At 44.0% G+C, this 141033-nt stretch overlaps 6 protein-coding genes across 15 annotated transcripts; 4 read left to right on the forward strand and 2 right to left on the reverse strand.

The window, feature by feature from the left end:
* Positions 1–2050: 2050 nt before the first annotated feature.
* Positions 2051–25923, forward strand: ZDHHC5 (zinc finger DHHC-type palmitoyltransferase 5). Of its 2 annotated transcripts, none has more exons than XM_042904070.1 (12): positions 2051–2311; positions 5586–6808; positions 14539–14660; positions 18052–18209; positions 19230–19402; positions 19558–19660; positions 20246–20337; positions 20778–20910; positions 21519–21642; positions 22094–22206; positions 22904–23763; positions 24591–25923. In XM_042904070.1, exons 2-12 carry the CDS (start codon positions 6705–6707, stop codon positions 24754–24756), a joined length of 2148 nt encoding a protein of 715 aa, XP_042760004.1. In that variant the 5' UTR covers positions 2051–2311; positions 5586–6704; the 3' UTR covers positions 24757–25923. The 2 variants fall into 2 exon arrangements, with proteins under 2 accessions (XP_042760004.1, XP_042760005.1); XM_042904071.1 differs by lacking the exon at positions 2051–2311 and adding an exon at positions 4249–4270.
* Positions 25924–26003: 80 nt separating this feature from the next.
* MED19 (mediator complex subunit 19) lies at positions 26004–34454 on the reverse strand. Its single transcript, XM_042904073.1, has 5 exons — positions 34108–34454; positions 28417–28673; positions 28154–28250; positions 27741–27835; positions 26004–27552 (listed from the first exon to the last, which is right to left on the reverse strand). Exons 1-5 carry the CDS (start codon positions 34373–34375, stop codon positions 27484–27486), a joined length of 786 nt encoding a protein of 261 aa, XP_042760007.1. The 5' UTR covers positions 34376–34454; the 3' UTR covers positions 26004–27483.
* A 266-nt stretch (positions 34455–34720) lies between these two features.
* Positions 34721–45068, forward strand: TMX2 (thioredoxin related transmembrane protein 2). The gene is made up of 8 exons (XM_042904072.1): positions 34721–34957; positions 41908–41968; positions 42212–42325; positions 42579–42655; positions 42876–42982; positions 43409–43474; positions 43567–43696; positions 44202–45068. The coding sequence occupies exons 1-8, from the start codon at positions 34769–34771 to the stop codon at positions 44346–44348; spliced, it is 891 nt and encodes a 296-aa protein (XP_042760006.1). The 5' UTR covers positions 34721–34768; the 3' UTR covers positions 44349–45068.
* A 544-nt stretch (positions 45069–45612) lies between these two features.
* SELENOH (selenoprotein H) lies at positions 45613–47105 on the forward strand. The gene is made up of 4 exons (XM_042906671.1): positions 45613–45907; positions 45989–46134; positions 46257–46387; positions 46926–47105. The coding sequence occupies exons 1-3, from the start codon at positions 45786–45788 to the stop codon at positions 46355–46357; spliced, it is 369 nt and encodes a 122-aa protein (XP_042762605.1). The 5' UTR covers positions 45613–45785; the 3' UTR covers positions 46358–46387; positions 46926–47105.
* A 222-nt stretch (positions 47106–47327) lies between these two features.
* BTBD18 (BTB domain containing 18) lies at positions 47328–54738 on the reverse strand. Its single transcript, XM_042906670.1, has 4 exons — positions 54300–54738; positions 54051–54127; positions 52765–52929; positions 47328–49921 (listed from the first exon to the last, which is right to left on the reverse strand). The coding sequence occupies exons 3-4, from the start codon at positions 52886–52888 to the stop codon at positions 47856–47858; spliced, it is 2190 nt and encodes a 729-aa protein (XP_042762604.1). The 5' UTR covers positions 52889–52929; positions 54051–54127; positions 54300–54738; the 3' UTR covers positions 47328–47855.
* Positions 54739–54895: 157 nt separating this feature from the next.
* Positions 54896–106064, forward strand: CTNND1 (catenin delta 1). Of its 9 annotated transcripts, XM_042904656.1 has the most exons (22): positions 54896–54974; positions 55562–55705; positions 57917–58064; positions 83358–83476; positions 84720–85010; positions 87244–87315; positions 88458–88610; positions 89273–89808; positions 93156–93619; positions 94724–94907; positions 95846–95963; positions 96426–96579; positions 96976–96993; positions 97437–97505; positions 98335–98462; positions 98565–98715; positions 99201–99393; positions 99738–99852; positions 100401–100488; positions 103642–103704; positions 104504–104607; positions 105383–106064. In XM_042904656.1, the coding sequence occupies exons 5-22, from the start codon at positions 84816–84818 to the stop codon at positions 105392–105394; spliced, it is 2817 nt and encodes a 938-aa protein (XP_042760590.1). In that variant the 5' UTR covers positions 54896–54974; positions 55562–55705; positions 57917–58064; positions 83358–83476; positions 84720–84815; the 3' UTR covers positions 105395–106064. The 9 variants fall into 9 exon arrangements, with proteins under 9 accessions (XP_042760590.1, XP_042760589.1, XP_042760588.1 ...); XM_042904655.1 differs by lacking the exon at positions 57917–58064; XM_042904654.1 differs by lacking the exons at positions 54896–54974; positions 55562–55705; positions 57917–58064 and adding an exon at positions 60709–60979.
* The last annotated feature ends 34969 nt before the right edge of the window (positions 106065–141033 follow it).

Consider the following 141033-nt stretch of genomic DNA (forward strand, 5'->3'; position numbering starts at 1 on the left):
TAAATCTTGGGATAATGATTATGCCACCATTATTGCTCATCCGGCTAAGAGGCTGGCATCTAGTAGTCCAGTGTCCTAGGGGAGTTTTAGCTGTGTGGTTGGTTGGTGGAAGATGAAATTTTTATTTTCATTTGGTAGTGTCTCTAGCTAAAAGACAAGACAACTGACAGGTTATTAGACTGTTGAAAGTAGGAAAAGAAATACGCCCAATTTGTGAATTTGGGGAAATGAAGTCTTAAAATCAAAAATATGCAGTAGAAAAGTGAAATATGATTTCCTAAGGAAACAAATTAACCTGATTTACAGATAGAAAAGCCTCTATAAATAAAAGAAATACTGTGTCTCCAATAATACCTTAGCTTTGCCTTTTATATGGTCTAAAATGTTATCAAGATTTCATTTTTTATCAAAAAAAGGGGGGGGGGCTTTCATTTTCTAGTACACACTGCCAGTTACAGAATTCTATAGTGTGTTGCAGTAAATGGACTGAAATCCTGAATTGGGATGAATTGGGGCGCCTGGGTGGCTCAGTCGGCTAAGCATCTGACCTCTGCTCAGGTCATGATCTCCCGGCTCATGAGTTCCAGCCCTGCATGGGGCTCTGTTCTGACAGCTCAGAGCCTGGAGCCTGCTTCAGATTTTGTGTCTCCCTCTCTCTCTGCCCCTTCCCCGCTCGTACTCCGTCTCTCTCCCCTTCAAAAATAAATGAACGTTAATTTTTTTTTTTTAAAGAATGAACTAGAACCTGATTATATACGCCATGTCAGAGGAGCTAGACTAGATCCCAGAAAACCTTTGTCCTTTATCTTGCTGCCTAGTACTAAAGTATCAGACTACAGTTAAACCAGAAACATTTGACACCAAACCCGAGGACACACCGCAGGATTTAGAATCACACTTTACAGGTGAAGAACCTTGATTTCAGAGAAGTGGCTGCTGGAACACTTTGGTTATGTAATAGCCAGAGCTGCTTTCAAAAGAGAAATGGCCTTGAGCTAAATGAGGAGAGAACAACACCTGGCCTTCCTCTTGGGTTCACAGCTGTGTAGGGCTAATTAGGGCAAAGTGTGGCACTGTGATCTTCGCGGTCGGCCAGCAGCTCGCCAGGGCTGACAGCCGTCCTCTAGCCTGCATTCCCGGACTGGGCAAAGTTAGGGAAGCGGGCGCCCATCCCCTGTGCAGCAGTGAGAAACTAAGGAAATGAAGCCCAGAGCCCTCTGGCACTCAGGGGGGCTGCCACCGCCTCACAAGGCGCTCGCTCCCTGCGCCTCCTGCCACGGTCGGCACCACGGACGCTGCAAGACTGGCGCCCCTCTCCTTCCTCTTCCTCCGGGGCCTGGGCAGGAGCTTCGCCCCACATGACTCTTCTAGTCCAGGCGCCCCCACCGTGCGCGAGCCCCAGCCAGACCATTCTATTATCCCGGGATTCTGCTGGCACTAGGGAGCTCGCTCGACCGAGGACTCCTCCGTTAAGATTGCTTTAAATAAAGTTTTCGCCATCCAAGAAAAAAAAAAAAAAAAATGGAGGTGGTTGGCTGGGTGGGAGCTATTTCGTCTCCAAGGGGTTAGCCAATGCACGAAGGGGCTGAAAGGCGAGGACCGCGGGGCCGACTGGCGATTGGTTACACAGGAAGCCTGTCTGGGTCGTACCACACTTCCTTGGAGGGGTTCTAGAGAATGAGAGAGGCTAGGTCCTTGCTTTTGAGTATTTCCAGCACACACATGTAATTATTTTTACTTCCAAGGATTTCTTCCTGGATACTGTGGGGCTAGCCTATGGGAAGCAGGAAAAAGACTTTCCCGGACATTTCCCCATTTCCGACTCCGCAGTAAGCCAATCCTCCTCTCCCAGTCGTCTGCGGAACCCGACGGCCCTGCGCGCGCGCGCTCGTTCTCTCGCGTGTGTACGGCGCCGTGCTCCTGCAGCCAATCAGGCCGCGAGGTCGCCGCGGTCGCCGGGTTCGCGCGCACGCCCTGGAGCGGAGTGGGGGTGGGGGCTATGGGTGAATGGGAGAGTGAGCGGGGGCGGGCGCGGCGGCGCGAGCCGCATGAATGAGAGAAACGTGCCCCGCGCGAGACGTCGCGCGCGCCCGGGACGGGGAGCCAATGGGAACGCTGGGAGGGCTCGAGACCCGGCACTTAGGGCAACGGCCGCGCGCCGGCTCGAAGACGAGCGTCGCCGAGCGGGAGCGCGCGTAGCAGGGCGGGCGTGGAGCGTGCGGGGGCCGCGCGCGGCCTCTCAGAGGCCGGACGGCGCTGCCGGGAGGCGGCGGCGACAACGACGGCGGCGGTGACGGGAACCGCGCCGGGGGTGAGTACCGGGTACACCGGCCCCTGCGGAACCGGAAGTGCCGGGCCAGGGAGGTGGGAGGGGAGAGTGACCTCTAGGGAAGGGGGACCGAGAAAGGGGGGAGGTGGTTTGAGGCCCCATTCCTGCTCCGGGCCGGGTCATCCAACTGCGGCGGGACCCGTGGGCCCCGGAAACGGACGACGAGTAGAGGCCGGGGATCCGCGGCCGCCGGGGCTCTGGACGGGTTAGTGCCCGGCCGCCCGGTCCTGGCCCGGGACTCTGGTCCCTGCGCGCCTGGCGCCCGGCCGCCGCCCCTTCCGCCCCCGGTCCTGCGCCCCCGGGCTCTGCCGTCTCCCGCAGCTTCGGTGGGCCCTGCGGCCGCGGATTCCGTCTTCTCGGTCTCAGCCAGCTCTGCCCCGTATGGTGATTCTCCGTCTCCAGCTCCAGGGTGGCGACTGGGTGCTGTTCCCCTTTTGCCTCCCTGCATTTCAGGTCCCTTGCCCTCCTCTGCTGATACTTATTTTGGCTCAAGCTTCATCCTGTTACCTGTTCTCTCGCATCCGTCCGCTCTCTCCCCCTACCCCCACCAGCTGGGTGCTCCGTGCTTTTAGTACTTTGTACTTTTTGCTAGTGGAGCTCGAATGTGTTGGCCAATATTTTACCTATAGGTCTCTCTTTGTGGGACAAAGGGGTGGAAAGTGTTTTACCCACTTGGCCAAATGAAAACACTTTAACGAGAAGTAAGAAAGTGATTTAAAAGTTATGGAAGGAATATGTGTTATATTCTGGTCCTTTTATTTGCGTTGGATTTTTCACTTCCTGGTTAGTACCATTTTGTCTAGGTTGATCTTATATTAGCATCCCTGTCCTTTTGTCCCAGTATCCCTCTGTACTCTATCAAATCTCTTCAGAATGCTCATAATCACCCATTTTTAAAAATCCGCCTGATGCTTACAGGAATTGTATTGCCATACATACATACCTCCTATGTAGTAACACCAGTATTAAACTTATGCTTGACTCCAGCCAACATCTTGACATGTGGATTATTCCATGATACCTTGGTTGCTTTGTGTTCAGATTTACTATATTGCTCTGTTAACATTACTTTATTTCAACAAATAACACTTGTGTTATGGTAATACTGCCCATACCCATCCGCCCCCTTTAAGGAGGTACCCACTTGTGTTAAGCCTTGATAAGGAGCACTCTATAGTTTGTTTTACATATACATATTTCCATTCGGTAGATTACTCTGTGTCTGCATGTGTCATACACATTCTTGTACACCTTTCTCATGCTGGTATGGATCCAGACTGCTGGCTGTGACGAACCACACTCACCTTGCAGTCTCATCCCTACTGCCCGTAGCACATTCTTCTGTTAAGACTTGGTGTGTGTTTATTATGCCGAGTAAATTGTTCAGTTTTTGTCTTCTCCCTTCTCACATATGTGCCCTAAGATTTCAGATGCTGATCTCTTTTGTTTCCCGTCACAGTACTCCCCAAATTGCATGGCCTTTTATGACCCTGTGACCCTGTATTGCTGTGGCAATATGAGCCCATGTGACTTTTTTCTTGTCAGAAAATACAATCTGAAATAAAGTAAGGTGTCTAAATGCTATTACTTCGGGTAAAATTTAAGCAGTGCAGCTTTCTGCCTTCTCTACATCTTTGGGCTTTTGAGGGGTAAGTTTAATAGTACTGCCCACAAACCAAGAATTTGCTTCTCAGTGTTTACAAAGTTACTCAGGCCTAAATTGAGACGGTTGGGCTTTCAGTCCTATAGAAACTCAGTGTTAAATAATCATAAAATCAAGAGCCAGAGGGGATTTATCTTTTTTAGGCCTTTAACAATTTCTTATAGTCTCTAAGTGTTCACTGTATTCTAATATTGCTGTTTGGCCCTGTAAAACTCTGTTTTTTTAAGGAAAGAGACAGTGAATCTTGAAGGAAGGTGCCTTTGCCTTCCATACCACAGGTAAGAGAGGAAGCGGTAAATTCCAGGGCACATTTGTATTTTGCTGTCTGAATCTTCTGACATTTGAATCTCTGCCTTTGGTATTAAGGGAAATAGCAGACTGCTTCGGTCAAATAAACTTATTTTTTACCTATTTATTTATTTAGTTAGTTAGTTATTTTAAAGTAGGCTCCACACAGGGCTTGAACTCACTACCTTGAGATAAAGACCTGGGCTAAGATCACGAGTCAGATGCTTAACCAACTAAGCCATCCAGGCACTCCTGAACTTTTATTTTTAAATTCTAACTTAAGTAAAATTTTTGGTCTTCAGATTCCAAAATGTAATCACTGGGCAAGTAGTGTAGTGGATGAGAAAGTGGTAGAAAGGCTTTGGTTTGGCAAAGGGGCATGTGAACTCTGGTTCTTAACCTGACTGTTCAAGCGATTAAGTAGAATGGCCTCAGGCATTCTCTAGCCTTCAATTTTATGGAGTGGGGTAAGGGACTGTGTCACCAGATAATGTGAGTTAAGTGCTTTGAGATCACTAGATGAAAAGCATCCTATAAAATCCAAAGTGCTGGTGTTATTTGGGTACTACCGTCAACAGAAATAATTGTTACTCTTAATCATATGGGGAATGTGGGGCGCAGTTGAACTTCTGCTAGGCCAGTGTAGGAATAAGGTGTTGAATTGGCAAGAACAGGACCAGCCCCTATGGTTGACTTGGTGTCTCATAGAGAGTGGCTTACCTCTCAGTTCAAGGACATTTCTCACCCAGGTCCTTTCATGGGTTATTCCAGCAGACCAAAAACTCAGCATCTGCCTCTTCAGGGTTATAACTAAAAAGCATAGAGAGATAAGAGACAGAGACCTACACAGAAAGGAAATGAGACATACTGTCCTAATTTTGAGGTTACTTTCTTCTTTTTTCATTGTTGCAATAAATACTCTCTTTTTCTAAAGAGAAGTCTCTTTTCTAGGACTGCCCTTCACCGCGGTGCCCTTGTATGTTTTTAGATTTTGATATTCTTGATATTTGTTACTGCCCGTTGGTGTCAGGTGAGACGCACCCCTTATAAGAGCTAGTTCTTTGATGACCTTAGGCCAGTGAAGCCATGTTCTTCTTTCCAATATGAACAGCACTGAGAAGAAGTAAAGATTGTGAATCCGTTGTTCTCTCAATTCAGAGTCCTTTCCCACCTGCACATAAGTGAAATGTATGCCATAAAAGGCACTTTTTAAACAGAGTAGCCTGTGGGGTTTAGTCATGATGTTTTCAAGAAATTCCCTGAAAGAATTTATCTGATAAAGGTTTTTTTTTTTTTTTTTTCCAGGTGAATCACTGTAACCCAGTTGAATTCTGCATCTAGAAAGCCCAAGACTGAAGAAGAAAGATCAGAGACATTGACTAACCTGGAAACAGGGACTTCTTTGGAACTTTGGTTTCATCATCCACAGTACCCTTTTAAAACTATCGTTGAGTGGAATTGATTTCTTCATCTTATTTTGCTTGTTGGGAAGAACATGGCTTCAGGGATTTTACGTTTCTCCTTAGTTTTGCATGAACTTGATAGGAAACGGAGCCCTTAGGGGGCTTGGGAATGACAAGAAGAGATTGAAGACCGACAAGCTCGCTTGCATGCGCGCACGCTCTCTCTCTCTCTCTCTGTTTTCCCTCCCCCTTTGAAGAAAAGGATTTGCAACTCAACCTTGTAACAGCTGCTGCCCAGCTTTAGCCATCAAGAGAAAATAAATAAAATTAAACCACCATTGCTGGACTACAGACCCTGAAGTCAAGGTGTGGGAGTGGTGGCATTGAGGAAACTGCCTAAAAGGGACGAGGACCGCAGTGAAAACCGCTTCTCCTCAGAACTGGAAGGGGCCTCAGGTTCCCTTTTGGATTAAAATAGAAACACAGGGCGCACCTCTCTGAGGGGCACCTCACATCTTGTGGAGTGTGGTAGTCCTGGAGGTGCTATAGTGTCTCCTCAGAAGACTTTTGCCTTGCCCGAGGTGTTCTGCCCTGCCTGACAGGCTCCCCTTCTTGCCCTTGGAAGACTTGCCTCCATCCATGAGCTGTTCCTCGATCTGTCTGGTGGCCCATGTTCTCCACCCGCAACCATTTGCATGTGTACAGCCTGCTGTTTGTCCCCTCTTTGTAGACCGTACGAGTTGTGTTTCTTAATCTCTCCTTCTGCCTTGTTCTGGGGAGGTGGTTATTCATCATTTCGAATCACCTTTCCCCCTCCCATGTGCTTTCCTTCATTTGAGATCTTTTGACCTTTGGTTTTATTTGGGAGGGGGAAGGGTGATACTTTCACAATTTCGGTTTCCCCTGGTTTCCTTCTGTGCTCTCGTTGTCCGCTGCTTCCCTCATCCCATTTTCTTGTCTGTTCTGCCGCTGTGTGGGCCTGGGCTATGCGGCAGGGCAGACCTCCCATCAGAGCTCCAACATGCCCGCAGAGTCTGGAAAGAGATTCAAGCCCAGCAAGTATGTTCCAGTCTCCGCAGCCGCCATCTTCTTAGTGGGAGCTACGACCCTCTTCTTTGCCTTTACGTGAGTTCTCCCCCAGTGGTGGTATCTGGGGGGGCATTCCGTGGGAGGTGGGGGGGTACGGTTTCTCTGGAGTTTTGCCAGTTACTTGCCAGGCCTGGGCGGTGTGGTGAGGTGAGGTGAAAACAAACCTCAGAGACCTGGGGAGACGAGTGCGAAAAAGCCTGTCCTGTCAGCCTTGCTATGTATGAATTGTACTCTTCTGAATCCCCTACCTTCCATTGCTTCCCTTCCTTTGGAATCACAGATGTCTTTGTGTTTTCCTATCCAGCTCCATCACGAGATGATCGTGAACTAGGAAGGAAGTAGGAGGAAACCACCAGAGAGGCTTGAAGCAGCTCAAGCAATCAGTTCTGTGAGAGAAAGAACCAGACTAGATGAGAGGTTTTTCACAGAGTAATGGCTTTTCCCCGGGCTCTCTGGAGCTGAGCATACTGGAGAATTGCAGGATTGATTTAGAAGATATACCAATGAGACAGCTGGGCTTTTTGTGTTACTCAGATGGTTTTCTCTGTACTCTTAAGAGCCGACGCCTGGAGAAGTGAAGGCCACTGGGAAAGGGCAGGCTTTATTTAGGAAGAGCCCTGGCGGGCTGCCTTCACATCCCTCCCTGCTGAGGGGATGGCAGTAATTCTTGCATTCCCTGGTCCTATTAGGAAGAGCCGTTGGCATCGAAAGGTTTCCTGCTTAGGGTATTCAGACTTTGTTCATCTGCCGGTCACTGGAGGAGACTGATTGATCTTCCCTCATCCTGTATTTTAGCTGTTACCCACCTGGCCAGCCTCTTTGCTGTTACCTGTTTATAAATTAACGTGTACCCGGCTTCCGAGCCTTAAACTGTTGAGTCACTGAGTTAGTGTTCTAGCTGTAGCTCTTGGAACAATCAGAGCATGCTAGATTTTCTGGGGAGTTCACTTTGCCGAGATTGAGGCTCAGACCTAATTGTGAGGTGTTATTGAGAGCAGTGTGAGGTTGCTGGCAAGAGGAAGGAGATGGTTCGACGGGATAGGGAATAAAAGCAGTTTCGACTCCTTAAAGGAAAAACGAAGCAGGAGTTGCTGGCGGTGGGGGGAGAGGGGAGCAGTTACTATTATGTGGAGAAACCTAGAACAGTTATTAAATTCGAGGAGGGGAGGAAGACCACCCCCCCACCTCCTGCCCCAAGTTGAGCTTCAGATGCCAAAAGGAATTCTAAAAGATTTGTGTTGCTTGGCTAGTAGAGTCAGGAAAGCAATGATGTTTTTCTGTTGAGTCTTAAACGGGAAAAAAAAAAATGAATCTCTTATCTGAGGTATGAGCATCTTCCAACTTTCACCTGTTCCTCTGGAGGCTGGAGGATTCTTTGGCCCTCAGCTCTCCAGCCTGAGCATGCCTGTTGAGTCCCTCAAGGATCTAAAGCAGCCCTACTCTTCTCTGACTTTACCTCTCATAGTTTGTCTCTCTTGCTTAAATTCAACATGTTCGGTATTCTGTCCTTTTTTTTTTTTTTTTAAGTTTATTCCTTTTGAGAGAGAGAATGTGTGTGAGCCAGGGAGGGGCAGAAAGAGAGGGAGAAAAATTCCCAAGCAGGCTCCATGCTGTCAGCACAGAGCCCGATGTAGGGCTTGATCTCCTGAGCAGCATCTCCTGACCAGGAGTCAGATGCTGAACCGACTGAGCCACCCAGACGCCCCCAGTGTTCTGTCCTTTGTGCATTGATTATCGAGAAGGAGGTGTGAGTCTTCAGTATGACTTGTTTTGGTTTCTGCTATTACGGCCAGCAAGTAGAATCAGCATTTTTTTTTTAAGATTTTAAAATTTTGACATAATCTCTACATCCAACATGGGGCTGGAACTCAGAACCTTAAGATCAAGAGTCTCCTGCTCTGCTGACTGAGCCAGCTGGGCTCCCCTTGAATCAGCATTTTAACCAAGGGTTGTGTATATCCTTGTGGCAGTTGCGGTGCTGTGTCAGGAGGGATAGATTATAAGACCAGGTTGACACCTTTAGGCCTGCTTGATTCCGACGGGTCTGTTTTCCTTCAAAAGGCACAGCCTTGGGGCAGCTAAGAAATTGAAGGGACTCACGGAGAGGTTTCTTCCAACCCACCTATTCCTGAGATAGGGCAGGCAGAAGCCCCATTCTTATTTTGTTAATCTGGAGCCATTAAAGTGCTTGGCTGGTTCTACCAGTTTCGCCACAAAGAGTTGTCCTGACGTAGGCATTTTCTCAACTGATAGTTGAAGCTATTTAACCTACTTTCTCATTCCCTGGTGCCTGGAAGTAGGGGCCCTCCTAATTCCATGGTGTCTCAGCCCCAGGAAAAAGAATTTTGGACAGTATGGACTTTGGAATGACTGCCTCCAATCCAGAGTTCGAAGAAGAGCCTTGTCCTAGCTGGAGTCTCCCTTGGCAGTTTCCTCAGGACAAGTTTCTGGGCTCGTTTCTTCCCCATGGAGACAAACACCCTATTTCTCTTTATCACCTACCTCTTGGTACCTGTGAAATTATCATCTTTTCCTTTCCATCTGACCATAGCGGTTCCTCTGTAGGTGTAGGTCTGGGCTGAGCTGCTCCTGTTCTCAAAAACTGTTCCCCCGTGGATTCTATCTCTTTTAAGATTCAATTCTTTGGAGAACCTCCCTGTTTGAAACTATTTACAACCTAAAAAAGAATTTCTGGTTTCAAATAAACCAGAGGAAGACTCGTTTTGTTTTTAAAATTTTTATTTTTAAGTAGTCTCTACACCTAACGTGGGGCTTGAGCTCACAACCGCGAGATCAGGAGTCAAGCGCTCCTCCAACTGAACCAACCAGGCGTCCCAGGGAAAGGCTCTCTTTGAACCAGCTCCTATTTGGGACCCTAAATCTGTAACTGCTCTGTCCTCCTCCTGTTCTGTTCACTAGCCTGTAACTGTCTGTTCTTACATCAGTCTGAGTCCCAAGAGGGGATGACTTTGGGGCCTAGAGAACCTGAAGTGGGAGGGAGAGTCCCTCTCAGTCGGCTGACATAATTAGTGCAGGCATGTAGCCTTAGGAACTCATTAGGAACAATTTACCCTCCATCTTTCCCTGTCAGGTAGGGAAAGCTGTGAGCAGAAATTATTGGCTGGGCTTGGTCATCAAAGGGTGACCTTGTGCCCTGGAAAAGCTTGAGTAGAACAGTTGAGGCCTTCCCTTCAGAACTCTAACCCTTCCTTCCCATTCGCTCAGTTTGCCCTGTACCAAAACTGAGCAGGAGAGTTATTGAGGATTCTGTTTTCATTCTTTTCCTCTTTCGCTGTCTGGGAAGGAGAGTGTCTGATGAAGGAACCCTCTTCCTCCCAGTTAGGTCCTAGATGCTGTGTTTAAGGTAATGGGTCTGGATCCTCATCTATCTTAGTTTAAGTCCCCTTTCGTGATTGGCAAGGGTGGGGGGCAGTGCCAGGTAAGAGGAATCAGCACTGTTTTGGGGGTCAGGAGACTAATTTTGGTAAAGTCTGTTCACCGTTGTGGAGCTATTCTTTGTGTAATGAAGAAGTTGACCTTGAGGAGTTTACTTGAGCACCATGACCCTTTATCCAGTGAGATCTTCCGTGGAAGCCCAGTGCGTAAGACACGAGAGGGGGGCTGCTCTGCTTCAAGTGAGGCTGGTGTGGAGAGGCCCAGCCGCTTGGTGTCTCCTCTTTGCCTCTTTCGGGGATCCCTGAGTCTTTCTTAGGACTCCTGGCAGTAAGGTTTGAAATAAACCACTGAATTGCCTCTCCTAAAATCTCCTTGAGCTGTGAGTTAAGTCAGCTAGTGTCTCTTTGTGTGTCTACTTCTCAAGTTGGAGGGAGGGCGTAGGGGTAAGATCTCTGCTGCAGGCGGTCCTCTGCGGGAAGGAAAAAATGTCAGGGTTGTCTGGAAATCCATGATGGTCTTTCCAGTGTGTCCCATCCATGAGAGTGCTTTCTGCTGTTCAGCTCCTGCCTCTAGCCCCTCCCAACTCTTACCAACGGCGTTGGGTAACCTCAGTGCCTCTCCCTCTGGTCCTTTTTTTCTTGACTGCAGAGGTGCTAGCACCTGATTTGAGTGGGAGTAGCCTCGTGATTTAGGGCATTAATTGAGCAGTGGATGTTCCTTTTACTTCCCACGTTGTTTTCACATCCAGGAATAAGTGCCCAAGTCCTACATCTTGCTCTCGGCTGCTTGAAAGTGTGCGTAAAGACACCACAAATCAAGTGTTTTAAGAGAAACTTACCTACCTAGAAGGGGAGAAATCGTTTTCTCCTGGAATCTTGAGGATCCCTAGAGGCTGGAAGTGGAATATTCGTTCCAGCCTTGCCTCATCAACAAGGAGCAGTAGCCATAGACTATGTGCCAGGCATCGGTGGAATCCATAGACCTATGCTTCAGGAGCTTAGCGCCTCTGTTTTAAGTGTTCTTGAATTTCTAGTACCTCACAGAGGGGAAGTGGAATTAAGGATGAAGGTGGGGCTGGAATGATAATTGATGATGAGGGTGTTTGTTAATCATGTGGGGTTTTTTTGGTGTGGGGGGATGCCTTCTATCCAGTGAATGCTCAATATTGAGACAGCTGGTTTAGAAAAGAATTCCAGGATCTTTTCAGATATGTCTCCTTCATTCTCATATCTATTATGTAGCTGAAGTAACATGATTGGAGTTTGCAGATTACCTAAGGCTACATAGCAAAGCATTGATTGAGATGGGATTAGGAGCCAAAGCTCCTTGACTCCTACTTTTTTCTTACCAGCAGCTTAACCATTTTTTATAACAGGGAAGTGTTAGAGAGGGCTTGGAAACAGATTTTCAGAAGTGTGGGGGTTTTTTTTTGTTGTTTTTAATTTTATTTATTTTTTAAAGTAATCTCCATGCTCAGTGTGGGACTCAAACTCACGACCCTGAGATAAAGAGTCGCATGCTTTTCCATCTGAGCCAGCCAGGTGCCCCGGGGAGTGTGGGTAATGAAACCCACTCTCCCTGAAAACAGGAGTACTGGATGGGTGGGCAGAAGAACCTGTTCTTCCTGGGTTGGTATAGGTCTGGGAGTCTCATCAGTGAGTCAGCCAGCCTTCTGGGCTACGGCCACTCCCTAGGCTTTGGAGCCCTGTGATTATTGCCATAGGCTGAGGACCAGCCCCGACAGCTCCTCCTCAGCTCATTCCTCCCTTCCTTCCATCGAAGGCAACAGATTCAGACAGGCCACTTGGAGTGGTCACCTAGGAATCTGGCAAAGTACTATAGCAACTGCAAACCTCTCCACGAGCCAAGCAGAGTATGGGATGTGGCAGGAACGGACTCTGTTCCTTCACGCCTTTCCTTGGTGGGGTGTTCCCTCAGCTAGAGTGTGAAGGTTGGAAGCAGTGGGTTGGATTTCGATCTAGGGGCAGGTGCTGCCTGTGAAGTTGACTTACTTGCATCATTTCTAGATGCTGCTCCTGTGGGGATGGGCTTTATTTTGGCAACAGATACCAGAACTGGATTCTGGGGTTACACACTTCAGCCGGGACGAGTTGATACAAAGTTGCAGGAGTGGGGCGCCTGGCGTGCTCAGTCGGTACAGCAGGCGACTCTCGATCTTGGGGGTGTGCATTTGAGCCCCACGTTGGGTGTAGAGGTTACTCTTAAAAATAAAGTCTTTGGAGGGGAAAAAGAAGGTCGCAGGGGTGACGTCAACTATCCAGGGGTGGTGGTTGGCAGCACACCCAAGAAAAACTGGGTGATTTTCTTCACTTGGAAATGGAGAAGCTGAAGAAGGAATGGGGTCAGAAAGACGGCCATCTGGGCCTTGGAGGGGCTGACATCTCCTCCTCCTTCACCTTCGTTTCCCTTAGGGATTGAGGAACCTGTAGTTTGTCTGAAGCTCGAGAGGCCACAGTGGCTACAGTTGTCCATTCTAGGAATGAGACTTTTAAATCATGGGCACCTCTGTGTTCTAAGGATTCCATTTCTTTTTCCCCTTCTAATTATCTTCCCAGGCTGTAGGAGTCCAGTGAGTCACCCCTTCTCCTCTTCCCCTGGCGGAAATCGAAGCGGCAGCTAAGTGCTAGGGAGGGGCTCTGACCTGGATGACTGGTTTTCAGTTTCTCTCCCTCCCTCCTAAAGAGCCTAGGAGGTCAGGCTTTGGGTGGGGCTGTGCAAGGCCTCTTCTTGCTTGTATTCACCCCAAACCCTGCCAGAGTATGGGGACATCTTTTCTGAGCCAGAGAACTGCCACAGGATGAGGCTTCCGTGGGAGACGTGGCTGGAGTAAGACGAGAGCTGTGACTGAGGGTCTGTTTTCCCTTGAAATCAGTGCCTGCGCCTTGCTTCGTTATTTTGTTTCCCAGTTATGTGCTGACCCGCCAAGAGAAGCAAAGAGTTAATTGATATTTACTATGTAATAAGCCTAGCACGCAATAAACATTGACTTACATTTTTTGGTTTTAATGAATGGCTAAATGGAATTTGAATAAATAGTTGGAGGTGGTCAAGACTTGTGAGATGCTTTGTGACCATCAGTTTTGGCTCTTATTAGTTTGTATCTGATTGGAGAGCTCAATTCCTGAAAATTGTCCTGATTTGTTCAGGGCTGTGCATTTTGATTTGATGGAGATAGAGCTCCTCTGTCAGCAGAATCCAGGGCTGCTGTGGATTAATTCTCCTGACTCATTTGCTGTCTTGTTCTCCTGGCCCCTTCTTCCTTTCTTTCAGTGAACTCTCCCTTTTCCTTCTGGCTGGTCTAGATAAAGGGGACAAGGACAGATGCTGTCCTCATTCTGGAGATTAAGTTCTCAGCCACAAAGCAGATTAGGGTACTTAGCCACTGTCTTGTAAGGGGAAGTTCTTCCTGAGCTGAGATAGGAGAGAGGGCACTCGATAGTACTGACAAAACAACCAGCGCATCAGATGTTCTGAAACTTCCAGCTCCCAGAGAAAGGAAGAAGTCTTATGGCTTTCCTACTCAGACTCCTGTTCTCACAGAAACGGCGCGTAACCCTGGACTAGGGCACCCTTTTCTTTTGTCTTCTGTCAAAGAAATGTTAACCTAAAGCATATCTTTTGGTTTGGACCCTTGGAATATTGGCTGTGTTTGGCTAGTTTCTTTTTCCTATAGAATTTAGGGCTGATTTGGTCTGATACCTGCTCTCCCCCACCCCCGGCCCTGCCACTCTTCTACTTCATTTATAGGCCTCAAGAGGTCTAGTTCTGTGTCTTGGTAGCTAATCTTTTCTGTGTGTGGTCCCCCTGCCTCCCTTGAGAACTAGCTTTTAGTTGAATAAAACTCTCAGGAATATCTGATGCAGGGAAGAAATTTTAGGCAGTTGAGAGTGGTTCAAAGCCAGCTGGGAAGAGGGAAGGGGAGCCAGAGAGGCAGGTGGTATCCCATGCTTTGTGCCAATGTGCAGGTCAGTGGGGCATGGCTGAGATCCAGCAGCCTGAGGCTGCTCGAGAAGGGAATGTGGCTGGTGTCAGTTACATACTTGGTCCCGGCTCTTGTGCCTGGCTAAAAGGAGGTGAGGACAGGTTCTGAAACATGGAAAGATTCACCGGGCAGGAATGAATCTGAAGAACACAGACCTCAGTACAAGGGATTACAGTAGGAGAGATTCTGAGTCTTGTACCTTGATCTAAAATGAGTGTTTCTGTGGGAAACTAGACGTACTTGTTGAGAAGGATAAAGATAATTTGAGACCGTAGAGGTGGCACACGCAAGATTTCTAGCTGTGGGGCTGTATGATTGGTGTCCAGAGTGGTGGAGCATCCCCTCATTTTCTTTATTATCCGTACAGCTGTCCAGGACTCAGCCTCTACGTGTCGCCTGCAGTGCCCATCTACAATGCCATTGTTTTTCTCTTTGTGCTGGCCAACTTCAGCATGGCCACCTTCATGGACCCAGGGATTTTCCCTCGAGGTAAGATCTCTCTCCTCTTGGAACCTCCTCACTACCTTTGAAAATTAGTGATTTTTGACATACATGTTTGGTCCCGGGCCTTAGGACTCCTAGGGGTTTGGGATACTTCTGTAGTCTAAGGCGAAAAGCGGGTTGGGGTCTTCTGGAATAGATGTCCTAACTTCTAGTCATGTGATTCACTTTGGGTTAGCTCTTTGATTTTCAGTTACTCATTCATCAGAAATTCATTTCAAGCACGTGGGCTGGGCATTATCCGTAGGCACAATGATAATCTACAGTGGATTAGACGGTTATCACAGTATGGGGTAAACTGGTGGGGGCATAGGCAGGGTTCTGGGAGAGCACAGAAAAGGGAAGCATTTGGAGCTACCCGAATAAATTGGGGAAATGCTGCGAGGAGGAGGCAGGAAAGACTTCAAGCAGAGGATGGCAGGGAAATGTGTTCTCGGCTGAGGAAGCAGCAGGAGCCACGAATGCCATGCTTAGTGGGGTAGCAGACAGAGTGCACAGTGGGGCCAGACGGTGTAGGAGGTAAACCAAGAGCCAAATGGTGAAAGACTTTGGTGTGCTAAATTAATGGATGCTGTTTCTTCCTTTGGACAGCAAGAGGTCTTTAACTGGAGGAATCATGGGATCAGATTTTGTTTTACAAAAATAAATCTTATAAAAATGTACAGATACCTTTTGGGAGGCAATTGCAATAATGTAAACCGGATGAGAACTTGAATTTGAGGCTGGATTTATAGACTTTTTTTCAGTAGACTCAACAGAATTCTTCATGACCGTTTGCTTATTGGGGGAGAGTAGGAGAGTGAAGGAATTGTCTAGGGTCGTCCCAACGTTCCTAACTTGGGAGATAGTTGGATGCTGATTTTTATAAAACAAGATATGAGTTACAGGAATGTTGAACAGGTTTGGAAGGAAGACAGCCCATTAGACATGTTGAACTTGAGATAGTTATGGGTCATTCAGGTATAGTCAGCCAGCTGGCAGTTGTCAGAGACCTGGGTCTCATAGGCTTCAGCCATGTGGTGTTTGAAGCAACGGGAGTAAGGTTGTCTAGAGAAAGTACAACAAGGTAAGGAAAGAACCAAGGTCAGATCTGACCAGCATTGACATTTTAATGAGCAGAGGAGGAGGAGGAGCCACTGAAGAGGGACTGAGTAAGAAGGTTAGTAGGAGAAGAAACTGCACAGAGTGGGAACTAATAAGAAAGGTTCACGAAGTTCATGATGGTTCGCAGTATCAGAAATTCGATCCAGTATGAAAAACTCAGAACCGCCCGTTGGAATTTGTGATCTTGACGAGAATAGTTGTCATAGTGTGTTTAGGTATGTATGTGTGTGGGAAGAATACAGGTAAATAATAAACCAAACTGCCATGGCTTGGAAGGCAGTGAATGGGCAGTGAGGAAGCAGAGTCCATGAATGTTAGGATTACTCTTTCAAGAAGTTAGAGAAGGCAGAAGATGGATGTCTTACTAGAGAGGGAGAGAGAGGCTTTTGGCCTTTTTCTTTTTTGTGTGCTAGAGAAGATGGAAGCACTCTGGTCACGTGAGGAGGTGGAACCAGACAGGCGAGGGAGATGGTGGAAGAGAGGCCTTCCAGAGTGAGGGTGTGCTTTCCTGCACACGTTGGAAGGGTTGTGCTTACAGAAGAAGCAGGCTGTTCTGGGAGAGGAGGTGAGAGTCAGGAACCGTCATTAGAGTTAGAAGTCGATAAGGGTTGTTGCTGATAACCAGTTTTTCTGTCAAACGTGAAGTTAGCTTTTAAGAGTGAGAGATGAGGTTTTCCTGAGATCATTGCACTCACAAAGCCTGTGTCGCTGTGCTTTGTGACTCCTGTCTCAAAGATTAGTTGAACCGAAGGAACTTGGAGTCCCTAAAGCCAAAGAGGACTGTTTTAATGAGCCTTTAATGTTCATATATTAAATATTTATTGATCTAATATGGAAGGCATTATCGTGGTCATTTGGGATGACTTTTTTTTTTAAAGGTTCTTGCTTTCAAATAGCTCAGTGTGGAAGGACAAATAGGGATGACGTTTATATGAATAAATCTCCTGTACTGTGTGCTAAGGTCTAAGAGTAACTAAAGAACCGTGTAGTGTTTTAAGAAGAGAAAGCGCTTGTTTCTGATAGATGATGGGTGTGGAAAGATCAGAAATTTCAAAATAAGTAGCATTTTAATTTTTTTCCTTTAAAAGGAAGGTTGTTTTATTTTTTATCTGTTTTTTTAATGTTTGTTTATTTTTTAGAGAGAGGGAGGCAGCGAGCAGGGGAGGGGCAGAGAGAGGGAGACACTGGCTCCAAAGCAGGCTCCAGCCTCTGAGCTGTCAGCACAGAGCCTGATGCAGGGCTCGAACTCACGAACTGTGAGATCATGACCTGAGCCAAAGTCGGATGCTTAACCGACTGAGCCACCCAGGCACCCCAAGAGGAAACTTTTTCTAAAAGACCTTAATAAATAGTGAGTATTTATTATGCAGAAAGCATAAAAAAGAAATATATCACCTGTAATTACACAGCCCAAAGATAACTACTATTTATATTTACCCTCAGTGTTTTGAGGGTTTATGTATATAACATTTATATATACCACTTATCTGTAGCAAATGTGTGTGTGTTTTTGTGTCTATTTTCAAAACTATCTTTTTGTTTATATAGTTCTTTACCTTGCATTTTTTTACCTATCTGTATTCTAAACACTTCCCCAGATCAGTAAAAGTTGGAAACTTAATTTTTAATCCCTGCTCCTTCGTTTATTTAATGTTTCCTTCCCACATGTATTTTTTCTAGATTAATAATAAAAAATAAAAATAGTACACAGCAGATGAGAAGGCAAATAATGTACTTTCAGTTTTGAAGTAGGATCATGAGTTTCTGATAGTTGAGAATTGAAAGGGCATTCAGGTAAGGAGAGTGTCTTGAGCCAGCAAACAATACTGAAATATACAGGAGATTAATAGAATAGGGGAAGCTCTTTTGGGGAAGGGGTTTGTGCGTGGAAAACAAGCTTGCTGTTAGTTCCTCTCTTGGATTGCTGTAGTTTTCATGTATAGATGTTGAACTATTATGCCGACTCTTTGTGTATGTGCTTTGATATGTAAATTATTTCCTCAAAAATGTAATTTGTAATATGTAAACCAAGTGTCAGCATACCCATGTCAGAGCTACCTCTGAGTCATATTTTCCCGAACCTCATTTCCCACCGTGTTCCCGTCGCGTTGGGTACAGAGCTGATCTCACGGTTTTAGTTACTAGTTCCTGTTCTCTCTTACCCATTAGACCGAATTCCTTGAAGGCAGAGGCCATACTTACATATCACTGCATCCCTCGTGCCGAGTCCAGTCCTGGCACCGTTGTTTTTTAACTGATTATTCCTCTCTTGCAGCTGAGGAGGATGAAGACAAGGAAGATGACTTCCGAGCTCCCCTTTACAAAACGGTGGAGATTAAGGGCATCCAAGTGCGCATGAAATGGTGCGCCACTTGCCGTTTCTACCGTCCTCCCCGCTGTTCCCACTGCAGCGTCTGTGACAATTGTGTGGAGGTAAGCACCCTGAGTGGGGTCGGCCTGGGTGCCTACTCTGAGTTCTCTTCTTCCCGCCCTTGGAAGAAGAATTGAATCCTTTGGATTCTGGGTCATGGATGAAATACAGCCCTGGCTAACGGTCTGGGCCGTATGGAAGCTCTGTCAAAAAGTGTTACCAGTGATGTACACGCGAGGGGTGCCTGGGTGGCTGTCGGTTAAGGGTCCGACTTTAGCTCAGGTCATGATCTTGTGGTTGGTGAGTTCCAGCCCCGTGTCAGGCTCTGTGCCGACAGCTCAGAGCCCGGAGCCTGCTTCGGGTTCTGTGTCTCCCTCACACTCTGCCCCTCCCCAACTCGTGCTCTGTTTTTCTCTCTCTCTTTCTCTCAAAAGATGAATTAACATTAAAAAAAAAAAAAAAAAAAAAAAAAAGCTGTCCGCCTGAGAGGTAGAGAGCATAACTATTTGTCTGTTATAGGAGGGACCCCAAATGGGAATGGGCTTTCCCGACACCAGGATTCATAGCCCTAACCTTGTGTCCCTTGACTCATCTTTTTGGTTATTGGTCCTGGCTTTGTGTTACCTCTTGCATCTACTACATCATGCAGTCCTTTGCATTCAGACTTTACAGCTATATTTCTCTTCCTGCTTGAACTGCTGCAGCCCTCGTCTTTTATTTTTAAACCCTTTTTTTCCAATCAGTTTTTACTTAGCTGGAAGCAGTGGTCTGCCAGATTTTCCTTCCAGGCCTCTTTTCTTGTGAATCTTGATGTTTTTGCAAAGCCTCTGATATTCATCCCTTTTGGAGTTCTTTGGTCACATTGGATAAACTTTGATCAGCTTCTGGGAGGTCTTCCTCACAGCTTGATAGAGCAAGATAAACTGCATGAGCCTGTTGTTAATTTTGCAACTGAACGGTGAACTTGATCACGTATTACTGAAAGTAAAACTTCAGTTCTGACATTTGTTCCTGCTGTTGACAGAAGCGATTTAGGGCTATGGTCCAAGGACGCTTCTCAGTCTTTCTTTTTTTGCCCCTAGGAATTTGATCATCACTGCCCCTGGGTGAACAACTGTATTGGTCGCCGGAACTACCGTTATTTCTTCCTCTTCCTCCTTTCCCTGACAGCACACATTATGGGTGTGTTTGGCTTTGGCCTCCTTTACGTCCTCTACCACATGGAGGAACTCTCAGGGGTCCGCACGGCTGTCACGTATCCTTCAAGGCCTATGGGTTTCGGGCTGGGGAGGGGTGAGGAGGAGGAAAGCTGAGTGCTGTGGTGGTGCGGGTCAAAGGTCACGTGGCTGTTGCAGGGGCCGGGGATGGTGGGATCGAGCCGCTCTGTTCTCCTTGATTCTTTGGCTTTAGAATGGCAGTGATGTGTGTGGCTGGCTTATTCTTCATCCCTGTAGCTGGCCTCACGGGATTTCACGTGGTGCTGGTGGCCAGGGGACGCACAACCAATGAGCAGGTACGGGGAGAAGGGCTGGGAAACCTCTGTAGAGCTGGATGTGGGAGTCTTAGTCCTCCAGTAGGAGCGGAGTGGAGTGCTTCCGTAGATGGCTGCTTGATGGGTACTTTCTGTGATGCAGTGTCCACGCTCCTCATGCAGGCATGAGCACAGAGCCATTCTCAGTTAACAACCATTTGCAGAATGCTCACTCATATACTGGACAGTTTGAATTCTGAGCTGATGGAAACAGTAATAGACCTAGGCCAGTGCTCAGAAAGCTTCTAGAGCTGCTTAAAGGAAAACACTTATTTCCGTGCACGTAATAGCAGTGACCTTACTTGTTTACGTGTATATTATCTGCGTATCCCCATTTCACATGAGAACACTGGGCCTACGGTCAAGTAGCTACCACGAAGTAGATGTAGGATTTGAACGGAAGACCCCGTTCTTAGCCATGACAAGTAGAAGCTTCTTGACGGCAGGACTGTGTTTTACTCATTTTTTATCTCCCAAATGGTGGGTGCACAATAATTGATTTGTTTTGGCCTTTGGGGATCAAGGTCCCATCGTCTGACTGATAGGGCCCTTTTTTGCTCCTTCTAGGTTACGGGTAAATTCCGAGGAGGTGTGAATCCCTTCACCAATGGCTGCTGTAACAACGTCAGCCGTGTGCTCTGCAGTTCCCCAGCACCCAGGTACACCCACCCCTCTGGTCTAGTGTTCATTCTTGGTCAAAGCTTTTGTCTTTGGGCTTGTTCTAGTCTGGGGGGGGGGGGTTGGGTGGGAGACTGTCATTTAGGGAGGGTTCTCTTAGAATGGGAAGTGCCTACAAGGGAGAGAAATGGCATCCTTTAGTGGACCTTCTGAATTCAATTGACATTCCTCAGGTATTATGGTTACTCTCCTTTGAGAATTCAGGGTGAGATTTATTGCAGAGAGGCTTGATCTAGGTATCTGCCCAGAGGCCTAGTCGTGGTGCAGTTCTTCATGGAATCTAAGAAATCAGTTCAGTGCTAAGGTTTTTGCTGCCTTGGTGAGACCGTGCTTGTATTTGTAAAAATGCTTAATACAAGGTAGGCAACCAACAGATATTTTAGAATGAGTGAATGAAAGCCGTCTCGCTCTTGACACTCAGGTACTTGGGAAGACCAAAGAAAGAGAAGACGATTGTTATCAGACCTCCCTTCCTTCGACCAGAAGTGTCAGATGGGCAGATAACTGTGAAGATCATGGACAATGGTATCCAGGGAGAGCTGAGGAGAAGCAAGGTGAGGAAGTTAGGGAAGTAAAGTAGGTAACTTGGGGACTTGCATGGCAAAGAGATGGAAACTTGATTTTAGTTGACATTACTCTTAACGGTATTTATCACTCTCTGACTTGTGTTAAAAATTACTTAAGTACAGGGGCGCCAGCCTGGCTCAGTTGGTAGAGCATGCAACTCTTGACCTTGGGGTGGTGAGTTCGAGCCCCACACTGAGAGTAGAGAGTTTACTTAAAATAAATAAATGAAAGAAAATCTTTTAAAAAACTAGTTAAGTACATATCTTCTTTTTTCCATTAGATTGTGAGTTCACTGACGGTAGAATTTGAGTCCATTCATTTCCATGTCTTCATAGGACTTAATGTAGCAGCTTCCAGATGGTAGGAGCTCAACAAATAGTTGGTGGAAATGAACAAATAAGTGACAGAATTAAACCTTGTTGAAGACTTTTCTTTATCCGTTGTCATCCCCCAAATGGCTCTTGTCCCTTGTCTTCTAGTCCCAGTTTAGAAATACATAATTGGCGCCCTGGCGCCCCTCTTGTACCGGTTTGATTAATCCTTGGAGCTGCCCTTACACCCAGTTCTCCAATCTGATTTTCCCTCGTTTATGCAGTCTAAGGGAAGCTTGGAGATAACGGAGAGCCAGTCTGCAGATGCCGAACCCCCACCTCCTCCTAAGCCGGACCTGAGCCGTTACACGGGGCTACGAACACACCTCAGCCTGGCTACTAATGAGGGTAAGAGCAGTGGCAGATGTGAGAAGGTTACTGTATGCTGTGGAGAAGACGGGCAGCCAAGGGCGGGGAGCCAAGGTTGGGTGGCTGAGAACACCCAACGGGTGGGCCTCGGGCCGCTTCTTTGGACAGCCGGGACAGGAGAAAGGGGATGCCACTTAGCTGTTTGCAGCGAACTGAACTTTTGTCGTTGGGTGGGGGCGGGGGAGGCGGGGGTACTGTCGACCTTCAGATAGACCAAAGAACCTCCAAGACCTCTTTGGTGCATTCTCTCTCTCTGGTTCTGGGCCGGTATGAGTCTTTAGTCTCGGCTGCAGCAAAGTCACGTTCCCGGGACTTTTCTGTTGCCCGGTGTATCTGTTCGTACCTTATTCTCCCTCCGTCCTTCAAGGAGCGCTGGCCACGTTAAGAGAACAGCTTGTAAAGCGGTGTCCCCGGGCCTTTTTTCCTGCAGATAGCAGCCTCTTGGGCAAGGACAGCCCTCCCACACCCACCATGTACAAGTACCGGCCGGGCTACAGCAGCAGCAGTACGTCAGCCGCCATGCCTCATTCCTCCAGCGCCAAGGTACTCAGTACTCTGTAAGAAGTAAGGCTCTGATGTAGGTCAGCTGTTCTGGGAAAAAGAATATCGGAGAAGGGGAGGAGGAAACCGAAGACATTTTACCAATTGTTGGCATTAATGGGCTTGAGTCTCCTTGACAGCGTGTCCTTCAAAGAGGGGGCAACGTAGCAGACTAGATAAAAGCACTGATGACAACACCGTATCTGAGTTCAGCACCCATCGTGGGCAAGTTACCTGACCTCTCCGAGCCTCGTTTTCTGTATCTTATTTTATATATTTGTTGTTTTATTTTAGATAACTTATAAATGAAATAAAATTATTTATTTTAGAGAGTGCGCGTGAGCCAGGGAGAGGGGCCCAGGGAGAGGGAATTTTAGGCAGGCTCCACCCTCAGCGCCGAGCCCGACCCGGGGCTCAGTCCCATGACCCTGGGCTCACAACCTGAGCCAAAATTGAGTCGGACGTTTAACCACCTGAGCCACCCAGGTGTCCCTCATTTTTTGCATCTTAAAATGAGATACTCGTTCCAACTCGTAGGTGTGCTTTAGGCGTTGAACAAGATGATGTGTGTAAAAGTTCTAAGCATACTGGCGGCACATGACAAATACTGTTTCTGACGGACTCTTGGGCCTAGGCTCTTGGGCCTAGGATCTGTCACAAGAGGAGGAGCGCTAAGAGCACGCTTTATTTTCTCCCTCAGTTGAGCCGTGGGGACAGCTTGAAGGAGCCAACCTCGATTGCGGAGAGCAGCCGCCATCCCAGCTACCGCTCGGAGCCCAGCTTGGAGCCAGAGAGCTTCCGTTCTCCCACCTTCGGCAAAAGCTTTCACTTCGATCCACTGTCCAGTGGCTCACGCTCCTCCAGCCTCAAGTCGGCCCAGGGCACTGGCTTTGAGCTGGGCCAGTTGCAGTCCATTCGTTCAGAGGGCACAACCTCCACCTCCTATAAGAGCCTGGCCAACCAGACACGCAACGGAAGCCTGTCCTATGACAGCCTGCTCACTCCTTCAGACAGCCCTGATTTCGAGTCCGTGCAGGCAGGGCCTGAGCCAGACCCACCTTTAGGCTACACCTCTCCCTTCCTGTCAGCCCGGCTGGCCCAGCAACGGGAAGCCGAGAGGCACCCACGTCTGGTGCCAACTGGTCCAACGCACCGAGAGCCCTCGCCAGTCCGGTACGACAATCTGTCGCGCCATATTGTGGCCTCCCTCCAGGAACGAGAGAAGCTGCTACGCCAGTCACCCCCACTCCCGGGCCGTGAGGAAGAACCAGGCTTGGGGGACTCAGGCATTCAGTCAACGCCGGGCTCAGGCCATGCCCCTCGTACTAGTTCCTCCTCAGACGATTCGAAGAGATCACCCTTGGTTAAGACTCCACTGGGACGCCCAGCTGCCCCCCGTTTTGGCAAGCCAGATGGGCTAAGGGGCCGGGGACTAGGGTCCCCTGAACCAGGCCCAACTGCCCCGTACCTGGGCCGATCTATGTCTTACAGCAGCCAAAAAGCCCCACCTGGTGTCTCCGAGGCAGAGGAAGTAGCCTTGCAGCCATTACTGACCCCCAAGTAAGTATGAGTCCTTCCTGACCCTCAGTGGATTTTAAAGTTCGCCCCGGGGCCTACATAAGGTGTCATGACTTCACTTGTGTGCAGGTGGACTCAGAGGCGCCTGCTTGTAGATCGCTCATTTCGCTCACTGTCTCCAGCTGCCTGCATGGGCTATTCCTGTTAAAAGCCTAAAGAGCAATACTTTTATCTTCATCCTGTCTTCCCCAAATGTATTTATTTGCCTGAGAGCAAGTATTTCAGGTAGCCGCTGTTGGAGAGAAGGAATAAATAGGGGAGATAGGGCATCAGGTTTGTGTTAAGCAGGGCAATAAAATAGGTGGGAACGTTTGGGTAAGAAAGTATGAATGTAGAAAAGCACATCAGTTCTCATAACTTTTTTTTTAAGCTTATTCATTTTGAGAGAGAGAGAGAGAGAGAAGAGAGCTCGAGTGGGGAAGAAGAGGGAGAGAGAATCCTAAGCACGGACCTAGAGCCTGTGAACCGTGAGATCATGACCTGAGCCAAAATCAAGAGTCAGGGGCTGCCTGGGTGGCTCAGTGGGTTAAGCATCCAACTCTTGGTTACAGCTCAGGTCATGATCTCACGGTTCTTGGGTTCGAGCCCCACATCGGGCTCTGTGCTGACAGTGTGGAGCCTGCTTGGGAGTCTCTCTCTCCCTCTCTCCTGCCCCCTGCCCCCACCAAAATAAATAAATAAATAAACTTAAAAAAAATCAAGAGTCGGGCCCTTAACCCAGGCTCCCCTGTTCTAGTAATTTTTAAAAGTCTCCCTTTTCTGTGTTTGGTGTCCCAGTTCTGATGACACCTATCTTTTTTCCTTCCTAGAGATGAAGTACAGCTCAAGACCGCCTACAGCAAATCCAACGGGCAGCCCAAGAGTATAGGCTCTGCCTCCCCTGGCCCAGGCCAGCCTCCGCTCAGCAGCCCCACAAGGGGTGGAGTCAAGAAGGTGTCAGGGGTGGGTGGTACCACCTATGAGATTTCCGTGTGAGCCTTCAGCACCTCCCTTCCGCCCCACGCCTCTGCGCCTACACCAAAGGGCCCCAGGTGGCCACCTTCCTTTCCTCAAGGGGCTCCCCTGCCCTGCATGGACATTTTTTTAAACCACCGATTCCAAGAGGATGAGGAGCGTTTTATAAAATGCAGTGGGGTTGGGGAGTTGGAGAGTTGGGGCCCTGAGACTGGGGTAGCAATCCCCTTCACCTTTTAAGACCTTCCCTTCCTTAACCCCTGGACCAGACTCAGTGGACATTTGTGCAATTGCTCGCCCTGGAGGGAACCAGATCATTTTTAAACCAGAAATAATTTTTTTTATTATTGTTACGGATTCTATTTTTTTCCTCTCTGCGTTACCAGGTGTGTGTGTACATATATATATATATACATATATATATATTATAAATATCAAAGAAATTCTATATCTATCCTGGGATGGGAAAATGAGGGAGGGATATGTAGGAGGGGTATCGTACTCTTCCCATTCCTCAGACCAGCAGGAAAGAAGTGGGGACATCCATCGAAGTCTTCCTTTTCCAGTGGTTCCCTCTCTTGTCCCAGTTACCCACTAAGGAAACAGCACCCCCTGTTGTTGGTGCATAGTGATCAGGAAAGACACCTGGGGGAGAGGCGAGTCTGGGGTCTTGGTCAGAGGAGGGAAGGACTTGGAGAGGAGAGTTAGTTTTCTAGGCTCACTGGCACTTAGTTTCCCCAGGAAAGGGGTCACAGCCCCATGACTTTGGTGGTGGTGGGGAGATCAGGAAACGAGCTTGGCTGAACTCCAGAAACAATATTGGATAATCCCCCCCGCTTCTTGGGGGTGAGGGATTAGGGTGGGCTCCTTTAGTCCCCTCAGAGCCTTCCCCCAACTCACACGGTTAACATTTTTAAATCCAAGGCCGGGAGAGATGAATCCAAAAAGCAATATTTTTCATCACATGCCAAAAACGGGATAGAGAGAAGGAGCGGCAGGCCTAGGGCCCTCCGATTGTCCCTTGGGGGTTACCCCTCCGCCCACCTCAGTATGGTGCTGGGTAGTGGGGGTACCTGGGTTCTAACCTCTAAATAGGGGAGACCCCAGCCTCTAGACAGAGGCCCTTTTATTTTTTATTCTGATTAGCCATTTTAAACCAACAAGGAATAAAAAGAAATCCTGATCTAACCAGCTCCCCCTGACTTGTGTTATTTTGTCTGGTTAAGGCAGGGTGAATGGTCTCTGGTGGGAAGTTACAAAGAAAACCTCATAAGCTTCTCTTGTCCTGGCTCACCTTTAGGCAGGACTATAGTGAAAATAACTACTTGAAACGTTACAGGACAGGTCCTGTTTTTATTTTGGTGATTTAATTTAAAAATTCCTGAAAAGTCTTTTGTGACCGTCAAAAGTCCTGGTCATTTCAAAGCTTAGAGAATCTTGACTGCCACAGTTCTTTAATACAGAATTTTGTCTCTGGAAAGTAAAGCCCTTTTTTGGATGTAGCCAAAGGTGAGACAGTGGATGATCGAGGGATGAAAAAGCCTGTTAGAGGCGGACTGACTGGATGGATATGGCTGGCACTTTAATTTGGTATCTCACTTTGTCTCTTCTGTTTGTCAGAAGCAAAAAGGCTGTGCCCTAGTTTTAAATAGGCCTCCTCAGATACTAAATCTCCAGCAATTGACCAGAACCCATTATTTTCGCTGTCCATGACTTAAGTATATACGCTCTTGCTCTGATATCCTAGATTAAAACTCGCTGAACGAGTGGTTTTCCACCTACTGATCTAAGTAACAACCCTGGCTCATGGCAACAGATTTTAACTCTTCTGTGTCAAGTTTATTTAAAGTCAGATTACATTAGCTTGGGTTTTCTATTACATTTTGCTGGTTTAGGCTGCCTTTTTGTTGCTATCTTAGCTTAGAAATGTTTTCGAATCAGCCAAATAATTTAATTGTCTTAATTAAGGAATGAGGCAGTTCAAAGACTCCTATGAAGACGAGAAGAACATTTACCTTTGCTTGCCAGAGGTTTATTTAAAAAAAAAAAAAAATCACAGGCTTGACCAGGAATTAACCTTGTTGAACTACACTGGTGACTGTGGGTGCTTTTTCACTTGGCGACTCTGTTTCAATGCAAGATTGACTCAGAAGACAGTTGAGACTTAACTGGATTAACTCTTCAGTTGGAGCCTCATCCAGGTGCTTGGTTCTCAACACTGCGGGCAGAGTGTTATGTGTCTGCTGTAGACAGGTATTAGCAAGCTCTGCCTCACTTGTGACCATGCTCCCAGATCTTACTCTGGTGGTTTCCCTGCCTGCTAATGAGATAACATAATGATAAGACCCAAATTCGCTCTGATCTTTGAATGCCTTGGCTTAAACCCTGACTCACACAGAAAGGCACTTACCTCTTAATAGGCAGCCACAGTTCACCCAGTTTGATAAATGTAAATTTTTTTTCAAAAAAAAGAAAAACCCTAACAAATGAGACAATGTCCTAAATCAGACCAATTGCACAAAAGAGATGAAAAGAAAGCTTCCTGGGAGAGGAAGAGAGGTCCGTGAGAAAGCCAACCGGGCTGAGCCTTAACAAAAGCATGGCCCTTCTGTCATATAATGCGTTAATCTCAGTCAAGCACAGCAGGAGCTGGCTTCTGTCCCGGTTGCAGGGGATGCTCCCAAGGCAGTGTCCGAGCCTGGAAGGCAGCTTTTGTCAGGCAGGAAAAGCCATTCTGGTAGAGCCCTGTTAGCGGAGGCTGCTGCTGCTGCTGGCCTGAGAGCTGCCCACGCCTGGGTGGTCTGGGCTGTGTCGGTTCTGGGGAAGACAAGGAAGGAAGGGTAAGAACAACTAGGAAGTAGCCTTGGCCTTGATCAGGGCTGTACAGGAAAAAACCGATGTGCCCTGGGTTTTCAATCCTGGGTCCAAGCTGAGGCAAAGGCCTACTGGGGGCGGGGTGAAGTGGGGAGATTCTGGGGGGCTGCAGCAACAGGCCCCTACCCTACCTTCTTTTTCTTCTTCTCTTTCTTCTTCCTCTTCCGTTCAGGATCCTCCTCTTTTTTCTTTTTCTTCTTCTTGTGATCAGAATCAGATGGCGTTTCTGTAGGAGAGTATGTGCTTATCACCTGCAGAGCTCAAAATTCCTTACTGCTAGGAACTCAAAAGACCACAGGAAAACCTAGTCAAGGGCAACTGCTGTTCTTGTAGCGGCCAGAAAGCATAGGGAGGCACTGCTAAAGCACGGTTCCAGGTTTTTACTTGCCCAGGAGACCTACTTGCAAGGAACACTAATTACCTTTAGATCAGTTTCAGGAGAATTTGGGAGTCCAGGGCTGTGTAAGGAACCTCTCTGGCCTTTTAACTGAGGAAGGTCCAACCAGATCCAGGTTTTCTGGCTTTGAACAGAACTGCTTCTTACCTGGGGGGACAGGATCCTGGGTACGGCTCTGTTTGTGCTTGTGTTTATTCTTCTTCTTGGGAGGCTGAATATGCATCAGACGACACTGCTCTGGCAACTGAAGGAAGCAAAGGAAGGTCCAGGTGAGAAGAGGGAGGAGATCCCCTGCTCCCATCATCTGTTCTGCTCAGTAAGTTATGAAGGAACAGACTTGGACAGAAAAACCACCTCCATGCCTTTCAGGCCTCCCCATGTGCCTTCTTCCTCCCCAGGAGGGGACTCACCGGGCCAGTGTGGAGGCGAAAGCCAGCCAGCATGGTCCCTGTGATAGGATTAAAAGAGCCACCAAGAATAGGGGGCTTCTCAATGAGGGAGCGGAGGCTGCTGTTATCATGGGAACCGGGCAGATCAATCATCCCTGGCAGGTCAGGCAGGAAGTTACTTAGCTTCTCCTTCACCTTCTTCCCACAGAATTTATTATAGGAATGTTCCAGGTTGTAGTGTGTGATCAGATTGGTGCTGCCTGTCAGCTCAGTGCTACCTAGAGGACACAGGGAGAAGAACAACAACAAAAAAATCAGTCCCAAGAGAAATTTTTTTTAATTTATTTGAGAGAAAGCACGCGAGCAGGGGAGGGGCAGAGAGGGAGGGGGAGAGAGAATCTCAAGCAAGTTCTGTGCACGGTCAGCGTGCAGAGCCCGATGTGGGGCTCGAACTCATGAAACCGTGAGATCATGACCTGAGCCGAAATCAAGAGTCGGTCACTTAACCGACTGGGCCACCCAGGCACCCTGAAGAATTTTTTTAAGAACCCCACAGGGAAAGTGAAGGACTGTAAAGAATCTTTTAGGTGAGCATTACAAAGATTTAAATTTATTTTTAAAGTAAAAAACAGCAAAATGAAATAACATACAATAAACACTAAAAAATATACTACTGTAGAATGGTAGGGTAGGTTGGAATGGGAAGGAGAAAAGTCGGCAAAAATCCAAACAGGGCACATGGAAATTGTTCTTCCCCAATGAAGGAGACACTCTCCCCTCCTTGCACTCACCGCAGTAGTAACTTACATGATCCTTACTCCAGGCTAAACACAGTTCCAAGTGCTTTTCACAGCGAGAAATTATACTCTCTGACACCAGCAGGATGTTACCTCAGAGCTCAACTAGAAGCAAGGTAAGGGCCAAATATGACCCAATGGCTTGAATGTCTCTGGTCAAGGACCCCTTTTTTTTTCTTTCTTTCTTTTTTTAATAGCAAGAACCACTAATTACATAGGGAATAAATGGGGTTTTTTTTTAAGCTACTGCTGCCTAACTTGTTACCACCGTCTCTATTCTTCCTAATTAAAGTATAATGCTTTGCCTAGAAAAAAGAAATGTTTGATTAGCAGCTGAGCAAACAGGATTCCCATCCTAGTCATACTCTATGCCTCAGTTTCCTCTTATCTCTGGAGTGGGGTAACAGCTCTCTTAAGCACACTTAATTTTTTTCAAGGTTTAAATGAAAACATTGAAAAGTATATTCTATAGATGCAAGGCACTATCAGTACAAATATTGCACGGCTGACCTTTTTCAAAGAATAGAAACTTATTAGTAATGTAGTAAGGATCTAGAGGCAAGGGTGGAGCTGTCTAGCCTGCCTGCAGTTTCATCTACGGTTATGACGAACACGAAGAATACAAATGACAAGAGTGGCTTGTTCATAATCATTCACTTGGAAAAACTCTGACTCTGAACCGGGAGTCCCCTGAGGGCCGAGACCAGGTCTTTCCTGTTCATACCTGTGTCGCTGGTGCCCAACACAGTACACACTTCAGTGCTCAGTAACTATTAAGTGAGCAAGGTATTTTCCCCTCCATACCCCTAGGCCCTACCTTCTTCCCTTTTTTCTTTTTCATGCCAAACATTTCAGGAGTGGTCTACTGTAACAGCAGGGGACTCAGTGCCACAGTACTGCTCCTCAAAACTAGGCACTGCCTCCTGCCATAAGAGTGCCCTGCTTTCCCCACCCGCCCCGGTCGGCTCTCCTCTTCCAGGTGGTCATGCTCAAGGTTGAGGTGAGAAGGCACTCCTGCTTTTCTGGAACACTTTCCGCGTCCACCCAACTTCCCGTTTTGACTGTCAGTTCCACGAAGGTGATTTATAAATCTCTCCCTCCAGCCCTGACTCCCCTCCTAAAAACTAATCTTGCATTTCCAACTTCCTCTTAGTCAATTTCATGCGGATTCATTTTTTAATTTTGAATTAAAAAAAATTTTTTTAAGATTTGAAAATTTTTAAGTAATCTCTATGCCCCACGTGGGCCTCGAACTCACAACCCCAACATCAAGAATTGGATGCTCTTCTTTTTTAAATTTTTTTTTTTAACATTTATTTATTTTTGAGAGAGAGAGAGAGAGAGAGAGACAGAGCGTGAGTGGGGGAGGGGCAGAGAGAGAGGGAGACACAGAATTTGAAGGAGGATCCAGGCTCTGGGCCGTCAGCACAGAGCCTGACGTGGGGCTTGAACTTGGGAATGGCGAGATCATGACCTAGGTCAAAGTCTGATGCTTAACCAACTGAGCCACCCAGGCACCCCTGGATGCTCTTCTGACTGAGCCAGCAAGGCGCCCCCAGATTCATCTTTTTAAACTCTAAATACTCCCCACCTCACTCATGGCTTCTCTGTTTCAATACATGGCACCCATATTCTCCAGATATTTTTAGAAGCAGTACTACGCAGTTCAAAAATCTCAATGATGTACTATTACCCTAAGGAAAAAGCTCAAATTCCTTTGGCACTCACGATAAAACATATCTTACTGTAAACTTTGGGGTGTGATCAACCACTACTCCCCTGTGCCAAATTCTGATCCATCCAAATGAGTCTCATCATCTCCTGAAAAACACGCTCATTTTGTTTCCTTCTAGGAAATTTGTTTTTATACTGATGTAATTATAAGACCATCTTTTCTAGTTTTCTTCACCAATATGAATTTTCCAGGTCTGGCTCAAGTGACAACTCTTTCTGTCATTTTGGATAGTAAACATTTTTAAAACCATCATGTAGTTTCTGGGTTTTTTTTGTTTTGTTTTTTTTTTAAAGCAAACTCTACCCCCAAAGTGGGGTTTGAACTCACAACCCCAAAATCAGGGGTTGCATGTTCTACCTACTGAGCCAACCAGGGCCCCCCATCGTGTAGTTGTTAGTTGTATGTGAGGCAGGACCACAAAGTAATGAGATTAGCCTTGACAAGTAATATAGACACTATCCTTAAACCACATATTTTAGATCTCTAAGTAAAATAAGCTCTCTAAAAGCAAGGACTAGGGGTGCCTGGGTGGCTCAGTCAGTTAAGCGCCAGACTTCAGCTCAGGTCATGATCTCATGTTTTGTGGGTTTGAGCCCCATGTCGGGCTCTGTACTGACAGCTCAGAGCCTGGAGCCTGCTTCAGATTCTGTGTCTCCCTCTCTTTCTGCCCTTCCCCCACTCATTTTCTCTCTCTCTCTCAAAAATAAATAAACATCAAAAACATTTTTTAAAAAAAGCAAGGACTAGACATATTAGTTCTCTCCCCTTCTCACCACATACCCCACTTCCTATATACCCAGCATTTGCCCAAAACCTATTCAATATCTCTATCAACTGACTGATACAAACAGGTACCATCAGAATAGATAAGGTTGGAGAAACTTCTGGTAGACATCGACCACTAACCAAAGGAAAGTCAATCTCTCTGTGCTTCAATTTTTTTTTTCCAGCTATAAAATGCCTACCTCAAACAGCTTTTTTTTTTTTTAAATGTTTATTTTTGACAGCACGAGCGGGGGAGGTGCAGAGAAGGGGACAGAGGATCCGAAGCAGGCTCTGTGCCGACAGCAGACAGCCTGATGCAGGGCTAGAACTCATGAACTGTGAGATCATGACCTGAGCCAAAACCAAGAGCTGGATGCTCAACTGACTGAGGCACCCAGGGGGCCCTGAAAGGGCTATTCTAAGTATTAAACTCTATTACATACGTATATAACTGCATTGTGAACTTCAAGGCACTGTACCAATATGCATTATTATTTCTCTCAACTCTAGATGTAGCAGTAGGACTTGGGAGGAATTGAAAGGCAACTTGGGAGGGGCACCTGGGTGGCTCAGTCAGTTGAGCATCCGGCTTCGGCTCAGGTCATGATCTCACAGTGAATTCAGGCCCCACATCCGGCTGGCTGCTGTCAACTTCAAGCCCGCTTCGGATCCTCTGACCCCCTCTCTCTCTGTTCCTCCCCCACTCACGCACATACATACTCTCTCTCAAAAATAAACATTAAAAAAAAAGACACTTGGGAGATTGAACACGTCCAAAATGACTCTTGATTTCCACCTTCTCAAACTTGTTCCTTCTTGGTCTCAGCACTACCATCCACCCAATTATTCAAGCCAGAGATTTACAAGTATTCTCAATTCTTCTCTACTTTTATTAAAGACTTATTTATTTATTTATTTTACATTTTCTTCTTATTATTATCATTAGTTTTAGTTTTTAGTTGAGAGAAAAAGAACGAGCGGAGCAGGGGCAGAAAGAGAGGAACACAGAATCCCAAGCAGGCTCTGCACTGTCAGCGTGGAGCCTGAAGGGGCTCGAACCCACAAACCGTGACATCAGGACCCGAGCCGAAACCAAGAGATGGAAGCTTAACCTACTGAGCCACCCAGGTGCCCCTCCTCTCTACTTTTATATTCGATCCTTCGTTCCTATAAGCTCCACCCCTAACATTTACCCTGTATCTATCTGTTCACTTCTCTCCTCCACTGCTACTGCCTAGTCCAAACCGTCCTCTCTTTCCTGGACTACTAAGCAGTAACTTCTGACTGACTTCCCCACTTTCCCCCACCTCCACTTTCCATTCTTAATGTAGCAGCTTGAGTGATTAAAACAATTAGATCATGTCACTTTCCTGTGTGAAAATGGCTCCCCCTGAGGGGCGCCTGGCTGGTTCAGTCAGTAGAGCATGTGACTCTTGATCTCAGGTCATGAGTTTGAGCCCCATGTTGGGTATAGAGAGTACTAAAAAACAAACAAATAAAATGGCTCCCCCTGAACTTCAGATCAAAGTCCTCTGCCTGCCCTTCTCACCTTCATCTCCTGTAACTCTTTCCCTTGAACCTTCACTGGAGTCCAGCTGGTCTTCTGACTCTCAGATATTCCAAGCTTTTCCCCCACAGCAGGGCTTCTGACCTCCTTTCTTGCATCTTGATTTAGCTCTCCCCCTCACACATAGCTGACTCTTTACATTTAAGCTCAGAAATTATCTACTCAGAGAGGGCTTCTTTGATCACTCTAGCTAAAGTAGTTTCGCCTCCTCAATTCTTTACCAGTTTTTTTCCTGTTAGCACTAACCATTATCTGATGTTATCTAGGGTACTCTGTGCCTCCTCCTCTGAAATGTAAACTCCAGAAAAGGCAAAGATCTTGTCAACCCTATTCACAGCTGAACCTTAACGCATTTAGAACAGTGCTTGGTACATAGTAGGTGCTCCAGCAAAGCAAATTTTTGGTTCAATTCTAATCGCTCCTTCGGACAGATAAGGAAATGTGGAGGCCCTGAGTAGGACAGCAACATGCCTCAAACCAACAGCAAGTTTGTGGCAGATTTGGAAAACCTTAGGTCTGCAGGGATGTTAAATGAGGACTGTCAAGTTCCAAACTCAAATTCTGGATAATCTTTAGGCAACCATGAACCAGTATCAGGCACAGAGCCAGATATGGTGTGAAAGGTCACGGAAATTTATTCTCTGCCACCTCCCAATCCCTGCCAAAAACTCACGTCACTCATCCAAAGGGGTGGGAATCCTCAGACCCCTTCCGACTCACTTTGAGCTCCAAGGTCCTGGCACGCGTTGCCTAGGTTACCTAACACCTCCGCCAGCCGGCTGAGAGCCGCGCCCATCATCTCCTCACTATGATCTGATTGGCTGCTTTCGGCCGGGCCTAGTACTCACCTGGCAGCTCCCGCATTAGGTAGAAGGGACCACAACCAGCCGCTGACTTGTCGGCGCCGGGCGGGGCAGTGGCCGAGGTGGGCTGCGGGGCCGTGCCGGGGCCCCCGCCCGGAGGAGGGGGAGGCGGAGGTGGTGGCTTCCCTGGTCCGAAGCCGAGTGCGGTTGGGGGCGGTGGTGGGTCAGCCTGAGCTCCGAACAGCGCCGAGAAATTCTCCATCGTCTCCTCCACCCCGGCCCTGTCCCGGTGTCTGGCGTCGGTAGTTTTCATTGGACAATCCTTTCACGGTGTCCCGCCCCCTTCTCAGGAGCCGCTTTTCATTGGGTGTTCCGCCTACCTTTTTCCTGCAACTACTTCCGTCGCTTTATGAGAACGTTCAGGAAGTGCTATCTAACCTAATTAAATTCTTCTCTGTAGTTCTCCGTTCGGGACAGTCGCATATCCAATAAAATGACTTAAGTGGAAAAAGCGACAGCTAGATCGACCAATAAGGTGTTAAATCCCTTTTAATTGCTTACCTGCAGCAGCGTCCAATGAGAGATCTACTTCCGGGCACAGAGGCGGTGCATCCGAGACTAGGCCCAATGGCAGTCTCAATGGTGAGAGAGGCGGGGCCGGACCTACAGACGCTGAAGAGCGGCGGGCGCCGCAAGGGCCGGGAAGATGGCGGTCCTCGCACCTTTAATTGCTCTGGTGTATTCGGTGCCACGACTTTCACGTTGGCTGGCCCGACCTTACTATCTCCTGTCAGCCCTGCTTTCTGCTGCATTCCTACTCGTGAGGAAGCTACCTCCTCTCTGCAACAGTCTCCCCACGCAACGCGAAGACGGCAACCCGTGTGACTTTGACTGGGTGAGCGGACCCCGCGACCTTGACTGTCCCTGTCCCCAGCGGTTGCATGCGGGAGCCTCGAGGTTCACCTTTTCGAGGATACCTGAGGTTCCCAGCCTGTAGCGGACCTACGGATTGTTAGAATGTAGGGCCTGGACCATCATCGAGCCTAAACCACTTCATGTTTAATTAAGACGGGAAAACAGGATATCCTGCACAGCAGGCTAGCTCTTAGTGTTCTTGAGTCCTGGTTCTGTCTCAGCATTCCTGCTGGCCAACAGCCGTACCCAAACTCTACACATTTACAGTGTTTTACAGGGCTGCCCATTATGTAAAGTCTCTTGAAGAGCCAGTGAAATAAACAAGGCGGGTAGTAGTAGTATTCACGTTTTATTGATGAAGAAGTTGATCTCGGCGTGGTTAGGCGAGTTGCCAAACTAATCACTAGTGAGTCAGCTAGTGAGTGATTGCGACTTGAGACCACTGTTTTGGCCATAGCACCTGCACGCTCTTATCAGCCGTTTCTTAGTCCAATTAATATTTCCACAGTGGGCACTATCTGCTAGGCGCTGCCCTGCGTCCTCGGGATGTAAAAATGAACACAGTTGTTAGGTCTGTTAAAAAGGGATTGTAAAAAAAAAAAAAAAAACAAACAAAATTGTAAAGAACTCTATCTCAAGCCTCTTGCTGTACTTCCTGAGTAGGAGAGGAGAGACCGCTCAGAAAAATGACTTGAAGCTCTGTGCTCTCTCTCTGCTGTACAACAGCAGCTGTGTTCTGAGGGAGGAGGGTCAACCTGGGGTTTTGTCTTTTTCTCAGACCCCCAAATGAGTCTTGACCTTTACCAGAACCCACTCCTTATTTTTGTCCTCCATTCCTTGTTTACTCATTCATGTTTCCTCTGTCCTTAGTGTTCCTAATTAGCTCAAGTGTACCCATGCTACTTTAGAAGATCCTATTTTTATCTAATACAGTAGTCCATCTGTCCCCCTCCCCTGTATATCTGAGGCGAGTGGGGAGTAAATATTCATTGCAAGACCCCCAGTGGTTCCCTGAAACTCTGGATAGCATGGAGCCCTATATATATGATGGATTGTCCTATACATATATATCTTTGGTAAAGTTTAATTTACAATTTAGGTACAGTAAGAGATTAACAACAATAATGATAAAATAGGACATGTATAACAATATAATGTAATAAAAGTTATGTCAATGTGGTCTCTCTCTCTCTTTCCCTCCCCTAAAATATCTTACCATACTATACTCATCCTTCTGATGATGATATCGGATGATAAAGGGAGGTGAGATGAAGTGAGGTGAATGTCATAGTCACTGTAACAGCATTAGGCTACTATTGACCTTCTGTTGATAAGTCAGAAAGAGGATTATGTGTTTCCCAACTGAGGTTGACCGCAGGTAACTAAAACCACAGATAAGGGAGGACCACTGTATTCTATACTGATTTAACCAAAATGGGACTCAAAGATACAAGACATAAGTGGGTAGTAGCAAAGATTTTAATAAGTGTAGGGACCTTTTATAGAACTAATTTCTTTGTATACTCTCCTTTAATAATATGCAAAATACTGGAGTTTTTGTATTTTACTGTTTCTCTAATAGAGTTGTTTTTTTTTTTGTTTTTTTTTGTTTTTTTTTTTTACTTAGAGTTTATAGCCAGTGTTTGTTTTCCTGGAAAACCCATGTTTTACTGATTTACCTTGGTGACTGAGAAGTTAGGGTATTAAAGTAAATAATGTTAGCAATAACAGCTAAATAAAAATAAATAAATAACAAGAGGCACCTGAGTGGCTCGTCAGTTGAGTGTGGACTCCAGCTCAGGTAGTGATCTCATGGGTTGTGAGTTCGAGCCCCACATCCGGCTCGCTGTTGTCAGCCTGTCAGTGCAGAGCCGGCGTCAGATCCTCCCCACCTTGTTCCCCCAAAAATAAATAAAATATTTTCTAAAAAAGTAAACCTCAGATTTTCAGTGACTTAACAAAAGTTTATTTCTGTTTTATTAAATAAAAGGAAAGAATCAATCATTTTGCATTTTCTGTATATATTGTCTCCAGAGTACCCAAATAATTGCTAAGGGAATGTTGACTTCTTAATAGACAAATTTGAGCTAATAAATACAGAAGGACTGATAGAATTTAAAAATCATTTAGCAAGGATGCCTGGCTGGCTCAGTCTGTGGAGCATACGACACCTGATCTCAGGGTTGTGAGTTCAAGCTGTATGTTGGGCATAGAGCTTACTAAAAAAACCAGTCAACCAACCAAAAAACAGGTAGCAACCCCTAATGGAATAATAAACCTAGGCAACGATCATCTGTGGATGCTAAAACCATCTCTAAAGGGATGCCGAAGGTGGTGCTAGATACTCCACCAATGACGTATTTCTTGCAAAAGACATGGATTTCATTGTATGCAAGCCTCTAGGTTTCATTGCCACTTTATAAAAAACACAGTGGATAGAAAATCATCATCAGAAGAACACATACCATCAGTTTGCAAACAGCCAAATCCAGAAAGTGGGAAAGTTGACAGTTCATATGACTATCTTTTTTTTTTTTTTAAATGTTTGTTTATTTTTGAGAGAGCTCTCAAGAGTGGAGGAGGGGCGCAGGGGAGAGGTGGGGGGAGCGGGGCAGAGGCTCCGAAGCAGGCTTCTGCTTGTCCGCAGTGATGGCGGCAAGCCCAGTGAGCAGCTCAAACTCGCAAACCTCGAGATCATGACCTGAGCCCAAGTGGGACGCTCAGCAGATTGGCTGAGCCACGCAGGCGCCTGGATGCGTGTTTTCGATAGATACATAGCCTAGGGTAAAAAGAAAGAATAGATAGCCTTTAGAGATAAAGGAAGGCCAGAGAAGCACATCAGCTAAATGTACTGTGTGGACCTTCCTTGCATGTTCCTTATTTGAACAAGCAACTGTACAGAGACAGTTTGAGATAACTGGGATCATGTGAATAAGGACCAAGTAGTAAATGACAGTAAGGAATTATTAATTGTGTTAGATATGACAATGCTATTTTGGTTTGTTAAAAAGAAAGAAAGAAAGAAAAGCAGGAGAAGTCCTGGGGAGCCTGGCAGGCTTAGTTGGAAAAGCATGCAACTCTTGGTTTTGGGGTTGTGAGTTTAAGCCCCATGTTGGGTGTAGAGATTACTTAAAAAAAAAACCAAAACTTAAAAAAAAAAGGGTTCCTTAAAAAAAAAAAAAAAACAGAAGTCTTTATCTGTAAGAGATACACACTGAAGTATTTATAGATGAAATGATAATAGTTAGAATTTGCTTTAAGTTTCTCCAAAACAAGTGGGTAGCATAGGTGAAATGGAACTGTTTTGGCAAAACATTACTGTTAAATCTGAGTAGTAGGGATTTATTAAAGTATTGTAGGGGTGGAAAATTAGTTTTCTTTACCTTTTTGAGGTCTTAGCTGAGACCCCTGTAATAAAAGACAGATTGAAAATAATTAAGAGGGGGGCCCCTGGATGGCTCAAGCATCTGACTCTTGATCTCAGCTCAGGTCTTGATCTCAGGGTCATGAGTTCAAGCCTCATTTTGGGTTCTGTGCTGGGCATGCAGCCTACTTAAAAAAAAATAAAAGCAGTTAAAAGATAAAGTTTATTCATATGTATACCTCGTGTACATGGAGATACCCAGGGAAAATGAATTAACTCAGAAGTGGATTGGAACTCTGGCTTATAGGGGCGCCTGGGTGGCTCAGTTGAGTGTCTAGCTTCAGCTCAGGTCATGATCTCACAGTTTGTGGGTTCAAGCCCCTCATTGGGCTCTGTGCTGCCAGCTCAGAGCCTGGAGCCTGTTTCGAATTCTGTGTCTCCCTCTCTCTCTGTCTCTCTGTCTCTGTCCCTCTCTCTCTCTTTCTCTCTCTCTTTCAAAAATAAATAAAAACATTAAAAATTTTTCAAAAAAAAAAAAAAAAAGAACTCTGGCTCAACAAAGAGTAATACATTTTTGGAGAAATGACCGGACAAAGGAAAGAACTTTTAGGCTTCAAAGGGCGGCAAACTGTGGGAAGGTAAACTAATGGTAGATAAAGTCCCATTAGTTATGTTAGGTTCCTCTGGTGCTGTCTCCAGGCTGATAGGGTCTAAAATTGTCTCCGTTGATTAACTTTTGTCCTTCCTGGTAGAGAGGGTTGGAGGAACACCTTTAAAAATTTATGTCCTGCTTTTAGACACAGAGAGGGAGGGCAAGGAGCTTTTCTTTTAATTTTTTCCTATCTCTTTTTTTTTTTTTAAATTAAAAAAAATTTTTTTTTTAATGTTTATTTATTTTTGAGAGAGACAGTGTGAGCAGAGAGAGAGACAGACACAGACTCTGAAACAGGCTTCAGGCTCTGAGCTGCCTGATGCGGGGCTCGAACTCATGAACCATGAGATCATGACCTGAGCTGAAGTTGGATGCTTAACCAACTGAGCCACCCAGGCCCCCCATTTTTTAAAAAATGTTTTTAGTGTTTAATTTTGAGAGAGAGGGAGAGACAGAGTGCGAGTGGGGGAGGGGCAGAGAGAGAGAGGGAGACCCAGAATCTGAAGTAGGCTCCAGGCTCTAAGCTGTCAGCACAGAGCCTGATGGCGGGGCTCGAACTAATGAACTGTGAGATGATGACCTGAGCTGAAGTCGGACGCTTAACCTACTGAGCCACCCAGGCGTCCCAAGGAGCTTTTCTTACATCTATTCTTAATTGCTTTTAAGTCCAAAATTATTACGCAGAATAATCGAAAGTAGCATATTTTGGGGTGGCAGATTCTGCTACCTTTTAGTGTCCTCTCTACTTTTGTGTGTATTTGCAACTTTCCATAATAAAAGGTTTAAAACTAGGAACAAGCAGGCAGAACAACTAAAGGGGCAGCCGCTTTGCATTGTTGGTCTGGAACCCCAGTCTCACTCTGTTGCCTTATGGTCATCCTTGCATCATCCAGCCAGCAGACAAGACAGAAGGCTGAATGCAAGGCCACATGCTTTCTTTACTGCCTGGCACAGACATGGCACATCGCTTCCACTCACGCGCCACTCAGGAGTGCTGGTGCACAGTTCTACTTAGGTGCAGGTGGACAGAGAGCATCTCACTGCCAAGTACGCCCAGGAGGAAAGAGAAACTGGTTTGGAGTATACATAGCCAGTCTTTGCCATTGACCCACTCTGTTTTCAGAGAATATTCCTTACAGTCCTATCTTTGTTCTCCTGCTAGACCACAGTCCTTTTTTTTTTTAAGTTCATTTTTCCATATTTGCTAAGTCCCAATTCTAACCCAATTCCATTTGTGAAAACTCTTGCTCCTTTCTGCTCAGGATGATTTAGTAGGGTCTGTTGTATTCCCTGACCCCCACTTTACAGGTCTCTTTCTAAAGTCAGTTACTTTTTGTTGGAGATTGATGCTAAAAATCCAGGACCTAAGAGGTCCCTGAATCCCAGCTGTAAATCACAGTTGATTAGCTCTGTCTGAAATAGTGATTTGGGCACCTGTGTTGTAAACAGAAAGGTCTGGAAGCCCTCTCAGACCATCTAAGCTCTAGTTGCCCTGCCTCCCATGCTTTCTCTCACATGGTCCTTGTTATTCTTCACTGTGGTCTTTACTCTTTGAAATAACCTTGTTTGTTTCTTTGTTGTGATGATTGTCTGTCTCACAGACCTTCCAGTTGAGAAAGTGAGAAAGAACTGGGAGCCCAGGATCCTGAAAAAGGGCTTCTGAAGCTCTGAGGTCTCTGCCAGCTTTCAAATTCGGTCAAAGGTGCTTGGATTATCACTATGATTGTTGAATGGGGAGGAATGATTTAACATAAGCAATTCCCCCCCCCCCCCCCCGCCCAAATGAAATAGCCAAATACTGTATTAATGAAATATTACAGAGAAGGTTTCCCTGGAAAAGTTTTATTCTGCCAGGGTCACGCTGAGTTGGTTATATTTTCTTAACAGTTTTTATATTTTTATTTAATTTTTTTATTAAAAAAATTGTTTTTAATGTTTATTTATTTTTGAGATGGAGAGAGACAGCACAAATAGGGAAGGGGAAGAGAGAGAGGGAGACACAGAATCCAAAGCAGGCTCCAGGCTCTGAGCTGTCAGACCAGAGCCCCGATGCAGGGGTCAGACTCATGAACCGCGAGATCATGACCTGTGAGCCGAGGTAAGCGAAGACGCTTAGTCGACTGAGCCACCCAGGCACCCCCAGTTTTTGTTTTTGTTTTTTTTTTTATTGACTTATTTTTGAAAGAGAGGGGGAGAGAGAGAGAGAGAGAGACAAAGAATCCCAAACAGGCTCTGAGTTGTCAGCACAGAGCCCAGTGCGGGGCTCAAACTCACGAATGGTGAGATCATGACCTGAGCCAAAGTTGGATACCTAACTGACTGAGCCACCCAGGCACCCCTGTCTTACAGTTTTATATGGTACCAGGCTTTATGCAACTCTTTCATACCCATTATCTCATTTAATCCTCACAGTAATAGATATTACTAGATATTTGAACAAATAGATACAGTTCCATCAAGGAAACCAAAGCTCAGAGGTTAAGTGATCTGCTGAAAGACACCAGCCAGTTTGCGGCAGGGGTGGACCCTGACTGGTGGTTTTCCCACTACATCTTAGCTGACTGCAGTTATTTCCTTTTTTTCCCCTTTTCTTTAATGTTTATTTATTTATTTTGAGCGGTGGGGAGAGGCTGAGAGAGAGAATCCCAAGCAGGACCACTGCTTGGAGCAGAGACACCTAAGGCGGGGCTTGAACCCACGAACCGTGACATCGTGACCTGAGCTGAAATCAAGAATCTCTACCAACTGATGTTCAGCCAACTGAGCCTCCCAGGCGCCCCTCCGGTTCTTTTCTGTCTTTGCTGACACCATTCCCAGAGTGGAGCTCTGCTGGGTTTTCTTCCCTTTTTGGCTCCCTTCCCCACCCACATCATCTCTGTTTATGGCATTTCCTGTCACTTTGGTTCTCTTCCAGAGAGAAGTAGAGATCCTGATGTTCCTCAGTGCCATTGTGATGATGAAAAACCGCAGATCTAGTAAGTGTAGCCTGCACCTCAGCTTCTCGAGGTTGGGACTAATGCCCTCCGGTCGTACTTTCATTCTTATTATGCGAGGGGCATGATTTGGTGAAGGAGTCCCACATTCCGCGCCAAGGCTGAATTTGATCTTGAACTTTTATCCTCTCCCCCCTCTCCCAATCCAAAGTACCACAGGAAGAGAGACAAACGGGATATAGGAGTATGCAGCCCAGCCTGACCTGTGACATCTTTGTGTTTCAGTCACTGTGGAGCAACATATAGGCAACATCTTCATGTTCAGTAAAGTGGCCAATGCAATTCTTTTCTTCCGTCTGGATATTCGCATGGGCCTGCTTTACATCACACTTTGCATAGGTAAGGAGATTGGTTGTGGGACCCGAGTTCCGACCCCAAACATACCCTTCTTCTGTATGTTGTACCTCATGAACTACGTGTGTGGCTCAGGTGAGAAGAATCTACGGAAACTTTAGGAAGAGAGAAACATGTCCATGGTCTGTGTGTGTCCACAAAGTGTATTCTTTGGTGCCTGAAATCTTCGAGTCGGTTTGCAAGTAAATCCCCTGCCGAAGGCCTTATATGTTTCCTCTGACATCTTTTTTCTGGTTAGTGTTCCTGATGACGTGCAAGCCCCCCCTGTATATGGGCCCTGAGTACATCAAGTACTTCAATGACAAAACCATTGATGTGAGTGCTCTTTCCTGTTTCTTGGGTCCCTCGTGGGTGACCTTGTATCTGTGCTTTTTCCTCACTAGGAGGAGTAACGGTGCTTCAGAATGGAAGTCAAGGGCCCTGCGGTTCATTACCAGAGCTAGGGAGCGGTGCAGGGAGAGGGAAAGCCAGGGGGAGGAATCAGACCCGGGAGCCCGTGTGGTCCAGCTCACTGTTTCTTCCCTGTGTGTGGCAGGAAGAGCTGGAGCGGGACAGGAGGGTCACCTGGATCGTGGAGTTCTTTGCCAATTGGTCTAATGACTGCCAGTCGTTTGCTCCTATCTATGCTGACCTCTCCCTCAAGTGAGTACCGCAGAGGGTGGGGGAGGAAGGGAACTGAGGTGCCACACTCTCCCCTCTCATTGTTTTTGGCCTTGATTTTTGCACATTGCAACCGAAGCCTTTTTTTTTTTTTTTTTTAAGTTAACTCATTTATTTTGAGAGAGAAAGCATGCACACACGCAAGTAGGGGACAAGCAAGAGATGGGGGGGAGGGAGAGGGAATCCCATGCAGGCTCCGCACGGTGGCATAAAGCCCGATGGGGGGCTCGAACTCACGAACTGAGAGATCATGACCTGAGCAGAGACCAAGAGTCAGTTACTCAACCTACTGAGCGAGCCACCCAGGTGCCCCAGCTAACGGCGTTTCTCCCCCCACCCCAAATATGTGGACTTCTTCCCTTGATCCATTCCCTTCTTTCACTATGTTAAATAATGTATTTTTCTCAGGTACAACTGTACAGGGCTAAATTTTGGGAAGGTGGACGTTGGACGCTACACTGATGTTAGTACACGGTATGTAAAGGCCTGGACAGAGGGTCTGAGCAATAAATCACTTTAAGTGACGTAGACAGATGCATTTACAGAGTACTTTCTGGGCCCTGTAGGTACAAAGTGAGCACGTCACCCCTTACCAAGCAACTCCCTACTCTGATCCTATTCCAAGGTGGCAAGGAGGTCATGCGGCGGCCCCAGATTGACAAAAAAGGACGAGCTGTCTCTTGGACCTTCTCTGAGGTATCTGAAAGAGTGAGCGAACGGTTTGGAGAAGGGTGTGGAACAGTGGTAGGCTTTGGAGCTCCACTCTGATTCCTGGCTCTGCCACATGCCCCCTAGTTTTGAGAGAGGGCACTCGTTACCAGATTTAATTCATGAATTTATTCAGCAAATTTGTTGTGCTTCTCCCATGTGCCAGAATTGCTAGTACTGGGGAACCGTTATTAGTTACGATTCAGTCTCAAAGGCCCTCGTACCCAGTCTGTAGGCCTGTGGATCACAGGGTTGTTTCGTAGAGTACATTACAAGTGTAGCTGTAATTCTTGGTACAGTGATGGTCACATAACAGGTACTTAACTAACTGTACAGGGTTGACTTTTCCAGTACCCAGAAAGGGAGAGTTAGGTTAGAGTTGGTTCTGTCCTCTCCTTCCTTCTCTCCTACACTGTGTTTAAATATTTCTGACTTCCTAGTAAGAACTCTCCTTTCCAACTGGAACCCTAATGTGTGCACCTCTTTTGTGCAGGAGAATGTGATCCGAGAATTCAACCTGAATGAGCTGTATCAAAGGGCCAAGAAGCTATCAAAGGCTGCAGATCACATCCCTGAGGAGCAGCCTGTGGCCCCAACCACCGCGGAAGTGCCAGAGGGGGAAAGCAAGAAGGACAAATAGAATCCCTGCCTTCTCAGTGCTTCCTCACCTTTGAGGCCCTGCCCCTTCTGTAACCACAGGCCCTGCCTGAGGCCTGGGCCTCTTATTTATGTTTCCCCTTTGGCTCTGCCTCAGTCAGGCAGGGTGCTGCTTCTGATTTTAAAGAGGCTTTCAGGGAATTGACAGGCACCCTCCGGGAAGGCCTCCACTGCTGTGGCCAACTTTCACTGGAAGAAGGGAGAGATCTCTGATGATGGAGGAGGAAATGCTTGCCTTCCAAGCTTGGGTCCGAGTATCAGCTGCTGTCCACCACTCACATGTCTCCACCGTGCGGTGTTTTCATCCTTCCTCTTAGTGGACCTGCACAGTCTGCCTAGATTATATTAAGCCTAACAGAAAATGCCTAGGTATGGAGTCTGCACTAGGATTTTTTCCTCAAGGACCCTTACTTCTTTAGGCATTTCTGGCTTGGTCTGTGGCCTTCATTAATAAGGCTAACTTTGTCATTGGTCCCCAGGAGAAACCTTTAACCACTGAGCTTACTCATTGGAGATAGTTTTGAATAATCCCCCTAATTTTTGGAGTTTGGGAGGAAAGGGAATAGGTTTGAGACGTTCCTTTGTATGGTGGGGCTCAGGAGAAAGCCGCCCTTGGGCAGGTATGAGGTTTCACTTAGTCTCCTACCTACTCCCAACACCCAGTTGATGGTTTTCAATAATAAAGACTGGGATTTCCTTTTGATTGCGCCTTTGTGTGTTCCTAGCCTATTAGAAAGGCCTGGCAACTGCAGAGGAAGTGTGTACCTCACCTGCCTGGCATTGGTTCCCAGGATCCGGGAGAGTTGGGGAAGACTAGTTTCCATAATCTTAGAGTCCTGACCTCGCCAAGTTAGTTTGTGGGTTTGGTTTGGGATTGGTGCGCGGGTTCCCAAGGAGGAGGTGGGGCGTGGGGCACGCTCTTTAACCGGACGGATGGTTACAGAAAGGCCTGTGCGAAGCCCGGCTTGTTTTCAGAGCTACCTAGTCGGCGATCCTCCCGAAGTGCGGTGGCTCGGTCGGGTGCTGCCTGTACCTTACCCCGCTCCGCGGGCAGTGGTTGTGCCCAGGGAACTTTTTCCCCTTCCCCACCCCCGACCGTGAGCAGAATGGTTGTGCCCAGGGAGCCCCCCCCCGCCGGCTCCAGCTGGGTGGTTGCGTTGCGCCCGGGGCCCCACCCCCACGGGGCCCCACCCCCACCCCCACCCCCAGGCCGCGGGCTGAGTGGTTGTGCCCAGAGAGCCCGCCTCCAGGCCACGTGTGCGCCCCGGCCACGCTTTCCGCAGCGAGGGAGGGGCTTGGGCCTGGCGGCGGGTTTTCTGGTCTGTGGTTTGGGGCTCGAGCGGCGGCGGCCGGAGTCCTCGCCCCCTCGGTGTCCGAGTCTCCACCCTATTCCCCCCAGGTCGGCCCGGCTCCCGGCTCCATGGCTTCCCGCGGCAGGAAGCGGAAGGCCGAAGCGGAGGTGGTCGCGGCGGCGGGGAAGCGGGAGAAGCCGGCGGGCGACCGGAAGAGAGTGGAGGAGGCGACCGTCGTGATCGAGCATTGGTGAGGGGCCTGGAGAGGCACGGGGAGGCGGGCCAGGGCACACCGAGGCCCCGGCCTCTGAGCTTCCCCGCCTCTCCCTAGCACGAGCTGACGCGTCTACGGGCGCAACGCCGCGGCCCTGAGCCAGGCGCTGCGCCTGGACACCCCGGAGCTTCCGGTGGAAGTGAATCCTGCCAGGCCTCGGAGGGGCAGCTTCGAGGTGACGCTGCTGCGCCCAGACGGCAGCAGTGAGTGGGCGCCCGGGACCGGGGGCAGGCGGGAAGCGCCGGTCTCAGACCGCCGGCACCTCGGGATGTGGGGGGAGAGGCTGGTGCATGACGAAGTGACTTCGCTCTCGGTCTTTTCCCAGGTGTGGAGCTCTGGACTGGGATTAAGAAGGGGCCCCCACGCAAACTCAAGTTCCCTGAGCCTCAAGAGGTGGTGAAGGAGCTGAAGAAGTACCTCTCGTAGGGTGTTTTGAGCAGAAGTCCTCACGCTGAGGTTTGAAGGGGGCGGGAGGGGTGGATTGTGGCTATTTGCGAAGCAGCCCTCCCTCTACCCCATATCACACGAGATCTACCGCTCGTAACTCTTCTTGCTCTCAGGATGTCCCCTTATTACTGGTAGGAAAGCTAGAAGTCGGCAATAAAATTGTTTCTTATCAGTGTGCTTTTGGCTAAACTGCACGTTTCACTGTCCTTGAGCTAAGTCGTAGGATGCTGATGGTAATGTAAATGACCCTATAGAAATGCAATTTGTGCCCTTGGAAGATGCGGTTGTCCTTCTCTTGATCCCGTGGGAGAACCACTGTACTGTCACTCCTGGCCCCAAGGATCTGACTGGTTTTTTTATCCCTAATGCTCCTGCATGTTGTCAGGCACTGACAGCTGACTGATGAGCTGAGTGAAATGCGGCGGTAGGATGCAATCCTTGAACTCTCCTGGGTTTGTGGGCTCCAGGGTGGGGGGCACATCTTTGTCAGGCTTTAGGATTGCCTGGGCCCCTTCTCTAACCCTTTTTTCCCTTCTCATGTTCACAGCCTTCGGTCCCTGGTGACGTTTGGAGCATTTATGACGGGACATGGCCAAACTTCAGTCATGTGCCTGAAGCCCTGGTTTCTTCCCCTCCAGAAATGATGGTTCAGTTGTGAGGCAGCCCTCTAGTAAGGCACTGAAAAGTTCTTGGATTTGGTTTGCCTAATAAAAATTGAAACAAAGTATTTGAGTAATAACTTGATGTTATGGTATTAGATGGACAGAGCTCAGCCTTTTGTGGGATTGGCTCCCTTTCTATTTTTCATATTCTAAGGTCACCAATTATCCTGGAGCTCCTAGGCTGTCTGGCACAGCGTGTGAAATACTTGCAAAAACTATGGGAAAAAAGTAAATTTATTTTTTTTAAAAGCATGTATTTCTTTTTAACTCACTTCTTGGAAGTGATGATGGGAGTTCTATCTTTTTGGCCCCTGCAGAGGTTTGACTAGAACTTCAATAATGGATTGAATAAGCCCCACAGTAGGTAGTGGAAAATGTCCTGTCACTCTTACCCAGTTGTCCCACCCCAGCACTGTTTCGAACCTTCTGAAACGCTTTGTTTCAGAGGGTGTTTTTTTCTGATTTATTATTAAACTAGCAGTGACTAGAGGTCTTATGACTTAGGATACCTGGCGTTGGTTATTTATGACCTAGTAGATTTGGGGACCACACAGTTTATAGTTTGACTTGTTTATCACTAACTGGAAAATAGATTACAAAGAAATAACATGGTTCAGGTTCATAATTCTGTACCCATGGTACTACTTCTGCTTGGCTCCCAAAACCTGGGGAGGAGAGGAAGGGACCGACCAAGACCTGGGAGCACACCTGCCTCTCCTGCTAAGGGGACAGGGCACGTGCTAGCCTCTACCAATACACCTTTTGCTAGTCAACATTTCCCACCCTCCCCCTGCCGCTAACCTGCACTACCTGTTCTACGTTAGTATGTCTACCTCTGTGTCTGACTCCGAGGAAGGGTCGGGCCACACAGAAGGAATACCCGTGGGCACCAGCCTCCCCTCTGACGTCCAGTCCACAACATCAATCTCTTCCTCTTCCGAGCTGGCAGGAAGTGGGTCCAACAATCCGGAGTTGCCAAGTTCCTCCTTGCCTGCCTCTGGAGCAGGGTATAATACCTCATCCATACTTAGGGACACTTCCGGCCTAGCGTCCATCCAGTTTGAACAGGGAGGTGAGAGATCCTCATAGGACCTTTGGGGAACGTCGAGAGAGTCAATGTGGAGAAGCTTCTCTCTCTGACCATCCAGTGGCTGGGAACTGGTAATTTCCAGATCCGGAGTCCAAGGGCTTCCTACTGAAAGTACCCCCTCTTCACTCACCTCAGAGGGCATGACAAGGGGGCTGAGGGACTCATCTGGCTCTTTGTTCTCAGAGGGCATGACAAGGGGGCTAAAGGGCTCTGTTGGCTCTTTGTTCTCCCCAACAGGTTCCTTTTCCAATCCTGTGAGCTCCCTGGGCCAGAGTTCCATGTCTGGCAGACACCATTCCTCCCCTTCGATCCAGTTCTTTCCTGTATCTGCCAGGTGATAATTAGGGGTCCTGCAGCCCTCGGCTCCAGGACTCTCCAGAGACCCTGTGCGGGGCTCAATGTCTGAGCCACACAGCATGAAGTCCAGGATCTCCTCCAGCTCACTGGTGGCAGCGGCACTGGTGATGCGGTACTCCTCAGCCTCGCACGGCTGCCCCAGCAGGGCTGTGTCAAACGCGTAGTGCTCTCTGCAGTCCATATCCAACCCGGGCTCCTTCCCTACCGGCTCTGGACTGGACCCAAACTCAGACTTTGCCACTGGGTGGTCTGGGGAGTGGCTAGCAGAGAGCAGGAGATCTTGTAGCCTGGAGCACACGGGGGAGTCCTGACACAGATCTACTCGGGCAGATAACATTTCCTGCTGGTTCACGGAGGATGGCTGCGTCCCTGCAGGCTCTTCGGAGCATTCAGGTTCTGGGATCTGAGGGCTCTCTTGAGAGTTTTTGAGGGGAGGCTCTTGTACCACCTCCCAGCACGTCCCGTTGACAATCTTCCGAAGTTTCACCCTTCCAACCTGCCCCTCCTCTGCAGAGTCTGAGTTTGGTGCCCTGACTTCAGGGCTCCGCTTCTTGTTCCCACCTGTGTTTCCAAGACCAGATGGGCTTGGGATGCTTTGGAGAGGACTAGCTCTCCCTGGCTTCTCCTTGTCTTCTGGTCCTTTATTTATACTCTTCTGCCGCCAAAGACGCCGGCCAGGGGCTGTCGGTACTGAGCTGGGTCCACTCACAGTGCTGGAAGGCTTGGATGTACAGACATCAGGAGATGGTTTTGAGCGACTCAGCCTGATCTTTCTGGGCAATAGTCGCTCATCCACAGAGGGGTACGTACCAGGCGGGGAAACTGCTGTAGGAGCAAGGGCAGAGTCGCTCTTGTTCTCTTTAGGTCCCTGACTGTGGCTTGATGGTGAAGAGCTTTTTTCTTGTGGAGTTGGGCAAGCTCTGGCCTTCCTCTTGAGCAGAAGATTGCCAGACGAGTTCTCTGTGTTCTGTTGGTTGCTTTTCTCCAGGGGCCCCTCCTCCTTTCCCAAGGACTTCAATCTCACTAGTCCAAGAGGACAAGGAGTCTGGGTCACAGGCAGTGGAGTCCGAGGGCGGCGGGTGGATGCCAGCACCCTGGCAGAGATTGGTGCAGGACTTGGAGGTTGTAAGCACTCCCGGTTCAGTCTTCGGCCCGGGGGGGCCTTCACCAACTTCCCACCCTCTAGCTGAAGGGATTCTAGCTCAGAGACACGGAGCTGACGGGCAGCAGAAAGCACATCCTGGGCTTCTTCTCGAGATACTTCCATCTCTGAGGTATACAAGAAGTCCACCAGCTTCCTGAGTGTCCTGATCTTCAAGCCCCCCAACTCCAGGACCACCTTCCGACCCTGAGCTGGCCTCTCCCGCTGCAGGCGCTCTGTGAAGAAGGGGCTGCAGGCTGACAGGATGCAGCAATGGGCTGGAACTGCCTCACCTGGAAGGAAATCCAAACACTTTTGTTATTTCCTGCAAACTGGCATGTTCATAGGCTAAGCAGAGTCTTTACTACCCAAACGTGCTGCTCCTCTCAACTTCCTTCCGTGGAAGTTCAAATAGGAGAAGTCTGTTCCTTCTGTTTGTCTGAAACCTTCTGACATTACCTAGCTAACTCACTTTTTATCCTTCAAAATCTAGTTTAGACATCACTTCTTCCAGAAAGCCTTTCCCCACCCCACTTCCAGTCTAGGTTAGCTGCTCCTGGGCACAGAGAGGTACTCTAGCTATCAGAGCACTTAGGTCTCAGTGTTAGAACCGTCCATCTCCTTCACTAAAGTGGAACTCTGAGGACAGAGACCATATCTATCTTGTTCGCTAAGATATACCCACCGCTTCACACAAAGGAGGGCATCAAATTTTTGACTCACAAGAATTTAAAATTTTTTACAGAAGCTGCTTGTGGTCTAACAGAATATGAGCTTTGGATGCATATAACCAGGGTTCATCTCTCTCCCGACCTCTTAGGCACTGCCTACCAGGCAGTTGTCTATCGTGAGCCACCTTCTTTATGGGCACTTCCCTGTCAATCTTAGTTGGTATCTCTCATGACTTCAGTTTCCAAAGGCTTGATGCTGACTCCCAGGTCCTACCTCTGCCTAGATACCTTTCCCAAGACACTGAACATGCCATAACCTGCATCAACCTTTCTAGAAGGTGAACTCCATTCCTCAACCCCAAAACCTCCCATTTCTTACTTCAAAATAAGTATGCACTTTACTCCCAAGCCTGAAAACTAGAAGTCTTTGTTCTCCTTTACTCATTGTATCTAATCAAACATATTAAATTTATTTTTATTTATTTTAAATATATCTCTGTATAGAGAGATATACATAGATATATAGATACATACATATATTTTAGTAATCTCTACTCCCAACATGGGGCTTGAATTTACAACCCTGAGATCAAGAGCCACATGCCCTACTGACTGAGCCAGCCGGGCTCCCCCGAACATTAATTTTGTTAAAAAAGCGACTATTTCTTGAGTCCTTCTTGCATGCCATATAATGTACTAAGTGAGGGTTTTACCAGTATTCGTTTATTCGATCTTCACTGAAATCCTGTGAAGCAGTTGTTCTTACAGATGAGTAAACTGTGGCAGAGCTAAGTAATACGCCCACCACAATTACATGGTTAGCAAGTCACAGGGAGAGGATCTGAATCCAGGGAATTTGGCTACAGAGCCTATGCCCTTAACTGCAGCAAGTTTTGTAAATTCTTTCTGATTATAAACCATACATTTCTATTCTCAATGCCTTAGTTTAGGCCACCATTCCTTCTCTTGGATTCCAAAATAGCCCTCTATCTGGGCTCAACAACAATCCAATAATTCTTCTCATGCAGCCCAAGTGTTATTTCTAAAGCTTGGGCCTTTTACATGATCATGACCTTCTTCTGAAAACCGATGAATACATTTCCCAATGTTCTGAAGACAAGACTTGCTTCCTTTGCATAACACTTCAGACCTTACATTGCTAATTCTCTAGCCATATCTCTGATCAATACACTTGCAGTCTGCACTCTAGCCATAGTGAACCACTCGCAAATCCCTGGTCACATCTATGTACATGCTGTTCTCCATGCCTGGGGAAATCTTTCCTCACTTCCTTCTACTTGTTTGTCTTCCAGATCTCAGCTAAGGGGTTATTTTCTCCAAGAAAATCTCCCTAACCCCTGTCCCCGAACCTCAAGTCTGGGAAGGTACCCCTCTCTTGTGCTCCTCCATCATCCTTTACTTACTCCTATACTGCACAGTTACTTGGATGCACTGGTTATCCGAAGGTCTCCCCTTTACATGATTTTCGTACAAAGGGGGACTTTATCTTCATATATACTATATGCCCATGCTAATACACTGTTCTAGTATACAACAGGCAATTGTGTTTTTTATTAGGAGTTAAGGAATGAATCCCAATTCTGTGCTTACTAAGAGAACCAACAGGCAAGTCGCTTAACTCTCTAGGCCTTGATTCGCTCATCTTTAAGATTGGAAACACATAATATTTTACCTCACAAGGCTGTCTTAAGAATCAGATGAGACACTATACTGGATGTACTCTGCAAACTGTAGAGTGCTACACAATGTTGGTTGTCATAATCCTTTTTTATAAATGAAGAAACTGAGCTCCGGAGAGACGAGTGGGACTTACTTGCCCATTTGTCACTTTGTTACTGAGTAACAAAACTAAGACTTAAAAAAAAACAACTAAGACTCTGATTCCTAGTGTTGGGCCTTCTACATGATTCCAGGCTCTACTTCATGCTGCTCGACCATTTTAAGTGTAAAGGGAAGGAATGGAAATTAACTATTTTTAGGTCTAACAACAAACAACAAAACCCACCAATTTGAAGATGAGAAAAGTAAAGCAGCAGCTTGACGAGAAAATGGGAAAATAAGTAATAGTATTATTTAACACTTACATTGTGCTCAATTCATGAAGAACGCCGTTCTGAGCACTGTGTGTATGTTAACTCCATCTTCACAATCATCCTCTTACAATATTATCCATCTTTTACAGAATTTCTAGGCTTACTCAACTTTACAATTAGTTTCACGATTTAAAAGAAAAAGAGCACAGTCTCCTATTCACTCTTGAAAACAGCCAACTGTCCTCGAAACAAACAGCTCTTTACCAAATAATGTACAATACTCAAAGGTGATGATGATACCTTTTCTTGGTTTTGTGCTCTACTCCCTGGCCCTGAACTCATTTTATCTTATTCCATCGTAAGTATCCTACAGTGAGTGGCTTCTCAAGCGGGTCCCCACCAGTCTCTTACCTTCCGCCTGTAGAAGGACATCGCAGAACACACCGCTCTGTTGCTGGTGATGAAGCTGCACAAAAGCCAACCGCAGAAACCGGGGATTCCTATATAGGATTTTGGAACTGGCAGGAGAGCACATGTTGGTCTCTTAACAAACCTACGTTTTCACAGATCGGATTCCTGTGGACGAGATAGTACATTTCAGAGGAATGGCTGCACCTAATTTGCTTTTTGTCTTTGAAATGACAAGGAAATTTTGAAAGTGAGAGAGAATAGCCGTGAGTCGAGTTACCATAAGCCCAGAAATTGTGCCAAGGGTATCTCAAGAAAGAATTTCATAGTGGTTACATGTAGGAGCTCAGAAGCATGTGCACATTTGAATCTTAGTTCTGTTATGTATTAGCCTAGCTGTATAATCTCAGGCAATTGACCTAACTTTTCTGAGCCTCACTTTTCTCATCTATGAAATGGTAATGATAATAGTACTTACCTGGTAGGGCTGTTTTACAGGTTAAATGAGTCAATGCAGGTAAAACTGCTTAGTACTGTGAGTGCCTGGCACATAATAACTATCACTTCCAAAACGGTAGCTGTGGTTGGGGAACCTGGGTGGCTCAGTTGGTTAAGCATCTGACTCTTGATTTCGGTTCATGGTTTGTGAGTTTGAGCTTCGTGTCGGGCTCTGTGCTGACAGTGCAGAGCCTGCTTGAGATTCTGTCTGCCCTGCCCCTGTTCTCTCTCTTTGTCAAAAGAAACAGATAAACTTTAAAAAAAAAAAAAAGAAAAAGTAGCTATTACCATTATGCTTAAACCTTCTTCATTCACGTTACCACCGAGACTCAACACCAATAGTGCTGACAACTCCTATTCTTCCCGAGCACCACACTTCTGAGTTCCATGGGTATAATCCCCAATTTAACACTTTTAAAGAAACTATATAGAACATAAAATTCTCTAGGAGGTTGTACACAACCTTCTTTTCTTTGAGCTCACTCTATCACACTAACCAGCAGAGGGTGCACAGTAAAGAAAAGCAGGTGCTGGACTCCGTGGGAAGGTCTCTCACAGAAAGAAATAAGGACGTTGCCACCCTTGCTTCAGATGTTCTTGACCAAAGCGAGCCTCACGCGGCCTGGAAACTGGCAAAGGATTTGGCCGTTCGGTTTGTCAGTCTGGTTAATCACCTGGCTAACAACGGAGCAAGGATAATTAAGCATCCTTCCCTTCCCGAAACAAGCTGGCTATTCTGACTTCAGGCTCACTCCATGTCCAGCTTTTTGCACTGAAACCCCCACACTCACTGCACAGCTGGCGTTCCTTTCCTGGCATGCAGTTTTCTGTCAGGTGGCACCGACGGCTCTGAACGGTTCCCGTCAAACTATCAGGAAAGAAGGGGACGGAAAGGTGAATTCAGAAAGGGTCGGCTCCATGCCGATTTCAGCCGGAGAGCTGAAAGGGGCGGAGGATGGCAGCTCTTGCAAGGTCCCAAACATAGGCTCTGGGGAAGCTTCCCGAGCCACCAAGCCCCCCGCCTGGCCCCCAGACCCGACCTGGAATAGCTCTGCAGAAGTTGCTCTTGGCGTCCTCTTGGTGCTCGGGTCCTCTGTCCAGCCTGCCTTGCTTCCTCCCAAAGTCGAGCCTTGCGCGGGGAGGGTTAGCAGAGCGGCACAGGTGGGCCCACGGCCCGACGGTTCCGCTCCGCGTCCAGAAGCAAGGAATCGGGGTTGGCGGGAAAAGCAGGGCTTCACAGCAGGCCCTGCAAGGCTGGGCGCCCCTCACGCTCTGGGCGCCCCGGCCCAACTCCTTTGAAGAGAGACCTCTAGGCGCAAAGGTTTCTGGGAATGGAGCGTGAGGCTCCCGGAGGCCCGAATTCAGGGCTCGCCCTCACCACCACCTCCGGCCACACGAGCTTTGCAGCCACTCCCTGGTGCCCTCGTACCGCTGCGGGCCCGGCACCCTCATGCACCGGGAGGTGGTGACAGCCAGGGCCTGAGGCCACGCGGCCAGCGCCACACACCTCGCGCTGTGGCCCTCGCGCACGGCGCGTCGCGGGGCCCGACGTCCTTCCTCCTCCCCCAGCCCGCGGGCTGACGTCTGCCTGAATACGTCATCCCCATTGGCCGAAGGCTCCTCAGGCGGCCAATCACAGGGAGAGGAGCGCTTTGGGCGGGAGGCTACGTCTCGAGGGACTTGAGGGCCGAGCCAAGATGGTCGGGCTGCAAGAGGTAGGTGGGAAGGCCCGCCCGGGAGGGTTTCTTGTGGAGGCCGTCTTGTCCCACGGCACTCGACGAAATCACAGGGAGGACAGGGTCAGGATTCCCCAGTAGGGCAGCCTCCGAGGCGGTTGAAGGACACCTCCGTCTTCCCTTTGAAGACGCTGAAGGGGCCCAGGCCCCGCTGAGGAAGGCGTCTCGGAGGAAAAAGCCTCTGGATGGCTCTCCTCGCACCTTGATCAGATCTTTCTAACCTTGATAGCTCCTTAGGCCAGGGATGTTCGGGAACAAGGCTGTTGGGCTAGTGTCTGGAATCCGGTTTTCACGGATCCCGCTCCACTAGAAACTGGTGGGACCAAGGGGGTTACGGAACTTTGGGTGTGGTGGGGCCTGCAGTGGCCTTCCAGAGATGAATTAGTTAGCGCACCTCTTGACTGGCAGCAGCTGTTTTCAGGGCTGATGTAACAAATGATTTCAAGATTAAACATTCAGAGAGAATGCCAGCCCACGTTATAAATCTAGACAGCGGCTCCCCCCCGTGTGTGTGTGTGTGTTAGGACCTGGGGCCTGGCTTCACTTCCACGCCCCGCGATGTCCAGCTCTAGGTGAAGACAGCTGAATCCAAAGCCATTGGTGACAGAGTGCGGCGAATTAAAACGGAGCAGCCTTCACGGAGGCCACCTGGAGACAGGACACGAAGATGCTTAAGACACGGGGAACCTGCAAAGGATCAGTGTAGAGAGGTGAGTAAAGTACGGTGCGCTCAAATACGGCTGTGAGTTCGAGCCCCGCGTGGGGCTCTGTGCGGACAGCTCGGAGCCTGGAGCCTGCTTGGGATTCCATGTCTCCCTCTCTCCCTCTGCCCCTCCCCTGCTCACTCTCTGTCTTTCTTCGTCTCTGAAAAATAAATAAACGTTAAAAAAATTTTTTTAAAGGTTTTTGTTGTTGTTTTTTTTTTTGTTTGTTTTGTTTTCTTGTTTTTTTATAGGATTTGAGAAGGTTGACAAATATGGGGGGATGGGGTGGATTTCCAAGTCGGGTAATATTTTCCTAGTTTGAGACCTCTGCTCTCAAGACGGAAAAAAGATCAAGGAACAGAAGACATTTTAGGTTGCAGTTATATTTTGAAGAGGAAGCAGTTCGTGAAAGGACATAAAACTTAGCAGAAGGAGGACACACAAGCAAGCAAAAAGAAAAAAAAAGAGAAGGCAGAACAATGCTTGTTTATGATATCTGTTACTGTGGAATCAAGACTTGAGTAGGTGGCTGGAGTACCAGTAGAGGTGATCCTGTGGGCTTGTAAGAAAAATATAAATATTATACCTCCTCATGAATTTATTGTTATTAGGATTAGATTAATTTTCAAGAACTGGAGAGGACTCCCTTCTTGGTTTCTGCTTTTTAAATCCAACACCATTGTAGTTAAATCTAGTGATAGTAGAATTTCTAAAGGGAATGATAAATGGCCATCCTACTCAGGGCTTCAAAAATGACAAACTTTTGATGGTAATATGTAGCCACCAGAGGGTAGAAAGGAGTAAAAATATTTTGTCTTCTTTTGTATGGATAGCTAGGGGGGTTTTTTTGGTTTTTTTTGGAGTTGAATTTTTTTTCATTTCTTCTCCTTGGCATTTATAGTTTCAGTCTATTTTAGAAGTAGAGTCAACACAGCACAGAACTCAGCCCTATATAATAACTTTAATATTTCTTATTTGTTTTTAATATTTCTTTTTTAAACACGGTATTATTTCCTAGCTCTTCCCTAATCTTTCAACGTTTTATGGTATCTTGTTTTTCTTTGTGTGTAAGTGCTGGTGGCTTGGGTGGGGGGAGTTAAACTTTGAGAGCTGTGAAACCGAGCACACTGAATGTAATACTCCATGCGGTAAAAACAAATGAAAGAAAGAAAAAAAAAAAAAAGAAAAAGCTCCGCAATAAAAAACAACCTTGTATCTCTAAACATACCCTCAATCCATTAACTTCTCCCTGTTTTCACTGTTACTACTGTAGTCCGCTTTGTATTACTGCAACTTGACCTTCAAACTAATTTCCTTGCTTTCACCCGTACCCCCTCTTTAATCCATTTGACACATAAACAGCCAGATCTTTTCAAAATCTGAGTTAGATTATGTCATTCTGCTGTTGAAAACCCTCACAGGCTTTCCTCTACCTAGGAATAAAATCAAGGGGCACCTGGGTGGCTCAGTCAGTTAGACATCCGAATATTGATTTTGGTACAGGTCCTGATCTCCTGGCTCATGGGATGGAGTCCCGCGTTGGGCTCTGTACTGACAGTGTGGGGCCTGCTAGGGATTCTCTCCCTCCTTCCCTCTCTGCCCCTCCCCCACTTGTGTGCGTGAGCACTTTCTCTCTTTCTCAAAATAAATAAATAAACATTTTAAACAAAGAATGAAATCAAACTCCTTTCTCTAACCTGTAGACTCTTTCATATTCTTATCACTCCCTCCTCATTTCGACACACTGCTGGATTCAGCATGTTTCAGCCTCACACTTGAGGACTTTGGCATTAGTAGTTACCAATGCTCCTATGTTCTTATGATTAGCTGCTTCTTCAGATTTCAACTTAAATGTCAAACTCTCTGAAGAGTTTGTCCCTGACATCCAGGGTAGAATAAGCCACGAGTCATTATTATCAGTCTTTTTTCTTTTTTTTTAAATTTTAATGTTTATTCATTTTTGAGAGAGAGAGACAGAACATGAGCAGGGGAGAGGCAGAGACACAGGGAGACACAGAATCTGAAGCAGGCTCCAGGCTCTGAGGTGTCATCACAGAGCCCCTTGCAGGTCTTGAACTCCTGGACTGCAAGATCATGATCTGAGCTAAAGTCAGACACTTAACCAACTGAGTCACCCAGGTGCCCCTATCAGTCTGTTTTAAATCTCTGCGTAGTGTTACATCTGACATTTATTAATCTTCTCTCTCCCTCCACTAGCATGTAAGCTTTCTGAGAGCAGGAAACTGGTCTACTCATTATCTTTGACATCCAGAAGGTACCTGGCTCACCGTAGGGACTAAGAATAATCCAAGTGGAACTCATCTTTTTGCTTTCGGTCACCTGACTGTAAAGAGTTTATCCCTCAGTGAGTATTGATCCTTGTGATGCTTTATTTGGAGACAGCTATTTCAGATAAATTTAAATTTTAACTTTTTCATCACTAAATTATCTTTTTTTTTTTTTTAAGTGGGCTCTCTGCGCAACGTGGGCTTGAACTCATGATCCTGAGATCAAGAGCCCCATGCTTTACTGACTGAGCCTGTCTCATGCTTTACTGACTCAGGCATCCCCTGAGTTATCTTTTTTGGTTTGTATATAACTTTATTTCGAATGTTATCTACAAATTCGTTACTATAAAATGACTTGCCCAGGATTACATAACTAGTAAGCCAAGAGACTTCATTCACTCACTCATCCGTTGCTAAATACGAGACATTAGGCTGAGCTCTGGGGTACACCATGAGCTAGAAAGATGCCATTCATGTCTTCATGGAGCTCATCTTCTGGTGAAGGAGACAGGAAAACACACACACTAAAGGAAGGCAAAATACTTGCAAGTTTTTAGTGACGATGTGAAGGAAACAAGACCAATCCATCGCTAGAAAAACATAGAATATTCTAAAATGTGGCTCTGATCTAGAGCCACGAACATTTCTTGTGCTGGTTGTTTTCCTTTGGCAGTCATCTTTGGCTTTTGAACTTGCTATGGAGGACCAGGAATACTAGATGGAAAGAGAAGTAGAAGATGTGATAAGATAGTAAGAGAAGGTTCCTAGATAATGAGGGTTAAAGTTCGTGCATGTCTCTGTTTAATGTATTAATTTCCCAATCTAGTTAGTTTGTTTAAAGCCCATCAAACAAGTGCTGTGATGCCTGTTTGGTCTTCTAGCCATTCTGAGAGAAATCCTTTTTTGGCCACTTTAGACCAGATATGAGGGGGTGGATAATGACTAGATTGCCTGATTAGAAGGGCACATTCATGCTGAGGAGTAGAATTCCAGTTTAAATAGATAAGGAAAGGTCAGATTATGGTTACTAAGGGTGACTTTAATGTATTGAGTGAGTAAACGTGGCACCTTGAAAGCAGATGAGGAACTTGGCTTTTATCCTGACCACAGTGTAGGGTGATGGAAAGAGCATGGGCTTTGGAGTCAGATCAATGAGGGGACCACTTCTTAGCCAGACGAACTCAGGCAAGTTTCTTCAGCTTGCTGAACCTTGATTTCCTCATTTGTGAAATGGTGGTAATACTATCTCCATGGTGGTGTTTTAGAAGTCAGAGATAATGAGTGCAAAGTGCCTTTCACATGATAGATGCTCTGTCATTGTTTGCTATTATCGGGCAATGGTGAGCCACTGTAGGTTTTGGGAGAGGGTAGATACTGGTAATAATAACTCATTCTTAGTGAGTTTATATTGTATACTGTATGTTGCTTTAAGAACTTTATATGTGTTTTGATTCTCACAACAGTACTGTGAGAGATATAGTTATTATCTCCTCTTTATAGTTAAGGAAACAGAGGCTCTGAGAGATTATATAATTTGTTCAAGGTCACGTAGGAATACATTTACTTAAGTATGCTTGCAGGGAAGGAAGGTTTGAAGCCAGGCAGTCTGACTGCAGCACCTATGCTCTTAACTATTACTCTAGATTATGAAAACTTTATGAAGATTCATTTGGCAGCAGTCTATAGGCAGATTTTTCAGTAAGAGTAAAAAAAGGAAATTTTCAATTCATCATTATCATTTTTCTTTAGTAACCACTGAATGACCATAAAATGCTAGTCTTTGTCAAACATGTAAAAAAAAAAAAAAAAATCCAATGTCTGTCCTTCATGGCCTAACAGTGTAAGAGCATATTAAGGATCATTTGCAGCTCAGAAAAAGAATACCTGTATAATCCTTTATGTGGGTTAAATGTAAAAAGAGAATGTATGAACTAGATCATCATAAGCTTGAAGTGCACAAAGAAACTGAATTTTCTTAAAGTGAGACTTTTTCTTACACATGCTGTTATCTCCTCTAAATATATTTCTTACTGAATTCCATTTATTCTCCCCCTCAAACCCACATTTTTTTGATTCGGGGACAAATGGGAAGACAGTGATTTTCTTTAACAGCCCAGTGGGATACAGCCTCCTACCAGTTGAAAGTATAGACACGAAAAACTGTTAACAAGTCCAACATCTATTTTTTTTCTCCTTAGCTATAATGCAGTTAAACGCAAACACCGAAATTGAGAGTTTACCTCAGATATTCCCTACCATCCAATCAATACATAGCGGTCCTGTTTCTAGGATTTTTCTCTCCTTCCCTTCCTGTCTTCTTTTGGGAAAATGCTTTGGGGTTGAAAGCAACAAACCAAATAGCAGCAGGCAAATCAAATCAGCTCTTCTCTTATTTCCCTACCCGGAAAGGAAGGGAGAGGAAGCAAGAACCCCACCATCAAAGAGAACTGGAGCTTAGGCGTGCCATCCCAAGGAGCCCTTGTTCCTTCGGCCCCCCCTGGAGCTCTGCAGTAATTCCTCAGAGATTGTGTAGTCTCCACTTTAAATATAAATATATATATAAAACTTCCCCCTGTCTCTTTCTCTCCTCCTCTCTCCTTTTTTATTTTTTTAATTTCCTATAATAAAGTTTCCTATTGGATAAAATCAGCTCCCTGATTTATGCCTGGCTCCTATTGGAAGTTCTCAGGGGCTGACATCACTTAGGAAAGCGAGGGGGTAGGGCTGCCAGATCAGTTTGTCACCACCCAGGCTCCCTAGCCTTTGGCTGGGTGCAACTTCCATTTTAGGTGTTGGATCTGAGAGAAAAAAAAAGGAGAGAGAGAGAGAGAGAGAGAGAGAGGGAGAAAGAAGAGCAGGAAAGATCCTGATCCTGAAAGGAGGAAGAAGTGGCGAAAAATCAAGTACCCTGCTGGATTTGTCTTTCTCAGCACATTGACGAAGCCTTGGGTTTCTTTCTTAAAGGACTGGTTTTTAGAAGTCCACATTTGAGGTGTGTGCCTTTTTAAAAAATGTGTGTACAGACGGGTGAAGGAGGATAAGCCAAGTCGAATTTTTGTCTTACGGTAACCAGAGGGAAGTTAAAAACGAGAGCTTCTGCTGTGCTGACGGGTGACTTTTAAGCAATTGTTATTTTTTCTTTCTACTTACTTTGGGGGAATTTTGGTATTTTATTAGATTAAAAAGTAAAATATTCAAGACCCAGAAACAAACTTGTAAGCTCTCTCTAACATAGGGAGACGAATAGATCCAGAGGGGTGAGAGCAAATTTACATTTACATGTAAATTTACATTTTTGTATGTTGTTTGATTTTATGTTTTCTTCTGGTGTTCAGCTAACAAACTTCTATTTTCAGAGCCCAAACCAAAAGTTCGGTTTTTTGGCATGTTGCGTGTGGGTTGGGAAAGGAATTTGTCCGGGTTGGAAGCTAGTTATACAGATGGTTCTTCGTATGTTTCAAAACTTTTCTCCCCCTTTATCATTAGATTTGTGGAAGTGGAAAGTTGTAGGGAGCTTTGCAGCTTAAATGGTGGTGTTTTTTCCCCCAGAGAGTTTGAACGGCCCAGCTCAGTTCCAGCCCTGCTGTTCCTGGGTGGATCCCTCTTTCACTTTTCCAGGTGCGGTGGGTGGGAGCCTCATTCTCCTGCGAGACGTAGCCTCCTTACTTTGCTTTATAAAAGAAAACAAATGGGTCCATGTTAACCAAATTGCCATTTCTTTCTCCCTAAGACTACATTTGATGACAAAGATTTGTAGAGGTGTTACATGTTCAGTTTGCAAGTACCATAACGTTTGGTGTATGTGCTTAAAGGGATAAGGAAATTCTAATGCTTTTTAACTTCACCTGAATAAAGTGGCAACACACCTGGAAATATTTGTGCCTTCTGAAAGGGCCTTGGATCAAATAAGGTGAGGTTAAGAGAAAACATTTAACGCAGACTTTAGTGTTGAGAATGCATTTGAGAAAGTACAACAGGAATAATTATTTTTTAACTCAACTGAAAGTCGTTTTTTGGAGGTCAGTTTTTGGTTTGGTTAATTTGCCATGAAATAAAAAATATGTACGAGCCGAAGGCCCGTGACTGCTTTCATATACTTAATCTTAAGATTTGTCTTTTCTTTTTGCAAATCCATTCTTCCAAAAATACTGTTTCTAGATAATTACATAGCCAACTCATCAGGAGCTGAAAACTGAGTATTCTCTTCTTTCTCTCTTTGAAAATGCGCATCGGTCTGAAAATTAGAGCTGGAATAGATACTGCCCTGATTGTAACAAGATAGGCCTTAATAGATAAGCTGCCCTTTAGCTTTAAACTGGTATGTATCTTTAATAGTCCCCTGATTTCGTGCCCCCCTCCCATTCTTTTTGGACTACAACACTTCCTTGAATTTCTTTTCCAGAATGAGAGTATTTCTTGAAGGATGATTTCATCCTGGTGAGGTTGTGGCTTCCGAAGAAACAACTTTGTTCCTTCTTTTAATCTAATCTATGCGAGGGCTACAGTCAAATTTTGATGTCTGGATCTCATAATTATAGCAAGTGCAGCAACAAAGAAAAAAGATAATGTGTACAGTCTGTTCGACTATACTTCTTGCTTGAGAGAAAATTTGGAAAATATTAAACGTTTTCTCTGCCTTGACTCCAGCCTAGGGGAGGTTTCTTGGTGGATCTTTGGAGGGTTGGTCATGTTGCTGCCAGAGTGTCGGTTTCCCACTCAACCTTTAGGGGGAGGGATGAGGGAATCTGAAGAAGGAGTACAAAGGCAGTTTGAAAATAGGTTCTGGATGACTGAGTGGTGGTGATTTGGGTCCAGCTTTAAATACTGGGCTTTGTGTAGCTGCAGTGAGCATCCTAGTAACTAGCGTCCAGGAATATTTATTTCCACGACTGAGGCTTTGTTTTGACTGGTGTGTACTATAGAGCCTTTTGGTTGATAAGATGGAAGATTTGTCTCTTACCTCACCCCTACTAGTTCTTTCAGGAAATATAAGGGGTGCAAATAAGTAAATCTTTAATTTTTTGTTTTGCTCCTCATTGTGGTTTTGGGATAAAAAATGCCGAGTAAGTATGAGTTGTGCAGATTTTTCTTTTTTTGTTTGACTCCTATATACTGTTGGTTTCTTTGTTATACGACTAAGGTATGGTCTGTGTGTTCCAGGTGGGTGTCTCTTTTGGGTGGTTAGAGTTCTACTGCCTTTCTTAGGGTTCCAAATTATGGAGAGTCGCAGGGGCTAGGATATGTTCTCTCAGTATAAAAATTGGGACTATTGTAGATTTTTTTTAAAAAAAAGCTCGGAGTAATTGCAATTCAGCCTTAGGTTTATGAGGTAGTTGCTCTCTAGGGATGGGTGAGACAGGACGGATGCAAATAAATTAAGCATAGATCACTATTCAATTGGAATAACAAAATGATTAGCTCTGTATAATTTATTGCTTTCTATTTTAGTACCCAGTGGTCCCCTGTTACTTCCAGCCCTTTCTCCCCGCCCCCTTGTTTTTTTTTTTTTTTACTGCATGCTAAGCATTTTGCATAAACTATTTACTTAATTTCCCACCACTGTTTTTGTTGTTGTTTTTTAAGGACTGTGAGCCTCAGGGAAGCTGAGGTTTGCTGAAAAATCTCACTGCCAGTAAGTGGCCAAGGCCAGGATTAAACCCTCCTCTGACTAACTACAAAGTCCATGGACTTAGCCACTAATATACTACCATTCTCCAGAGAGAATAGAAACAAGAGCCAGAACTAAAATGAGCCCTTGCTAGAGGCAGGAGTGTTTAATTTTGCAGAGTGCCAGTCCCCCACTTAGAATTCCAACCCCCTGCATGTTGGAATAATATATGTAAAAAATCCATTTTCCATAAGCCCCACAGGGACCTGAATATGCTAGAATGGATATTACCTCAGTCTTTAAAACTGGGATCTTCCCATATGCCTATTATTGCTATCCTGACTTCTTGAACTTACCGGAAATGCCTCCAACTTTGATTATCAGTGAAATTTCTTCTTCTAGAGAATTTGCAGGCATATGGTTTGGAATGATATTGGCAACTTGCAGGGAGAGGCTTGTAACGGTAGCTCAAATAATGTTTATCACACTGTGTTAAAGTTGTCTACTTCTTTTTGTCTTTCCTTCTAGACTGTGAGACTGTCTTCTATGTCCTCTTAGCACCTGCTTTAGTGTCAAGTATATATCTCAGTGTCAGTAAGCCTTGGTTAAATAAGGCATTTGATGGGAATCACTGAGGGATTTTGTGGGGAAGACTGAAAGGAAGTCGAGGTGGGGAGCAGAACAACCTCGATTAACAAAATCACAGTGTAATTTAGAAGCTTCTGCTGTAGTCAGTAGTTTCAACCTTTTACACATTTCCTACCTCCCATTTTTAAATGAAGTTTCTGGAAATAATCAAAGATTTAACATTTTAATCAAAAAAATAAAACACCTCTTTTCTGGATGAGCTGTCAGGTTCCAGACAGGGTAGTGTAAAAAGTAGTGTAAAGGGTAGTGTAAAAAGTAAGGATCATAACATTTCATAATCTAGGTGGCTATTAACTTCAACCACTGAAACCTTAAATATAGCCACTATCTAGGGGAGAGGAACTTCTTACCTGGAACTTACTAGGGCAGCAGCAGGAAAGTATTGCTTTCCGACATGTTAGAATTGAGTGTTTTTTATACTAGTTAATGAAAACATAAAAAGCTTGGGATGATAGTTTTGAACATCAGTGTTCCAAAGAAAGTATGTTCGGATATCATTGTACTTTTTTGTCAGTGCTTCTGCTATGAAACTTCAGATTTTGTTCAAGTGTATTGGGAAGTATGAGTTTAAGAGAACCCAAATTAATTTTCATGGGTAATGTAGAACAATAGTAACAGGAAACTGCCTAAAGGAATGATTCCTAGGTTATCAGTATGTGATTTCATGTTCTCTTCCATTGCACAAGGATTAAAATGCCATGAAAAGCTAAAATAGGAATTGCTCTGCCGAAAATGCAGCTGACTGCAAGGTTTCCAATAGAGAGCATCAATACGGCCTGGCAGGGACATAGTAAGGAGAGAACTGATATTCTGGTTAGAACTAACGAGGGGGAAATAAGGGTATGGATTGATTTGTATTTGGTTATATTATATAATATATTTTGGGGAGTAACTGTCCGCACTCCATTCTATTTGGAATTGAGTGTCATTGGTTATTAAATATTAAGCACTGAGAATGGAGCCCACAGTTACTGTTATGGTTCAGGGACAGTGTTCTCCATTTTTAGGGCCACTTCCTCTGCAGTGAGTCCTTCAGTCTGACTGGAGTGGCGTGGGCAATTTAGATCAGACATTTAGTGGGGACATTATAAGGATCCAGAGTTTTTTCTTAAAGCCTTCTTTGCTGGCCAGCAGGTAATTTGGTCATCACTTTGGCAAACTATGTCCCATTACATGATAAAAGCAACCTTGAACTTTTAATTTTTTTTAAGTTTATTTATTTTTGAGAGAGAGACAGAACAATTGGGGGAGGGGCAGAGAGAGGAAGAGAGAGAATCCTAAGCAGGATCTGTCTGCACTGTCAGCACAGAGCCTGATGCCGGGCTCGAACTCACGAACCGTGAGATTATGACCCAAGCTGAAACCAAGAGCCGGAAGTTTAACCGACTGAGCCACCCAGGCATCCCTCAACTTTTAATTTTGAAAAAATGTTGAACTTAGAGGAAAGTTGCAAGAATGGCACAAGAACTCCAGTATACCCTTTAGTCACCCAGACACCCACAGTTAACCTTTTGCCACGAATGTTTTATTTTTCTGTATTTTTTGATCGATATGCTGACTGGACAGGGAATTTCCAGTCTGAGAGTTCCACAGATATGGAGAGTCAAGGCAGTGTAGCATAGTGGTTAAGAGCATGGATCCCTGAGCTGGACTACCCGAGTTCAACTCTTGCTCTGCCATTTCAACTCTTGCAATAGTGGGTAGATTGTTTGGTCACTCTATGCCTTTGGCTCTGTCAGTAAAATGAAAACAATAACATAATCCATCTCATAGAATTGTTGTGATGCCTAAATGATTTAATATATCTAAAATTCATCGAATGGTGCTCAGCTCATGGTAATGCCTTGTAAGTTTTTGCTATTAGAATGGATGCTTTAAATGAATTCAAACATCATTTGTCTGTTGGACTAGATACCCTTTAAGGTACTCTATGGTATGGATGTTTGTATTATGGAATAAATGGGCTTCCTGGATGAGTAAGCTAACTCTTTTTTTTAAAGATATTTTAAGTAATCTCTACCCCCAAGGTAGCGCTTGAACTTACAACCCTGATATCTTGCATGCTCTACCGACTGAGCCAGCCAGGCACCCCAAGCTAACTTTTTTTAACAGGAAAAATGGTGTCTAATAATAGACAAGTTTGGGGAGTTATATGGGCAAGGTTGTCCAAAATTTAGGGATGGATAACTTTTAATAAAGTAAAGTGAGGCATTAGTGGGGGAAGAGAAACAGGTGGCAAAGCTTGAATATCTTACGGTAATTTCTTCAGAGACTTGGAAACATTAGGGGAAAAGAAGGTTTCTCCCATCTTTTCTATCTACAAGAGATAAAATTCTAGCATTCAAGGGTAAACTTTCTTTAATTTTTCAGAGACTGGACTGGAAAAGCTTTGGTTGGTTTATTATTTTTGACTTTGGACCAGATTGTTTACCTTGAAGTTTTGGCCAACCAGGATTTTGTAGGACAATATTCAGCTATGAATGGTTGTATAGAAAACTCCATAGAAATAAAGGCAGGCTTTTACTATCTTTTTTCTTCAAATAAATTCCCCTTTTATGTTCAGGAAAATTCATTCTCTATTTTCAACCCCTATTTATGGACATTTGTAAAACTGGGGTGTGTAGAAATTGTGAGTTCATTAATGCATCCTGTGAGAAGTGTGCTTAAGAAAGAGGTCTGCTTTTGTATGCGGAAAAGCCAAACTGTGGCCTGTGGGAAATGTATATTTGTCAGAGGCAGGCTTGCCTGGAAATTTCTAGGTTTCTTCTGGCTGAAGGTTTTCCTTCCCCTCATACTAACTGACCCATGAAACTAATGTTCTGAATAGTATTTTAACTAATTTCTGTTGGCACTTCATAGCTTCCCATCATAGCTCCCCACCCAACTCTTTGCATTTCTTTAAACCCACATTTCCCTCCACTGATTGCTCTACACTTTCTCCTTTTTATTTGCTTTCCTGACCTCTGGTGTTCCCTGTCTTTTCTCCTGAGGTTGGTAGTCTTTTTGGTCATTGCTTTGCCTCACTAACACTTAATATGGAAGAAGTTTCTGATTCTTATCATAGAATAAACTACACTCATGCTAAAGGTACAAGTATTAGGATACTGCTTCTGGTTTCTTTCAGTTAGGTGTAGATTAGGGTAAATTGTGATTCAAGAAGATCTCTTATAATGATGCAGATTAGTTTTGGGGCGCCTGGGTGGCTCAGTCAGTTAAGCATCTGACATTGGCTCAGGTCATGATCTCGCAGTTCACGGCACAGGTTCAAGCCCCACGCCGGGCTCTGTGCTGACAGCTCACAGCCTGGAGCCTGCCTCAGATTCTGTCTCCCTCTCTCTCTGCCCCTCCCCTGCTCGTGCTCTATCTCTCTCTGTCTCTCTCAAAAATACATAAACCTTAAACAGGTTAGTTTTTATCTTTTTGATTTTCAGATTCCATCCACATTTACCAATTAATTACTCTCTTTCATTCTATTGGCAGTAGAGCGAAAAAAATACATACTTTTCTAAGAGTAAATTAATAGTTTTGTGTGTAGCTTCCCATGTCGTTCTGCATTGGAATGCAGTAGCACATTGAGAGATTGCTTTGCGGAGTGAAAAGATTTTTGTTTTAGGGAGCTTATATTTTAAGAAACCAAAATATATTCTGATGGTTGAGGACATAAGACCTTGTTATAGAAACTAGGTCAACTTTTCAATACTTTTATCAAAGCACCTACAGTTTCCATGTCTTTGCAAGTGAAGTGAATCTCATTGAAACAAAGTAGCTTGTGTATATTCAGCACACTTTTAAAATAGAGTAGTCTGTTTTAAAGGAAAAATTGGTGCCAATCTGATTTGTTTCCACGGTTTCTTTGCTGGAGTAAGGGAGGTTCTGTAACCTCTCTGTTCTGCTCTCCATTGACTACGTTGTAAACCAGGGCAGAGTTGGCCATTTGAATGTCTATCCTGCTGAAGGTCAGCCAAATCTGCAGGTTAGGCTACAGGAGACCCCAGTTGATGGGCCTAAGATCACAATTAGGACATAGTTACATTAAATGGAAATCAAAGATGTCATTAAGTGTGTTTCCTGAATTAAGCAGCATCACAGGTCTTTGAAAAAGAGAGCTCCCAACAGTAAGCATGAATCTTTTTACTCTTTCCTATTTTTCTTTTTAAAAATTGCCTTCTTAGGCAATTCTATTTTAAGAAAACATGACAGCATTCTTTCTTTGTCCCATCCTATCTTACTACCTTACATGAGCTCTTACATGAGCATGTAAAAAATATCTATTTTGTACCCATTCATAAGACTCAGAAGACAATAGATAGCCCAACATATTAATTGAAAGAGTAAAATGTTGGGGTGCCTGGCTGGCTCAGTTGGTGGGCTGCATGACTCGATCTCAGGGTTATAGGTTTGAGCCTTATGTTGGGTGTGAAGATTACCTTAAAAAATCTAAAAAAAAATATTTAAAAAAAAATGAGTCAATTGCTTTGCACATGTATATGTCACCCTCTTGGTATAGAACTTTATTGCTAAAAACTTTTTTGGCAGCAGAAGGGCAGGATTTCTTTACTCCAAATATTTAGTTGTAACAATACAAGAGTATCTTTTTAAATCTCCTAACAAGATATGAATAAACCTCTGTGTGCCTAAGTGTATACTCTTAAAAAATATAGAAAGAAAAATGAACAAAGTTGGTTTATTTTTCTAAAATTTAACTTTTTGTTTTCATTGGAAGAGTGAAACATCTTCATTCATTTAAAAGAAATTTGAGGGGAGCCTGGGTGGCTCAGTCGGTTAAGTATCCAACTTCGACTCAGGTCATGATGTCACAGTTTGTGAGTTCAAGCTCCACATTGGGCTCTGTTGTCAGCATGGAGCCTGCTTCAGATTCTCTGTCTCCCTGTCTCTCTGTCCCTCCTCTGCTCATGTGCTCTCAAAAATAAACATTAAAAAAATTTTTTTTTAAATAAAAGAAATTTGAGAACCTGCTGTATGCCATGCACTGGAATATAACAGTACATCAGACCTCACAGAGTTTACTTTCTAGTTGGAAGAGACGGATAATAAATAAGCAAGTAAATGTATAGTATGCTAGAGTGTGTTCATACTATTGAGGAAAAAATAAAGCAGAATACAGAGTGGTGAATAAGAAGTACAAGGGTAAAGTAAGGTTTTTAAATGTATACTGAGAGTGGTCAGGGAAGTCTTCACTTAATAAGGTATGTTTGAGAGAGACCTAAAACATATTAGGGTGAAGTCATGTAGATATGAGTAGAATGTGTAAAGGTCCTGAGGTTGGTTGTTACCAGTGAGCAAGAAAGATGAGAGGAATAGTAGATCTGTTCAGAGAGGTTCAATGGGTATGTGTTGTGGGGAAGAGGGGACAATTTAATTTAGGACCTTGTCGTGCACTGTACAATACAAAAAAAGTCTTCTTCAGACCACAGGGACAACAAATGGTAACAATTTTTTGTGTGTTCTTTGTAAAGAGTTGAGGCAATACCTGACCCAACTTCTATCTTTGTCCCATTGCAGAAGTTCCATGTGAGTATAGTCAGCACATAATTTGCAGAGTAGCAGATTTTGCATAGATTGATGACCCTTGTCTTGGAGAATATAATAGTAGGGCAGCTACTTAGAATAAGCTTGTATGCGTTTGGGAAGTGAGACAAAAATTTCCTCCCTAGAGATGTATTTCTCCACCTTCTTATCTACATAGTCGATTTTCTATGAACAGGAGAAGTGACAGCCTTACATCTGGTACAGTTTCTTTTTGAGTACATTTGTGCTTTGGTTTATGACCAAATATGCCTGCCCCACTTATCTGTTGCTTTTCTCTTTGTTCATTTGATCAAAAAGCCCCTGCTTCCCCAAAGCCCTGATCATTGGGATTTAATGGCTTCAGGGATCTTGTTGTAGGTCACCATTTTCATATTTCTGTTTTGCTCATGGGAGGAGATATTCATCCCTGATAACTGTTTTCCCTTTTTCCATATGTATGTTTAAGCATTAAGGGTTATTAAAGCATATACTGAGCTGGTTGGCCTGGTTGACTTTGGTGGGATTGAGGAATAAGCACCAACTATTTAGTGATCGATGTTCTGTGGCAACCACACATGGGAAAGTAAAAGGATATTTGATTACCAAGAGTACTTGTGTCTTGAATCACCATTCTAACTTTCCCTCTCACGATAATCTTGTTTAGCTAGTCTGTCCTTCAGTGAAAGAATCTCTGTCTCCCTCTCTCTCAGTTTGGAGTTTAGCTCTGCAACTTGACCTGGTTACCCTCTGTCCTTCTTTTTAATTATACCTAGTTGTCATCCTGTTACTTAATATCATCCTTGGGAGATGACCTCAATCAGGAAACATTTATTTCCCTTCCATCCCCTTCTCTGGTCAAGTAACTGTATCCTCTTGCATAGGAAATACTCTAGGCAATCACAGATCCCCCAAATTTTGAAGTCGCTTTAAATAACTGCTTGATATGTATTACTTCAGCATTCAAAGATGTTTGTAGTTGTCTTGAAAGTATGCTTTTTAGTGGCATTCTTTTTTCCTAAATCTTTAGTGACACATGCTTCCTGTGGAAATATTTCTCTTTATGGTTCTTCTAAAAACATTTTGCTACTCACTTGCTCTTACTCAAACCAGAAGTTAAAGTCACTTGCTTGAATAAATGTCATAGATAACATTTGAATCCAGAGTTTCTGATTATTTCTGTTCTATTGTCAACTGGGCTAGAATTATCTGGGGTCATGAATGCTAGATATGCGACTTTAGACTTCTTTTGGGATATATGGAACCAATCTTTGAAAATGTTGGCACAGTTCTTTGTTTCTTGGAGGAAAATTAAACCAAATCAGTTTTTAAAAGTTCATTTATTTATTTGGAGTGAGAGAGAAGGGGGCGGAGAGAGAATCCCAAGCAGGCTCCATGCTGTCAGTGCTGAGCCCAATGTGTACTCCATCTCACTAACAGTGAGATCCTGACCTGAGCTGAAGTCAAGAGTCAGAAGCGCAACTGACTGAGCCACCCAGGCGCCTCTAAACTAAGTTGTTTTAAAAATAATCAGGGTTGTCCAGTCTACAATGTAAACAGGGATATCCTCCAATGTAGGAGCTCAGGATTCTAAAAAATGAGATAATTCTTTCTAGGTTCTGAGTCTAGAATATAGGATTTAGGACGGTGTCATTCTAGTCATTCTTATATTTAAACCCAGGCTTTCAAAGAGTCACTAATCCGGCTTGGAATAATGATCTGAGCTGTCTGGTGAACAGCAGAGCAGGCCCAAATCCTATATTTAATAACCAGTGCCCTTTCTGCTGGAGGAGTGTGGTGGCCAGAGGGTTGTCAGTGATAGGCTAGTACAGTGGTCCCAGCAGCTATCAATCACTTTGAGAGCTTTTTAAAAGCATAAATTCCTAGGCATTCTCTCTAGAAATTGAAGTATAAGGGGTGAGGAGGTAGATTTGGGCGATAATATTTTTTTTTGTATTTTGAATTTAAAAACTTTTCATTTTTAAAAATGTTTATTATTTATTTTAGAGAGAGAGAGAGAGAGAGAGAGACAGAGCACGAGCAGGGGAGGGACAGAGAGGGAGACACAGAATCCAAAGCAGCTACAGGCTCCCAGCTGTCAGCACAGAGCCCGATGCATCGAAGTCAGACCCTTAACCGACTAAGTCACCCAGGCACTCCAATTTTTTTTTTAAGTTTATTCATTTAAGTAATCTCTACACCCTACATGGGGCTCGAACTCCTAACCCTGAGTTCAAGTCGCACGCTCCTCTCACTGAGCCAGCTACGTGCCCCAGAAATTATATTTAAAATAACTTTTTTAAATGTTTATTTCTTTTCGAGAGAGATAGTATGAGCAGGGGAGGGGCAGAGAGAGGGAACAGAGGATCCAAAGTGTGCTCCGTGCTGACAGCAGGGAGCCCTACGTGGGGCTTGAACTCATGAACTGTGAGACCTGAGCTGAAGTCCCAACACTTAACTGACCAAGCCACACAGGTACTAACCTCCAGCCCCCCCCCCCCCCCCCCCCCCCCCCCCCCGCCAAGATTGTATTTTTCTAAAAAAAGCTTCCCAGGTGATTCTGATCACTCAGGTTTGAGGACCATAAAACCTGAACGTTTTGAGTTAAGCTGCATATCTATGTGATTTCTCACATGGGTGGTTATTTAATTAGAATGAGAAGTAGACAAGAATAGTTTGTGGTAGTGGACTTGGTGAGAAGGTGGCTAATTTGAAGTTTTCTACGTCTGTATCTATCCTGTATTGTTTTGTAATTACAGATGCCACCGCCTGATTTGGGGGTTATGCCAGCACTCAGCATGGTATGGAGGACTTGCCTGTTGTGAGGGAAGGGAAACTTTTGGACCATATCTCCATTTTCCCCTCTCCATTTTGAAATTGTGGAACAAATTCAGGAGAGGATGTTCTCGTTGAAACTCAGCTGGACAATTTGTTTAAATCTCCACAGGAAGGGCCATTGTTACTTCCTGTCTGAAAAGGAAGTGCTGGCTTCCTTCCCTTCCTCCTTGGCTAACTCAGGCCAACTTCAAATATGGGTGGGGGAGGGGCTGATCACGTTAATAGTCTTGACCGGCTACCCATGCCTCGGGAAATCATTGTTCAGCTGTGGAAACCTAATGTTCATTCCCTTCTTTCCTAATTTGAAATGTGGAGACGGGTGCAGTGTGGGCTCTTGTCTCCTTGCCCTTGTGTGAGAGGCCTGAGCTGGGTTTGGCGGTTGCAGTCCAGGAAGCCTCCCAATCTCCCAGGCATTACTTTACATTCAACCTTCTACCTCCCCTGTATTCCCTGACATTTGAAAGTAGATCAAGGAGTTGTAGGGAAGAAACTGAAATCCATTTGACACTGAGGAGTAGGTTGCAGAAAGGAGAACATAATTGGGCAGAAGGGAGTGGGTGACAAAGGTTTCTTATTTTTAAATTGAGCCAAGAAAACATTCCTTCTAAGTGGGGCCAGTTGGCACTCTTCCTGCTATTTTAGTCCAGGCTTCTCCTTCCTACTGGCTAGTCAATTGTATTAAGTGTTTGATGTGAGTTTGAACTGTGGTCTCTGGGGTTGGGGGGAGGGAGAGTGGTGGAAACAGCTGGTGCCTTCATCAAGCTATCTCAATTACGCTTCTTTTCAGAGTGTTTGGGGGTGGGAGGGGTGGAGGAATTGGATGTATGTTAGCAGAGCCCCAGCAACTCCCATGTAGTGGGATTGGATTGTCAGGCACTCTTAATACCATGTGGGATGTTGGCTAGTTGGAATGTAACTAAACCTTTCTCAGTCACATTCTTTTCTCTGCCTCCCCTCCCTCTAATTCTTTCAGCTTTGGGCCTGATTTGGAAAGGGGTATGTGGGAAGTTAGATAGCAAAACAGATTCATGCTTTTCTAACCATTGAGTATTCAGCTAAGTCTTGGGCCCCTCCATTGACTTTCTTCTTACCCATTCATTATTCCATTGGTTGGGTTTTTGAAATATGTCTGCAAACAGCCAGAGATACAATTAGAACCAGGACCTTTGGTGAAGTCATGATGAATTGTAATCGGTTGGCTATATTGGTCTCCTTCCCTCCCTCACACCCTGGGGTGACTGTATTTCTGAGTCAGCACGGCTTTTCTGTTTCACCTGCTCAATTTGAGGCAGACAACCTGCCTAGCATCCTTTTGGAGCATTAGCAGGAGTACTGATAATGGGTGTATCCAGTTCTCTGTCTGGGATGAGTCTTTGACAACCCTGTTTTTTTTTTTTTTTTTTTATAGGTATCCCAGAAAACTCCCCCACTAGATTATTTTTTTATCTCTTTTTTGTATAACTACCTCACACGATATTGCTTAACTGAGTGATGTATTTGGCCTGGGCTGTGATGAGGGAGAATGGGACAAGAATACATTAACAGTTGTTACTACTTTTTCAGTTATTCTTGAGAGAAAAAGGGAGTTCGTCTGATTCAGTGCTAGGTGAGAGATCTTAAACTTTTTTTGTGTATGCTTCAGTGATAGAATAGAGTTTGCAGTGAGTAGGCTCTACTGTTGAAGTTCTGTTCTAAAACACAGTGTTAAGTGCCCACTTTGCTACCCAGCTCTAGAATGGCTGACTCTTGTGTATATTCCTCCCCACCTGGTTATGTCAGATTCAGATATTGGCTACTTCCTTCTAAGTTGTGTTGTTTCAGACTTAGGCTCCTTTTGTATCATATACTAATCGAAATCAGTGTTCAGCCCAGAGTACTTCTAGCAGATCCAAGAAGAAGGATAAAGGAGTTTGTAGGAAAGCAAAGGAGGAGAAAAGCTGAGAAATGATAACATATTACTAGTTCATTGACTGGAATGTCACCTGGTTGAAGGACTCTGGGCTAAGCCTGTGCTGTGCTTTATTCAAAGGGAATTGAGCCCTGTGGGCAAAGGGTGTTACTTTGGATTTCAAGACTCTCTGGCTAATAGATTAGCTTGACTTCTATCTGCATCTTTGCTTCTGGGGTTTTGGGCTAACCTCCATGGGGTTTGTACAAGATAATAGAAGAATGTATCATTTATCCCATTCTTGGAATTAGCTGAGGACCCTTATTAGAAAGGGAGACTTTTTTTTTTTTTTTTTTCTTTTTCTGAAGAGGTTCCAAATCTACAGGCCCTGACCCACTCCGGGGGAGCAGTGAACAGGAAAAGGTTGCGGTCTTGACCGCTTTGCCACCAGAACTACTGTGCAATACTTGGCTACATCTCATTCCCTGGGGAAGCGGAGAACTTTGCTCCCAGCACCTGCTGGTGCTTATCCTGCCCCTTTGTAGGGTGGAGTCTTCTGCCTTTGTTTGTTCTCTGTGAGGCCTCTAGGAATCAACTTTATGCTTGTGGGGAAAAGGGCTTGAAAGACTTTGAAAAATGGGTGATAGAGAAGGTGACAGAAGATGTGTTTTAAAGTAGTTCTCCAGGTGGGAATGTTCTATTGACTGAATCCAGAGCAGCAATCCGATTGCCATAGTGAAGTTCTCTTTGGGATGTATCACATGTAGCTGAACTGAATATAACAGCAACAGTAGCTCTAACATCCCCAATGCAGTGCCTCCAAAGTGAAGAAGCCTTGCCAAGTAGGAATCTTAAGAATCCCCTCACCCCTTTCAAACCCTTAGATCCATGCACAGTATCTTTCTGCGGATTCTCAAAGGCCTGAGCTTTGTCCTATGTAGTGTTGGCTTGAGGCAGGGAGGAGGGTTGTTTTCCCGAACATGATAAGGAACTGAGCAGGGCAAAGTGGGAGCTCTGACTGGTGATTGGTAGACAGGATGCCCTGGAATGCGGTTGGCCTGCAGCCCAGAATCCAGCACTTTGTATTTGTTTGTTTCTGGGAGACTGTGGTCTGGTGCTACTGTGACAGGAAGTGAGAAAGCTGGGAGTGGGGAGCGGAGAGGGGCGATGCCTTTGTGGTTCTCCTGTGAAATCTCTTTGTCCCTGGAGAGCAGCTCTGCTCCAGGGCTCTACTGAGAAGAGAGCAGCCTTTGTGTGTCTAATGGGTCTCAGGGCATCTAAGCTACTCTGAGGGATGAGGGAGTGTGAATTCGGACCGTGGCCTTCTCAGCACTCGAATTCTGTAAATGGCCTCCACGTCCTAGCATTGGGGAATCTCACTGAGTTTTATGTGTGTTACTGTTATTTATAGATTTCTAGGATTTAATTAAGAAAGGAATTCTAGAAAGAGATGTTTGTTTATATGATGTTTATTCACTCTGTATGTTGCAGGTACTTTGGTCTGAAAGGGACAGAGAGAAGTGGGTGTTGCTGGGGCCCAACACTTTAGGTTTCATCTCTCCAGTTGGCACCCTACTACATACAGAGCCAGAGAAACCCACCCATTCTTTGATTTCACTATTGAGAGGTACTGGCAATTCACTGTTGGCACATAACTAAGGAATGGTTGGTAGTTTCCTAGGATATGTTCCCCCCCTCTGTCTAGACTGAAATAGCACCTGTAGCACTCTCTGTTCTCCTCCTCCCGCCTTTCCCCCTTGTTTTGTGTTTTCCCTGCCCTCCATTCCAGCTGTGAAACAGGCATCTCTTCTCACTTTGTGGATTGGGTGGCTGAGTCCTCAACTTCTTGCCAAGCTGGCTAGTCCCTGAGCACACATACAAATCGGCCTTTGATTGCTCAGGAGGACAGCTGCCCCAGAGGCAGATTGCTAACATACCGCTAGAACAATCCTTCCCCTCTGTTCTGATGCTGGCCAGCACAATCTTCCCCGATTCTAGTTCCTTCTGTTTCCCACCCCACTCTGATCTCTGCTTTTGGTTTAGTGAGATGCCACATTAAAAATGAGAGTAGGGATATTTGTGATTAGGTTTTCTTTCTTGAGATCTGGATGATTTGAGAATGTGGCATGTAGCCAGATTTCTAGAGCAGGCTCTGCAGAGGAAAAGTAGGTGATTATGTAAAAAGTTGTATTACTTTTTGCCCCTAGCATTTTCCCTTCTGAGTTCTCGTTCCTTTATAAAATGGGATATAAATCTGAAGTAGACTGTACGCTATTCTTCCTCAGAATCAAGTACGTCTTACTCATTAAAGTGAAGGTAAGACCCAAAAGTCTATCTGCTTCCATGCCATCCTCCCCACGCCATTACTTTTGGTCAGCTTCTCTGTTGGAATTAGAATGACTTTTAACCGCAAGACCCTTTGGAAGTTCAGACTTCTTTTACTCCATTGGGAAGAAGGAACACGAACTTGGAGCAGAACAGATGAGTTTCCACCACTCACTGGCTCTATGACCTTGGGCAAGATACTGAGTTCTTCTGATGTAGAGTTTACTCATTTATAAAAAGGGTCCAGTGTCACCCCAGAGGCCATTGAGAAGATTATTGTGATAACTTATGGGGGACATCAGTAATTAATTCATAACTTTTCTTCCCCTGTAAGGTCAGATTTTCTTCTTTAAAGTAGGGAAAAACCTTTCCTTCAGCTGTCTGTCCTATAGATGAAACAGGACCTTCACACTTCCTCTCATTTCCTCATAGACTCTGTTGCTTGTCTCAAAAGGGAGATATATTCTAAACCTGGGGGAAGGGGTGTCTTAGCTCTTTTCAGTGCTTTGAGGAAGCGGGACTGCAAACGTGACTCAATTGCATGCTTTCAGCTTGTCCAAGCCCCATCAGAGGACAGGCAAAGAAATGGTGAGAATACCATAGATAGAAAGTGAGGGGGTTTGGTGAGAAGGTGCCTCCTTAAAAAAGGAATGTGAGCTCAGACGGTTGGGTGACCTCTAGAAAACCCTAAGGTTAAGCTTTTTTCCCATTTTTTTTTTTCTCCCCTAGCCTAGGCTAGGGAAGGGTATAAGGTGTCCTTGTTAATTTTAGGATTTCTGTTTTATGACACAGGAGTTACACAATACCTTTCCATTTTGATTAGACTTTTTCTCATTTCCCATTGTGTGTACTTGACCTCCCTCTTTTTTTCTCCCTTCTCCTGTAGGAAGGAGAAAGGCATTTGGCCTCTCCCCTTCAGTCTGACACCTCCTTCTGGTTTTTTGCCCCTCCCTCTTATCTTTGTTTCCTTATCGGCCTCTCCCTAAAGCTCTGCTTTCTCCTTATAAGGCTAGGTGAGGCTCCTTTGGCAGGGTTGCATCAGGGATCCAGGTAAGTAACTCCCGTGTCTCAGACCTTCAGGATTGAGAGAAAATTCAGCGTTGGCTGGCCCAGTGGAGGGCCTTGGAGAGGCACGTGGGTAATGGGGGAGGAGAAAGAGGCGGCCTGGCCTGAGAGATCAGAAGGACTTGTTAGACCAGTCCTGTGTGTGTGTCATACGTGCCCCAGAGAGAAGCAGGTTTTGTCTCTTTCCATAGCCTTTCAGTCCTGGGCCCCTCACTAACTGAGAGCCACACCCTTCCTTTTTTTCAAAGCCAGTCTAGCATTCATCCATTTAGTATGTTATGGTTTGGGGGGTTCCCAGAATACTTGGTAGGGGAAAAGAACAAGGAGAATATTCCATCTGGTTTCTGAATTTAGGGTCAAGATGATGGAGGCGATATATTTTTTTTTTTTTTCTTTTAAAGTCACAGTAAAAGCTAAAACCTGATGAGTAACTTTGGGTCAGGATTATAAGACTGAAGTGAGTTTAACGTGTCCTGTTGACCTGTAGAGATTGCCAGCTCAACCTCCTTTTAACAAAGAGTATTTAAAGAAAAAACAACTTCAAACTATTGTGTATTTATTTTCCTTCTTTTCTGAACTCCAATCAGAAGTATCACTCGTTTCTAAGAGGACAGTGATTTGTCAGAGACTCCCTTATATCAGAGAGATTCATGGTGGACACAGTGAGACCCAGGCTTTCTCTGGGAAAGTGAAAGTTCCCAGTCTGCCTTTTGGGTGCTCTTAAGTGGAGAAGCTGGGCCCCACATCAGGCAGATCCATGGGGAGGCTCAGAAACCGCTAACACCTGAGACAAGGCCATTTCCGGAATATTGGATTTGTAACTCTGAGAAGTGGTCAGTTGAGATCGTGAAGTGAGCGGGGTCTTCTTTAGGTCTTAATGCAAATCATGTCCAGGGACTTGGCTTAGGGTGGGAGTGAGTCTTCCCAACAAAAGGAGGTATACTGGAATTGTTCTCACTGAGTTTGGGATGGTGGAACATCAGGTGGTGGGTGGGGTACTTAGATCTTGGACTCTGGTACAAGCGCTCTTTGTGAGAAGAAGCCAGAGGAAAACTACTGACAAAATATATTCCTTTAATTTAAAAATAAAATGGCAACCTTCTGTGTGTATGTTTGAACAGGAGTAATTGCTTTGAATTTTGGAGCAAGTGCTATTTAAGGCAAACAAATGCCTTTTAGGGGTCTAGAAGACCTACTTTTGTTGGCTTGAGTGTTATGTAGTACAGCTCTGTGGCGTTACAGGTGCTATGTTCTATTGATTGGTATTCTTCAGTATGAGGCTCAGTGTGCTTTAAAAAATTTTTTTGTAATGTTTTTATTTATTTTTGAGAGAGAGAGAAAGATAGAGCATGAGTGGGGGAGGGGCAGAGATAGAGGGAGACACAGAATCCAAAACAGGCTTCAGGCTCTGAGCTGTCAGCACAGAGCCCTACATGGGGCTCGAACCCATGAACCACGAGATCATGACCCCAGCTGAAGTCAGACATTCAACCGTCTGAGCCACCCAGGCGCCCCTCAGTGTGCTTTTTAGAACCACCATTTGAAATTCCTAGGATGACCTAGAAGAGGAGTTTTGCTTATTCTTGCTTTTGGAAGGAAGGCAGAACTTTGTGACATTGGTTTTAATTTCATGATGAATAAAAAGGAAGGAAGGAGGAGAACTGGCTTTGGGATTGGCTACAGAAAATTTCTTTCCTAAGAACCCCAAAGACTATTTTGTGGGGCTTAGTACATACTTTTTCCTCTTTCCATAAGGGCTAGCTTGCCTAATTCTGGTCATATCTTTATTGGATATGTTTATCAGGATAGCATGGATGTCAGAGTCACCCAGCCTATAGGTTTACATATATGAGCCCATTAAAGTTAAGCCTTGACAGGTAATAAAAATGCAGATTGCTTGGGTTATAACTTCCCCTGCGAGCTAGTTCTCACAGCTAGTTTTTGGCAGACATAGGACTTGAACCCCAGGTCTTTTGACCCTAATCTGGAGTTTTATTTTGTTTTTCCCTTTGAGAGTGTGAAGAGTTCCTCTAGTTTACTGGTCTGCTATAAAGCAGAGAGGGGAGCATGTGGAAACGTGTGTTTTATTCAAAAGACCTATTAACACCACCAAACTCTAGTCCTTCGTGGTAGCTATTTGTAGCAGTGTTTGTATTAGTAACCATATTAATAGCTTTCTGTGTGTCAAGTCATTTTTCTAGGCATTTTATGTGGATTGTCTTATGTACTTCTTACAACTACCCTTACATGTATTTTATTTCCCCATTTTACAGAAAAGGAACCTGAGGGTTAGAGATTAAGTGGTACTTTGCCCAAAGTTCTATAGCTAAGAAACAGTGGAGTTGGGATTTGAACCTAGTCTGATTCTAAAGTCTGTATTTTTAACTTCTAAAAATCATAATTCCAAAGTACATTTCTTTGGCTGGGTTACAGTAGAATGGATCATTTCAGGGGACCATGCTATTGCTGATATTTTTTTGCCCAGCTACCTGGTTGGCCTTGTCTGTTTGGTCCTGCTGGGTATTTGATCCAATTTAACTTCTGGTTTTGGATTCTTACAGAAGAGACTGAATTTGTATCATTGTTGAGGCTTTGCTGTAGACACAAGTCTGTAGGACCTATGGCTTGTTAGAAGTAAAACCAATTGTAGTCATGGGGCGCCTGGGTGGCTCAGTCGGTTGGGCGTCCGACTTCAGCTCAGGTCATGATCTTGCGGTCCGTGGGTTTGAGCCCCGCGTCAGGCTCTGGGCTGATGGCTTGGAGCCTGGAGCCTACTTCGGATGCTATGACTCCCTCTCTCTCTGCCCCTCCCCCGTTCATGCTCTGTCTCTGTCTCAAAAATAAATAAAACGTTAAAAAAAATTAAAAAAAACAACAACAACAAAAAAACCCCAATTGTAGTCTTAAGGGAAAGTACAGTCTTAAGGAAATAGCAGGGCTCACTTTATGTGTGGCCTTCTCCTGCTCCTTCTCACTTTGATAATTTTTGATTCTTTTTGTAGTGAGATCCAGTGTTAACTCATTTGAAAATATTAAGAAAGGTGTTGGCCTGGACTCCCGTGACTTTCTTGACTCTAATTGCCAAAGTCGGTTAATGGTTTGCAGATTCTGGTCTAAACCATAATTTTTGTGTGTGTATGGCATGGAGAAGACTTTGCTTAAGTCTGAGTTGTGAAGCAGTGTTCTATAGCTTGCCAGCAGCTTCATTCTCTCCCCCTACTTCTGCTTGCTTTTTCCTCCCATTTGGTCCTGTTCTTCCACTTATATCTTATATGCAGACATATAAATAAGCCTTTAAGGAAAAATGGAAGCTTCCCCTTCCCCCTTTTCCTGTGATGTTTGGGCAGAAAGCTCAAGGACTGTGGGGAAGAAGGACTGGACTGTCCATCTTCTACTGGGCTTGTATTTTTTGGGCTTGACAGCATGTAGTAGAAAGAGAACACAGGCTTTAGAATGGAATAGATGTGAGTTGATATTCGGAACTTGCTATTAACCTAGACCTTGGGTAATTTCTTCACCTAGAGCCTGTTTTCTCATTTGCAGTAGAACTTACTTCCTTAGGGTTATAAGTATTGCCAAGATAATAAATGTAAAACATTCAGTAATTGTTAGTTCTTTTCACCTTCCCTTTCTCCTTGGTAATAAACTACCAACGCGTGAAATAAGGGGTCAAGAACTTATTATAGCAGATCTATAATACTCTATGCCCTATGTCCCAGAAACACTGGTCTAGGTGGGACCTCCCTAGTAAATAGAGTTGGAGCGGGGGAACCAGCTCATCCACTCCTTAGAACCCAGTTATGCTCTTGATCCAGTGAGTCTCATCTACTAGTTCACAGAATAGTTTTGGGCTGAGGCATTACCATTAAGTAATATAATTGGGAGATAGAAACTAACTCCTGAAACAACTTAATACCTCACATTTGTATGATGTACATTATCTCACCTGTTTCTCTTAGCAACCCTCAGTTAAACTGGGGTGGTGATGTTGGCATCTTACAGATGAGAACACGGCAGTGACTTTCTGCCATTGTTGGCTAGTGGCAGAGCCAGGACTGGGACCAGTCTTCTGAGTCCTATCCCACACAGCCTCTGCTTCTGCTCTCTTTCAGGCAGAAAATCTCCCCATGCTGTTAGGCCCAGGAATCTGACCCTGTCTTTCTGCTTAACTGTGCTGTCCTCTTCTCCAAATTAGAGCCAGGTGGTTGGCCTTTAAAGCCATGAATGTGGGGAAGGATCGTGCTTCCTGGCCTAGAGCCCTGGGTAGTTTTCCTACAACCTTCCTTAACCCCTTCTTTTAAACTAAAGCTGTAGGGGTAAAAAGGGGCCGTTTATGGGTGACGTAAAAGTGGGTGACAAACAGTTTCTCTGCAGCAGGGAGTGTTTTCACTGTATGCCCCATAATAGTGGTGGTTTGGGCTTTTATTAGTAAAGGAGATTACAGGGCAGAGGCTGCCAGAGTGGTAACTGCAGTCTGAGCCCTGTTGAAGCCTAGAACTGGAAGAATCTCTCTTGGGCTTAGAGTCCTCTTGGTATGGAAGGTTCATAGGTCATCGTACATGATGGATAAGGGCAATGGTTAAAATGAAGCAATAGAGAAGAAAAGGGAGCAGCTTTTTTTTTTTTTTTTTTTTTTAAATGAGGTTACTTTTCATTAAAGACCCTTGAGTGGCCTGTTGGGATATAGGGTGGGAATAGAAGAACTTGGCAGTGGACCGGAAGGAAGAACAGGAGTTGATAAGTGTGACTGTGGGAGCGCAGAGCCAGGGTAGAAGGAATTTAGACAGGGTTGCCACATTCTTGGATTTAGGTACTGGATCCGCTGGAAGGAGCTTAGTGGTGGAGGACTAATTAGGGAGTTTATTGGGCACCTGTCTATCTGCTCCTCTGGGTGCTCTTGCTTACAGAATGCTGCGTATACTTTAAAGCACACGGGCCCAAGGGCCCAAGCATTTGTGTTTGGTGGGGCTCTGGGGAGCGTGGGAAAGGGAACTGAAGCAAAAGGCTCAGCCTAGGCTAGTCCCCACATGTCTTCCCCACTACGACTGTTGCATTGGTTTCTCAATGTCTTTGTGGGCATGCTGGGACTGGGCTTTGAGGTTTCTGCCTTAGAGGTGGGGAGGAGGGGGAAGGGCATTCCAACGACATTTTCCCCCCCAATTTGGTTGCTGGGAATAGGGGGTAAATGAATTTTTATCCATATTATAACCTACCCCTGGTTTTGTACAGAAGTAGTCTATGACAGTAGAATCCAGGTTTTAGTGAAAACTACATCCAACGTCCAAATACCTGAAGACAGAAGGGCATTTGTCACATTAAGCAATTCCAAGTCGTATTTTATACATCACTCACTCCCTTCTATTCCCAGATTGTCCTTCTCCCAATACCTGCCCCTGTTCCTCTTATTTTTTAATATTTTGTGTATATATTATTTTCCTCTCATTCCCATTTTTCCTTCAAATATTTCTGCAGCTGTCTCCTTCCTGCTTCCTCCTTGCTGTGGTGGCTGGGATGCTTCTCCCATGATTTTTTGAATCTAGACTGGGCTGTTCTCTGTATTAAGCCAATCAGTTACGACCTTCTCTTAACAGGTGTGTATGGAATTATGTTTCTTAAGAATAAAATTTTTAAGTGTCTTTTTTCTTTAGGGGGTTGATGAGAGGGTGGTGAAGGAGGGGAAGAGAGTTTATTTTAAAACCTGCCTCTTGACATGGTATATTGTGAGCTGGCCATAAAATCTCCTATAGCCAATTTGTAAGTGAGAAACCTTGTTCAGTCCAACAGTATGACTACAGTGCCCCTCCATTTACTGGCCAACTTGCAGTTAATGTAACAGGATAGGGGGAACTCTTCATTTTTGTATAACTATCATTTATTGTATAACTAGCACACCAACCCTCTAGATACTTGGATATTACCCTGAGTTGGAGTAAGTAAAGATGAAAAATACAGTTGGTTTATTTAGAGCTTTCTGTAGAATAACAGGGATGTAGGAAGTTCCAGCAATTGACTGTCTGGAAATTAGAATATGAACTACTTCAAGGGACAGTTTCAGAGTTTGAGCCTCATGCTCATTTTCCAACTACCCCAGAGAGGCAAAGGTCGCTGCACGGGTACGTTCACATATGGAATTTTTGTGGGTTTTTTTGCTCCCTTGTCTCCTTTAGCTAAGGCACACGGTTTGCCTTCCAGTATCGTAGTACAGTTTTGAAACATAGAAAGGCCCCTTCATGAATGTATTAAATATGGGGGCCTTCACTTTGTTTCCTGCATTTGATAGCAAGTTTTTAATATTTCCATTTTTAATTGGCCTTCTAATTTAGCATTTTCATTTAGTGTATTTTGCCACCACTGCAGCAATTTCAGTGTTCAGATTTGGGGAGGTTGAGGAAGATCTGTGGACCTGTACTGCCCCCTTACCTCTAACAGTGGCTTGCTCTTGCAGGACAGCGAGTGCTGGTCTGTAATGTGGAGTTACAATTTTCATTGAGTTGATGCCAGCAAATTTTCCCAGGGAAAAATAATCTAGTTTTAATCTCCTGTCATGACTGCAGCCCTTGGCCGTATTCTCCCTCTCGTGCCAACAGTATAGACTTGGATCTAGTTGCACCTTTCCATTCAGTAATTATTTCTGGTGAGGTGTTTACCAAAGGGTAACGGGCAAAGGATCCTGCTTGAGCGGACACTGGTGATGGGCTCCCAGGCTTGATGGTGGCTGGCTTTCTGCATCGCAGTAAAACCACAAGAGGGCATCTTTGGCTCTGGGATTAATGATTCATCTGTCTTCTCTGACCTGTGACCTTTTCTCTCCTCTCTCTTACCTTCTCCCGGTAGTGTGAAGTGAGGGGGCCTTCTCCCTCCTTGCTCCTCCCTCTGTGATCCACACCTTCCTTTTTACCCTGTTCTGCGGCGGCTCCGCCCTTTACCTTCATGGACGACTCAGAGGTGGAGTCGACCGCCAGCATCTTGGCCTCTGTGAAGGAGCAAGAGGCCCAGTTTGAGAAGCTGACCCGGGCGCTGGAGGAGGAGCGGCGCCACGTCTCGGCGCAACTGGAACGCGTCCGGGTCTCACCACAAGATGCCAACCCACTCATGGCCAACGGCACCCTCACCCGCCGGCATCAGGTAACCCATCAGACCTGCAGGTAGGACTCTCCATCAGACCTGCAGGTAGGACTTTGGCATGGTCATAGAGAGGCTATGATCCTACCTGGGAAACTACTTTTCCTCATGGTGCTGGGCTGTCCAGTGCCCATGCTTCATGGTGAACCTATCCAGGGGTGTTAAATACTGATAGAAGACACAGGGGATATTGCTGTTCTGCTGAGTTGAGTGGACTTATCTCGAGAAGCATCCGTCTGACTTCTGTTTTGCTGGAGTGGGGTTTCTGGGTTGGGATTCTACATCATGTAGTTTGGAGCTGTAATCAAGTTACTTCTGTTTTCTCTGATTTTTTTCCCCCAACTTGGTATCAAAAATTCAAGAAAGTAAGTGTCTGCTTAGTGGTTGGTGCAGTTGGGCATCTTGTATTCTCGGCTCCAGTTCAGTCTCCCTCAGGGAACAGTCTGCTCAGAAGGTGTGGCAGTGTCCATAAATTGTGTATTCCCGCTCCGTATTGTCCTTCCGTGCTTGTTTTGTTGGCTTTGCAAATCATGTCTTGGAGGGAAGGGATCATTGGTTAGAGCTGGAGAAGGAGCATCGTGCTGCTATTTAACCCAGATAACCACAGGAGCCAGTGGTCTCTGGGTTGGCTGACTTTGTGATGCGACTTGGGGGAGTTGGGGTTAGAAATGAGAAGTATCTTGTGTTTCCTCTGGTTTCTCTGGTCTGACTTTGCTGTGATATAATCTGTCTGAGGTTATGCGTGCGTGCGTGCATGCGTGCGTGCATGCGTGCGTGCGTGTGTGTGTGCGTGTGTGTGTGTGTGTGTGTAGAGTAGGCATTGCCCAGTAGACTCCATCTTAAGAGATCTCCTGTGGGAACTAACAACAGTGCTTATGCTGCAGCTTATGCTCCAGTTGCCTTTTTCATTGATTATTTATTTTTTAAGACAGAGAAGGTCCCTCGTGCTGAGGAGCATATTGAGTGAGAGGACAGAAGTCCATTTAGGGGATGATCAGGAACTTGGAGGCAGTGTGTTTGCAAGATTCCTAGGATTTTTATAGGAACCAGAATTGAGGGTCAGGAATGAGAGGTATATATGTTAAGGGGAGAGCAGGACTGCTCAGGCTTGGAGGTGGTGGGGAATTCCAGGATTTAGTACAAGATTTCTCTGTCTCTTTTTTATTTTTAACTTCTGTTCAGCAGTGAAGCCACACCCTTCCTTCTTCCTGAAAATAATGTTTAACTTCCTCTCCCTGCAGCATTACACTCCCTAGGTAATGGGAGAAGGGTGGGGGAAGTCTCCCAAGGTGGCTGGATCTCACAGTTTTCTATCGGAAGAGGAGCAGTCAAATGTATTTTTACATAGTATAACGTTGTCAGATTATTTCCTGCTGCTTAAGACAGAGCAACTTGTGTTCTGTGGCTCTAAACATTGGTGAAGATGATATTGAGACAACTGTCTGCTTGAGGGGAATTGGGGTACTCATTTTCTTCCTATTGGAAAGAGAGACTCCTATCTCTTGCGTCTCTCTGATATGGAAGTTTCCAGTGGTAGTAAAGCATGAAGATGGACGGAGCAATAAAGAAGGCCTTTGGAGGGGCGCCTGGGTGGCTCAGTCGGTTGAGCGTCTGACTTCAGCTCAGGTCACGATCTCGCGGTCCGTGGGTTCGAGCCCCGCGTCGGGCTCTGTGCTGACCCCTCAGAGCCTGGAGCCTGTTTCGGATTCTGTGTCTCCCTCTCTCTCTGACCCTCCCCCATTCATGCTCTGTCTCTCTCTGTCTCAAAAATAAATAAACATTAAAATTTTTTTTTTTTAAAAAAGAAGGCCTTTGGAAACTCCCCAACCTAGCCTTATATTTTTAAGGGCTTACCTGAGTCTCTGCTATTTACTCAGTCAATAGTTTTTGAGTGCCTGTTATGTGCCAAGCATTGGTCAGGGCACTGGAAATACATCATTGAACAAAACTGACCAAAAAATGAAAAATAAAAATACAACAAACATCTGCCCTCATAGAGCTTACCTTCTTATACTCCAAAGACCCAGTCTGCTAGTACCAGGCCCAATTCCAGTTTTGAGGAAAGTGCTAAAACTAAGGGGTGATGTTGTTCTTTTATAAGTACTTGACAGAAGGACTCCAGGCCACAAATATCATTTTGAAAGCCCTTTTCCTGTTTGGAAAAAAAGATAATTTGTATTTGATAGAGCAAAGGAAGGCCACAAAATGAATTATCTCCTTGTGGGCTGTGTTTCAGAACGGCCGGTTTGTGGGCGATGCTGACCTTGAGCGACAGAAATTTTCAGATCTGAAACTCAACGGACCCCAGGTAACTTCTTTGGTTCACAGTCTCAGCTTTTTCATTTGTATCTTCTTCCTTCCCCAGCCTATAAGAGCTTATGGGTGTCTTGTAAAGTACATTGTAAGTACCCCCCCCCCCCCCCCCCACCATTAATTAGGAAAATAAAAAAGTGGAGCTTCAATGTATAGATGATTGTATTTTGGAATGAATCTTAATGGCTGTTGATCTGGTATTTGATCCCTCAATTACTGCATCCCTTTTCTGGAATGGGCGTGCTTCTATTTCTACCTGAAATCTGGTTGGTCTTGAGCCTTAGGCAGTTTCTGAAGGGTACAGAGCCAGTCAGAAGATGGCTCTTTTGGGGATTTTTCTGGTTCATCTTAAAAGTTCTTTATTGGTTGAACTTCTTTTTTGAAGGGTCACTCATATGTAGATGTAGCCGCGGTTAACACAGATCATATTCACTTTGACGACCAGAACTGGGAAGTTAAATCTGCTGTCTGCTGTCTCTGTCACTTGGGTGTTGATGTGGCTATAGTTAACTCAGTTTTTATATATATATACATACATATATATATGTATGTATATATATATATGTATGTATATATATATGTATATATATATATACATATATATGTGTATATATATGTATACATATATATATATATATATGTATGTATATATATATATATATATGTATATATATATATATACATATATATGTGTATATATATGTATACATATATATATATATATGTAATATTTGAATGTTTATTTTTGAGAGGAGAGACAGCATCAGCAGGGGAGGTGCAGAGAGAGAGGGAGACATAGAATCTGAAGCAGACTCCAGACCCTGAGCTGTCAGCACAGAGTCTGACACGGGGCTTGAACCACAAGCCACAGGATCATGACCTGAGCCAAAGTCGGACACTCAACCGACTGAGCCACCCAGATACCCCTCAGTTCATATTTGTTAGATGACTAGAACTGGGAAATTATAGCTTCTGCTCTTTTGTAGAAGTTCAAAACGTGGGGAAAGCTACCCCTCTGAAAATCCTGGGGCCCATGGAAGATGCATGAGAAGTCTTTGTCTCTAGGGAGACTGCTTGTCATTGGGTTGGACTGTTGATCTTTATGGCTGTTCCTTGCTTTTCCTCTTTTCCATACAGGATCACAGTCACCTTGTGTATAGTACCATTCCCAGGATGCAGGAGCCAGGGCAGATTGTGGAGACCTACACGGAGGAGGACCCGGAGGGAGCCATGTCTGTTGTCTCCGTGGAGACCTCTGATGATGGAACTACTCGGCGCACAGAGACCACAGTAAGCTAAGACTTATACGAGGTCGGGGATGATGGAGGAGGTCTTCTTGTGGGCTTCACTGGGAGGGATTAAGAACTTAATTAGGGTGGGGGCACTGGGGTGGCTCAGTGAGTTAGGCACCTGACTTTAGCTCAGGTCATGATCTCACAGTTCATGAGTTCAAGCCCGATGTCGGGCTCTGTGCTGACAGCTCGGAGCCTGGAGCCTGCTTTGGATTCTGTCTCCCTCTATCTCTGAACCTCCCCTCCTTGTGCTCTCTTTCTCTCTAAAAAAAAAATAAACATATAAAAAAATTTAACAATTTAAAAATTAAAAAAAAAAAAACTTAAGGTGGATGAAAGGTGTTGAATGTATGTAGTGGAGGCATAAAGAAAGTGGTCTCTGGCCAGACAGGGAATATAGAAGAGATCTGGGAAAATCTAATGGAATGGGGAAGAAAGAAAGACCTTATAAGGTCTATAGTAGCTTCCTTTATAGGCACAGTTACTGTCAGTGCAGCTGTCCTGCCTGGGGACTTCCTCTAAGATGGAGAGGAGGGTAGATGGTAAAGCGTAAGGCATTTCTAGATAAAGTGGCCTGGCAGTAGGGGTTTATTTCATTTCTTAGAGCAGTCTAGAATTTAAGCTTCTATTGTTCACTCTTTTCTCTTTCCTTACTTGAAGGTCAAGAAAGTGGTGAAGACTGTGACAACACGGACAGTACAGCCAGTCCCTATGGGACCAGATGGGCTGCCTGTGGATGCCTCGTCAGTTTCTAACAACTATATCCAGACTCTGGGTCGTGACTTCCGCAAGAATGGCAATGGGGGACCTGGTCCCTATGTGGGGCAAGCAGGCACTGCTACTCTTCCCAGGAACTTCCACTACCCTCCTGATGGATATAGCCGCCACTATGAAGATGGTTATCCAAGTAGCAGTGACAACTATGGCAGTCTGTCCCGGGTGACCCGCATTGAGGAGCGGTATCGGCCCAGCATGGAAGGTTATCGGGCACCTAGTAGACAGGATGTCTATGGGCCCCAGCCCCAGGTTCGGGTAGGTGGGAGCAGTGTGGATCTGCATCGTTTTCATCCAGAGCCTTATGGGCTAGAGGACGACCAACGTAGCATGGGCTATGATGACCTGGATTACGGCATGATGTCTGATTATGGCACTGCCCGTCGGACGGGGACGCCCTCTGACCCTCGCCGACGACTCAGGTAGGGAAGAAAAGGGGAAGGTAAGGGTCTTTTCAAAATAGTGGAAAGGGACAGCTCTTCTTTTTTTTTTTTTTAAATTTATTTTGTTCATTTTATTTGTTTTAGAGAGCAAGTGGGGGAGGGGGTAGTGGGAGAGAGAGAATCTCAAGCAGGCTCCACGCTCAGCAGAGTCCATCGCCAGACTTGATCCCACAGTCCTGGGTTCATGACCTGAACTGAAATCAAGAGTCAGATGGATGAGCCACCCAGGCTCCCCTCTTCTTTCTCCAAGTGTTTTTGAATAAGAGACGCTTGTGTCTTCCCTTCTGTGATTTTACTAAATATTGACTTGCTTTTTTGTCTCTTTTTCATTATAGAAGTCATATATCTAATTATAGAAAATGACTTGTGATGGTTATTGGTCTACATCCTGAAGAATGGCCTTTGCTTCTATGCCAAGAGTTTCTGCTGTTTCTGCCTAACCCCCAGTTAGAGATAGGCAGCATCACAAAGGAGCTTGGTGCCTGGGGCTGTGGGACACTCCCTTGCTCTTGTGAATTTCTTCAGCATCTGATTTGGTATTCAGAATTGAGGGTTTTAGGCTTTCTAGGGCAGAATAGACAGTGAAGGGAGAACCCTCCCCGTGGTGATTTTAATCTCAAGTTAAAAACAAACCTTGACCTCACAAAAGCCCAAACTGACACTGTGTTTTGGTTCTTACATTTGATTATAAAATGAAATGGGGGTGGCATCCTTTGAGGGTGGTACATTAGTGACATTCTGAAAGGTCACTAAGCAGCTGCCTCTTCTGACTTTACTACTCATCCCGGAGGATTCTTTGGTGATCTGAAAAAGGGCATGATTGATTGATGTTTGGGCTGGTAGATGGTTTGCCTTGAGAGAATGCTTTGGAATGGGGGTTGGCAAACCTTTTCTGTGAAGGACTAGATAGAACCATTTTAGGCTTTGCGGGCCATGTATAATTTTTGTTGTGTGTTGTTGTTCTTTTTACAAACTTTTAAAAATATAGAAGCCCATTTTTAGCTCTGGGGCTGTGCAAAAACAAGTTTGGCCCATAGGCTGCCAACTCTGCTTTAGATTAAATCAGAGACATAGTGTTTACTAGGCAAGGAAAAATAAGAAGTAAAGGGGAAGATGTATAGATGTCTTGATGGTAAGGCTATCCTAGCAGCTGTTGCTGAATTTCTCTATGGGATCATAACCTTCTAAAGCAAATGCCTTTGTGCTCATTTTCCTCATATTAGGTAGCTTTGGTTAATAATGAACTGGGCTGGGCCCAGGGGTAGAGGCCCCATTATCTAAGCCTGAGTCACTCACCTTTTAGGTATTGTATCATTTGGACAGCTAGTCCAACTCCCATGTGACTCACCTTTCATTGGGGGGAGAGGGCAGTGGGGTGGGCATCAGACCTCAGCTGGTGCAACATGGAGCACTGGTAGATAACAGCTATCACCAAAGAGTCTGCCCAGGGTGTTGGCCCTTCTGCTTGTTAACAAATCTGCCTTTCTGACTTCCTCATTAGTAGAGTGATTGGACCTAGGCAGGTGTGGGTGGCCAGGTCATTCTCTGCTGTCCCTTGCTGTGGCAATTGACATAGAGAGCGTCTGGGGCCTGGTTCTTGGGTCTGTTCCAGGGTGGCACTGGACTTGGAAACCTGCTTGACTAGCAAGAACATTTGCTGCTTCCTGCTCTAGGCCTCGGAGAGTAATACAAGGTCAAACGGAAACAGTAAGGCAGAATGATTAGTGGAAAAAGCACTGAACCAGAAGACTTCTAGTTGTGCCTTTGCCACTAGCTATATAGCCTCAAGCAAGTCATTTAATCTTTCTGGGTACAGCTTTGTTATTTGTAAAACAAGGGAAAGAATGTCATGATCCACTGCTTGTAAAAGAAGGAAATACAACTGAGTGACCAACATCTTGGTTATAGCAATTGTTTTTGTGATTGGTTATATTAAAATAATAATCAAAGTAAAATATGCTCACTAAAAACTAGAAAACCCAGAAAGGCACACCATCCATTGATAAAGACCTATGGTTAACATTTGGTGTGTTTCCTTTCCTTTGGTGCGAGTTCTTTTTTCCTATGCAGGTAAACATACCCTGACTTTCTTTTTTTCTTCTGCTAAACTGGAATCTTACTTAAAATACTGTTCAGTAGCTTATTTTTAAAACTCAGCTCTATAACCTGTTCATTTTGTTTCAATGATATTAAAAAATAGTGATTTTTACTAAATGCTTCGTCCATCTGAGTTGCTGTTGAGTGGCTGATGTTGACAGCTTTGAGGCAGGCCCTTGGTTCCTGGCTAACCTTGAGGGTTGGGCTGACAGTGGGAGGGGTTTTGTGGAACAAACAACAGACTCATTTGGAGAGTTCCACACAATAGATTCTCCTCTCTCCTATGGGAGCCAAAGAGTGAGATGAGCTCACAGATAATGGGTCTCTTCCTTCCTGGTGGTTATGAATAAATAATAGTGTGACAGATTCACCCTCTAGTGGTTGCTGGTAGTACTGAAATAGGAAGAATTCTGGTTAGACTTCTCTAAACCTTCAGTTGCTTTGTTTTTGTACTTTTCTTGGTGACTGGGTATCCCAAATGCTGTGGTGTTCTGTAGCCTCTGTTTTGACAGAATCTGAGGTATTTAGAAATTAGAGGCTAGAAATCCTATCTCAAACATATTTGTTGAATAGCAGAGATGACGTTGGGGTGGACTGTGAAAATTAATGTTCAGGCTCATACCAAAGCGACGTCCTCATGTGATGTACCAAGAAGGCATGTACTGTTTTTACTCTTATCGCCTCCTCTCTTATAATTTCCAAAATAAGATAAGGAGAGGCTTAAATAAGAAGTGTGTTTAAGGGTCTAATCCCAGCAGCTGTTTCCTGTGTGTAAATGCCTCATTTCCTGTTTAGCTAAAGGCTTGTAAGAACTGTTCTCAGACATTGTTTGCTGACTTCTTTGGTTTAACCCTGTCATCTGAGTGTTTATTTCAGTCTCTATCCAGAGAGGTTAGCTGTCAGGTATCATTTAAGTGCTAAGCAGTCAGGATTTGGTTCTTTTTTTGTGATTAACGTCTCTGAATATTTGTTACTCTCTTCCAAGCTAGTAAACTTGATAGGAAAAAAAGGTAGTTTTAATCTAAATGCAGATGCCTTTAAAATTGTTACCTTCTCTCCTTAAGAAAAATTGATCACCGCATCATTTATGCAAAGGAGAGGTAAGATCTAGTGTACTGGAGCTGAAGTTACTCTTGCCTTGGAGGTGAGGGGTAATGGGAGCTCACCGGGAAACCAGACTCAACAACTTGATGTATTCGTCTTTCCTCTTGGTTTTTCCAACACTGCAGGAGCTATGAAGACATGATTGGTGAGGAGGTGCCATCGGACCAGTACTATTGGGCTCCTCTGGCCCAGCATGAACGGGGAAGTTTAGCAAGCTTGGATAGCCTGCGCAAGGGAGGGCCACCACCTCCCAACTGGAGACAGCCAGAGCTGCCAGAGGTGATAGCCATGTTAGGGTTCCGCCTGGATGCTGTCAAGTCTAATGCAGCTGCGTACCTGCAACACTTGTGCTATCGCAATGACAAGGTGAAGACCGACGTTCGGAAGCTCAAGGGAATCCCAGTACTGGTGGGGCTGTTAGACCACCCCAAAAAGGAAGTGCATCTTGGAGCCTGTGGAGCTCTCAAGAATATCTCTTTTGGGCGTGACCAGGATAACAAGATCGCCATAAAAAACTGTGATGGTGTTCCTGCCCTTGTGCGATTGCTCCGAAAGGCTCGTGATATGGACCTCACTGAAGTCATTACTGGTGAGTTACAAGCACAAGAGGACTGCTCGGTTGGGGTTACTCTTACCCCTAGAGATGTTGAGAGCTAGAAGGATTTCCAGTCCTTTTATTTTTGAGTCAAGGTCGTGAACTGGTGGTCTTTGGGTCAAATCCATCTCACAGATTTGTTTGGATCACACAGGGTTTTCAAAATTTTAAAGAATTGGTTGCTGATGTTTAAAATTCAGAAGATTTCACTTAAAATTCCAGATTCTTGGCTTCTGGTAAAAACGTGCAAGGATTGGTAACAGTGGGTTTATTTTGCTCCCTGACAGTTGGTCTGAGCTGATTGGTACGTGTGCGCTCCGGTTTGCAATAATCCTGAACGTATTCTATTGCCTTTAGCCAACTACTGCCATGTAGGAAGTTGTCTCCCAAACACTGAAGCTGGGTGTCTGCCGTTTTTCTACTCTCTTGTAATTTCTTTTAAGTATCTGCTTCTGACATACCTGCCTGGCGTGTGTAGACAATCGAGCTTGTGGCCCTTGCTTTAGAAGAGTTGTTTTTCATGTTGTGGGTCGTGATTCATTAGTGCATGTTAAATACAGTTTTGTGAATCCCAATCAGTATTTCAAGAGAAAGAGAGAACAAAAAATAGGGTAGATTATTAGTTCTTAGGACTGATCTTGCCCATCAGGGGACATTTGCAATGTCTGGAGACAGACAACTTGGCTTGTGGGGAGTGCTACTGGCATCTAATGAGTAAAAGCCAGAGATGCTAAACATCTAACAGTGGACAGGTCAGCTTCCCACAACAAAGAATTATCTGGCCTAAAAGGTCAGTGGCGCTGAAGTTGAGAAACTCTGGTAGAGATAGCCCAGAGAGCATTGCTTATAGTAAGTATTACTTTATGAAATTTTATTTCATGACATGTATGTATGTATGTGTATGTTGAGCCATAATGTATATTTCTTACCGTGAGTCACAAACAAAAGCTTCAATATCAGTATAATGTATCTGGTTATACCAGATTATAAAGTATTGGGGAAGATTGAGAAATGATGGAGTAGGGGATTCTCTTCGGCTTTCTTCAAACATCCTGTGTTGGGTGTTGGAGAGGTTATCTGATGAGTTGTCTCTGCCAGGAACCCTGTGGAATCTCTCATCCCATGACTCAATCAAAATGGAGATTGTGGACCATGCACTGCATGCCCTGACAGATGAGGTGATCATCCCACACTCTGGTTGGGAGCGGGAACCAAATGAAGATTGCAAACCGCGCCATATCGAGTGGGAGTCGGTGCTTACCAACACAGCTGGCTGTCTTAGGTAACGTAAGGGCTTCAAGAGTATGAAGATTGAAGTTTTGAGGACTAACATTTTTTTTTTTTTTCTTTTTAAATTCTTCAGGCTGTCACTCAGCCTCCATTCCTGTGACTGGAGGAATGACTCTGACTCCAGCCTGTCTTCTACCTTTGTCACTACTCCTTTGTATGCCACATACGTTCGCTACGCTGGTTTACTTGTTCCCTGCACATCCTCACTTCTGTGCCTCTTTGACTTTGTTCATTTAATTTGTAAATGTTTGTTCAATATCTACCACACGTAAAGCAGTTGTCAAGTCCTGAGCTTGGAGCTTTTGTGTGTATCTGTGTCCCTGTCCTCAATGATATGTATTTCAAGTAAGGCTGCAATGAGTGAACAAAAGGAGTACAAAATGTACTAGAAGGGTAGGGGGAGGAACTGTTCTTCCTTCAGTCCACATCACCCCTGTCTCTTTTATCTTTTTTTTCCTACAGATTTTTTTTTTTTTTTTTTTTTTTTTTTAAGTAATCTCCACACCCATTGTGGGGCTTGAACTTAAAACCCCAGGATCAAGAGTCGCACGCTCTACCGGCTGAGCCAGCCAGGCGCCCCTCCTTATTTATCTTTTGAGGCTAAACTCAAAAATGCCTTTATTTCATGAAAATTTTCTTGATATCTTCTTTCTCTCTTTGGAGTATACCCCTGTGTTCTCTGCCCCATTCTTCATTCGTCCTTCCATGAAAGAAGTATCTATTCTATCTTAAAGCACTGTTAACAGTATAAATGTCCTGAAAGTAGGGATTGTGTTAACTTTTCTCTAACCGCACTGCCTTGCTTATAACAAGTACTCACTATTTGTTATAGTGAAAAGAAAAGATACAGAGGAGGCTTGTAAATGTTGAAGATATCAAGGGAGGATTTCTAGATTTGAGTCATCTTGAAGCCTCTCCCTTTCCCCTCAGGAATGTCAGCTCAGAGAGGAGTGAGGCTCGCCGGAAACTTCGGGAGTGTGATGGTTTAGTGGATGCCCTCATTTTCATTGTGCAGGCTGAGATTGGGCAGAAGGATTCAGACAGCAAGGTAAGTTGCCGGCTGAGTGAATTCCATTCACAGCAACCATGAGGCACCGGGAGTGCAGACCTACCATCTCAGGCTTTCAGATGACCTGAGGTATCTGTACCAGCTCCTGTTCCCTAAAGCAGATGTTCACCATGGTTTTCTTTAGAATTTCCTTCACCTGTATAATCTATTTTAAAGCTGTTTAGCTATATTTCCAAGGTTCTATATTTTCCTAAGTAGGAAAAAGGGTGACCCTCGGTTTTGTGTCACACACCAAATGGTGGCAGAAACCTTCCAGTAGCCTGAGGCTGCAAGGATTTTGAGAGGCTTGGTGCACTTAAGAGGCTTTGTGAGAGATGACGGATTGGGCTATGCTTTTGGGGATCAGTATTTTAATACTTGGATCATGGAAACCTGTACTTGCTGGGAAATCACTATAGGCATTCTCCTCGCTCACCGAGCCCTTTATCTTGTGTCCCCAAGCTTGTGGAGAACTGCGTTTGCCTTCTTCGGAATTTGTCATACCAAGTTCACCGGGAGATCCCACAGGCAGAGCGTTACCAAGAGGCACCTCCCAACGTTGCCAACAATACTGGGCCACATGCTGCCAGTTGCTTTGGGGCCAAGAAGGGCAAAGGTGAGTTTTGGTTCTTTGTTCCTTGCTCTTTAATGTAGGATGGGAAAGGGAAGGAACTCTTTTAGCTTTAGGCACAAAATACTTGCTGAGCGGTACATGAGTCTGCCTAGTCAAGGATATCTCCTCGCTCTGCAGCCGCTTCCCCAGTGTCGTGTTCTCCATTCATGGCGGTGATCATGGTGGTGGTGGTGGTCATTGGTATCAGTTTGGGGGCAGTGAAGGACGAGAACTCAACTAATCTGGGGCCTTCTCCCCCATTCCTCCTTTGTGTTTCCTGTGTTTTTCTTTTCCTCCTTGCTTCCCTGCTTATTTGCCCACGATCCTGTTGACATCTCTCTCCTGCATTTTTCTTCCTTCATTTCTCTCTGCTTTCCACCTTGGGTGACGCACTGGAAGATGAGTGGTTCTCCAGAGGTGAGTGGAATCTTTTAAGGCGCTTATGGACTTCTAATTTGCATGCTTTGATTTTAGCTTCCCTAGTATTTCCTAACCCTTCCCTGTGGATGCATGTAGGAAAATTCAGTTGAGGAGGACCATTGAAACAAGTTCAGCTCTTTGGAGCTAATGGCTCATGGCATGCTATTTCTGGATAGCAGACCCAGGTATCAGAACTCAGGACAACAGCAACAACGGTGCTTATCCTTATCTTACCTGTCTGCTGCCTGTTTTCTGTCCTTGTTTCTGCACAGCCCCCTGCTGGGACAGCTTGTGGGGGGGGGACCTTGTTTTTTGTTTTTTTCCCCCCTCTTGATGTATCTCTGATCCAAAGATTTTGACTGAAGAATAAAAAGTACACTATGTGGACTCTTTCCTTTCTTAAACTTTTTCCCCTCCCCTCCTTTTTTTAATTTCCAAAGGGAAAAAACCCACAGAGGATCCAGCAAACGATACAGTGGATTTCCCTAAAAGAACTAGTCCTGCCCGGGGTAAGTTATCTTTTTCTTTTTAGTCTCCAGGGATCTCGGTCTCATATATATATACATAGTTCACAGACAAGTGTTTGGTAGCCTAACAGTAGACTCTGCAGTATGATCACTGTTTTCTGTCCTCCTACTCTGGGCATGGAATGATGGTGGAGCACTGGGAAACTGGTATTGTAGCAGTAACTTAGGAAAGATGGCTTGTTGTGGCAACTTTTCAGATTATTGGAGGATGGGTAGGGTCCTGAACCCATCTAGGCCAGAAACGGAGGTGCTCTAAGTAACCACTACTGTCCTTAGGACTGTAATTGTTCTAAGAAGCCTCTTTCTCACAGTTTGGGTGTTTATGTTTACCAGTACAGTGAGTTTAAAATTCACAGTTCTTCATGGATGTAAAAATTTTAGATGTTGTTAAATCTAGGATAGGCTTTGTACTTAGTCATAGTAAAGGTAGACCGAATGATTCAGTTAAGTTAGAAATAATTCACTTGAGATGAGGAATCTTTAACCCTGAGCGGTGTCAGTGGGCACCTGAATGCCCTGAGTGCCAAGGCCAAAGTAGACTGTGGAAGAGAAGAGACAAAGAGGAAAGAGAGAAAGGAGTTGCATACGAGTTGAGGTCTGTTCTGCTCTTCCCATGGATGAATTATTCTTAAGAAGGCATGGAATCAAGCCTCTGAGTTTGCTCTTGGGTGAGTGGGAGAGTATAGGGGGTCTAATGGTATAGGAGCATAAATCCATCAATCCAGAGTACTGAGGCTGAACTTCAACCAGCCAGAGCCTGGTGTTTAGGTCATGACTAGCATCCCCTGCTTTCCTGCCCTTTCTTGTGCAGGCTATGAGCTTTTATTTCAGCCAGAGGTGGTTCGGATATACATCTCACTTCTCAAGGAGAGCAAGACTCCTGCCATCCTAGAAGCCTCAGCTGGAGCTATCCAGAACTTGTGTGCTGGGCGCTGGACGGTGAGTACCTTTCAGAAAATAGACTTAGAGATGGGAGAACTTACCTAACTAGTTTGCCACCGTTTGTAATCTGTTCCACCTCTTCTTGTGTGTTACTTCCAGTATGGTCGATACATCCGCTCTGCTCTGCGTCAAGAGAAGGCTCTTTCTGCCATTGCTGACCTCCTGACCAGTGAACACGAGCGTGTAGTGAAAGCTGCGTCCGGAGCGCTGAGAAATCTGGCGGTAGATGCTCGCAACAAAGAACTGATTGGTAAGGAGTTGGATGCACACGGTTAATCTCAGTATCAGTACCAAGCCTTTAGTCTGGCAGATGCTAAATAGTTATTATTGCAGTGACTGAGAGGAGGGATCCTGGCTAGTCCTCCATAGTTTGTGGTTCTGAGGGTTCTAGTTTAATGGTTCTTAGAAAGACAAGAACTGGTAACTCTTCAAAACTAGAATAAAAACAGCTATTCTTCATTAAGCACTTGCTTTGTTAGTGGGCGTTGTAACATATTTGATATAAAGTATTCACATAGTTTCAATGTGACTAAAGGGGAGAATAAATAAAGGAGTAAGAAGGACCATATGTTCATGGCTCTTCTGATACGATAACCCCATAGCAAAATGAAGTTGATTCATGTGGACAGTGAATTGCACTTAATATGATTGACGCAAGTAAGTACAGTTTTAGGTTCCATATACTGGACTTGCTTTGTTCTCCCTGCACACAGTCCTTCTGTCTTAACGCTGTAGGTAAACATGCTATTCCGAACTTGGTAAAGAACCTGCCAGGAGGGCAGCAGAGCTCTTCCCAGAATTTCTCTGAGGACACTGTGGTCTCTCTTTTGAACACCATCAATGAGGTTATTGCTGAGAACTTGGAGGCTGCCAAAAAGCTTCGAGAGACACAGGGTATTGAGAAGCTGGTGTTGATCAACAAATCAGGGTGAGTTTAACACTGAAAATGACAACTGGAAGAGTTTGTGTGTGAGAGGGGAGTTACTAGGAAGGAGCGTTCCATGTTTGCTTTCTTATTTACATATAAAGTGTGAAGAGATAATGCTGTCTTAATGTTTTGTCTTAATGTTGAGCTATAAATTGATAACAGACCTGTTGCATCAAACATTTTTTTGTGTCACTGTTTGGGACACAGTACAGTACTTGGTGAATACTTGATCTTGCCCATTTTGGCATTTCTTCTTATGTTACATTATATTGGAGAGTACAGGCTCTCAGCTTCCTCCTTGGTCTTAACACCCAAATTCCATATCGTATTACTTTCCTCAAAAGGAACCGTTCAGAAAAAGAAGTCCGAGCAGCAGCACTTGTATTACAGACAATCTGGGGATATAAGGAGCTGCGGAAGCCACTGGAAAAAGAAGGATGGAAGAAATCAGACTTTCAGGTAGAGTAACTCTTGGGCCTGAGACTTGACCCTTTTTTCCCTTGGTTTCACGTAACACTTTTGTCTTTGGTTCCTTCCTCCTCACTATTGCCTTAAGTCCTGCTTTATCCCAAGTCTTTCTGAGTAAGGAGATCATTCAGTTTACTCCTTCCCCAAAAAAGAACGATGCTATGCTTCATTTGGTGCCAGAACAGCTGTGGTTCTCCTCGGTGCCACAGCATGCTGTCCATATTGGTGGGGACGAGGGAAGATGGCCTGTTTGACTTTTCCCCAGATGTGCCATAGCCCCTTGAAGGAATTTACTGGAAACTAGGTCACCTTCTGATAGTGCGAGTGTTTGGTACCTCTGTAATCTCCTGTTCAGGAACATAAACAGAAGCCACAAAACCCTCATTTGTTTCACTATGTAGATATTTAACCCATATGAGGTACCTTTTGGGAAGAGCTATATTTGGGAATAGGAACCTAAAGATCTGTGCCCATTGGGAAATAAAATATGGGTGAGTTCAGTATTCTGTGACATTGTTGCATTTTATGTTTGCTTCCAGGTAAATCTAAACAATGCTTCTCGAAGCCAGAGCAGTCATTCATATGACGACAGCACTCTCCCTCTCATTGACCGGAACCCAAAATCAGGTACAGTGTCTGGGGGGTGTACCCCTCTGCTTTTACTCCACCACGGCTATTCTTCAGTGGGCTTACTTCCCGTGGAATAGAATATGTATTTGTTACTGCATGAGCTAGTCTTTTGGTAGACGGTAATAATACTTTACCTCAGGATTGTACCACAGAGGCTGGTAGGCCTGAGCATTAGAAGAGAAAACAGGCAGTAGCCTGGAAGTGATCCTGTCTTTGCTTGCGGACTTACAACTGTTTTCTCTGTTTGAGAGATAATTGACATATATCATTGTGTAAATTTAAGGTGTACAACATAGTGCTTTGATGTATGTATATATTGCATAATGATTATTTTTTGGTTTTTAAATTTCCACATAATACCATGTAATATGTGGACTGTTGAAAAAATTAGAAAATTCAGGTAACTAGAAAAATAACAACAAAAATCACTTATTTCTGTTACCCAGAGATCACTGCTGCTATTTGTGGTTTTATCTTTTAAACACTTTTGCCGTGTGAGCAAATAAATTTTGCGCCCCAAAGATGAATTAGCGTATTTTATGAAACATTTTCTTTTTCATGAAAGTGTGTGCTGTAACCCTTATTATCTTGCTGACACTTGGCTTTTGCCTCCATCAGGGTTCTCTCTCTCTCTCTTTTTTTAAGGTTTTTATTTTGAGAGAGACAGAGTGTGAGCAGGAGAGGGGCAGAGAGAGAGGGAGACAGAATCCGAAGCAGGCTCCAGGCTCTGAGCTGTCAGCACAGAGCCCGACACGGGGCTCGAACTCACAAACTCTGAGATCACGACCTGAGCCAAAGTCGGACGCTTAACTGACTGAAGCACCCAGGTGTTCCAACATCGGGGTTCTTGTGATGTGGTGTGAGGATCCCCGTGTCTGTTGACATCTGTGCTGATTATGCAGAAGCAGTGGGAGTGTTTGCAGCAGCAGCTCTGGCACCAACCCCACACCACTAGCCGTCCTAGGCTTCGTGGCCATGCGCTCACAATGTAAAAAAGAGCCAGTTTCACTTGTTAGTGTACTTGATGGAGCTGTAAGAATTACTAATTTTATTGTTTGTGACCTTGAGCACACGTCTTTTTGAAATCTCCCGTGCTGATGAAATAGGAAGTACTTGGCGAGCCCTGTGCTGCATCCAGAGTGTGGTAGTGGACCTGGGGGAAAGCACAGGTGCTCTAGTTGGAGTTTCTGAGTGGACCAGCCACTCTTTTTACGGAATGCCATTTTTACTTGGGAAAAAATGGCAAGCTGTGGTTTTAGACTTGAGTATTTGCTAGACATTTTCTCAAAAATGAATGCAATGAGCTTGTCACTTTCAGGAAAAATAACTGACAGTACTTGTTGCCTGAATTTTCAAGTGAGAAACTTGTACCTGCCATTATGAGCCTGATAACACACCCATACTTAAAAGACTATTTATTTATTTATTTATGGCTTATTTTATTTATGGGGTGGGGACATGCAGAGAGAGAGAGAGGGAGAGAGAGAATCCCAATCAGGCTATCTATCTATCTATTTATTTATTTATTTATTTATTTATTTATTTATTTATTTATGGTTTATTTTATTTATGGGGTGGGGACATGCAAAGAGAGAGAGAGGGAGAGAGAGAATCCCAATCAGGCTCTATACTGCCAACACAGAGCCCGACATGGGGCTTGAACTCATGAAACTGAGATCATGACCTGAGCAAAAATCAAGAGTCGGATGCTTAATCAACTTTAATCAACTGAGTCACATGGGCACCCCAAAAGACATTTTAATCAAAACCAGTGGTGATAGTAATGAATGCGATTTTTTTTTTTTTTGATGTTGTATAATGAAATGTGTTAACATGTAGAAGATCTGCATTACTCTATGAACCAGTATTTTCCAAATGACTAGTGTGTGGTGTTTCAGAATCATGAATGGGTAACTGACCCATTCAAAGTGCAAGACAGACAAATTCATTTTAATTTAACAAAGTATGAAGAAGAGGTCATTCATTTGGATTCAGATTCTACATTACTGCCAACTTTAGAGAAACTCTACTTGCTCTTTAGAGAAATTCTACTTGTTGTGTATTAGTGTACTATCAAAGACTGTACACAATTACCTGAAAAAATTGTTGAAAATTCTTTTTCCAACTTTTTGTCTGTGGGAGGCTGGATTTTCTTCATATACTTCAACTAAAATAACATCATGACAGATTGAACACAGAAGTAGATAGGAAAATCCAGCTGTCTTCTATTAAGCCAAACTTTAAAGACATGTGCAAAAATGTAAAAAAAAAAAACAAAAAAAACAAAAAACCAAAAACAAAAACCCACAAACCTGCTTTTAAAAAACATTAAAATGTTAACATGGAATAAGTTTTTTTAACTTAAATGTTTATTTTGAGAGAGAGAGAGAGAGAGAGAGAGAGAGCGAGCACAGGGGAGAGGCAGAGGGAGAGGGAGAATCCCAAGCAGGCTCCGCACTGTCAGCATAGAGCCTGAGGTGGGGCTTGATCTCATGAATCATGACCTGGGCTGAAATCAGGACTTAGAAGCTTAACCGACTGAGCCACCCAGGCACCCTTATTTTTACTGTCAAAAAATATATATATTTAATTATTTATTTATTTATTTTTGAGAGAGGCAGACCAAGTGGGGTAGGGGCAGAGAGAGAGGGAGAGAGAAAATCCCAAGCAGGCTCTACACTGTCAGTGCAGAACCCAACATGGGGCTCGAACAGTGAGATCATGACCTGAGCTGAAATCAAGAGTCAGGTGCTGAACCACCTGAGCCACCCAGATGCCACCCTATTTTTTCTTTTAAGTGAAATACTTAAAATTTCTCAGTACAGGAAAATAGTAATATATATATAACTGACACCAGTGAATACTTTTTGGATCTTCATAATTTTTAAGACTGTGTAAAGGGGTCTGGAGACCAAATAATTTAACAAGTACTTGTTAAGAGTGAATGGTTGTTAAGAGTGAACGTTAGGGTTCCATTGGAAAGGGATCTCTTAAGTCCCATGAGGGCTTTGTCTAGTGCCTGGCACATAGTGGGTGCTCAGTAAAAATTTGATGGGAGGGAGGGAGGACCAACCAGAGAGCAATTTTTATGATGAGTATAGATTTTGAAGAGTTGGTTTTTGACCTGGATAACTTTCTGACTCCGTATAGATAAGAAACCTGATCGGGAAGAAATTCAGATGAGCAGTATGGGATCAAACACAAAATCATTAGGTAGGTGATTAATTCCTGCCTAAGGACACGGAGTTATATTTCATTGGGATGAGAACTGTCTGGCTCTGCAGTTTCTTTTCTAGCACCTTCATCATCCTGGGAGAGCATTCATTGGCTGGACATTTCTATTTGGAAGGATGTGAGGAGATTTAGTGAAACTTGATATATCTACTTTCTTCCACATTCCCACATATTCAAAGGTTCAAAAAAACCCCCAAATCTTCATTCACCCTTATCCCCACCCCCACTTACTGCAGAATAATGTTTGGGTCCTTAAACTGTTACCGAGTTTCACAGGCTGACCCCAGGCTCCCTCTCCATCTTCTTTCCATGTACTCTGTTTCAGCCCACCTGGTCTAATTTGCTATTTTGTCTCTTTACTCTACTTTTTAAATTTTTCTCAGAGCATACTTCCTACTGGAATGCCCTTCTTCCCCTTTGCTTTGCTAAATTTTCTTTATCCCCAGAGGCTTAACCAAGTCCTGTCTCCTTTGTTAGGTGCTTCCTGACTGTTGCAGCACCCCTACGCTCTCTTCTTAATTCCAGTACCATTTATAGACAGATCTCTTCTGTTTTGCTTTATTATCATATGTCATACTCTGTGTGTTTCATTTGTCTTCCCAACTAGATTCAAATTATTTTTAAGTCAGGGACCTTAAGTCAAGGACTAGAACTTAATGACTTTCTGGAGCATTTGACAAAGTTTACTTCCCAACAGGGGTGCCTAATTCACACTTATCTGTTTAATATGTATGGTACACCAGAAGGAATATCGTATTTCTTGTACTTTTTTCATTAGATAACAACTATTCCACACTGAATGAGAGAGGGGACCACAACAGAACACTGGATCGATCCGGGGATCTAGGTGAAATGGAGCCATTGAAGGGAACACCCCTGATGGTAAATTCTCTTTTATATACTCTTGTCCTTCTAAGGCTAGTTCTGTTTTGAAACCTTCATGTTTTGTGAAATGGGAAGAAAGTACCTAGTGAAAGACAGTATCCTTTTCTGATAGGGATTTTCAGGAAAAGTAGGAGTTTTGACTCCTGTTGAGATTTCTTGGGTCATAATTCTGCAACGGTCAGGTTAGGAGAAGGAAGACCATAAATGTATTGCTGATGTGACTAATGCCAATAGATCTATTCTCATACATTACTCTCTTCCTGTCCCTGCCCTTTCTTGAATATCTTGCCCTTTTCTTACTATTATCTTGTTTTGTTTGAGTTGACCAGTTTCGGGATTTTCCTTAGGTTTGGCACATACTCACGAGGTTTCTATTTCCTTACTCTCATACTAACAAATTGCATGTGTTCACAGCAGGACGAGGGGCAGGAATCTCTGGAGGAAGAGTTGGATGATGAGGGGGACCAAGTGTCTAACCCCTCCATGGTATGTCCTCCAGCCACCCCCAAGATCGTCCTTGAGGAAGGAGGTCCCTATGTGCCAGCAGTTTGCCAATCAAGCTGATCCAGTCGGGCCAGAGACCCTAGTCTCAGCCGCTTGGCGCTTGGGGGTGCTGCTTCTGTGATGATTGCCTCTTAAGAGGCTGGGACGTGCCTCCAGTGATCTGATTCTCCATTCCGTGCTGCTTTCCTCCCTCCGGATTTGCTCAACTGTCTTTTGGTTCTCCTCATTCCCAACCCTATTGACATTTCTTTCTCTTTTTTCCCTACAGCAGAAGATTTAGCACCACTGTCTGCGCTACATCTGGGCTTATAATATATGTACTTTTATTTTTTGGTGGTGAAATGGACTGATGATTTTTCCCTTTCTTCGCTGGACTGTTGTGCCAACTGCCAGGCTGCCTCCTGCCCTTATAGCCCTAAGTGGCCACCTTCTTCCTACCAACTCCTACCTTCTTCCAGTGAAGCTTAATTGTCCCTCCTCCCCCGTCCAGATCCCCTCCAGTTGCTCCCAAGAAGCCTGACTCAGTTATATGCATATCTTGAGAAACTGCTGCAAATTAGCTCTTTTTGCCAGTTCTCCCTGGAACTCTTGGCCTTGTGTGGAGGGAGGGAGAGAGTGGGAATCCTCACTGGAAGCTGTGGGAAGAATTGGAAGTTACATGCTGTCTATGCAGTGTCTAGCACTCTGATAAACTGATGATTCTTAATCAAGATTTTTTTTTTCTTGGTGGGGAAGGGACTTTTATTTTTTTTGGAGAATCGGAAGTGTGAGCTCTTCCCGTATTCCTGATGACTATTTTTGAATCAAAGAAGGCTGGCAACATTGGCACATTCCACCTGGCAAGGGCCCTTGAGTAAGTGAAGGTCTCCTAGAACTGAGATTAAGAAACCTTGATCTCATCTCCAGGCCAGGGACCACTGTGGACCTACAGACTCCATCTCTTCTCCAAGCCTCATGCCAACCCTCAGCTGCTGCCACTGCCCTTTACTAAGGCTGTCCTTAATCTTCCTCTCCCATCCTGTGAAATGTCTGCTGACTTGGCCTGGCCATTTGCAAGAGGCTGTAGAAAGAGGAGAATGTGTCAAGGAAGACTTTTTGGGTGAGAAGGATCAGAAAGATGTCTTCTGGGGAGGAGAAGAACCTCTAGCAGGAGCTAGTAGGAATGTACATGAATCAGTTAGTCTGAAACTGGCAGGAAGCTTTGAAGCTGGCTTCCCCCCTGCCCTTCTTTCTCCTTTTCTTACCCTTCTAGCTCTGTCCTCCCCTGCCTCTTCCCTGGATTGGTTGGCTGACAAAAGGACTTGATGTACATACTCCTGCCCCCTTTACCCTTAAAAGGTGGGGGATCGCCCCTGGATTTGCCTCTTCTTTGTGCCTTTGGCCTGGGGTGCATCTCCTCCTTCCCTTCCATGTGCCTTTCTTTGCCTCTGCAGTCTCATTTTCATGATTTTGCAAATTATATTTTGTTGCTTTCTTACCCACTATTGGCCCTAACTAGCAGAAAGGAGGGATGACCTAGAGAACCTTAGATTCTCCACTGGGAATTGGTAGAACCTCTGATTTCAGCCATTCAGCTTTGCTCAATAGTATGTGGTTGGGGTTTTGCAAACATCCTGTTCTGATGAATCTCAAAATGTGGGAGGAGTGAGTGGTGCGACTCTTACTCCTTAGTTGCCCAGAATTTATCGTCATCTCCCAAGGGACCGGAGGGAAGTCGCATCTGTGCCCTCCCTGCCCCACCCCACCCCCAGCATCTCCTCCTTTCTGTTTAGTGTTTATTAGTGGGTTGGGCTAGAGGAATCAGCTGCTATGCTGGTTGATTTTTTTTAACCCTTTTCCTTATTTGCCTTTTACTCCTCCCCTTAATCTAAAAGCTCTGTTCAATGCAACTGGAAATCTTTATCCTTCTCTCTCCCCCTTCCCTTATATATTGAGGCTATGGGGTAGGAGACAAGTGCACAACCCACCACCCCCCTTCCCTTTCCCCTATGCATTAAAATCCCTTATTTACCACCCCCCCCCCCCCCATTTCTTCCCACTCCTTTTCTGGCAAAAAGGAGCCTTTTCCTCTCTGTGACCCTAAGAACATACTGCACAGGGGAAATTGCCCCCATCTGGACCTGGCTCCACTCTTGGTTTCTTTTGTCCTCTTCTGCTCTTTTCCTGGTGCTCTTTTTCTCGGTGGGGTGTGGGTAATAGAACAGCCATGGGCTTTTGGGGACCTTTAACTATTTTTTTTCTTTTTTGTTTATAAAAACACTAAACATTCAATTCCAGAGAACCAAAAATCCCACCTCCCCACCGAACAGTACTAAGGGGCGTGTCTTCTGCTCCATACCTTTTCTGTTTTCCTTTCTCTCTTGTTAATGCTTTTAAAAACAAATGAGTTTTTTATATAAATAAAGTTTTTAAAGTGTGTATGTGGGGGGTCTGTGTCATTTCTTCACTTTAAGCTGTATCTCTTCCTTCCTTTTCATTTCGGTTATTTCCTTATGTGTATCAGTGTCCTTCTTCTCTCCAGAGCAGCCAGAAGGGGGTTTACCAGGAGCGGATTACTTTGAGCTCAGTCCTAAGTCTTACCAAGCAACATTGTTGGTAATTACATATGAAACATTTTCCCCCTCAAGATTCTTAAAAATTAAATGTGGGGCACGGGAAGCTTATTGCTAACTTAGAGATAGGAAACTGAAGTATAGGAATTAATGACTTTCTTAGTCACTGGATTTGTTTTGCAACATTTGGCAAAACTAACGTTGAACAAAAGCCCATTGCGATACGTGGCCCTCTTGAACATTTAACTTTATGGGTAGAAGATTAGAAGCTAACAACTCCAATTGCCTTCCTCCAATATGCCCTCATATTTCATAAATATGAAAATGTAGAATTAAAAGGCTCATGTGTATAAGTACTGAATACTGGGCCAGAATGTTGCTTTTCAGGCTATCAGTAATCCTTTAGTAAGAAGACAAGGGACAGACCTATAGCTGCTTTTGTGTCCTACCAAGTAATATGTGGGTGAGTCACAAACACTTGCTGGGTTGACAGGGATTGTCTTTACTGCAGAGGCCAAGGATTAAGACCTATGGAAAGAGACTTATTTTTCTGGGGGCCTATTTCCTGTTATATAATTAAAAAAAAGTGAGAATTTATGTAAAATGCTTTGCTGTATGCCCAATCTTTAGATTAAAAATCTATAGCTTCTGATGATGGTCATGTCTCAATTTTGTTGAACTAGGTCTTGAGTATGAAAACTTTGTTGGGCCAGTGAGACCAGGAAATCTAAGCATTGTAGCTGATCCCTTTTAAAGCTTAGTTTGTGTCTGACAGTTGTAGTTTTAGACCAGCAGGATGAATCACGGAGCCAAAAAGCTATCTGAGTTTGCTTTCCAAAATGGTTTGGTAGTTTCACTTGAGATGCTTTTCTGTCTCTATAGAAAAACCTTGCTACTGGTGAATAGCCTTTATTTCCATTATATTCTTTATTATCCACTGACATTGAGCTAGAAACAAATCTTACACTTCCCTCTCCCTGGCGTGGTTCATTTGTTTTGTCTCATAAAGTAAATATTTACTGAACATCTTCTATGTGCTAGGTGTTGTGGATGTTAGGTTTAAAGGATGAAACAGATGGACGCTTTCTCTTTACAATCCTTGAGAGTCCTAAGATCTGTCGTTTTGTTTTGTTTTTTTAGAGTAAGCTCTACCCCCAATTGTGGGGCTTGAACTCATGACCCTGAGATAAGAGTCACATGCCTTACCAACTGAGCCAGCTAGGTGCCCTCATCTGTGGTCTTTTAAAAACATTTCTCCCCTGTGCCCCTACCTAAAGTAAGGTGTTCAACAAAATGATCTGTAAAGCCCCTGTATCTTAAGCAGCCTGCACTGATGAAGCAATGCTTTTGAAACCTCTTGGTGTCTCTGACACCAAATTTAGGAAGCCTGTGGATTTTGCCAAGATTTGCCCATGTCCTCCTCGATCCTTTAGAGCCTGAGTTGTTTTCTGGAAGTGGTAATAGTGGATGCTCCCCCACTCTTCTGTCTTAGCGAGGCTGTTTTTGTGAACGTGTTTGTGAAAAGGCCATAAGGAGTATACTTTCTGACAGCTCAAAGCTATGACTTCACTTGGCCACTTGTTCTTCCTTGCTGAACTAATGTGCTTTGTTACAAACTGGAAGCCTCTCCCCCAGGAAGAACTGAGGACCGACTGGCCTTTCTAGATCCTTATGTTTCAATTTTGTCTGTTTCTATCTGAAGTATAGGATAATAAAGGTTCATCTTGGTATTTTCATGGATAGACATAATAGACCAACTAGACCTGGCCTTATAGACTTGAAAAAGTGCACCAGAATTACCTGAGAAGCTTGTTAAAAATGCAGTTCCCTATGTTCCATTCCCCAAAACTGATTCGATAGAAGTGACTCAGGAATCTGAAATCTTGATAAGTCACCTAGGTTATATTTTGATGCCTTTGGTCAGTTAATTGTAACTTGAGACCGTGATCTAGTGACTTGCTTAAGGTTTTGGCCTGAAACTTGAATCCCAGATGACTGGCTTCAACTCCATTGGCACTATTGCTAGTTTCGTGGTGGGTGTAATGATAATCACAGTAAGGGAGAATTCATAGAGGAAGGAATGAATTGCTTACTGTTGAATTTGAGAGAATAGTGATAGGCCAGTGTATAGGCAGAAGAAACTTAAAAAAAAATTTTTTTTAAATATTTTTGAGAGAGAGACAGAGTGAGCTGGGGAGGGAGAGAGAGAGAGACGGAGACACAGAATCTGAAGCAGGCTTCAGGCTCTGAGCTGTCAGCACAGAGCCCGATGCAGGTCTTGAACTCACAAACCGTGATATCATGACCTGAGGCCAAGGTTGGACACTTAGACTGAGCCACCCAGGCACCCAAGAAACTTCTCTTCAAATCAAGTCCTATAGATAAGGTCCAGCCTGCTGAGGGCTGAAGCTAGTCCTTGATACGGGGCCCCGTAACGCAGAGAGAATTTCTGGAGTTGCTGACTTTAATGTGTGACTTCTGGCTACAAGGGTACCTTGACTGGGGAGATAGCGACCCCATTGACCAAAGCCAGGTGGGTGTGTTTAGAAGCTTAAATACTCCTGAGAGACAGCCTACCTCAAGAAAACACAAAAAAAGTTAAGAAAAGACATTGTAGGAGGGAATTTCTTTTTCTCATACCCTGTGACCTCCTGACTTTCATGTTGTCTGACAGTGTCCCTTAAAGCATTACTTCTTCAGCTAATCCAGAATTTAGGGGCAAACATGGATGCAGAGAAAGCTGGAGGAAGTGAGGTAGGGAAAGCATGAAAATCATCATTTTGGTCTGTCTGCATTATCATAACCTGACTGTTTTTCTCCTCTTTATGGTGGTATGAAATAACCAGGACCAGCTTTCACAAGTGGATTGAGTCAAGAGACTTATGCTTGTTTGTATAATTGTAAGAGCCATAAGCATTATTGTAAGCAAGGTGTTTTATTTTTAGCTGAGGAAAAAGTGCTACATTTCTCTCCATATACATTTCTATTGTTGAAAAGGACAGGTTCTCCCACTTCCAGTGTAGGTGCAGAAGGGAATACTATCTTGCTGTCTTTCCTCAGATATCTCTAGTGCTAATGGGGGCACAGTCTGAATGGCCTAAGGTGATTGTGCCTGAGGAAAAGAAAATGTGGGTTATGTGGTGAAGTTGTGCTAGGCACTTACTCTGCTCTTGTCTTCACTTCAGGCCTTTTTTCCTCTGCGTTTAAGGCAAGGTTAGCACTGGTCTTTTGCAAACTTTGGGCTCTGAGTCTTTTTACAACCTGCTCTTCTCAGAATCAAGAGTGGGCGGAGTATAGTGTGTATAGTTGGGACTAGTTAAGGCTTCTATTGTTGGCATTCTGGTGGATTAGATAATCTGAAATGTCATTTCAGCAGAAATAAGATGCTGGGTAAATGTATTTATAAATAATACTTATGAACACATTGATGAACAAGCATAAAAGTAAGGAATCTACAGATCTTCAAAATGAAGTGAAAACCGGAATCCTAAGAAGTAAGCAAATGCTAAAGCTAGCTTTTACCCAGAGTTTTTACCAAACTCAGCAGACTTGAAGCATCTATTTTAGTGACTATACAGGGTATGGGAAACAGGAAATAAGGAATTTTGCAGGTGACTCCAGGTAAAGCTGGAGTACCCCCAGTGTCAAGGTGAACAAGAAACTGTATAGAAGGGGCAGCAAGGAACATCTTTGTCCCCATCATGGTGCTTGATGGAAGGAAAAATAAGTCCAGTATCTTCTCTGAGGAGTTGTAACCACAAGATGGCCCTCTGTGGGTTTTTAGTCTAACAAATTTTTGCACTACCTATGTGGTCCCCCAAAATTGTACCATTAAAGTGGTATCTAGTTGCTCATGCCTCCAGGTGATTTCCAGAAGCAAATGAAGTCCCTGAAATGCTTCAGTCCCCGTTGAGAAACTCCTCAGGCAAATGAGCAGTCCTGCTCAAAAATTATGATACACAAATAAGGCACCATGAGTGAAGAGGGGGACAAAAAAGACATGGAAGCAGATCCTTAAATACTAAAGATGTTGGCATTGACCCACAGATTGTAATGAAATAATGTTTTGATCATAAAATAAGTTTGACAATAAAACATCCAGATTTGAAAAAAAAACATTTTCAATTAGGAAAAATACAAATTTGCAATAAAAACTCAGATTAAATAGGTTGGAAAAGTTGAAGGGTACTACTGAAATGGAATATAGTTCTCAACAAATTATTCAGAATGAATTCCACAGAAGAAGGGAAGAAGGAAGAATGGAAAATAGCGAAGATGGTGAGATTCGGACAAGAGAAGATTTGATGCACGTTATCTGAAGCTCCAGGAGGAAATAATACGAAGCAAGAGACACTATCCAAAGAGAGGATGGCTGATAAGTTTTCAGATTTGGTGAAAGTCACCAGACCTTGGATTTAGGGATCCCAATGAATTCCAAGCAAGTTGAAAAGGAACTCATTTCTAGAGACAACGTGAAATGCAGGAAACTGAAAATCTTGAACAGCTAGATAGAAAACCCCAAACTACATGCAGAAAACAGCTGGATGGCTAACTTCTCAGCATCAGCAATGAAAGCCAGAACACTGGAATCTTACCATTCATCTTGGTGAAAAGAAAAGAACTGTTATATGGAAATTGGCACTTAGTGCACATTAAAAATTTTTTAAGTTTATTAATTCTGAGAGAGGAGATAGAGAATCCCAAGCAGGCTCCACTCTGTTTACATGGAGCCCAATGCAGGGCTCCAGCCCATGAGCCATGAGATCATTACCAGAGCTGAAGTCAGCTGCTTAGCCAACTGAGCCACCCAGGCACCTCTAGTGCACCTTATTAGGACTAACTAAGACCGTTTTTGGACAAAGGCCGAGTTTACCACTCAGGAGAGGTAAAAATCTATAGGATGTTCTTGAGGCAGAAGGAAAATGATCTCAAATGGCAAGTCAGATTCAAGAAAGAACACTGAACAAAGATTTGTACATATTGGTAAAAGTAAGAAAACATTAACTTAGAGCAGTATGTAATTTCTGAGAGGGAGATATGGACAAATCAAAATACTAGATGACAATAGCACATCAGTTGGGGGTGATTACAGCATTAGTTTCATGTTCTTACATTCAAGAGGAAAGATACTAACTTAAGACTTGTGTGAAGCTATGCATATTAGCTAAATAACTAAAGAATAGACGGTGCATATAAGTCCAAACCGTTTCTAGGAGGTGAAGAGCCTACCTGTATTTCACAGCACTGGGGCATACTATGTGGCCAACAAAGTAGATGTGTGCAGGGAAAGAGCAGTGAGTGAAATGTAAGAAGGGGAAAAGAACAGATTCAAGCAATTTCCATTAAAGGGAAGTTAAATTTAAGTGAAAATTGCTGGCTGGTACGTGAGTTGGGCTGACTTAGAAGGTCAAGACACTATTTTCATATTTTGTTGACTTAGTCGCTGATCCCCTGTGTACAAAGTCTTATTTGCCTGAATCCTCACCACATCCTAATAGGGCTTAACTCAGAGTGGGGCTGGGCTGTCTCTTTGACATGAGGGAGATGTTCCTTTTGCGGAGCACTACTGATTCTAGCCTAGAAGAGATCAAGGGGGAGCACTGGGCACTTCCAGCTCATCTATGGGTCTCCAGTCCTTTCCTGGGTTCTAAGAGGGGCTGAGGGCTCAGGGATGTTGGTTCAAATTTTTGATTGTTGATACATCTTTGATACATCTCTGTGACACACATTTGTAATATACATTTTTTTTTTAATGTTCATTTTATTTTTGAGAAATAGCACAAGCAGGGGAGGGGCAGAGATAGAAGGGTACAGAGGATCCAAAGCAGGCTCCATGCCGACAGCAGAGGGACTCAATGCGGGGCTCAAACTTGTGAACTGTGAGATGGTGATCTGAGCCCAAGTCAGGTGCTTAACTGACTGAGCCACCCAGGCGCCCTGTAATATACATTTCTTTCTCTTTTACGAGCCACTTAAAGCATGTGCATCTGCAATGGGTTGCATCGATTTTATGTGAGACCAAGATGTGCTAATGTCTTACTCAAGTGCCTCTTTCTTTAATCCGTTATTTATTTTCTCTTTGTTGGTGTTAATGCCTCTGAAACCTAGCTCATAGGTTTTTGAGACGATTCAGAATGATAATACACATAAAAGAACTTAGCACTAAACTGGGGCTCTGGAAGCAGACCGCTTGAGTTCAAGTCCTTATTCTGCTACTTAGCTGTGAGACCTTGGGCAAATTTCTTTTAAAAAAATTTTTTTTTGTTTACATTTATTTATTTTTGAGAAACAGAGTGAGACAAAGCGTGAGCGGGGGAGGGGCAGAGAGAGAAGGAGACACAGAATCTGAAGCAGGCTCCAGGCTCTGAGCAAGCGGTCAGCACAGCCTGTTGCGGGGCTCGAACCCACGAACTGTGAGATCATGACCTGAGCCAAAGTCGGACGCTCAACCGACTGAGCCACCCAGGCGCCCCAACCTTGGGCAAATTTCTTAAGCTTTTTGGTGGCTTTCATCATCTGTAACATGGGAGTAATAATACCTACCAGTAGGGTCATTAGGCAGGTTAAATGAGACAATGTAACTGCACTTAGAACAGTGTGGGCACATAGAATATTACTGTATTATTGTATCAATCACCAGGCACCTCTCATCTACATGTGTATATATAATCTATGTTTAGTTATATGAGTACTCTGCTCAGTTATTGTACCCAACTACTTCGGGGATGATTTCAAGGGCAAAATCCAAAATAACAAGCAATCGGTGCACATGTTCAGCCTCTGGTTTAGGAAAAGCTAGGAATGGTCGCTCGGTGGGTACTCATGCCTCTTCAGTCCAGGCCCCATTCTAGATGTGAGGACCTTTAGGAAGGAGCCTTGCAGAATTAACATTAAGTGCTTAGATACTACTTCGTCACAGGCCCAGGTGGACGTGTCCCTTAAGGCTGGTAGTGCTTGTGACGCATAGACTTCTCTGAACCAGAGATACCACAGTTTTTCTGCATGTCTGTAGCCTTGAGAGATCAAAGACATACTCTTCATGCAGAACCTGTGAGATATTTGAAGGGACTCAGTGGAAAGAATGAGAAAAAAGCTACACATATGGGAATGATGGCTTACACAAGTGACAGGGATTAAGAAGGGCACTTGTCAGCGATGAGCAGAGGGTGAATGTATATGGAAGTGTTGAAATCGCTATATTGTACAACTGAAACTAATATAACACTGTATGGTAACTAACTGGAATTAAAATAAGAACTTAAAATTCAAGCAGTGTAGAAATTCAACAGAAAAGAATGAATGCAGTAGCGAGATGGAAATGAGTGCTCTTATATCTAGGTGTCTTGGTATATTTTTACTGTTAACTTTTCAAGGCAAAGATTTTATGAAATTAAAATGAATAAAAGACTTAAAATCTACATGTATTTGCTGTATACTAGGTCGTTGATGGAGATGTGGCAGTGACCACACACCCTTGTCCTCAAGGCACTTGTAAACTACCCTGAGGGCAAAGAGTTTTAAGCAGTGAAGTGACCAGGTCACTAGCTGTAGAGATAGAATGGAGGGGAAGAGACCAGATGACCAGTTAGAAGGAGCTGCAAGATTCTAGGCAAGAGATGGTAGGCTTAGACTACACCATAGTGCAGAGACAAAATTTTATCAATTTCATGTATGTTGAGTAATGATGGTAATAATAGTTAATGTTTAGTGCTTACTGTTTCTGGGACATGAAGCACTTTGAATATATTGACATGTAATCTTCATATCAACCCTACACAGAGGGGAATGACATGAGCATGTATAGTAATAGCAAATATTTGGGGACTAACCTTTGTTCTAAAAAAGGTTTTTTTAATCATAGTATTATCCCTGCAGAGTGACATAATATATGTGACTCATATAATATGACATAATCATATTATTATGCATTCTTCTTTTTTTTTTTTTAATGTTTATTTTTGAGAGTCAGAGTGCAAGCAGGGGAGGGGCAGAGAGTGAGGGAGACACAGAATCCGAAGCAGGCTCCAGTGTGCTGACAGCTCAGGGCCTGAGGCAGGGCTCGAACTCACAGACCATGAGATCATGACCTGAGCTGAAGTTGGACGCTTAACTGACAGAGCCACCCAGGCACCCCGCATTATTCTTTTTTTAATTTCTAAATTTATTTTAGAGCAAGCTGAACAGAGGGACAGAGAGAGAGAGAGAGAGAGAGAGAGAGAGAGAGAGAGAATCCTAAGGAGGCTCTACGTCTGGCATGGAGCTTGATCTCATGACCATCGAGATCATGACCTGAGCCAAAATCAAGAGTCAGACACTTAACCAACTGAGTCACCCAGGCGCCCCCACATGCATTATTCTTGTTTAATACTTACAGCTCTTGTTTGTCCCAGCTTACAGAGGAAGGAATAAAATCTTAGAGCAGTTAGGTAATTGTCTTTAGTTACACTCAGTAGCATAAGTCAGACTTTGACCAGATTTGTTGGAATCTAAATCCCATGGTTTTTGTTTGTTTGTTTGTTGGTCTATTAAAAAAATTTTTAATTTTTTTTTATTTTTAAGAGGGAAAGCGTGAGTGAGGGAGGGGCAGAGAGAGGGGACAGAGGATCCAAAGCGGGGTCTGACCTGACAGCAGGCTCCAGGCTCTGGGCTGTCAGCACAGAGCCCGATGTGGGGCTGGGCGTCAGGAACCGCGAGATCATGAACTGAGCTGAAATTGGACGTTCAACCAACTGAACCACCCAGGTGCTCCAGGCTATTTTTTTTAAATTGAGGTATTGTTGACATATAACATTAGTTTCAGGTGTACAACATAATGATTCAATATTTGTATACACTGTGAAATAATCATCACAATAAGTCTAGTTAATATCCATCACCATGCATAGGTAACAATTTTTAACCCTTGTAATGAGGACTTTTAAGATCTATCTTCTTAGCAACTTTCAAATATGCAATACAAAATTATTAACTATTAGCGTATAGGTTAACCTGTAGGTCATATTTCAAGCTGTGGGAGCATTTAAGCTATGGGCCAAGGAGCGTTAACGTGAGAAGAGCAGAGGGTTTAGATTCCAACTCCAGTGGCACAATGATGTTTAAGAAGGGAAGGGAGATCCTGAAAAACACTAAAAGAAGGACTGGAGAGTCTTTCCTAGAATGTTTGATATCACTAGGGTCTTGAAACTAGAGAACTGCTTGGCTTAGGAACACTTTTCTCTTTTAAAAGAAGCCTGCATGGCTCCCCATTGTGAAGAGAAGTAATTAGCAGCAAACAGTTGGGTTTGCTTTGATCTGTTTCATCTTTGGATGATATGTTTGCTTTTCTTCTGATCTTCCTCTAGTGTTTGTTTAGCTCTTGGTCCAAGGTTTGAGGTCTAGGGTCTTAGAACCATGGATTCAATCTTTTAACTCTTCCCTCTGGTGTAAAACTAAGGTTCTGTATCCTGAAGAACCACTTTATCGATTGGAGAAAATGGGCAATAACTCAGATTCTTCCCACTCTCACCCTTGCCTGACCATCGTGTCTCATCTCCCTGCTCCTCTCTTGCTTGCTCTTTGACCCCTCTCTTTCTTTGCTTTCCTCTTCATCTCTCTTCCACTACATGTCTAGTTGCTGCTACTCAAGACCTGTACTACCTGGTAGCCTATCAAGAATCACAAATCTCTGGTTCCATGTCTTGCTCCTCAGAATTTTGTCCCTTTAAGAGAAGTGAGCATAGCCAATAGAGAAGAGAGGGAAGATGGCTTCCATCCTGTGACTCCTAGAAGGAAGCCACTTCAAGGGAGGTTGCCTTTGTAGTGAATCTTCCCTGCAGAGCAGAGATACCCAGCTCACTTGGGATAGGGATCCTGGAGGACTGGCAGGACTGACCTGGGAACACAAAGCCTCTCCTTTATTCTTTCCCTTACCTGTGACTCACTGTGATTCCAACAGACTTCCTGCCACATCACCCCATGCTTTCAAGGGTCAAGTGGGAACAGTGCAGGCTGGAGACTTGTCCTTTTAGGGCAGTTCTCCACCTGTGAGATAGCACAAGTAAAACACCAAGCACAGAGCATAAAAATAGGTGCCAAATACGTGAGTACCCACCTGTGATAGAAGAGATGATGAATGGGTGCCCTCTGCTGGCACAGTCCATCACCACCAGGCACCTCCCCCTCTGCAAAAGGGTGTGCACATTCAGCAGCATATACCTTAACCCCATCCTGCCACATACATTGATTTTTTTTAAATCTTGGTTTCAATGATAAAAGCTTATTGCTTTTTTTTTTTTTTTTCAAAATCTAACAGCATATTGTTTAACTAAAACTCTTCACTCCCTTTTATGTCACTCTGCAGGGATAACTACTGACATTTTGTTGCATATTCTTCCAAATGTCTTTCTATGTGTACTCATACAACATATACTCCCGGGATTAATGGAATTACTCTATGCGGGCTATACATATTGCTCTGCGATTTGTGTTTTCCTCTAAAAATATGTCATGGACATCTTTCTACTACATCTACGTCCTTCTTGTTTTCCTCATGATTGGCTAGTTTACAATTGTAAGTCTGACATTCTGTTATTTAGACCCTGGCACACTCCAGCTTCTGGGCGAACATGGAACCCAACAGCCCAATTCCTTAGGAGACTAGGTGCCCATGATCCTATGGTTGGGTTGAGCAGACCTCCCTTCTGTCATCCCTCTCTCTGACAGATGGTTGATGGTTAAACCTATCAACCTCCTCACCCCACTTCCCCAGAGGATTTGGAAATAAGCTTCCTGCTGCTCTGTGCCCCCGGGCACAGATGCTAAGCATCACACCCTCTCCATCCCTCAGAACACAAGGAGCTGGGGCAGGAGGGAGGGGTGGCTTTTTTACTTAGGTTTCATTTGAAAATAGGAGTTGCTGTGCCTGCCATCTCCAGGCATGATTTGAGTGCAAAAACAAGTGGGATGCAGCTGACTTTGAGTCCTGGCCAGCCACTTGAAGGCTGCAACCTGCTTCTGACTTGCTACTGATAGAATTCCTAGGACCTTGGTCCAACTTGATTCTTAGTATTGTCTTCGCTGTACTTTCGGGAGGACAGGCTTCAAGCTCTCCTCTCTTGGTCTGGTTAATGACTGTGAACATTTGGTAACTCAGCTCTGACTTCATCTTCTTGTAGAGTGTCTTAAATTCTGGTAACTCTCATTCCAGTGTTACCTCATTGCCAGTTAGTTGCTTTGCAACTTGCAGTTCTGTATAATGTCACTTAAATAATACTTTTCTTTTTAAAAAAATTTTAATGTTTTTATTCATTTTTGAGACAGAGAGAGACAGAGCATGAGCAGGGGAGGGGCAGAGAGAGAGGGAGACACAGAATCTGAAGGAGGCTCCAGGCTCCAAGCTGTCAGCACAGAGCCTGACGCGGGGCTCGAGCTCACGGACGGTGAGATCATCACCTGAGCCAAAGTCGGACGCTCAACTGACTGAGCCACCCAGGCACCCCTAAATAATACTTTTCTAAACTGAAATCTTGACTCCATTCCTATTTCATTCATCCTGCAAATATTTGTTCAATAACCACTTTATAACCAAAGGCCATTTCTGTCTTTGAGGAGTTTTGGTCCCAGGGATGGAGGCATTAAATTCGAATTAATGAGATAAGCATTACTATAATGATGACTTTCTAGCATTGTAAGAGGGGTAAACTGCTGGGAGGGTGGGCAAGGCTTCACTGAGGTGATAATTTAGGTTGTTTTCAAAGGATAACTAGGATTCTACCAATTGATGCAAAATCATGCAGGTCAGATGGAATAATGTGCAGAAGTACAGAGGTATAAAAGTAACATGGTTCACTGGGTATCTAGTAGGTGAGGGGAAATTTCTCTTTATAGAAACATTTCATTTAAAAATGAGAGTGATCAAAGTAAAATATCATCGCTTTGCAGTCGTTGATAACTAGATCTTAGGCATCAACAGCTGGTAATATCAAGAAAAGAGCCAATCAGACACCATCTACAAAGTGGTTTTGGAAAAAAAAAAAAATCCTGGGGTGCCTGGGTGGCTCAGCTGGTTAAGTGTCCCACTCTTGATTCCAGCTCAGGTCATGATCTCGCAGTAGTGAGAGCCATGCTGGGCTCTCACTGCATCGGGCTCCGTGCTGGGCATGAAGCCTGCTTAAGATTTTCTCTTCCTCTCCTTTTGCCCCTCTTCCCTGCTCCCATTCTCTCTCTCTCTCTCTCTGTCCCCCTCAAAAAAGTACTGAATGTGATCAAATCTCTAGATCCAATTATTATTTTATAAGAAATACAGAAGAAATGTTAAAATATACCATGGGGATGCAATTAGCAAAATGGGGGGATTGCAGGAAATGTAGGTGACCCAATTTCTTTAATAAAGAAGAAAAAGGATGAAAGGATATTACAGATGAAAAGAAAGGCATCAGTTAATCTCAATACACAAGTCTTATTTGGATCCTGATATAAACATGATATTTTATGAGATACTTAGAAATCTGAACACAGGATACTTGATATTGCTAAGGAATTATTTTTATTTTATTTTATTTAAGAAAAATTTTTAATGTTTATATCTGAGAGAGAGAGAGAGAGAGAGAGAGAGAGAGAGAGATAGCGCAAGCTGGGGAGGGGCAGAGAAGAAAGGGAGACACAGAATCTGAAGCAGGCTCCAGGCTCCGAGCTGTCAGCACAGAGCCTGATGCGGGGCTTGAACTCACCAGCTGTGAGATCATGACCTAAGCCCAAGTCAGATGCTTAGCCAACTGAGCCACCCAGGTGCCCCGAGATTATTGTTTTTCAGATGTGACAGTGGTATTGTCAATTTCTTGTCAACTTGAGCAATATGATGAAATTTTAGTGGATGAAATCTTAGGAGTTTGCTACAAGTAGTATGGGACAAGCGTGAAGGGGGAAGTATAAATGAAATAAGACGGGCTGTGAGCTGATAGCCACTGAAGCTGGGTTATGGGCATATGGAGGCTTATTATAATATTTGATTTTTATGTTTATTTGTAACTCCCCATAATAAAAAAGTTTTTTGGTTTTCTGTTTTTTTGTTTTGTTTTGTTTTTAATGGGGATGACCAATTTGGGAGCTAATTGTTCGGAGCAGCCTAGGCCCAGGGACACATAGACAGGAGCAAGAAATGGGACTAGGAAGGGGGTGGCGATGGCCGCAGTGGTGATTGGGTTATGAAGTTCTTTTCCTGTCACAAGCAGGCAAATGGATTTGAAACCACTGTGGGGACCTAGGGTTCTGTGGCGGTACCTCCTGAGCAGCCACAGGGATGGGGAGAGTGGGGCTGGACAGAAGATACGCCAGTTCACCTACACATTTTAACAGCTTTGCTTCTAGCTGCTTTGTTAAAATTGGGCTTCTGGGTAACATTTAAAAACAAGATTCTGAGGCTTTAAAATTTTTCTCTAACCGTTGGGGGAACGATTGGATATTTGAAAGGTTATTGCTCGAGCTGTAGTGCAGAAGATCAGAGGTGGGGAAATTAGCTACGGGACTATTGTGATATCACAAGTGAATGAGAAATTTGTTTCGAGAGGAATTTAGCTAATGAAGATTTGGTCCAGGAGGTGAAAACATTCTGTGAAAGTATTTTGTAGTCATCAGAAGGACAACAAAGAGGGTCAGGAAGTACGCTGACTCTTCTGACAACAAAGTCTCTCTGAGCGCCTCCTGGACGACGGGCTGCAGCCCAGCTCCCTGTGCTACCCCGTTCTCAGAGGTTCTGGCCTGGTCCTCCTGTGCGCCATGACTGATAGCGTGGGCAGGTAGGGAATGACACCACCTGTTTGGGCTCATGGTGACCACTTCTGTCATCGAGGCCTTTGTCTCAACTACAACTGCTTCAGCTGTGTCCCCACCACATCTGCTTGACCACTACTCTAACTTCGTATTGCCATTTTAACTCCAGACTGGAAGACCCAACAACGAACTCACTTTTCTTCCCTTATCTCCACAACCTTGGGGCCTGCCTTCCTAGGAAAATCCACTAAACTTCCCGGCTAATTATTCTCCTCTGGAGCTAATGTCTCCCTGATCTCTGTGCCTTTAAGTCACACACCCATGCGCTGAGTTGCTGGTGGCTAATAGGCTATTAATGTTCCAGACTTATAGGTGAACACGCCTTAGGTACATCCCTCAGCGTCCTCCAGCCATCGGCTTTCACCCCAGTCCATCCTAATTCTGCCTGGTTTCTGGGGCAGATTCTCAAGGAGTTCTGGGAGCCACAGGCACCCCAAGTATGCTAAAATTGAGAAATGTCTATTTCATCTTCTCTGCTCAACCACTGAACTGCGGCTACAGGGATTCAAATTCTGCAGTCTGGGTCCTCATCCAAAGAAAACAACTGCACTTGACCCTTGAACAGCGCTGGGGTTAAGCGCGCCGATCCCCCTCCCCCACCCTGGGGCAGTCACAAATCCACATGTAGCTTTTGACTCCCCAAAACTCAACTACTAATAGCCTACTGTTGACTCAAAACCATACTGCTAACATAAACAGTCAATTAACACATATTTTGTACGTTACGTATTATGTCCTGTATTCCTGTATTATGTCCTGTATTCTTATAAAGTAAGCTGGAGAAAATAAAATGTTCTTGAGAAAATCATAAGGAAGAGAAAATACATTTATAGTACTATACTGTATTTATTGAAAAAATTCTCAGCTAAGTGGATCCGCATAGTTCAAACCCATGTTGTTCAAAGGTCAACTGTACTTTTTCTCCAAGGCCATAGTGAATGAAGCCCCTTCTTGGAGAAACTCTAGAATCTGACACTGGGACTGGATCTCTCGTGTCCTAGAGAGCCACATTTCCCTATTTCCTTTTGTCCATCTTTCATCAATTCTTTCTGTACTCGTCTTTCCCAATCCAGAATGCAAGCTTCCTGTTCCGGAGATGCAGATTCCCACCCAAAGCAAGGTGTTCTGTGCTTTTGCGTGTTTGCCACATGTGGGGCGTATAATCCCCGTGGATAGCCAGTGGTTCAGAGTGAGAGGGCCCGGGGAGTGGGGTGCAGGAAACAGGTGAGCTTAGTGTTGACTGGCCCAGGTATATCCTACCAGTTTGAAACTGATGACAATGTAGGGCAAGTCACTGAGTAACTTCCTTTTAACTGATTCCTTTTACTGGCTGTAAAAAGAAATTTAAAATTTAATGATTGAAAACAGAAAGTACAGAAAGTTTTTTTAAAAAGGCAGAAGGTAAGTCCATTGTAATCCTAAACCCTGCTGTCCCGAGGCAAGCACTATTAACAGTTTGGCACCCTCCCATCAAGTGTTTTTCTGTTAAAAAAAACACAAAACTTAACAGATTGGGGTGCCTGGGAGGCTCAGTCGGTTGAGCGTCTGACTTTGGCTCAGGTCATGATCTCCTGGTTTATGGGTTCCGGCCCTGCATCCGGCTCTGTGCTGACAGCTCAGAGCTTGGAGCCTGCTTCAGATTCTGTGTCTCCCTCTCTTTTTGCCCCTCCTCTGCTCACACTCTGTCTCTCTCCCTCTCTCTCTCTCAAAAATAAATGAACGTTAAAAAAAATAAACAGCTGCTTCTCTGGTCTAACGTTGTCCTATAACATTTCCCAGTTAATTCTTCAAGACCATAATATTTTTTCATGGCTGCATGATATTTAATCAAATGGATATATCATTATTTAACTTTTGCTCAGTTGTTGGATATTTAGGTATAATACTTATGTGTCATATTATAAATACGCCCTAATAAATACCTTTGCGCCTAAATCGTCGTCATCTGGATTATTTCCTTCGAAGAGGAATTTCTGAATTAAAAGGCAAGAACATTTTTAGGGCTCTGGGTATACTGTTCCGAACTATTTTCCAGACCGGTCAGCTCAATGGGAGTGGCTTACCACACTTGGAAGTTGGACTACATAACAAAAAATACTTCCGAGGGCTTCCACACAAGCAAGATATTACATTGCGGGGTGGGTAGGTAGGGCTGAGAGGCCAAGAGAGTTGGAAACAACCCCGTTTTCCCCCGAGGAAGAGGGGTCTACTTCGTTAATACTAGAAGCATAACTTTTCAATCCTGTACAACTTCCTCTCAGACTTCAGGCTTCAGTAAACATCATGACAGACTATGACCCCCAACCTAGCTTCCCATTAGTATTCCTCCACTCTCCGGAGACCTGCCTCTGTTCTTGTTCTTTCTGCTATGGCTGCTGTTACTTCCCCTCCGGCCCCTCTCCTAAGACTACTGCTGTCTTGTTGCCCTGAGGTTCCTGTCTTGAAGTTGGAGAAGTCCTTGTGGATCCATCTCTGGACCAACGGGCTTTACCCTATCAGTGTCCTTACAGTTCCTTCCATTCAGGAACTTGCACTGCGTCCCCCAGAGAATGAGCTGGGAAGAGTCTCATGCAAATAAAACTCCAGAATCTTATCTTATCCTAGAACGATGGAGGGGCATTTGCACATTAGGTCCTCTTTTTTGCCCACGGCTCCCCAATTAATAAATGAACACCTCTCGAAAATTTCCTAAGCTCCAACTGTTTGAAAAATTGGTAGATCGAATTTAGATTATGTCCTGATATAGGTGAAAAACGCTTGGGTACTAGTCCCATTTCTTCCTTTCACCAGTTGCATAACCACAATTTAGTCTGTGTACTCTGTGTGCCCCAATTTCCTCATCAATAATGTGATGCGTCATTTGGGAATTGAAGTATTCAGTATTCAGTACGATCTGAAAGGGAATAGAGTTGTTTTTAAGGCTCACTTTACAAGCCAGGGACATAGAAGGCTAAGAATAAAGATGAACTTTTTGGGTGATGAGTAGATCAATTGTAGTTCAAAACGTTAACTGGATCAACACAGAAATAGGTCCTATTGTACCTAAGAGTTTGATAAAGCATCACAAATCAGTGAGGGAAGAAAAGTCAGAAGATGATGTGGGGATGATGGAGTTAACAATTAGGAGAAAAAAAAATCTTTTTAGATTTTTTCCCCCTGTACCACATTCTACATTAACTTAGATTTAAAAACATATATTTTTAAAAAGGGAGGAAAAAATAAATATTAATTTTTAAGGGGAAGAGCTTGCAAACTTTTTGAAAAAAAAAAAAAGACTTTATTTTCTGAAGCAGTTACAGAAAAATTGTGTGGAAAGTATAGAGCATTCCCCTCTATCTCCTCATGTCATCCCCTCTCCACCCCTGCCCCAGTTTCCCCTATTATTAACATTTTGTGTTAGTGAGGCAGTATTATACATTATTTTTAACTGAAGTCAGTAGTTTACCTTAGGGATCACTCTCTGTGTGGGTTTCTTTCTCTTTTTAAAAAAAATTATTTAAATTTATTTTTAATGTTTTTATCTGTTTTTCAGAGAGAGAGAGACACAGAGCACAAGCCTGATGTGGGGCTCAAACCCATGAACCATGAGATCGTGACCTGTGCCAAAGTCGGTGCTTAACCGACTGAGTCACCCAGGTGCCCCTCTTTCTGTGGGTTTTGACTAATGTGTAATGATGATATGTATCTACTGAGGCACCTGGGTGGCTCGGTTGGTTAAGCGTCTGACTTCGGCTTAGGTCATGATCTCACAGTACCTGAGTTCAGGCCCGCGTTGGGTTCTGTGCTGACAGCTCAGAGCCTGGAGCCTGCTTCGGATTCTGTGTCTCCTTCTCTCTGCCCCTCCCCTGCTTATGCTCTGTCTCTCTGTCTCTCAAAAATAAATAAATGTTGGGGCGCCTGGGTGGCTCAGTCGGTTGAGCATCTGACTTCGCTCAGGTCACGATCTCACGGTTCGTGAGTTCGAGCCCCGTGTCAGGCTCTGGGCTGATGGCTCAGAGCCTGGAGCCTGCTTCCGATTCTGTGTCTCCCTCTCTCTCTGCCCCTCCCCCATTCATGCTCTGTTTCTCTCTGTCTCAAATAAATAAATAAATAAATGTTAAAAAATTTTTTAAAAAATGATATGTATCTACAACTACAGTGTTCTACAAAATGGTTTCTTTCCTCTAAAAATTCCCTATGCTCTCCCAGTTATCCCTTCCTTCTCCCAAGACCCTGGCAACAGCTGATCCTTTTTACCATTTTCATAGTTTTGCCTTTTCCAGAATGTCATGTAATGGGAATCATACATGAGGTAGCCTTTTGAAATCGACATTTTTCACTTGTCAATATGCATTTAAGTTTCCTTCATGGCTTTTAATGGCTTGATAGCTCTTTTGTTTGAATTATTACCAAATAATATTTCGTTGTATGGCTATGCCACAGTTTGGTTATCCATTCACCTACTGAAGGACATCTTTGTTGCTTCCAAGGTTTAGCACTTCTGGATAAAGCTGCTATAAACATTCATGCATGTTTTGTGTGGACAGAAGCTTCCAAGTCCTTTGGGTAAATTCTAAGGGGTGTGTTTATTGGATCATGTGGTGAGAGTATGTTTAGTTTTGTAAAAAATGGTCAAACTGCCTTCCAAAGTGACTGTACCATTTTGCATTCCCATCAGCAAAGTGTGAGAGTTCCTGTTACCGCACACCCTCACCAGCGTTCAGTGTCATTAGTGTTTTGGATTTGAGTCGTTCTAATAGCTGTGTAGTGGGATTTTTTTTTTTTTTAAGTTGCAATTCCTTAATGATGTATGATGCCGAGCATCTTTTCTTGTGCTTATTTGCTACCTTTATTTCTTCAGTGAGGTGTCTTTCACATCTTTTGCCCACTTTTAAATTGGGTTATTTGTTCTCTTATCATTGAGTCTTAAGAGTTATCCACATATTTTGGGGGTGTCTGTCTGGCTCAGTTGGTAGAGCATGCACTCTTGATCTCAGGGTGATGAGTTTAAACCCCATGTTGGGTGTAGAGATTACTTAAAGATAAGACCTTAAAGGGGCGCCTGGGTGGCTCAGTTGGTTGAGCGTGTGACTTCGGCTCAGGTTATGATCTCACGGTCCATAGGTTTGAGCCCTGCATTGGGCTCTGTGCTGACAGCTCAGAGCCTGGTGTCTGCTTCGGATTTTGTGTCTCCCTCTGTCCCTCCCCTGCTCACACTCTGTCTCTCAAAAAATAAAATAAAATGCTAAAAAATGTTTTTAAAAAAAAGGTCTTAAAAAAAAAAGAGTTGTCCATATATTCTGGATAACAATCCTTTCTTAAGTGTTTGACAAATATATTTTTTTTCAATCTGTGGCCTGTCTTAAATTTTTTTAACTTACAAACTTTTAAATGATAGGATTAATAAAAAAAGAAAAGATATGTTAAAGTGCACATTTAACAGTTATGTACACAGATAATTAGCATAATATGAGACATGACAAGTGGCAAAAATCAGCAGATATGACACATGGGTAATGTGTTTATCATATAAAAAACTCATACAATATATGGTCAGAAGACTTGAATGAATAAATCAAAAAGATTATAGGATTAATAAGTATGTCAAAAACTTTGACTCTTGCCGATAACAAATGCAAATCAAAATGATATTTTCCTTCCTTCCTTCCTTCCTTCCTTCCTTCCTTCCTTCCTTCCTTTCTTCCTTCCTTCCATAGTGATGGTTCTGTGTGTACCGTTCTAAAATTTAAAATATACTTTGGACATCTGCCCATATTAATCTTTATGCATAGCAGTCTATTATATGGCCCCACTAAACTTATTTACTCTTTTTTCTATTGATGGACATTTTGGTTGTTTCCAATTTTTGCTCTTTCAGATAGTGTTTCATTGAATATCATTTTCCCTGTCTTTGTATATATGTGAAAGAAGCTCAGTAGTATAGATTTCCAAAATTGGAATAGTTTGATCAAGCAAATCCCCTTCCATATCATGTTGGATTTTGATCCTTCTTGGTTCGCAAGGCAGTGATACAAAACATTTGCAATGCTTACCAGAAAAAGTCTAATAACAGCACTAGGCTTCTTCTCTTTAACTTCCATCCTTATTCCACCATATTCTGGCAAACCTGGTCCTATTCCAAAGTCATAGAAGAAGGAATAGTCCTTTCATGAATTAGGGAGCAAAGGAAAGTATTACTACTTGGCCATTTCCTTTAGCCTCTTAGAGTGAATATCACTCAGCTGTTCTTTTAAGCTTCTTACTTACATCTTGTGAATGGCAAGCAGTCGTGATGAGTTCTATGGGGTCACGCTTCCATTGGTGTCCTCTGACTACCTTGGATTATGAGCATGTAGCAGAAGATGCAGAACTAGAATCAGCTATAGGATGTATAGCCTGGGGTCTTAAAGTAGAATTTGCCACATGTGTTGGTAAGTCTCAGACGCTATATTTTTATCCACTTGACGCTCCTGTGCTACTGACCCAACCACTAACATGAACTGAGCTGTGTGCCTATGCCTTTGGTAGCTGATGATGTGCTGAGAACAGTGGTGAGAGACCTGTACAGAAGTTATAGAGATACTAGCAATAGTTATGTAAAATTTTGTAAACTTTAAAATCACAGGCCTTGCCACAGCAATCAGACAACAAAAAGAAATAAAAAGGGCGGGGTTCTTGGGTGGCTCAGTTAAGTGTCCAACTCTTGATTTCAGCTCAGGTAATAATTTTGGGGTTTGTGGGAACGAGCTCCATGTCGAGCTCTGTGCTGACAGCATGGAGCTTGCTTGAGATTCTCTCTCTTGCTCTCTCTCCGTCCCTCCCCTGATTATGTGTGCATTCTCTCTCTCAAAATAAATGAACTTAAAAAAAAAAAGAAATAAAAGGAATTCAAATTGGTAAGCAAGAAATAAAACTTTCACTATTTGCAGATGACATGATACTATATATAGAAAACCCTAGGCCGTAGACCACCCCTTATACAATGGAAACAAGTCAATCAGTAATGGATAACCCAGCACCTAGAGGTATCCGGTCAATAAGGATAGAACCTGAGAAGGACCAAGGGGGAAGGGGGGAGGGTGCAATGAGAACTTTATAGAACAAGGACCTTGCCTATAGTCAAAGAGCATTCCCTTTTGAATGTTCCCTCTCTGTAAAGAGAGCTTTCCTACTATTCTTCCTTTCTGATCTTATACTCTAATAAACTTTTGGGTGCTACTAAAAAACAAAAAAGAAAAAGAAAAAGAAAGAAAGAAAGAAGAAAGAAAGAAAAGAAAACTCTAAAGACTCCACCAAAAAACTGCTAGAACTGATAAATGAATTCTGTAGTCTCAGGATACAAAATCAATGTACAGAAATCTGTTGCATACCAATAACAAAGCAGCAGAAAGAGAAATTAAGAAAACAATCCTATTTACAATTGCACCCAAAACAATAAGATACCTAGGAATTCACCCAGCCAAAGAGGTGAAAAACCTGTACTCTGAAAACTGCAGAACACTTATGAAAGAAATTCAAGAAATGGAAATACATTCCATGCCCATGGATTGGAAGAAGTATTGTTAAAATGCCTATGATACCCAAAGCACTCTACACGTTTAATGCAATCCCTATCAAAATACCACCAGCATTTTTCACAGAGTTGGAACAAACAATCCTAAAATTTGTATGGAACCACAAAAGACCCTGAATAGCCAAAGCAATCTTGAAAAGGAAAAGCAAAACTGGAGGCATCACAATTCCAGACTTCAAGTTATATTACAAAGCTATAGTAATCAAAATAGTATGGAACTAGCACAAATGGATGCATAGATCAATAGAACAGAAAAGAAAATTCATAAAGGAACACACAATTAAATGATCGATTAATCTTTGACAAAGCAGGAAAAACTATCCAATGGGAAAAAGTCTCTTCAACAAATGATGCTGGGAAAACTGGACCACTTTCTTACACTAGACGCAAAAATAGATTCAGAAAGGATTAAAGACCTAAATGTGAGAACTGAAACCATAAGAATTCTAGAGGAGAACACAGGCAGTAACTTCTTTGACATCAGCTGTAGCCACTTTTTCTAGATAGGTGTCCTGAGGCAAGGGAAACAAAAGCAAAAATAGATTACTGGCACTACTTCAAAATAAAAAGCTTCTGCACAGTGAAGGAAACAATCAACAAAACTAAAAGACAACCTAGGGAATGGGAAAGGATATTTGTAAATGACATATCTGATAAAGGATTAGAATCCAGAATATATAAAGAACTTGTAAAGTCAGTTAAGTGTCCAACTCTTTGATTTTGGCTCAAGTCAGATCTCATGGTTCATGAGTTCGAGCCCCACTTTGGGCTCTGTGCTGACAGCATGGAGCCTGCTTGGGATCCTCTCTCTCCCTCTCTCTCTGCCTCTCCCCTGATCACACACTCTTTCTCTCTCAAAATAAACAAACAAACCAACAACAATGGGTGAAAAACATGAACAGATATTTCTCCAAAGAAAACATACAGATGGCCAACAGACACATGAGAAGGTGCTCATCATCACTCATCATCAGGGAAATGAAAATCAAAACTATAATGAGATATCACCTTACACCTGTCAGAATGGCTAAAATCAACAACACAAGAAAGAATAAGTGTTGGTGAGGATGTAGAGAAAAAACACTCGTGCACAGTTGGTGGGAATCAAACTGGGGCAGCCACTGTGGAAAACAACATGGAGGTTCCTCGGAAAGCTAAAAAGAGAACTACTTTATGATCCAACAATTGCACTACTGGGTATTTACCCAAAGAATACAAGAACACTAATTCAAGGGGACACAGGCAACCCTATGATTATAGCAACATTATTTATAATAGCCTAGATATGGAAGTAGACCAAGTGTCCATTGATTGATGAATGGATAAAGAAGATGTAGCAGGTATATACAGTAGAATATTATTCAGCCATAAAAAAGAATGAAGTCTTGCCTTTTGCAAATACATGGATGGAGCTAGAAAGTATTATGTTAAACCAAATAAATCTGTCAGAAGAAGACAAATGCCATCTGATTTCACTCATAGGTGGAATTTAAGAAACAAAATGAACAAACAAAAGGAAAATAGGAGAGAGAGAGAGAGAGAGAGAGAGAGAGAGAGAGACCAAGAAACAGACTCTTAATTATAGAGAACAAACTAATGGTCATGAGGGGGCAGTTGGGTAGGGGAAGGGGGGAAATAGGTGATAAGGATTAAGAAGCACATTTGTGATGAGCACCGGGTGTTATATGGAGGGGTGAAATCACTATATTGCACACCTGAACTAATATAAAACTGTATCTTAACTAAGTGGAATTAAAACAAAAACTTTAAAAAAAAGGAATGATCTAAGCCAAAAATAAAGTCACAGGCCTTTGTGAGAGATGAGCATCAGGAATGGAATTTGGAAGGAAATGAAATTAAATGTGATACTTTATGTAATACTCAGGTAACATATTAGTAATATCTGTGATACTTTAGTAACACTTTTGACAGTGCTTAACTTTTCTATTCCATAACTTGTGGACTTAGACGCTACATATGACGTGGTGTGTTAGAAAACTGTTATGTGGGGACTCACTTCTGGAAGGCCAGTGGGAGGAGTGTCAAAGAGAAAAGGATGGATGTCAGTTAAAAGCAGTAAAGGGAAGTTTTATCCAGTACTATTACAATAGGGGAAAGAGACTTCCGTGTGGGCCTGAGTTTAATTCCAAACACAGTAAGGACAAAGTGGGCTATAGAGCAAGGAAGCAGAGTGAGAGGGTCAAGCAATGGACTATTCTTAGGTAATAGTCAGGCGTTGGGGGGTTCTTGGTAAATGGCTTTAACAAAACACTTAACAAGCCAAGGGGAAGGTATCAAGATGGGAGATGAAGGACTTTGCTGAGATATCAAGTGTCAGATCTCAAGGGCTGGGGATTGAAAGGATTCTTTGCTGTATTCAGCAGGCCTAGGACAGGGCCCAAGGACAAGCCCCCTTTGAAGCGAGGGCTCAGAAGAGCCTGTCTAAAATTTGGTCAAGGAGAGAGTTTTTCTCAGGAGTTCCATGGACCTTCTTCCCAGGCAAACAGGCATAACTGGTCAATAGCATAAAACATAAGCCATTTAAGGTCTTGTAGTGGTTTTTAGGGCATACGGTAAATTAAGAAACAATTATTTAAGAAAATCTACTCGGCAAAAACAGCAAGTCTGTGGCATTTGAACCGTGACCTGCTCTTTCCCTTCCCTGTCCCAGCTCAGCCTGAAGGAAATGCTGCCCCAGGACTCCAGCACAGAACTCAGTGCTCTCTCTTCCTCCAGCTCCCTGTTCGGGACAGTGATAGATTTCCAAGAGGAGCAGACCCAGACCATCAGCATTTCTCATCACCAGCTGTTTCTTGCAGAGGCTCAGTTATGGCAAGTGCAGCTGAGAGGTTGAGATAGAGGCTGTAGCTCAGACACTGTGTGCTAAGAACACGGGCCCCAATTCCAGGTTGTTTGGAGGAGAGAGATGACATACTGGGAGAGGAAAACTGAGAAGACTAGAGGCTACTGTCCCACCTAGTGCCTTCCTCTTAAGGTAAGGGTGTGCTCAGGGAGAAAGACATCATCATCCCTGCCCCAAGCTCAGAAACACAGCTCAGGGGTTTTGCCCAGGGGAAGAGACAGGCTATAAAATGGAGAACTCTAAAGTTCTCCTTTAAGGGCAGACTGCTTGAAACAGAATGTGGAGAAGTTCATGTCTAAGGGTGCTCTCAAAAAACGATGGAGGTTTTATGAGACAGCAATTAAGAAAAGGCTGATAGCAGGATACCTGGCTGGCTTGGTCAGCAGGGTGCGTCACCCTTGGCCTCAGGGTTGTGAGTTTGAGCCCACATTGGGTGTAGAGATTACTTAAATAAAGAAAGAAATTTAAAAAAAAAGAAAAAGAAAAGAAAAGACTGGTAGCTTCATGAGTGATAGAAGTGAAAGCACGAACCAGCTAGTTTACCAGAGAGAACCAGGGAGAGGGACATCTAGGTAGAGCCCCCTGGGGACAGAACAAACCTCAGACACTCACCTCAAAAACTTCCCCTGCAAGGGAGTACAAATTTAATTGGATTAGACTCTGAAGCAATTTATGTCCCAGGGATTTGTCACAAACAATAGCACAAATTGGCATTGGTGGAGCCCACAAGGAAAGAGACAGTGGAAGAGAGCCCTGTTAAGTCCCACTGTCATTGTACAGTGACTGTGTGCATGCCCCATACAGCATCTTCTGAAGAGCAACATCAGAGCCTTCACACTGTGGGGAAATACACTTCACTAAAATCGTTCAGCCAGTCAATAAACCAACAGGTAGGGGCATTCACTTTCGAATGTCGCCTCTCTTTAAAGAGAGCTTTCCTACTATTCTTCCTTCCTAATCTTATATTCTGATAAACTTTGGCCTGCTGCTCAAACATAAATACATAAACAAACAGGTAAACAATAATAAACTCTGGATGAAGAGGGAGGGGCTGGCCTCCAGGGTTGCTACAGTATATTATCAGGAGTATCTAATTTCAACAAAAATTATGTAACATTCAGAGAAACAGGAAAGTGGGACCCATACATAGGCTACAAAGTAAGCAACGGAAACTGCCTGTGAGGACAGATGTCACACCTGACTGACAGATTTCAAAGTAGCCATAGTCAAAGAACTAAAAGAAATCATGCTCAAAGAAATAAGAGGAGATGGTTACAATCTGTTATTATGCAGAGAGTATCAATAAAGAGATAGTAATTATAAAAAGAATCTAATGGAATTTTTGGAGTTAAAAAGTACAGTACCTGAAATAAAAAAAACCCACTGGAGACGTTCGACAGTAGATTTGAACAGGTAGAAGAAAGAATTAGTGAGCTTGAAGACAGATCAACAGAGGTTATAAAATCCAAAGAAGAGGAAAAAGAAGAAAAAGAGAAGACAAATGAACAGAGCCTTAAGAGAAGTCTGGAGTGAATATAATGATATGAGACAAGACAGGTTTTAAAACAAAAAATGTAACTAGAGATAAAGAGGGGAATTTTGTAATTATAAAAAGACCAACCTATCAGGAAGATATAGCAATAAACATACATACATCTATATCTATATCTATATCTATATCTATATCTATATCTATATCTATATCTATATCTATATCTCTATATCTCTATATCTCTATATCTCTATATCTCTATATCTATATATCTATATCTATATCTATATATCTATATATCTATATCTATCTATCTAACAACAGAGCCCCGAAATACACAAAGCAAAACTGATAAATAATGGGAGAGATAGACAACTTGACAATAATTGTTGCAGACTTCAGTACTTCACTTTCAATAGTGGGTAGACTAGGTAGAAGATCAATAGGAAATAGAAGGTTTGAACACTATGCACCAACTAATCTAACAGTAACTATGTATATCTATAGATACACCCTGCCCAACAGTAGCAGAATATAACTTCTTCTCAAGTGCACATGGAGCGTTCTCCAGGATAGTCTATGTGTTAGATCATAAAACAAACCTCAATAAATTTAAAAGAACTAAAATTATTCAACGATCTCCAGCTACAGTCAGATGAAATTAGAAATCAATAATTGAAAGAAGTTTGGGAAGTTGACACATATATGGAATCAACACATTCCTTAATAGCCAACAGGCCAAAGAGGAAATAATGAGAGAAACTAGAAAATATGTTGTGATGAATGAAAATGAAGACACAATATAATAAAACTTATGGGATACAGTTAAAGCAGTACCGAGAGGGAAATTTATAGCTAAAACCCCTATATTATAAAAGAAGAATGCTCTCAAATCATTATAACTTAACTTTCTACCTTAAGACATTGAAGAAAAAAGAGGAGCACACCAAAACTAAAGCAAGCAAAAGAAATGAAATAATAAAGGTTAGAGTAGAAATGAAACAGCAAATAGAAAAACTATAGAGAAAAATCAATAACCTAAAAGTTGGTTCCTTGAAAAGATCAACAGAATTGCCAAACTTTTTAGCTAGACTGTCCAAGAAAAAAAGAGAAAAGTTTCAAATTACTAAAATCAAGAATGAGAGAGGAGAGCCACCTGGGTGGTTGAGTTGGTTAAGCGTCTGACTCTTGACTTGGCTCAGGTCATGATCTCCCAGTTTGTGAGATCAAGCCTTTCGTCAGGCTCTGCACTGACAGAGTGGAGCCTGCTTGGGATTCTCTCTCCCTCTCTCTGCCTTTCCTCCGCTTGCACACATGCATATGTGCTTTCTCTCTAAATAAATAAATTTAAAAGAAAAGGAGAGAGGAGACATTGTTGCTGATTTAATAGACATAAATAGATGCAGAAGAAAATCATTTGAGAAAATCCAACACTTTCAGGATAAAAACACTCAACAAAACAGGAATACAATGGAATTTCCTCAACTTGATAAAAGGAGCTATGAAAAACCCACAGCTAGCATAATACTTTCAATGGTGAAAGACTAAATGTCCTAAAATAAGAAAAATAGAAAAGAATATCTACTCTCACAACTTTTATTCTACTGGAATTTCAATCCAGGGCAACTGGGGAGGGGACAGGAAGGAAGGAATCCAGATTGGAAAGAAGGAAGTAAACCCTTCTCTATTCAGGGCAATATGACCCTGAATTCCTAATGAATCCACTAAAAACTGTGAGATGTAGTAAAGGAGTTCAGCAAGTTCGCAAGATATAGAATATACAGAAATCAATTGTATTTCTACTATTATACAGTTTAAATGAGTGAATTGTATGTGAATTATGTCTCAATAAAGTTGTTAAAAAATCTTTTGTATTTCTATACACTTGCAATGACCATTCCAAAAATTAAGTTAAGAAAACATTTCAATTCATGATAGTATCAAAAAGAACAAAGTATTTAGGAATAGATTTAACAAAAGGAGTGCAAAATTAATACTGGAAAACTATAACACATCATTGAAAAAATCAAAGAAGATCTAAATAAACTGAAGACATCCCATGTTCATGAGTAGGAAGGTTTAATATTTTTTTAAACATTAAAAAAATTTTTTTTAACATTTATTCATTATTGAGAGACAGAGAGAGACAGAGCACGAGCATGGGAGGGGAAAAGAGAGGGGGAGACACAGAATCCAAAGCAGGCTCCAGGCTCTGAGCTGTCAGCACAGAGCCTGACGCCGGGCTCGAACCCACGAGCAGTGAGATCATGACCTGAGCCAAAGCCGGACCCTAACCGACTGAGCCACTCAGGTGCTCCTGAAGCTTTATATTTTTAAAATGACAACACGTGGGCACCTGGGTGGGTCAGTCAGTTGAGCATCTGACTTTGGCTCAGGTCACGATCTCATGGTTTATGGGTTCAAGCCCCATGTTGGGCTTTGTGCTGACAGAGCAGAACCAGCTTGAGATTCCCTGTCTCCCTCTCTCTCTGCCCCTCCCCCACTTATGCTCTCTCTTTTTCTCTCAAAAATAAACATTAAAAAAACTTTTTTTTTTTTTTTAAATAACACTCTCCAAATTGACCTACAGATTCAATGCAGTCTTTATCAAAGTCCAAGCTAGCTTCTGGATGGAGGTGGAGAAGCTGATCCTAATATTCATATGGAAATTTAAGCGACCAAGAATAGCTAAAACAGGGGTGCCTGGGTGGCTCAGTTGGTTAAGCGTCTGACTCTTGATTTCAGCTCAGGTCATGATCCCAGGGTTCATGGGATCAAGCTCCAAGACTTGGGCTTCATGGTGACAGGGAGCTTGGAGCCTGCTTGGGATTTTCTCCCTTCCTCTCTCTCTGCCCTTCCCCCTCTCATGCTCCCACTCTCTCTCTCTCTCTCTCTCTCAAAATAAATGAATAAACTTAAAAAAAAAAGTATTGCTAAAACAGTCTTGAAAAAGAATAATAAAGTTGGAGGACTCATGATTCTTTTTTTTTTTTTTAAGTTTATTTATTTATTTTGTAAGAGAGAGAGAGGTAGAGAAAGAGGGAGAATCTCAAGCAGGCTCTGCACTGTCCGTGCAGAGCCCATTTGGGGCTTGAACTCAAGAAACTGAGATCACGACCCAAGCTAAAATCAAGAGTTGGACACTCAACCAACTGAGCCACCCAGGCACCCCAGAGGACTCATGATTCTTAATTTCAAAACTTACTACAAAGCTACACTAATCAAAACAGCGTGGGAACCGGCATAAGAATAGGCATATAGATCAGTGGAGTAGAACTGAGAGTCTCAAAATAAACCCATATATTTATGGTCAATTGATTTTTGACAAGGATGCTAAGATTATTTAATAGAGAACAGTTTCTACAACAAATGATGCTGAGACAATTGGATATCCACACACAAATGAATGAAGTTGGACACTTTCCTCACACCATATACAAGAATGAACTCAAAATGGATAAGAGCTAAAACCATAAAATCCTTAGGGCGCCTGGATGGCTCAGTCAGTTAAGCGAGTGACTTTGGCTCAGGTCATGATCTTACGGTTTGTTGGTTCAAGCCCTGCTTCGGGCTCTGTGCTGACAGCTCAGAGCCTGAGCCTGCTTCAGATTCTGTGTCTCCCTCTCTGCCTCTCCCTGAATCCCGTTCTCTATCTCTCTCTCAAAAATAAATATTAAAAAAATAAATAAATAAAACCATAAAGTCTTTTGAAGAAAACATAGAGGTAAATGTTCATGACCTTGGATTTGGAAATGGAGTTTTAGATATGACACCAAAAGCATCAACAACAAAAGAAAAAATAAATTTCTTAGCTCAGGCTGCTATAACAAAATATCATAGCCTGGGTGGTTTAAACAATGGAAATTTCTCACGTTTGGAGGCTGGAAGTCTGAGATCAGAGTGTCCGTGTTTCTGGTGAGGGGTCTATTTCTGGCTTGCAGATGGCTGCATTCTCATGCATGTCCTTAGCAGCGTTATTCGCAATAGTTAAAAGGTGGAAACAATCCAAATATCTATCAAGTAGTAAATGGATAAACAAAATATGGTGTATCCATACAATGGGATATTATTCAGCCATATAAAAAAATGAAATACTGACAAACCTTGAAAACATTATGCTAAGTGAAAGAAGCCAGTCATATAAGACCATAGTTTTAGGATTCCATTTATATGAAATGTCCAGACAAGTCTCTTGAGACAGAAAGTAGACTAGTGATCTCCAAGGACTAAAGACAATAGAGGAATTGCAGGACGGTGGCCAAGGTTTCTTCTGGGTGTGATAAAGATGTTCCCAAATTAATTGTGATGGTTGCACAAGTCCATGAATAGACTAAAAATCATTGAACTGTATGCTTTAAATGGGTGATGTGAAATTATATATATATATATATATATATATATATATATATATATATATATATCTCTGCCCCTGGTCCCTGGCACAGGAACCTAATACCCTTATAATTTTCTAAGTTATCAGAGCACTAGGAACATCTTTCGTTCCAAGATTTGGTCTTTGAGGGATGCCTGGGTGACTCAGACAGTTGGGCGTCTGGCTCTTGCTTTTGGCTCAGGTCATGATCTCACAGTGTGAGTTCAAGCCCCGAGTTGGGCTCTGTGTTGACAGTGTGGAGCCTGCTTGGAATTCTCCCTGTCTGTCCCTTCCCCACTCATGTTGTCTCGCTCTCAAATAAATAATTCAAAAAAAAAAGATTTTCTCTTTGACCCTCATTCTTGACAAAATTTCCTGGGTGATAACAATGTCTTTTGTTCTAATGAGGTGAAACTTGGTGGGTCCCTGGATGGGGGGCAGGGGGGCTGGTCATGGCTTGAAAGACCAAGCCATGATTAGAAGCTTGGAATTTTTAGCCCCACTGCCCATTCTCCAGAATGGGAAGAAGGGCTAGAAATGAAATCATGATGAAGCGTCCATAAATATCCTAATAGTATGGAGTTCCCAGAGCTTCTAGGTTGGTGCATGCCTCTACACGCGGGGAGGGTGGCATACCCCAACTCTACAGGGACAGAAGCTCCCAAACTTGGGGGACTGCTGGACCTCGCCCAACATAGCTCTTAATTTGGCTTTTCATCTGTATCCTTTATCATATCCTTTACTTTATTTCATTTTTTTAAAGTTTATTTATTTATTTTGAGAGAGAGAGAGTGTGGTGGGTGCGTGTGAGTATGTGCGAGTGTGGTAGGGGCAGAGGGAGAGGGAGAGAGAATCCCAAGCATGTTCCGAACCCACAACCATAAGATTACCACCTGAGCCAATATCAAGAGTTGGACGCTTAACCGACAGAGCCATCCAGGCACCCCTATCATATCCTTTATTTTATTATAAACCGGTAAGCTTAAGTGTCTCCCTGAGTTCTATGGGTTGTTCTAGCAAATGATAGAATCCAAGAGTGGGTGGACAGGTCATGGGAACCTCTCATTTGTGGCCAAGTAGGACAGAAGTTGTGGGTAACCTGGGACCTACTACTTGTGATTGGTGTTGAACTGAGGCAGGGGTAATCTTTCTGTTTTCTTTTCTTTTTTTTTGAATAGACAGCAAGTTTATTTCATTCTGTACATCCACCCTGTCTTTGTTTTAACAAATAAAACCACTACTGGTATTCCAAAATGTTACTGAGAGCAATAAAGAATTCCAGCTCCCACTTCTTGAATATCTGCTGCCATCTCAATGCATCACACAGATAAAAGGCTGATGCAAACCTAGCGTGGAGTTAGGCATGTACGAGGTGACTGTGAATTTCAAAGCAAGTTTTCGATTTTGATCTACAGGTTTTCAATTCTTTGTCTCCTTGTTTGCGACCCTTCTGCAAATGACGGGAGTTGGTATACTCATCCATTTCAAAGGTATTCCAGTCTGGACCCCCGAAAGGCAGCCTGCCCACTGGCTGCTGTTATTTCCTCAAAGTACAGATCCAGATGTCATTGAAAACTGAACTGCAGCGCATCCTGAGAAGAGTTTTCCAGTTTTCCTTCCTCGTATTTGCCATTTAGCTTACTACGTAGTCAGTGCTAAGTGTTTCGCCATCATCCGCTTTAAGTAAAGCATAAGCCAGCACGGTGCTCCGGGGGATTACGGCTCCGCAGTGCTTGGAAAGCTCCATCCCAGTGTTGGTGTTTATATCAACCTACTTTATATTAAGAGTAACTGACCTAACAGCTGACGGTGAAGAGATGGTGTATGTATCTGTGGCCGACTCAATATCAGGATTCTACATGTAATATTTTCTAGGCCTTCAATTTGACATCAAGCCTATAATTTGGTAGAAAGGATTTTTCATTTCCTTAACTCTCAAGGCATCACTGAAAGGTAAGGCTGCTACCTGCGAAGACAGACTTCCTTTTTTTTTTTTTTTTTTAACTGCTGGTGAAAACCCAGCCATGTTGAGGGCGTCACTGGCACAGGTTAATATGTGATCTCGACATTGTAATGCTCATATGAGAACACCTTGTTCTATATTAACAAACCTATTCACCACTTCCTTCATACACCTGTTCACACTAGAGGCAGGGGTAATTTTTTTTTTCCCTTAATGAACCACATTTATTAAAAATGACTAAGACTGTACATAAAAATCCAAGACCTCTAAAAAGCCTACGGGAGCTGTGGCATCGGGTTTTAGTTTCTTGACATTACTGAGTTGGGGTGGGGGGGACGGCAAGAGGGCGAAATCATTTTCCTTAAACACGTTTCAAGTTAGTACAGAGTAGCTGAATACATTCTTAACTATCTAAGAAGCAAACAGAATATTCCCAAACATCAGGGATGATGAGAGAACCAATCCCCCTGCCCCTGCAACTGTTGTCAGGTGATCTGGAAATTCTTTACAAAGCCAAAGCACCAATCGTGCATAATCTCAGACACGTATGTAGACTATTTGTACAATATATCCCACGTCATCCTACGGTGTATCCAAGCACACACAAAACTATACACGGTAAAATTCTCTCTTTTTTTTCTTTTTTGGCGACTCCCTGGCGCCTGTCCTCTCCTGAGCCCTACCGGCCACCCCGGCACGCAGCAGAGGCCTGGCAGGTGAGGCAATCCTGAACTAGGGGCAAACTCGGCTTGTGTCCAAAGCCTAGGAAGAATCCAAGTCAGGTAAAACCAGCACCTTCAGGGAAGTTTCTCCTAGGCGTAGCATCTTTTGTCCCCTGCAGAAAGTAACAGCAAAAAGTCCCCTGTTGAAGCTTAAGGGAGGCAGGGGTAATCCTGTGGCACCGAGTTTTTACCTGTGGGGCCTGGTTAGTGTCAGAAATGAACTCCACGGTAGGACCCCCGCTGATGTTACTGAGAATTGCTTGGTGGGAAGATCCCCAAACATCTTGTGTCAGAAGTATTGTGAGTTCGGTAGTGGTGTAAGGGTGAAGGAGAAACACACCGGAATGAAAGCGTGGTGGGCTTTGGGTTTTTTTTTTCCTACTTTGGTGAATTGCAGGGTGTGTGAATTATATCTCAGTAAAGCTGTTACAAATAACCTTGTTAGAATTGCTCCTACTTAGAGATATGAAAGTGGGGAGGGCAATCATGAATGTGTCCAACTGGCCCGTTCATATGTATTATAGGACCCGCACCCCTGGACTCCCTTCCTCCACCAAATTCTATTTTGTCTATTTCAGCAACTAACCCCCCTTCAGT

The sequence above is a fragment of the Panthera leo genome, chromosome D1, assembly GCF_018350215.1.
Source record: "Panthera leo isolate Ple1 chromosome D1, P.leo_Ple1_pat1.1, whole genome shotgun sequence".
NCBI lineage: Eukaryota > Metazoa > Chordata > Mammalia > Carnivora > Felidae > Panthera > Panthera leo.

Bases quoted from the DNA above. Each gene is read 5' to 3' on its own strand.
- TMX2 (XM_042904072.1), top strand. From the start codon at position 34,769: ATGGCGGTCCTCGCACCTTTAATTGCTCTGGTGTATTCGGTGCCACGA. The intron at 42,983-43,408 runs GTGAGTACCGCA...TATTTTTCTCAG, and splicing joins TATGCTGACCTCTCCCTCAA to GTACAACTGTACAGGGCTAA. The intron at 43,475-43,566 runs GTATGTAAAGGC...TGGGCCCTGTAG, and splicing joins TACACTGATGTTAGTACACG to GTACAAAGTGAGCACGTCAC.
- MED19 (XM_042904073.1), bottom strand. From the start codon at position 34,375: ATGAAAACTACCGACGCCAGACACCGGGACAGGGCCGGGGTGGAGGAG. The intron at 28,251-28,416 runs GTGAGTCCCCTC...TGCTTCCTTCAG, and splicing joins TTCGCCTCCACACTGGCCCG to TTGCCAGAGCAGTGTCGTCT. The intron at 27,553-27,740 runs GTAGGGTAGGGG...TGTCTTCCCCAG, and splicing joins AAGAGAAGAAGAAAAAGAAG to AACCGACACAGCCCAGACCA.
- CTNND1 (XM_042904662.1), top strand. From the start codon at position 84,816: ATGGACGACTCAGAGGTGGAGTCGACCGCCAGCATCTTGGCCTCTGTG. The intron at 85,011-87,243 runs GTAACCCATCAG...GCTGTGTTTCAG, and splicing joins CCCTCACCCGCCGGCATCAG to AACGGCCGGTTTGTGGGCGA. The intron at 98,716-99,200 runs GTAAGGAGTTGG...TTAACGCTGTAG, and splicing joins TCGCAACAAAGAACTGATTG to GTAAACATGCTATTCCGAAC.
- ZDHHC5 (XM_042904070.1), top strand. From the start codon at position 6,705: ATGCCCGCAGAGTCTGGAAAGAGATTCAAGCCCAGCAAGTATGTTCCA. The intron at 6,809-14,538 runs GTGAGTTCTCCC...TTATCCGTACAG, and splicing joins ACCCTCTTCTTTGCCTTTAC to CTGTCCAGGACTCAGCCTCT. The intron at 22,207-22,903 runs GTACTCAGTACT...TTTCTCCCTCAG, and splicing joins CTCATTCCTCCAGCGCCAAG to TTGAGCCGTGGGGACAGCTT.
- BTBD18 (XM_042906670.1), bottom strand. From the start codon at position 52,888: ATGTGCTCTCCTGCCAGTTCCAAAATCCTATATAGGAATCCCCGGTTT. The intron at 49,922-52,764 runs GTAAGAGACTGG...ATTTCCTTCCAG, and splicing joins TGTCCTTCTACAGGCGGAAG to GTGAGGCAGTTCCAGCCCAT.